Source organism: Brassica napus, unplaced genomic scaffold, assembly GCF_020379485.1.
Source record: "Brassica napus cultivar Da-Ae unplaced genomic scaffold, Da-Ae ScsIHWf_1506;HRSCAF=2102, whole genome shotgun sequence".
NCBI lineage: Eukaryota > Viridiplantae > Streptophyta > Magnoliopsida > Brassicales > Brassicaceae > Brassica > Brassica napus.
The window spans coordinates 308,489-419,822 of record NW_026014921.1 but is presented as its reverse complement, the minus strand read 5'-3'; the positions used below and the strand labels follow the sequence as shown (position 1 = coordinate 419,822).

At 35.3% G+C, this 111,334-nt stretch overlaps 8 protein-coding genes, 4 long non-coding RNA genes, 2 other non-coding genes and 1 pseudogene across 20 annotated transcripts; 8 read left to right on the top strand and 7 right to left on the bottom strand.

The window, feature by feature from the left end:
- The first annotated feature begins 1,302 nt into the window (after nucleotides 1–1,302).
- On the top strand, nucleotides 1,303–3,963 carry LOC125597620 (annotated as a pseudogene).
- A 3,487-nt stretch (nucleotides 3,964–7,450) lies between these two features.
- LOC106449399 (ethylene-responsive transcription factor 4-like) lies at nucleotides 7,451–8,318 on the bottom strand. Its single transcript, XM_013891164.2, has one exon. It carries the CDS (start codon nucleotides 8,239–8,241, stop codon nucleotides 7,639–7,641), a length of 603 nt encoding a protein of 200 aa, XP_013746618.1. The 5' UTR covers nucleotides 8,242–8,318; the 3' UTR covers nucleotides 7,451–7,638.
- A 5,383-nt stretch (nucleotides 8,319–13,701) lies between these two features.
- LOC125597621 lies at nucleotides 13,702–16,132 on the bottom strand. The gene is made up of 2 exons (XR_007331849.1): nucleotides 14,468–16,132; nucleotides 13,702–14,360 (listed from the first exon to the last, which is right to left on the bottom strand). It is a non-coding gene; the product is annotated as an uncharacterized LOC125597621 (long non-coding RNA).
- A 3,756-nt stretch (nucleotides 16,133–19,888) lies between these two features.
- LOC125597608 lies at nucleotides 19,889–20,622 on the top strand. Its single transcript, XR_007331843.1, has 2 exons — nucleotides 19,889–19,984; nucleotides 20,072–20,622. It is a non-coding gene; the product is annotated as an uncharacterized LOC125597608 (long non-coding RNA).
- Nucleotides 20,623–25,975: 5,353 nt separating this feature from the next.
- Nucleotides 25,976–26,082, bottom strand: LOC125597632. Its single transcript, XR_007331860.1, has one exon. It is a non-coding gene; the product is annotated as a small nucleolar RNA R71 (small nucleolar RNA).
- Nucleotides 26,083–38,719: 12,637 nt separating this feature from the next.
- Nucleotides 38,720–40,360, top strand: BNAA05G14630D. Its single transcript, XM_013897035.3, has 2 exons — nucleotides 38,720–39,869; nucleotides 39,943–40,360. Exons 1-2 carry the CDS (start codon nucleotides 39,111–39,113, stop codon nucleotides 40,222–40,224), a joined length of 1,041 nt encoding a protein of 346 aa, XP_013752489.1. The 5' UTR covers nucleotides 38,720–39,110; the 3' UTR covers nucleotides 40,225–40,360.
- Nucleotides 40,361–51,147: 10,787 nt separating this feature from the next.
- On the top strand, nucleotides 51,148–54,975 carry LOC125597627 (probable E3 ubiquitin-protein ligase HIP1). The gene is made up of 7 exons (XM_048772231.1): nucleotides 51,148–51,331; nucleotides 51,539–51,632; nucleotides 52,946–53,636; nucleotides 53,720–54,069; nucleotides 54,152–54,259; nucleotides 54,381–54,542; nucleotides 54,642–54,975. Exons 3-7 carry the CDS (start codon nucleotides 52,967–52,969, stop codon nucleotides 54,786–54,788), a joined length of 1,437 nt encoding a protein of 478 aa, XP_048628188.1. The 5' UTR covers nucleotides 51,148–51,331; nucleotides 51,539–51,632; nucleotides 52,946–52,966; the 3' UTR covers nucleotides 54,789–54,975.
- A 5,211-nt stretch (nucleotides 54,976–60,186) lies between these two features.
- LOC106454968 lies at nucleotides 60,187–63,113 on the bottom strand. Of its 3 annotated transcripts, none has more exons than XR_007331854.1 (7): nucleotides 62,066–63,113; nucleotides 61,787–61,909; nucleotides 61,535–61,710; nucleotides 61,077–61,323; nucleotides 60,897–60,989; nucleotides 60,705–60,774; nucleotides 60,187–60,568 (listed from the first exon to the last, which is right to left on the bottom strand). It is a non-coding gene; the product is annotated as an uncharacterized LOC106454968 (long non-coding RNA). The 3 variants fall into 3 exon arrangements; XR_007331852.1 differs by having other exon boundaries at nucleotides 61,077–61,428; nucleotides 62,066–63,111; XR_007331853.1 differs by having other exon boundaries at nucleotides 61,077–61,428; nucleotides 61,787–61,866; nucleotides 62,066–63,111.
- A 1,543-nt stretch (nucleotides 63,114–64,656) lies between these two features.
- LOC106454969 lies at nucleotides 64,657–67,842 on the bottom strand. 2 transcript variants are annotated; one of them, XM_048772229.1, is made up of 9 exons: nucleotides 67,372–67,842; nucleotides 66,879–66,986; nucleotides 66,682–66,764; nucleotides 66,154–66,602; nucleotides 65,913–66,076; nucleotides 65,755–65,840; nucleotides 65,537–65,667; nucleotides 65,137–65,457; nucleotides 64,657–65,045 (listed from the first exon to the last, which is right to left on the bottom strand). In XM_048772229.1, the coding sequence occupies exons 1-9, from the start codon at nucleotides 67,693–67,695 to the stop codon at nucleotides 64,792–64,794; spliced, it is 1,920 nt and encodes a 639-aa protein (XP_048628186.1). In that variant the 5' UTR covers nucleotides 67,696–67,842; the 3' UTR covers nucleotides 64,657–64,791. The 2 variants fall into 2 exon arrangements, with proteins under 2 accessions (XP_048628186.1, XP_048628187.1); XM_048772230.1 differs by having other exon boundaries at nucleotides 66,896–66,986; nucleotides 67,372–67,779.
- Nucleotides 67,843–69,286: 1,444 nt separating this feature from the next.
- Nucleotides 69,287–71,988, top strand: LOC125597626 (sodium/calcium exchanger NCL-like). Its single transcript, XM_048772228.1, has 6 exons — nucleotides 69,287–69,843; nucleotides 70,137–70,322; nucleotides 70,416–70,597; nucleotides 70,681–70,826; nucleotides 70,899–71,493; nucleotides 71,573–71,988. Exons 1-6 carry the CDS (start codon nucleotides 69,444–69,446, stop codon nucleotides 71,819–71,821), a joined length of 1,758 nt encoding a protein of 585 aa, XP_048628185.1. The 5' UTR covers nucleotides 69,287–69,443; the 3' UTR covers nucleotides 71,822–71,988.
- Nucleotides 71,989–72,222: 234 nt separating this feature from the next.
- On the top strand, nucleotides 72,223–72,296 carry TRNAI-UAU. Its single transcript has one exon. It is a non-coding gene; the product is annotated as a tRNA-Ile (tRNA).
- A 2,869-nt stretch (nucleotides 72,297–75,165) lies between these two features.
- Nucleotides 75,166–77,332, top strand: LOC125597625. 2 transcript variants are annotated; one of them, XR_007331851.1, is made up of 7 exons: nucleotides 75,168–75,457; nucleotides 75,561–75,672; nucleotides 75,767–75,816; nucleotides 75,982–76,029; nucleotides 76,093–76,349; nucleotides 76,597–76,811; nucleotides 76,949–77,332. It is a non-coding gene; the product is annotated as an uncharacterized LOC125597625 (long non-coding RNA). The 2 variants fall into 2 exon arrangements; XR_007331850.1 differs by having other exon boundaries at nucleotides 75,166–75,457; nucleotides 75,561–75,816.
- Nucleotides 77,333–80,512: 3,180 nt separating this feature from the next.
- LOC125597624 (malate dehydrogenase 1, mitochondrial-like) lies at nucleotides 80,513–82,732 on the bottom strand. Its single transcript, XM_048772227.1, has 7 exons — nucleotides 82,103–82,732; nucleotides 81,812–81,985; nucleotides 81,540–81,708; nucleotides 81,376–81,437; nucleotides 81,171–81,292; nucleotides 80,970–81,087; nucleotides 80,513–80,881 (listed from the first exon to the last, which is right to left on the bottom strand). Exons 1-7 carry the CDS (start codon nucleotides 82,343–82,345, stop codon nucleotides 80,744–80,746), a joined length of 1,026 nt encoding a protein of 341 aa, XP_048628184.1. The 5' UTR covers nucleotides 82,346–82,732; the 3' UTR covers nucleotides 80,513–80,743.
- A 439-nt stretch (nucleotides 82,733–83,171) lies between these two features.
- LOC106451595 (UBP1-associated protein 2C-like) lies at nucleotides 83,172–86,153 on the bottom strand. Of its 2 annotated transcripts, none has more exons than XM_048772226.1 (2): nucleotides 84,805–86,153; nucleotides 83,172–83,524 (listed from the first exon to the last, which is right to left on the bottom strand). In XM_048772226.1, the coding sequence occupies exon 1, from the start codon at nucleotides 86,050–86,052 to the stop codon at nucleotides 84,808–84,810; it is 1,245 nt and encodes a 414-aa protein (XP_048628183.1). In that variant the 5' UTR covers nucleotides 86,053–86,153; the 3' UTR covers nucleotides 83,172–83,524; nucleotides 84,805–84,807. The 2 variants fall into 2 exon arrangements, with proteins under 2 accessions (XP_048628183.1, XP_048628182.1); XM_048772225.1 differs by lacking the exon at nucleotides 83,172–83,524 and adding an exon at nucleotides 83,983–84,294 and having other exon boundaries at nucleotides 84,805–86,151.
- A 3,063-nt stretch (nucleotides 86,154–89,216) lies between these two features.
- Nucleotides 89,217–91,398, top strand: LOC125597622 (probable beta-1,3-galactosyltransferase 14). 2 transcript variants are annotated; one of them, XM_048772223.1, is made up of 7 exons: nucleotides 89,217–89,682; nucleotides 89,888–90,040; nucleotides 90,165–90,247; nucleotides 90,344–90,443; nucleotides 90,510–90,623; nucleotides 90,716–90,858; nucleotides 91,011–91,398. In XM_048772223.1, the coding sequence occupies exons 1-7, from the start codon at nucleotides 89,327–89,329 to the stop codon at nucleotides 91,082–91,084; spliced, it is 1,023 nt and encodes a 340-aa protein (XP_048628180.1). In that variant the 5' UTR covers nucleotides 89,217–89,326; the 3' UTR covers nucleotides 91,085–91,398. The 2 variants fall into 2 exon arrangements, with proteins under 2 accessions (XP_048628180.1, XP_048628179.1); XM_048772222.1 differs by having other exon boundaries at nucleotides 89,221–89,682; nucleotides 90,996–91,398.
- Nucleotides 91,399–111,334: the final 19,936 nt, after the last annotated feature.

The following is a 111,334-nucleotide window of genomic DNA, read 5'->3' as shown; positions in this document are numbered from 1 at the left end:
CTCAGTTGCTTGACCTGGTTCGTATTTCAACATCTCTGTCACTTCTACTCTATATTGTTGGTGCAAATATATCCTCTTTTCGATTACCGAGTGGTAGCTACAAACCTGGGCATCCATTGGATGAAATTTCAATGCTTGTATTAGCGGGGGATCTACTTCATGCTGTTGAAATCTCCACACTGAAGGAAAGATCCACAGAGGATAATCAAAGGTTTTGCTCTGCTGATATATTTGAAATCTTTGACTTTTTCTGATCCAACTGTGTTCTTGTCGCTTATTGCATAAAAATTGTTTTCTTTTTCCTATTTTGCAGCCGCTAATATTTGTTGTCCGAGAATGGAGATGTTAAGGTATGCTCTACTTCTGAAACTCAATTCATTAAATTCGTAAGTTTCTTATATGTCCGAGTGGTTTAGTTGCATCTGATCGCCAACTTCTTTCACAATTCAGTTGCGGATTTTGGTGTATCTGCACAATTAACCCGGACAATTTCAAGGAGAAAGGTGCTTATCTTATTATGCTAATGAAAACTTCTTGTTCAGTATCGTGTTTCTTTCTTCATCATCTAGTGCTTATTGTTCGAGGAATTAGAGTTCTCTTTAAATAGGCTTTCCATTCACTTTTCTACCCTTATCGCCCTGTGGCTTTGTGCACTTTTAGTGACTACGTCACATAATTTTGTGCACGTTTTCAAAGTCTTGTGATTCCAATGTTCGAACATGTTAATATTTTTATCTCATACGTGATCCCATGAAAGCTGAAGGATATAACTTACTATGTGTAGCTCTCCCTGTGATAGTTAAGTGTTATTATACAACTATTTGTGCTGCATTTACTAATAATATAAAATTGACAGACATTTGTAGGAACACCGTTTTGGATGGCACCAGAAGTGATTCAAAATTCAGAAAGGGTATAATGAGAAGGTATCTTGCATCTTCTTTACTTCTTATAGCTAACCCAATATTGTGTATATGTTCTGACTTTACATGTTTGTATCCTTTCTGATATTTTCTCTGTTCTGTTGTCGGATTGGTAAATCGTTTCCAGGCAGATATATGGTCTCTCGGAATAACAATGATTGAGATGGCAAAAGGAGAACTCCCCTTGCTGACCTTCATCCTATGAGAGTGCTTTTTATCATTCCCGGGAAAGCCCTCCTCAGGTTTCATAATTCTTATTTTATTTTTGGCACGACAGTAGCTTGTTAGATGGTTGGAATGCATCATTTTCTAGAGAAACTTGATAATTCCATATGTCTTGATTGCGATATTTAACGTTTTTTTTAAATTTCCTCCACAGTTAGATGAGCATTTTTCTCGTCCTTTGAAGGAATTTTTTCATTTTGCTTGAAAAAGGCTCCTGCTGAGGTATTTGTAGTGCATTCTCTGCTCTTTATTGCCAGACACGGCGTACCAAGATCTCTCATGCAACTCTTCCTTTATACTTTCAGAGACCAAGTGCCAAAGAACTTCTCAAACATAGATTTATAAAGAGTGCTAGGAAAAGCCCGAAACTTCTGGAGAGAATAAGGTGATGCTTTTTCTCGTCATCCGTGTTGATTTATTTCTCCGCTTATTTGGTTGTGTGACAATACATATGCGGTTTTGATATGTAATGGTTTTCCACTTCCTTTTTCCTTTTTACCTGTCTGCTTTATGCCAAAAGAAATTACAGGACAGGAAGAATTCTTATGCTGTCTTTTTTTTTTGTTTGAAGGGAGCGGCCAAAGTACCAAGTAAAAGAGGACGAAGATAGTCCAACATGTGATCCGAAATCTCCGGCTGAATCATCTGGGACTGTTAGAGTGGCTAGAGATGACAGAGGCCATGGAACTTCTGGAACTAGGTTGGATCAATGGTCTTTTCTTGGGATTTCTTCTGTATTTCTTGTTATCACCATGCTGAGAACTTGTAGTTACAGTTTTCAGGGAAGAACAATCAAAAATGCCGGGTGGGATTTTAGCATTGGGGGTTCCCAGAGTGCTGGAACTGTTAGAGCTTTGAAGCCTCCTCAATCCAGGGAAAGGCGCCAAGAAGTTACTTCTGATCAGAGTTTTCAAAAATCATCACGAGCCAGTGCTAGTCAGTTGTCTTCCACTTCTGGTGCTGCAGTCCCCGAAATCTCTGAAGGAGGTTTTCTTAAAAGAGATTCTTATCAGAATGACTGTCAAGAAGAGGTAAGATCCTTTGCCTCTTGTGTTTCACGTTACTTGGTAGATCATACACTGTCTCATCCTGGTCATTCTGAATTTTAGGATGATTCATCACTCAGTGGTTCTGGAACTGTTGTCATAAGATCTCCCAGAAGCTCTCAATCATCTTCAGTATTTCGTGATCTAAGCTCTGGGGTATTGGAAATTCTTTCTCCTTTTTTTCTTAAGATCAAGTCTGTATGCTCTACCTTGGTCCCTGTCTTGCTGTTCCAACAACTATTATGTCTAATGTCTAATTACAGCTTTGTGTAGTCTACCAGCAGGTATACATCTTTTGATGATGCTTCTACAAGTGGAACGGTTGTTGTCCGTGGGCAGAATGATGATTCTGGATCACCTCGAACACCAAAATCAAGATTAGGGCTTCAAGAAAGAAGTTCAAGTGCCTCTGAAGATAGCATAGCAAATCTTGCAGAGGTTGCTTAACCTTGATTAATACTTTTCTCTTTTGAGTTGTCTCCAGTGTTCTTACTCATTCATTCAATTCGTTGTACCTTCTTCTTACAGGCAAAGGTAGCACTTGAAGCAGGTTTCAGAAGGAGCAATGCTAGGGAAAGACTTGGTAATGGGAAGGTTAACAAAAGAAGGGAACAAGCAAAAGATAGTTCTGATCATTTGAGGTTAGTTTTTGTGTAAAGTATACACTAAGCTTTCAGCTGATCACAGGTTTTTTCATTTTATTTCTGACCTGAAATAATTACGTTGCAGAAGTTCCCGCGATGATTCTGATAAACAAAAACCACTCATAAGATCGCAACAAGTGAGTGATGATGAAGATGAGTCTGAATTGGCATCATTATCTGCATCATTGTCACTATTGCTCTTACCATCCCTGAAAGAGGTGAGTTCCTTATTTCTAATCGACGAACATTGGGCAATCTTCCTTCTCTCAATAAGTAAAGAGTTTGCTTCGATTTGGAGAAAAAAGTTTTCGTATTTTGAGAAAAGCTGCGAATGATGTAGGCTGTTGGGGGTGACACTTCAAAAGGATCAGTTGGACACAGAGTTTCGAGAGCCTTAGTGAAGATGGAACGAGAAAAGCCTGGTTCTTCTGAAGCATTTATCGCCAAACTGATTGAACAGTTGGGAAGGTGAGGGAAGCTGTAAAAAAAAGAAACACACAATTGCATAGATTTTATTAGTCATCTTATTTGTCAATATACCTTGAAAATTGTCATGCAGTTCAAAGGAAGTGTCAGTGAAAGAAGTGCAAGACATGGCGATCCGTGTGTTCGGTAAGACAGTGAACAATGATGCAGAAAACAAAAGAAAGCAAGCAAGCAAAGAGTTTGCTTCCAATACCAACGTTAGCCCACTTGGAAGATTCTTATTCTCAAGGTTTGGCTGAGGATGAGAGTCATTACATTCTTCCTCAAAAATCGAAATCAGATTGATGACTTTTCTTTTTTTGTTCTTCGTGTTTGCAGATGGCTAGGCCAAACATCACGTGATCTTAACCCAAGTTGAGACATGGAGAGAACATAAGACTGGTGTTTGTGTTTGTGTGTCTTGACATTGGTTGATGCATTGAATTTTGGTACTTATGTGTATAATTTATTTGTTCAGCAGAAGATGGGTGTATTTATGAATTTTAAGTAAAATTTCCCCTTTCTTTTTTTCTTTTTATTGGGATCTTTTTAATCTTTATTTTTTATTATTCCTTCCTGTTTTTTTCGAGAGGAAGCATATTCTTAGTTGTATAATTAAGGGCTTGCCTTTATCTGTGCAATGCAATCACTCTTTTACCATTCATTCATCTATAACTCATTATTCGTCAACTAATTGATATCACTCTTCTTCCTCATATCCTTATAGGTTTGTGTGTTTCTTTACTGCAAAACAAGAGATAATTGTTGGTGGTTTGGTTACCTTGAGAGGTGTGAGTGAAGGTATCATGTCCATGTCTCACTTACGTTATGCTCCCAAATAGTGCTGGGAATATGAATCATTATCCGCGGGCTCCGTCCCATTTGAGCGGGTGCGAGATGAGTGATTTGAAAATTTTGGTTCGCGGATGCGGGTGCGGGTTGAGTGACTTTTATGCGGGGTGGGTGCGGGTCAGCCAAAATTGAGTGCGGGTATCCGCCAACCCGCAAAAACTAAAAAAAAAGATTTTTTTTAAAATATTATTTTTAAATGGAAATTTTTTTAAAAATAATTTAATTTTAATTATAAATAGATTAGTATTTATTATTTTTAATAAAAATTATTTAAAATATTAAATTTTATTGTTATTTTTAATAAAAATATTTAAATTATTAATTTTCTTGTTATTTTTAATAAAAAATATTTAAATTAATAATTTTTAATATTATTAATATTATCCGCGGGTCTAGCGGATCACCCGCTGGTTTAAGCGGGGCAGGTGCGGATTTCATATTTTCTTCTTGCGGGTTAAGCGGGTCAAATTTTTTGAGTAAAAAAATCAGTTTACCCGCGGGTTGGCGGGTCAGCGGAGCGGGTTTGACCCGCAACCCAGCTCTCCCAAATCACATAACGTTTCTTGTATTGAACTCCCACCGAGAATGATGTATATATTCTGGCAACAATAGTTTTGTGATGTTGGCCGGCACTATTCCTACCATTTTGGGATCCTTAGGCTCATGAAATCCCATCACATACCTTGGTTAACATGATACGTTTTTGTTTGTTGTTTTTTTTTCTTTTTGGTATCAATTCGGGAACAACTGTGTAAATAATTTTGATACGGGAATGCTTGATCATATTGTCAAATGTTCGGAGCTAACACCAAAAGTGTTATCTCTTGTTACCAAAAAAGAAATACGTAGATAAGTAAGTGAGTTCCTTTCGACCAGAGAAATGGTCAAAGTCTCAAAAACGAAATGACCTCCTTAAACATCTCATGATAATATTATTATTTATTTAAAATTTTAAATGACAAAACAAGAATGAAATAATGGTAGAATGACATCATTCAAATGAATCTCTCGAACTTTGGCACGAGTTTCAATCGTCTCTCTCTCTCTTTTAGAACCATCTGTTGCGGGTGTTCATAGTGAGAGTTTTCTTAATGTTACTTTATTAAAACCATATAGTCACAGTCACAGAGTTCAAAAACGGCGTTTTGTATCCGCCGTTATCGTCCACGTGACTGGAGGCCGCACCAAAACAAACACCAGAGTTTGTATGTGTGACCCAGTTAAACTGAAGTTAATTCTCAACCGACGTGTCTGGAGTGATTGGAAATATTTTACACTTCCTTCACGCAAACCCATTTATTTTTGGATTGTAGCCTAAATCTGTAACGTAAATGGCTTTGAATGCACATTTGAAATAAACAAAATATTTATTTCTGTTAAAGAGTGTAAAATTTGTTTTGCTAAAAAAATAAATATCATTTCAAGAATGAATAAAAAGTTTTACAAAGATGTTTGTGACAGCTTGTAAAACTTTTTTTTGTTTTAACACCCGGCCAGCTTGTAAAAAACCAAGTAATTGGTTCCACGATAAAGAAGATTAAAAAAAACATGAAACAAACGATAACCAGTAACTAATTTAAACTTCTTTTTTTTAACTACTTTAAACTTCAGCTTGTAAGTATCCATTTATAGAATTAGCGATAAGAAATGAAACTGACACACAATTTCAATAAACAACGATCGACAACAACGCTAAAGTGGGAAGGAGAACCGACGGACACTATATATACAAGATGCATTTTGCCTGGTCGACGGTCGTGCCAGCACCCGAGTGACGTGACATGAATATAATTAGTGCTAAATTTAAAATATTCAACTTTTAAAGACCTCGACATAACTTCGTATATACGAATTCTGTGTTTCATGTCCACTTACTAGCTTTTAAAAAAGAAAGTCCACTTACACTTCATACGTTCCTGATTCTCAGCCGCATGCATTCCTACTTTCTGAAAGGGAGCTGTATATATGAATCGCATTTTGTTTTTTTTTTCACATATTTGTGTTAGCAAACATGATTTATGCTTTGTAATTCTATAACTACTAAAAGTACAACAATAGTTGATTTCAATATAGAAGTGCTTATATTAAACGTCTTAATTTTTCTGCCTCTCTGAATCAGTGTCAACAATAATGATCAAAGGTAGTATATATAAATGGCATTAGTGGAGCATTAACACTCCATAACAGAAATTGGTTGAAAACCTCTTGTGATCTTCTACTATTTTTGGTTTGCTGACAATGCGAGTGGTTTATCACTATAACGGGTTCTCCTTAGTCGTTTAAGTATCTGGTTCATGTAACTTAATTCTTGTTCTAAGGCTATTATCCTCCTTTTTTGCTATTATTCTATTGATACATCCGTCTTTTTGTTATTGAAAATGTTTTAATAAAATATTATATCAACGATTTTGAAAGTGAAAAAAATGTAAATTTTAAACTAAAAGAAAACTAAACTTACAAATTTTAAACTAAAATGAATACAACTGAACACCCTAAATAGTAAAAAGAAAACGTGACTGGCTTTGTGTTTACGCAACGTCACTCTCATACCATTAATAGTAAAATATTAGTAATATGTCACAGAGAAAAATGAACTGATAGTGATAAGAATGCAAATGTTTTTCTACTGGTTTTTGTAGCTTCATTCTTTTTTAATTCCAAAAAGCCAAAAATAAAGAGAACGTTACTGTGTTCAAAAAAAAAAGTAGAGAACGTTACTATGTTCATCCACGTGGAGATGGTGATGATGAAGACGCTGGCCGTTGGATCAAAGCGATAGTGCTTAACTGCTTATACGTTTTTGATACCAAATTTGGGGACAAGAATCCAATCAGATCGCACCTTCCTTGTCTCTCATTTTGAAACCGCCTCATCATCTTAACCTCCTTAAACGCGATCGTTTCAATATTCCAAACTTGTTAAATAGTCGGATTAGTCTTTTAAGTTAATTTAATTTCTGCAAACTCAGAAAGTCAAAAGGTCGACCAAACTATGAACAGTAGGGCCCATGAAAATGACATAGGCGTAAAGAAGTGTTCCTCACCGCAGCCAAAGAGTGGGGTCCTCCCACGACCGGTGCGTGTGTGCAGTGCAGAACACTTAATTGGTCCATTGTTTTCAAGGACGACGATAACTATTTTATTTATTTTCATTTTATAGAATAATACAACTATAATTATCACTATTAAGAAGTATTTGTAACACGACCGCACGACCAAAACTACTATAATAATTATATTCTTTTTTTCTTTTTCTTATCCTTGCAGAAAGAAAAAGATTATAACAAAAGCTTATACCTTCTGTTACACGTTCATATTATATACATCGATCTTCCCATGTCAACTTATTAAACCATCACGATATTCTTATAAAACGGGTAATATATAATTTTTAGACAGAAACAAAAATAAAGATACTATCATAGGAGAACGCACTTTCTCTTAATTTAGAAGACCCGACGCATGCACTGTCTGGAGAAGCGACCTATTCCGCCGGAGGAGGGAAGTTAAGGTCCAGGTTGAGCAGCTGAGGTTTCTCCTCAGTTTCATCCTCGAACTCAAGGACAGACGACGAGTCAGACTCGCTCTCGGCCCCACACGTAGCACACGCCGTCATGTTACAGCAGTAAACAGGACGTGCAACAGGAGGACGTGCAGCAAGAGGACGTGCAGCAAGAGGACGTGCAACAGGAACCTGAGGATAACATGCGCCGCCGCCGCTACTGCCACCTAAGCTGAGCCTGAGATGCAGAGGTGCAAGTCTCGCCGCCAGGGGAGAGACCGAGTGGACGGTTCTGCTTTTTCTAGGACCACGAGTGTAACCGCTGCCTTTAAATTGAAGCTCAAGGAGTGTCGGGAAATTCGTCTTAGCGTTCGCTCCGCGAAGCTCACGTGCTGCAGCGTCGTAGGCACGCGCCGCCTGTTGAGCAGTGTCAAAGGTACCGAGCCAGACCCGGATTCTCTTAAACGGATCTCGGATCTCAGCTGCATATTTTCCCCATGGACGCTTCCTCACACCTCTGTAATGAATCTCTTCCGCATTGTTCTCGACAGGGTTTGGGTTTGGTTTCGAACCACTCTTTGTCATGGTAATCAAGAACAACGGTGAAAGACTCTTGTGGTGATGAGTAGAGAAGCTGTCTTTTTATAGTGTGAGGAGATTAATGCCTACACTCCATTTAGGGACCTTTCAAAACCATTTAGATGGGTTATTACAATGAACCGGTTTTTTTGGGTTTGTCGTTTGTATTATCCACTTACATATATCAACGTGTTTACGCCTTTTTCTTGCAAAGATTCTTTTTATTTTTTTAACTAAAGATTCTTATTTTCTACCTCGTGGTTTTCTAAAAAGAAATTAAACATGGACTACACAAATCACAGTACGTTCAACGAGATATGATATGAGTACAGTTGATATTTTACTCATTTTAACTGAAGTTACTGGTTTTGGAATGCAAATTGGTATGATTTGGGGTGTCCACATTCCAACTTATTGTGTAAAATGTGAATATTAAAGCTACAATATCACATTACCACATGAAGGTTATTATCTCAAATAAAATTGGTAAACACAACGACCAAATATATCTTTCAAAAAAAAAATATACAATGACCAAAATATATTTATATTAAACAAAATTATAGGGCATGATGAAAAATATTTATTTATCGAACAAAATTGTCGGATATAACTAAAAAGGAAAACATCTATAAACGACAAACTCGATTATATTTGAAAATTGTCGGATATTCATTAAGCCGGATAATTTATCGATAAACGACAAACTCGATTATATTTGAAAATTATAGACTATAGCGACAAAAACTTTCTATTCCGAATAAATTTGTCGGATACGACTATATAAAAGTAATTTTATCACACCGGATAAATTAGCGGCTATAACGGCAAAAGTTATTATATTAAACAAATTATTAGATAGGATAAAAAAATTATACCAATAAAATTAATGGTTAGAACAGTAACAAAAATATTTATCAAATAATTTGGTCGGATACATCGACAAAATATCATACCAAATACATTCGTAGGATTTGAGGACAGTAAAAACTATAGTATTGAATAAAATTATTGGATTTGATAGTTAGATCAACTGATATATATCTATATATGTTATTCTTATGCGACTATTTATATTAAATCTTAGTCGCAATGAAATCATAGCTGAATAAGTATCCAATAAATATATCGGTAAAATACATTTTATAAAAAATGATTTTGATTTGTTTTATTTAGTTAGCTTTCATGTGTATTTTGTAGTTGAAGAAATCATTTATCATCACTAAAATGGCTTTGTTATAAAGTTTTCCTTGTTGCATGTAAAGTTTTTTAATGGTAAAATATTATATATATATATATATATTAAGAAATAATTTCTTTATAAGTAACAAAAAATAGACTAAATATCATTAAAGTAAATGTTAGATGTGTTTCATTACTAGTCGTTTTTGTTATAATTAAGTGTCGATTTATGATTTTTCACATGAATAAAGAGAACATGTAAACATTTCTTATATTTTTACTAATGATTGCATAATAATTTCTTATATTTTTACTAATTAATACATAATATTTTCTTACTAGCTCCCTCTGTTTCATATTAAGTGTCGTTTTAGACTTGTGCATACGAATTAAGAAAATAATTAATTTTGCATGTTTTCTATATAAAAACACAATTACCTATATACCTAACCATATTTCAACCAATAGAAAAACAAATAACATAATAAAATTAATAAATTTTCTATTGAAAACCGAAAATGACACTTATTTTGTAACAAAATTTTTTTCTAGAACAATTAATATGAAACGGAGGGAGTATATTTTTACTGATTAAATACCTAACATTTTCTCTAGTTTATAAGCTGAGATACTTGGATAAAACTGAATATTTTTTAAATATATACTAAAATTGAAGTAAGCAATCTTTAGAACGTTGTTAATTTGTAAAATGGATAAAATATAATTTAATAAATACATCTTCAAACATACTATGTGTTGCAGTTACAATTTTTTTTTGCATCAACCAATAAGTGGTTGTTTTCTAGGTTTTTTTTTGCAAATTAATCTTAGTCAGTCGAATGTGTAATTGTGAACTTCAACGATCATAAGCATCTAATTACATGATAAAGACATGTTTACTGAAATTGAACAGGTAAAACTGTCCCTTTTTTGGACAATGCATACATATTCAGGAAATACATATGCAATCCAGGTTATTAAAGATACGCAGATTCTGGCATTACAAAACGACGCAGGGGCTCATCAAAAGTTGAGAAAACTTGGCTACTTGGCACAATCACGAGGACGCGCGGCCCAGGAACCGCGTTTCAGTGAAGCTCGCGTGAGGCTCACGTCTTAAGGGTCCCACTACCGTCACTCGAGAGCCGTTTCAAGGAATCGCTTGAATGGGCGTTGAGCGCTTGACAGATCCCACGGTGACGTAAGCAAAAGCAGCCGCCCTTCCCTTAATAACTCAAACACTGGGTCCCACTTCTTTCTATTGATCACGTGGTAAATGGGGACGTGACTTACGATTAAAACGAGTCCACGTCGATTAACCACAGTTCTAACGACGGTGGGTCTACCGTTAGTATTTTAAGCTTTCCTCTCATTTTCTGTGATATGACGTCATTAAATTTGACGGCGGGATGAGACAGCGACCGTGAGGTGCTGATTTGGTTAATAAGTTGTTTAATTATTGTGGACGTGTTCTTCCCCGTAACCACTCGGTCAACAGTCGACACTTAACACCTACTTATGCCTTGACGCTTTGATTAATGGATTGGGTTATCTTGTGCCCACAGATTTAAAAAAACTAAGCATCATCATCACTATTCACTAGACTATTGTAATATTTAATTACCAGTGGTTTGTCCGCGCTTCGCGCGGGGTTATTTATTTTTAGAAAATATAATAACCCATATTTATTTTTACATCAGCAATGATAAATTTACTACTAAACATTTAGTCTAATATCATCTATTTTAGTTATTCCAACCATGTAGTGATGTGTTTATTTGGCTAATATAAACCAATCTAGTATGTTAGACCAATGACATATTAAAATAAAAAAAATCAGCAGAATCAGTAAATTTAAAAAAGTAAATTAGTAACGGATCATCTAAAAATGAAAGCACGAATATGAAAACATGACTAAAAATGAAACCACGAATACAAAAACTACGAAAACATGACTAAAATTTTGGAATGGAAAGCACAGATCAACTATATATATCTCATATTTTCACTATGATATTTACGGAAGGGAAAGCATGCTTCCCATATTTTTCACGGCTGAGTAAATATTTTGATGTTGCTAATTTACATTTTTAGGAGTAAGTAAATAATGTAAATTAGCGCGGGGTTATTTATTTTTAGAAAATATAATAACCCATATTTATTTTTACATCAGCAATGATAAATTTACTACTAAACATTTAGTTTAATATCATCTATTTTAGTTATTCCAACCATGTAGTGATGTGTTTATTTGGCTAATATAAACCAATCTAGTATGTTAGACCAATGACATATTAAAATAAAAAAATCAGCAGAATCAGTAAATTTAAAAAAGTAAATTAGTAACGGATCATCTAAAAATGAAAGCACGAATATGAAAACATGACTAAAAATGAAACCACGAATACAAAAACTACGAAAACATGACTAAAATTTTGGAATGGAAAGCACAGATCAACTATATATATCTCATATTTTCACTATGATATTTACGGAAGGGAAAGCACGCTTCCCATATTTTTCACGGCTGAGTAAATATTTTGATGTTGCTAATTTACATTTTTAGGAGTAAGTAAATAATGTAAATTAGCGCGGGGTTATTTATTTCTAGAAAATATAATAACCCATATTTATTTTTACATCAGCAATGATAAATTTACTACTAAACATTTAGTCTAATATCATCTATTTTAGTTATTCCAACCATGTAGTGATGTGTTTATTTGGCTAATATAAACCAATCTAGTATGTTAGACCAATGACATATTAAAATAAAAAAAATCAGCAGAATCAGTAAATTTAAAAAAGTAAATTAGTAACGGATCATCTAAAAATGAAATCACGAATATGAAAACATGACTAAAAATGAAACCACGAATACAAAAACTACGAAAACATGACTAAAATTTTGGAATGGAAAGCACAGATCAACTATATATATCTCATATTTTCACTATGATATTTACGGAAGGGAAAGCACGCTTCCCATATTTTTCACGGCTGAGTAAATATTTTGATGTTGCTAATTTACATTTTTAGGAGTAAGTAAATAATGTAAATTATTTTTATTTAATATTTTATCTAGTTTCGATGTATATTTATTTGATTACAAAAACTACAAAAACATGACTAAAATTTTGGAATGGAAAGCACGGATCAACTATATATATCTCATATTTTTACTATGATATTTACGGAAGGGAAAGCACGCTTCCCATATTTTTCACGGCTGAGTAAATATTTTGATGTTGCTAATTTACATTTTTAGAAGTATGTAAATAATGTAAATTATTTTTATTTAATATTTTATCTATTTTTGATGTATATTTATTTGATTAAGTTTGTTTTTACTCCATTAAAATGTTTTGGTCTGAAATATATTTTTGTTATATCATCTAACTACCACTTGATGAGTCTTTCTTCTTAAACCTTTCAGATCTTTCTTGACATTAAATTGTATAAAAGTTATATAACTGTTTGAAGGTATATATTGTATTTCACAATTTAATTTATTTATATTTGTAACCATTTATGTGACGGAAATGATTATCACAAATATACAATATAGTTTTTATAGGCATAAATAAATGTTTTTAGTCAACAAATTAGATTTTATTTCAGTCTTTTGCAATATTTTGAAAAATGGAACGCACATTGACTCGGTATTAATTGGATCACTGGTCGAATCGATCCAGCCGGTTCAACCGGTCTTTAAATTTTAATCTAATTTTATGTTAAGAAATTATACGTATAACTATAAAATTATTTTTATAAAATTTGATATCATTGTTAGAATTTAAAAAAAATATGAAAATAAAATGAAAATTTTAGAAATAATATCAAATATAATAAAAACTAATTCATGTAGATAGATATTTAAAAATAATAATATCATTTTTATGAAATCTTTTTAAAATTTGCAGTTTTTTCTATTTTTAACTTGAATTAAAAAAATCAGACTCATCCACCGCAACTTTCATTCCTCAATTTACAGAAATTTTCGAAAGATTGCATCTCTTGAACATAACTTATTTAAAAAACTAATGTCGGACATCTTCCTAGCTACTATTTTTGGCAAACCAAAATCTCTTAAACACAACTTATTTTAAAACTAATTTCAGACTCTCCCCTTCTACTACTTTTTGCAAACCAAAATCATCTTAGACACAACTTATTATTAAAACTAATGTCAGGCTCGTCCCTGCTACTAAATTTTGCAATCCAAAATCATCTTACGCATAACTTATTTTTAAAAACTAATATCAGACTCTTCCCTGCTACTAATTTTTGCAAACCAAAATCATATTAAACACAGTCTTTCATTCCTCTTTTGTAAAAAAAAAAACAAACCAAAAAAAACTGCAGCTCTAATAAACTCAGCATGTTCTAGTGACTATCGACCTCTCCCGTGACACTTTGCACTTCAGAAATAGCCCTTGCTGTCACACTCTCCGTTTCATGCTCCTTCTCGTTCTCATGCTCAATTTATCATCACACTCTAAGCCCAAACCCAAACAAATATCAACTAAACATTTGCTTAAGAATATAGTGCGCATGATACGTTCACTATCTACTTATAAAAACATCACATTTCAAGACCTGTAAAGTTTTTTTTATCTCTATTAAAATCCCAAAGCTTTCACATTCTTCCATGTTTATCACCACTTGCTCACTCTCTTCTCCTTCTTCATCTCACTTCTCTCTCTCTCTCTCTCTCTGTTTCACCTTAACAAACTCACAACACTACAATCTAACTTTTAATATCAGAAATGAGAGAGCTTGAGCACTTGAAGACGATCATGAACCATCCATGGCCTCTCATTGGAGCTCCGGTGAATCACCGGCGAGAAGAACCATGTAAATCTCGATTTGATGACTCGGTTAATGATGATTCCTTTGTGTTGTAGCTACAGCCATTCTTATCTCAATGTTCCTTGTCATTGCTGTCTTCGAGAAAACCATTCGAAGAATAAACAACAAATTTTACACATTCAGGGTTGTGAAAAACGCACTTTCCAATCATAAGAAAAGATAAACTGGTCGGGTTTACCTACTAATCGAGAAGAAGCATGTCCACACTCATGAGCTCTCCACCTTTTCTGACATTCCGAGCTTTCCAGAACCTGGGGAGATAGGATCTCTATCGTGTTTGAGGAACGACCTGCTTTCAGGTTGGCGAGAAAAACGTACGAAGACGAAATATTTCAAGCTGATGCGTAAGAAGTATTGGCTTTCAGGTATCTGAGCAGAGTAGGTATTCATCGATTCCAGAAGACCTATTTATAGATCAAAACTGTATCTGTTACATATGCAGCTGGTGAGCTTGAATAAATGAGGCTGAGTGGGAGAGAAGGTGGAGTGAAGTTTAATGATTGAATTAAAGCATGAGTTTAAGAAGGGAGAGCGTTACAGCAAATCTGATCGGAGACGATGGCGAACGAAAGGATTACGGCGTCAAAGAGGAAGAGCTTGAGCGTATACTAAGCCCTAAAACGAAATCGGGCCGCAATGATAAAAGTTGTAAGGGCCCAAAAAATAATATAAGTCCATTGCTCAATGTTAACTGTTTGCACTCTACGAACAGATTCAGAATCAAAATAAAAAGTTTTCTCATTGCCTGCCACGTGTCACGAAAAGGAACAGGGTTTGCTGACGTGGACGCAGGAGGAGCCTTTCTACTCTACTTTATTAATATAGATAGATTTAGTCTGTAACGTCGAATTCAAAAAGCTCCTTTTCTTTTTGCATGCACCGGATATTCAATTAACTAAAAGAATGATAAAATTTCCAACAATTTTACACTGGAGATAATATCATATAACGCTAGTATTAACTAGACGAGGCCAAGTGGTAGCTCTTTAGCACGAGTACTCTATATTTTCTTTGTGCGTTATTAATTGATACTAAGCTATTTTGTTTTTTTGTTTTTTTTTTTGTTTGTTGCACCAAAAAAAATGTTATTTTGTTTGCAGTTTGTGATGACCACAATGAGATGGTGTCACATTCGTCAAATTGTGTTCGACAAGTACATAGTATGTAGTACACATAGCCGGCCTTAAAAATTCACATTTTTTTAAAACACATGAAAAATATACTACTTACTAAATATTAATTTTTGGCCTAATATTTATGGCCTACTAAATACTAATTTATTTAAAACTCATGAAAAACATAAATGTCATGGGTTGGATTCGAAACCAGCGCCCCTTGTCCAGACACTGATCAAGATGCATCCAAGACGAATATCTATGTGATCTATGAGCCAACACCAGCATAAACAAAGAGATCACGAAACAATCATGCACAATATCCATTTCCAGTCGATTACATCATTACCAAAGAATTTTGATTTCAGCTCCGCACCAGTAGTATCTAGTTACAAGCCACCTTGGCCTTTTAAGAGCCCACACAAGTGGAGAATCAAACCGTACGAGCCCAATCCTTCAAACTTGGTCCAACGGGTACATTTGAATCCAAATAAGAATATTAGTCTATTTGACTGTTCTGTGGATAAAGTTGTAGCACGACGAGATTTTATGATAGAAGTTTTTACATGAGTAAACAACGAACTGAAGACTTTCCTCAAATGGCATAAACGGTATCCATTGGAATAGTGAATATTCGAGTCTAAAACCTTTGATTCAATCCCAAAGATTCCAGATATATTATCAAAAGATAAATATTCTGATGGTCAAATGGTGTCTATTATTAAGTCCAAAACATCATATGTGATACGTGTACTAAATACTCTCTCCGTTCTTAAAAGATTCATGTTTTAGAATTTTCATATTTTTTAATATAACATATTACTAAAATTTAGCTATAAATACATACTAATTTTTTGTAATTTTATATTTCTTATATTTTTAAACCAATAAAATTTTAAAAAAATGTAATTAATGTTCTTGAACTTCATAATTTTTCATTATTAGTTGACAAAAATTGCATTGGAAATAAAAAAATATGTATTTTTTTTGAAACAAAAGTTTTTTTCTAGAATATAAATCTTTTAGTAACGGATGAAGTAATAAATAAAACCTCTAGTTACCCTTTATAAGAACAATATATTCGGACTCAGGTGTTCAAAGACTTCACAGAGCTCACTTTTTAATGCTGAAAGTTCCAGATAGCATACCAAGTTCCAAGCGTTACCTAGTGAGTAGTGAGAGGAGAAAAGCTCAAACTGATTTTCTTTTTGAAAATATTCTAATGTCAACGTGACATTGTATAATGTTATAACATTGTTTGCGGCTTAAGATTAGTGTCATTATTATTATCTCGCTATTGAAGTATTGATACGTACAAGTAGGATTATTATGAAAACATTCTTCATTTTCACATTTTTCCGGATCTATCTTTCAAGAACGAAGAATGATATCAATTAATGCTTGATTTTCCAACACGCATAAGATTCTACGTTTTGGTAAGATTTATAACGGGAAAATATAAATTGACCAAATATTCTATATTCCTCGTTTTTAAGTAGATTCAGAATAAAGATTGATTCTATCTCTTTAGAGTACTAATAAAATACTATAGTGTGTTTTTAACTAAAAACTAAAATACAATAGTGTTCAAAAGATGGAAGAGAATGTTGCTCAAAAGAGCTTTATTTTACTTTCGATAATAAGAATATCTAGCATCTCAATTAATTTTCATTAAAAAGTAACACAGATGAATATCCTGGTTTTTAATTTCTTGTTAATGCACATAATTTCAATTTCGTCTACTCAAATAACAACTTAGTTCTTAACATAAATTAAACTTATGACCAGTAGATTTATGCATTGCTTTATCTAGGCATGCATATTAAGGTAGTTGGGGTAGTTCAGTTCTGGTAGTTTGGAATTCGGATAGTTGGGTTTGGTCAAAATCTTGTCAAAATTGAACCAAATTTTTTTGATTTATTTGGTTCGTTATTAGAATAGCTTGGTGTTTATTTATTTATCGAAACTAACCGAAATTTTTGTTTATGATTATATTTATTTAAATTTTGGTTAAATTTTGAGTATTTTTGGTTAGTTCAGTCTGAAATTTTGGTTAATTCAATTAGTATGAGTCGAAATTTGGTCTTAAAAAAGAAATTAGAAAATAGATTATCAAACTGAACTAAAAACCAATTTTTTTCTTATAAACACTCTGGATTAACAGAACTCACAGCCCAACTAACTAAACTAACCAGAAATTTTTGTTGGTTTGGTTTGGTTCAGAACCGCAAACCTAGCTTTACAATCATAACAACTTTATTTAACGCAAGAAAAGTAAAGAAAGATAAAGCTCTTTAGAACATCAAGCTATAAATAGTTCTTTGATTAATATAATACTACATTCTATCTCAGATGTTCTTTTTTTTTTTTTAATCTCAGATGTTCATCACACACATTTATATGAAAATTTATTTTACTAAGAAAAATCCTAATTACATGGACTAAACTTCTAATGATATAGTACAACATAGACACGTCATACTCATATGTGCTTCATCAACTTTTTAGTATCCACGTGATTATATACAAACACAAAACCATCAATGCCATGGAATATTTTATTTATTAAAGCCATATTAAAATATTTTATATAATCTTATCACTAATTGAACCAGTTGTCATGCATACATACACATTGCGGCTTTGTGACGGAGATCCAGAACTCGTGATTATTGTTTTTTTATCTACTGATTTTTATACTTTAGATATCATAAATTTTGTATTTATTCTTCAAAATACATGTTTTAAGGTCTTTGTATTATTAACTAGTATAATTGTACTATATGTATGCCTATTGATGTATGCAATCAGAGGATGGACAAAAAATCTATACTATATTAAAAGGGATATATGAGTTCTATTGAGTCTATCCACCTCAGCATAAAAAATTATCCAATTAAAATATAAGTAATTGACACATCATATGACACATCCTATTTTCTTCAATCGACGACCTTTCTTCCAAAAAGTTATTGTTTCCCTTCGTATTCCCTTCTGAACCCTTCTTCCAACTTCAATTATATCCCAGCTCCAATCAATTGATTCCTCGCCTGCCTCATCTTCATCCTCCAATGGCAAGGGTTGATTGCTCGAACCTAGCTCGAAGCTCTTCCCCTTCTTTTCCTTACTACCGTGATTGGAACTTCGGTGTTGATTCCAATCTAAAGCCTAAGGTAATGTAAAGTCCTCTGCTTTCAAGTGTTTCGAGAATGGGTTCTTTGCCAAAAGATTGTTGATTTGATCAGATCTGTCTTTGGGGGTTTTGTAAAGTTCTGGCCTTTATGATTCAGGCATTGCTATGTGTACCTCAAGTATTGTAATCAAAGAGATTGTTGATTTGAATTATTTGATCAGATCTGTCTCTGGGATTTGTAAAGTTGGTAACTTTATGATTTGGGCAATTTACAGATATGTATCACGACTAGCACATCAGCTGGATTGGATCAGATTCTACCGTGGATGTTCTACCATAAGGTTCTTGGCGTATCCACGTTTTTTCTTTTTGTATAAGGGAAAGCTGCTACGCCCACCATTTCTAAAGTTCTCGAGTCTATTCCTGTGAGTTCTAGCTTCTTAGACTCTTAGTCCTCTAGGTGTACGGTGACTAAGATAATTATATGCCCGGATTTTTAAAATTAAGATTACTCCATTATCACTGAATAAAGCTAAAACGAGTGAAAAACTATGCATCTAAAGGTAAAAATAAATTAATAACAATCCTAATTTTTCTTGGTTCTCTTAAACTGAAACGCTTCATCTATTCCTTTTCCTCCTGCAAAAGTTTTTGTTTTTTGGTATCATACATTTTAACTTACAAAATTGCTTCCTTTTTGTCTTTTAGTAGGCTTAGAAGAAGCACAAAAATGATGGTGTAAAACCGAAGAGACCATAAAGAAAAAGAAGGAGGAAGATAGAAAAAAGACATGGAGAAGTCAAAGAAAGGATAAAAGGTAAAAGCGCTTTCTTTGTTTATAGCTGTGTTTTTCTACCGTTAAATATCCACTCCTTATCATCACGGTGTATGCAGTCTATAGTGCATGGAGTTAAGTTAGATGATGTTGCTCGGTTACTGAATCGTGCTCGCAACTACTCAGCTGTGTGCTCACATGGCTTATATCAGCCGAGAATATAAGAAAAGGTAATACGTTTTATTTCTTCTTTGAAGTGCATGTCTCTCTATCTTTATTAGTTAAGTAGATACTCATAAGCAAGAAAAACGTATATTGAGTTTTCTGGTCCTTCCCGAAAAGTATGGAGAATGAGATGTTAGGTGAAGCTTTTAAGAAGCTTCAGAACCCATATGAGATAGTGATTGTGGTTCATCATTTGTATCGGCGCATCAAGTTCATCCATCTCTGATCTGCCTAGCTGTTTCTATTGGGGGTAAGTCTTGATATTTGTTTGTTTTTTCCATTCACAAGAGAATAGTTGAGTTTGCGAAGTGATCCTTTTGATGATTGCACTCAGAAGGACTTAAACAAGCCACTGATTATTGCAGCCAAAACCAACATGGAGGTGTTGTTAGAGGTGGTTGAGGAAGAGGCCAAGCTGGTGGTGGCAAAGCCGCAAAGACAATAAAGGTGGCCTAGCTAAATATTGTTGTGCCTAAAACTGAGATTGAAAAATGGAATAAAAAGCTCTAACATGGTATTAGGAAGAACGTGTAGATAACAAAAACTGAAGGTTTTCTACATTTGTGGATCATCGGGTGAACACGCTCCTGTCTCTAGGAGCATCCGGAGCTAAATCCTTTGTTGCTCAGATTTGTGCAATGATCTTTTTTGTAATTCAGTGGCTACATGAGAGTTGTTTCTGATTGACTCAGAGTTTAGAGTCTACAACGAGTGTACGGTAGGAGACGGTAATGATGATAGAGCTGAATGATAGCGGTGAATGACTGACTCATCACACGATCGGGAAGAAGCATAAGCTGGAGGCGAACGGTGAAGACGGACCAGTTATTTTTTTATGCAAGGAAGACAGGAATGATTCCATCTCCATCAGTAACTTAATTCTCTTCACACTCAAGATGGTGTGGTTACAGTTCTCTGTTCTCTCGACTCTTGAGTTGTTAGTTGTTTATCTAATGGTAAGATATTTTCTCTGTATGTAAACTTGATCGTCCACGAATTAACCCTCATGTATTTTGGTTTCTATTTGTCAGAACAGAGTATGTCGATGATTTTAGCCCATAAAAGTTGTCAGTAAATTGACTTGATTTACTTTGGTAAATTATTTACGTGTTAAGTTCATCAACTTGACTCGAGTCATGTACGATCACACTCACCCACCAAGAACAAGAGATTCAACAGGCCAAATCCCAAGAAAAAAAGTCTACATGTCTTTCCGTATAAGTATGTACATATATAATTATTTATTTCACCAAATATCTTAAAGTAACTATTTTGATTACTGATAGTTATATAGTTAGGGCCAGTGTTTTGAAACCCGACCCGGACCCGCGGTTGAACCGATAAATCCAGTGATCCAGAAAAAATCCGGTTTGGATTTTGTGAAAAATCCAATATTTAGAAATTAAAAAACCCGAAAAAATTCACTAAAACCTGGAACCCGATACCGGTTGAACCACTGGTTAAATCAATAAATAACTTTTACGTCATTTTTTTAGTTTTTAGATTATGTTTTATATTCTAAGTTTCCAATTAAGAAGTTTGACAAAAAAAAAGTTAGGCTTTCCATTTTCAGTTTTATATATGTGATTTTTAGATTTTGATGAAATCTTCACTATGCCACTTGAAGAAAATGAAGTGAACAAGGGTAGAGAGAACTAAAATTAGTTGATGTGATTTGATGTTAGTTTATTTCTACTATTGACAATTTATTACAATGATCTTTTACTTTTGGTTTATTTTTAATTTGAAGTTTAATTTATTATTCACATTAGATATTTAAATATTTAAGAATTTTATATCTTGACTTTTTTAGATTCTGAAAATTTTAAATAATCTAAAGTAATTTTTGATATTTTGTATGTCAAAGGAAAATAAAAATATAAAAAATAAAGTTAAGTATTTTCTAAATACTTTTTAAACATAAAATATATATATATATATATCTAAACTATTATTTTATGTTTTAAAAAACATTTAGAATATATAGTAAAATTTATTTTTTATTTATTTTCATAGATAATATATTATTATATAATAAAATTAATTCATTTATAAACCCGCGGTTGACCCAATGACCCATCGACCCGGTAAGTCGTCTGGTTCAGTGTCCGGGTCGGGTTTAAAAACATTGGTTAGGGCGTATTCATTGGAGTGTCTCTCCTAGGAGGAGATCAACAGCAACGTGGACTACCCATTGGTCCTGGCAATATCATTCTGGTACGTAACAGTTTCATTTATATGACTGAAAAATCCGTAGAGTAAAAAAACTGAAAATTTGTGAACATATGAGGAAATGCAATGCAAAGCAGCAGAAGTGGTGTTTGATATAGAATACACGAGCTGGCTGAAGGAAAAACAGAGGTTGTTTAATTAAGTGTGGCGACTCAAGAGCACCTGACCAGGAGCGAGCTTAGGATGTTTTTCTCTCCATATTTTTTTTTGCAGAGATTTATGTCTGCGAAAATGGAAAAATAGAATGATTCAGAAGATAATCTACAGTTCCATTCAGAGAAAGGTCGAAGATCATGGCTGATTTGGTGAATATTGAGTCTTCAGCTAAGTTCTACTACAAACAATTTTTTTCACAATTTACAACGATAGTTATTCTGATATTTAATTCGGGCTGGATTACAAATCTCTCATTTAGTTTTCAATAACTAATCGAACATTTAATTTTCAGAGCTTTGTGCTAATGTTGATGTGTGTGTGCGTGTTGATCATTTGGACATGACCAACCTACTTTGTGATTGATTTGGATATGCACAAGTTCAATTATATCTTTGAGGGATAGGATCTAGATTCATTTCGTGAATTACCTATATATTACACTTATAACTAACAAACAATGATGGAGATTCCAGATTTTATCCACTACAAAGATCACATAAAGAGAAAATAATCAATCTACTAATCACCGGGTGAGCAAAGAGACAAAGGCAAAACAAAGAACAAGTTCACGTATTTGTATTAAAGAGGCAAAAGAAAAAAAACCAATGTCCTTTTTGTAAACCAATGTAACCAGGATTGCTCCAAAAATACATTTGCTCTATAAATTTCGTAAAGCAGTGACAATAAGAGACGACAGAAAGCAAGCAAATTTTAGGTGAACAATTGTTTCTATATATATTTGAAACTATTTAAGAAAAAATTATATTGTCAAATTAAACGGCATCTGATATTGCATCTAAAGCTGTTTTTAATTATTCTCAAATCTAACACTACAACATTTTGTAAAGATGCCAAGCATTTATATTTTATAGACGAAGAGACCATCAATCTTGGACAACATCTCCTTCTGGGACACAACTGATATCATGCATATTTCCATTGTTTTATCCATCCATCCATATGCATTTTGATCATATAGATTAGGATTAGGGATGGCAATTTGTACCTTAACCCGCGGGCATGGCCCGTAAAGTCCCACTGCGGGGCGGGTTTGGGCTTACATATCTTAGGCCCGAGATATTGCGGGTCTTGCGGGTTTGTCAATTTCGGGTATGGGCCAATGCGGGGCGGGTCAACGCGGGTTTGCGGGGCATTCGAGACCCGCGTGTCTTTATCAGTTTTGTTTTTTTTATGTATGAACTGTTTTGTTTGAAACTTTGATTGTTTTGAAGTTTTACTGTTAATTGTCATTTGTCTTATAAGTTGCTTGATGATGATAGTTATAAACTTATAATATTTACTAACCTGTCTAACTTGTTCTCTCCCATAGTTTGCTACTAGTTTCATCTACATTAGAGCTTATCTTTATGGTACGTACATGATATTCATTAGTGTCAAAACTCAAAAATTAAATAGTCTAGTATAGGCCATCAGTAGTATCTAGTTGAAGTTTTCAGTTATTCTCTCTTATGAGTCTACAACTCTACAACAAGTTTGGTAACTACAAGTTGTTTGCGATACTATCAGCAGTGACGGTAACGAGCTCTTCAAACAGAGAAACAGAGGCACGAACTATCATGGGAAACTCTTGTAAAACTCTTAACTTTTTGTTTATCATCAACAGTATCTTTCCAATCGAAAGGAATCAAAGAACGTTTGGAGAAGTTTCTTTTTGCCTTCTCCTTGTACTCTCTGTACCACTCTGTGGTTCTTCGTGGGCTTGTTGGTGCGCTTAAGAAGCAGCCAGTGAATTTTCTTTGCGAAGATGGGGCAGTTAAGCTCATCACTTCCATTCTTCTTTTTCTGTCTTTCTGAGAACTGTTTGATTTGCGATGAGTTCTGAGATGTCTCAAGGTCAATGAGAAGAAGAGAACTAATGAGGACTGCATTTTCATTACCCGCGGGCCGGACCGCAAAGTCCTATGTAGCAAGCGGGGCGGGTTTGGGTAGAGGTTTGCAAACCGCGGGTTACGGCGGGCTGACCCGCAAAGATCCGCCAGAGATAGAGACCGCAGCGGGGCGGGCCACGGCGGGGCGGGTTGTCCCAATTGCCATTCCTAATTAGGATTTAGTCATGTTTAGGTTGCATTTTGCATACATGAGTCCTTATCAGGTATTGGAGTATCATATGGAGTTCTTGGAGACGTTTGGGTGCATTTGGAGCTCAAAAGAAGTGTTTAAAGTGATCAGCGGACGAGCAACCCACCGGAGCGACCTAACCGGAGCGACGTCCTGAAGTCGCTGTGCCTTACCTCTCGGAGCGACCACGTTGGAGCGACGTCCTGAAGTCGCTCGCTCTTCTGACGAAACAGAGCTCAAAACTGAAGCCGGAGCGACCTCTCGCAGCGACACCCTGAGGTCGCTCCCGAAGCCCAGAGCGACGTGCTGGAGCGACTTGCCGAGGTCGCTGCGCGTCGCCTATCTGCTCGAATTCATGTTTTCTCAAGGGCCTTTTGGTCATTTCATTATGCACGTTTTTGTTTTCTAAACCTATGTTTTATTACTCTGTAAGCCACCAGGAGGCAGATCATCTTTGTTCTTAGAAAAACCACCAAAAACCTTTGGAAAGTGATCTCTTTGAATCAATTGATCAATTTTGTTATTGAAATTCTGTGTTCCTTTTATTTCTTGTATTTCTCTACATGATTAATCTGAAATCCAACATGGGTTTAAGAGGGATCATGGAGATTAGTGAGTAATCACCTTTTGAATTCATGGGTTAGGGAGATTAAGGGTGATTAGGTTAGAACTAGGATGTTTTAGTGTAGATCATTCATATTTCCTTGCTAGTAGAGTGAACATAAAGCATCTTCTGAGTTGGCCACTCAATTGTTGATCCTTAGGCATTTCTCACCCGAAAGGTGTTCGATGAAATGCCCGAGACAACTCTCCTAGGCTTTTAGCATGCTCTGCCAAAGACATTTGTTGTTAGAGATGCTAAGATAGCTAATAGACTTGTTAGTAATGATTGCTTTCATATATTCAACCAAAGACATTTGATGTTTGAATTGTGTTTAGTAAATGAACATTCATCTAGACATAGAGTTTGTTTAGGATTGTGTCTAAGCTTAAGGTTAATAGATTGATTGATCGTTTGCCATCTTTAGTTCGAAACTTGATCACCCGAGGTCTAATCCCTATATCCATGAGTTCTCTTTTCCAATAGTTAAGAAAGTATCATTTAGTTATTCCTTTTAATTAGTCATAGTTTAAAAACCCATCTAAATCATTGGTTGCACTTAGATTAAGTGATTACTTGCATTCTCGGTGCTTTGATATCTCTCAGAACTGGTTCGACAATCATTTATACTACAACATTTGTCTTAGGAGCCTTGAAAACTCCTAACATCAAATTGGCGCCGTTGCCAAATTCTGAGTAGATTTAAACATTGAGATTTAGTCAATTGCTTGAGACTAAGTCATTTTTATTTTCTTTTGTTACTGACTCTTCTTCACCTCCCTTTAATCTACAGGTGTATGAACTTGAGGAGCAGGGGTCCATCAAACCTAGTTCCAAGAGCAGCAGACATCAGGGCTTTAGAGAGAGAGTGTGCTAGAAAGAGAAGAGAAGAAGAACATCAGGCTCAATTGCAGAGACTGAACACTGACATGGGAGACGTTCATCAAGAAGATGCAGGCGTCAATGGCGCTAACAACAATGGCCCACCTAACCAACAGCGAGCAGCTCGACCCATTGGCACTTACGACCGTCCAAACATTCATGGTCATAGATTGGGAATCCGAGCACCCGCTGTGGCAGCCAACAACTTTGAGATCAAGTCAGGACTCCTCAACGTGATCGAGAACAACAAGTATCATGGCTTGGCTCTAGAGGATCCATTTGATCACTTGGACAGGTTCGACAGCTACTGTGGGTTGTCAAAAACCAATGGTGTGTCCGAAGATGCCTTAAAGCTCAAGCTATTCCCTTTCTCTTTGGGAGATAAGGCACGTCAGTGGGAGAAGTCTCTACCCAGCGACTCCATTACCACTTGGGATGACTGCAAGAAAGCATTCTTGGAGAAGTTCTTCTCTACTTCAAGAACTGCTAAGCTGAGAAACGAGATCTCCAGCTTTCAACAGAAGGGCTTGGAAGGTTTCAGTGAAGCCTGGGAGAGATTCAAGGGCTATCAAGCTCAATGCCCACACCATGGTTTCTCTAAGGAGAGCTTGCTGAGCACATTCTACCGTGGTGCTCTCCCTAAGTACAGAGCCAGACTGGATACAGCTAGTAATGGGTTCTTCTTGGGGAGAACTGAGGAGGATGCAGAGGAGCTGGTTGACAACATGGTTAAGAGTGATGCAGTCTACAGTGGAGACCACGACAGAAGCAGTAGAACTGAGGATAAGCAAACGAGGAAGGAGTTGAAAGCTCTACAGGATAAGATAGACATCCTCCTTGCTGATAAAGCTACCCAAGAGCAGCTGCACTTTGTCGGCAACCCAAGCCAAGAGACACCAGCTGTTGTCCATGAAGTTGAGGGTTTGGAAGGTCAGGAAGAGCTGTGTTTCATCAACAACAATGGTAGCTGGTACAAGAAAGAACCCAACTTTCAGTACAACAACTACCAACAGAAGTCCTATTCCAACAACCAGCAGAGTGGTTATCAGCCTCGGAACAATCAGCAAGGCAGCTATCAACCTCAGCAGAACCCTCCTCCTGGTTTCAACAACAAGGGCAACCATTCTTCCCAACAACAATCTAATCCCTCTACCTCCACTCCTCAAGTCAGCAGCACTGATGCTCTACTGAAACAAATCCTGGAGTCTCAAACAAGAAGTGAGAAGCATGTTGGCTATGAGTTGAAGAATCTTCACTCAAAGATTGATGGGAGCTACAATGAGCTCAACAACAAGTTCAGAGCTTTGGAGAACCAGTTTGCTGCCATGAACACTCAACAAAATCGCCAACAAGGTTCTCTACCTGGAAAATCTGAGCAAAACCCCAAGGAAACCATGAAAGCTATCACTCTCAGGAGTGGTAAGGAGTTACCTCAGAGAACTCTCACCAAGGATGCTGAGAAACAAAGTGAGGGGGTTGCCATCACCATAGATGATGAAGTGGTGATTGTTGATGAGAAGATCAATGACGAGATCTTGGAAAAGATAGTGGAAGCAAAAGGAAAAGGAAAGGTTGGAGAAGAGAAGAAAACAGTTAAAGATGGTGAAGTCGTCACTCCTGCAAGTGAAAACTCTTTTGTTCCTCCTGCCTATGAACCCAAGCTTCCATTCCCAGGTCGATTCAAGAGGCAGCTGCTAGAGAAGTACAAAGCTTTGTTTGACAAGCAAATGAGTGAAGTCCAAGTCACAATGCCCATTATAGATGCTTTCATGCTGATCCCTCAATACAGCAAGTTCCTCAAAGATGCTGTAGCTGCAAAGAAGAAAGAGATGGAGGGCATGGTGATTCTCACTCATGAGTGCAGTGCTATCATTCAGAGGCTGGTCATTCCAAAGAAGCTAGAAGATCCTGGATGCTTCACATTACCTTGCGCTCTTGGGCCTATGGTATTTGATAGATGTCTCTGCGATTTGGGAGCTAGTGTCAGCTTGATGCCCCTATCTGTTGCTAAGAAGCTGGGTTTCACTCAGTACAAGAAGTGTAGACTTTCTCTGGTATTGGCTGATCGTTCAGTGAAGTACCCTGTGGGTATCTTAGAGGACCTCCCAGTGATGGTTGGAAATTATGAGATCCCTACAGACTTTGTGGTGCTTGAAATGGGTGAAGAAGCTCAAGATCCTTTAATCCTTGGAAGACCTTTCTTAGCCACAGCAGGAGCTATTGTTAATGTAAAGAAGGCAAGATTGATCTCCATCTGGGTAAAGGGCACGTTCTGCATTTCGACATCAAGGAAGTAATGAGGAGGCCAACAGTTCAAGGACAAGTGTTCTACATCGAAGAGATGGATGCCCTTGCTGATGAACTCCTTGAAGAGTTGTCACTAGAGGACCCTCTACAGCATGCTTTAACTGTAGAGAAAGAGGCTGAGGTGATTGAGAACCTGGAGAGTACTGCCTATGGGATGATGCTGGATTCACACCAGGCGTTTTTCAGTAAGGACCAGTACGAGGAGCTTCCACAGATGGTTCACCAACAAGTCTCAGTCACTCAACGAGAGGACAACCAGCAGGATGACTGGAGTGAACTAAAGGCACCTAAAGTGGAGCTTAAACCTCTTCCCCATGGTGTAAGGTATGCATTCCTTGGTCCTAATGAAACTTACCCTGTCATTGTGAGTAGTGAACTTACTGAGAATGAGCTATCTGAACTTTTGAAAACACTTAAAAGATTTAGAAAGGCAATAGGTTACTCACTAGATGACATCAAGGGGATATCACCCTCTTTGTGCATGCATAGGATACATCTTGAGGATGAATCAATGACTTCTATCGAGCATCAAAGAAGGTTAAATCCTAACCTGAAGGATGTTGTAAAGAAAGAGATTCTTAAACTCCTAGATGCTGGTGTTATTTACCCTATCTCAGATTCTAAATGGGTATCACCTGTGCATGTTGTACCAAAGAAAGGTGGTATCACTGTGATCAAGAATGACAAGGATGAATTGATACCAACAAGAACCATCACAGGTCATAGAATGTGCATTGATTACCGAAAACTAAACTCTGCATCTAGAAAGGATCATTTTCCACTACCATTTATTGATCAGATGCTTGAGAGACTTGCAAATCACCCATTCTATTGTTTCCTTGATGGATACTCAGGATTTTTCCAAATCCCCATACATCCCAATGATCAAGAGAAAACGACATTCACATGTCCCTATGGCACCTTTGCATATCGAAGGATGCCATTTGGTCTATGTAATGCTCCAGCTACCTTTCAAAGGTGCATGATGTCAATTTTCTCTGATCTGATTGAGGATGTTGTGGAGGTATTCATGGATGATTTCTCTGTCTACGGATCTTCGTTTTCTGCTTGTTTGTCAAATTTGTGCAGGGTCCTACAGAGATGTGAAGACACCAACCTTGTGCTGAATTGGGAGAAGTGTCACTTCATGGTCAAAGAAGGGATTGTGCTAGGACACAAGATTTCAGAGAAGGGGATTGAGGTGGATAAAGCCAAAATCGATGTTATGGTTGGTCTGCCTCCACCAAAGACAGTGAAAGACATCCGGAGTTTTCTTGGTCATGCTGGATTCTACAGGAGGTTCATCAAGGACTTCTCCATGATCACTAGACCTTTGACCAGGTTGCTGTGCAAGGAAGCTACCTTCAGTTTTGATGTGGAATGTCTACAAGCTTTCAAGAAGCTGAAGGGTGAACTCGTTAGTGCCCCAATTGTCCAGCCACCTGATTGGGATCTCCCTTTTGAGATCATGTGTGACGCCAGTGACTATGCTGTGGGAGCTGTTCTGGGGCAGAAGAAAAATGGCAAAACCCATGTGATCTATTATGCCAGCCAAACCCTCAATGATGCCCAGATGAAGTATGCCACAACAGAGAAGGAGATGCTGGCAATTGTTTTTGCCTTTGAGAAGTTCAGGAGCTACTTGGTTGGGTCTAAAGTCATTGTCTACACAGATCATGCTGCCTTGAGACACCTTTTGGCCAAGAAGGATGCAAAACCCAGGCTTTTGAGGTGGATCCTTTTGCTCCAAGAGTTTGATATGGAGATCAAGGACAAACCTGGAGTTGAGAATGGAGTAGCTGATCATTTGTCCAGGTTGAGGGTAGAGTCTGGTATCCCTATTGACGAAGGACTTCCTGAAGAGCAGATCATGGCTATCGAAGCAGTGATAGCAGTTTGTGAGACTGGTAGGAAGCTGGAAGAGGTCAAAGCAACAGAGGAGAAAGAACCTTGGTATGCTGATTTGGTTAACTACCTAGCCACAGGAGAGAACCTTTGAATCTTGTAGGCTATGCCAAGAAGAAGTTCTACAAGGATGTGAAAAGATATTACTGGGACGAGCCCTACCTCTACATTCTCTGCAAAGATCAGCTTTATAGGAGAGTGGTTGCAAATGAGGAGATTGATGGGATCCTTGCACAGTGTCATGGATCATCCTATGGAGGACACTTTGCCACCTTCAAGACAGTTGCAAAAGTATTACAAGCTGGATTCTGGTGGCCACACATGTTCAAGGATACACAAGCCTTTGTTTCGAAGTGTGATTCTTGCCAAAGAAGAGGAAACATCACCAAGAGGAATGAGATGCCTCAAAATCCAATCCTTGAAGTTGAAGTGTTTGATGTCTGGGGTATTGACTTCATGGGACCATTTCCATCATCTTGGGCAACAAATATATCCTTGTGGCTGTTGATTATGTCTCCAAATGGGTGGAAGCCATTGCAAGCCCCACCAATGATGCTAGAGTTGTAATCAAGATGTTCAAGAGCATCATCTTCCCAAGGTTTGGAGTTCCAAGAGTTGTAATCAGTGATGGAGGTTCCCACTTCATTAACAAACTGCTTGAGGGACTTCTCAAGAAGAACGGTGTGAAGCACAAGGTGGCAACTCCTTATCATCCCCAAACAAGTGGCCAAGTTGAGATTTCTAACAGGGAGATCAAATCTATTCTGGAGAAGATTGTGGGGATTACAAGGAAGGATTGGTCCAATAAGCTTGACGATGCACTTTGGGCTTATAGGACAGCGTACAAGACACCACTGGGCACCACACCTTTCAACCTAGTGTATGGGAAAGCTTGCCATTTGCCAGTGGAGCTTGAGTACAAGGCACTATGGGCAATAAAGTTGCTGAACTTTGACATCAAGAGTGCCAAGGAGAAAAGGCTCTTTCAGCTACACGAGCTTGATGAGATAAGAATGGATGCTTTCGAGAACTCAAGAATCTACAAGGAGAAGACTAAGGCTTTCCATGACAAGAACATCCTGAAGAGAGAGTTTAAAGAAGGAGACCAAGTTCTTCTCTACAACTCTAGGCTGAAGTTGTTTCCAGGAAAGCTTAAGTCAAGGTGGTCCGGTCCTTTCAAGGTCAAGGAGGTTAGACCATATGGAGCAATAGTTTTGTGGAGCACTGATGGAAGAGACTTCACAGTCAATGGACAAAGGGTTAAGCTCTACATGGCTACTGCACCAGAGGAAGATGGGGTTTCAACTCCACTGTCTGATCCTACCCCGGCCTAATCTAAAAGGAGGCAAAGTCAAGCTCGGGACTTAAAACAAGCTCACTTGGGAGGAAGTCCCATGCGTATCCTTGTATATATTGCATTGGTGTTTTTCATCTTATTGCATAAAAAAAAAAAAAGAGAGAAAAATTGCATGCAGGTACCTGATCGATTCATTTTTAGAGCAGGAGTCGTGTGTGGGAGCGAGGTCTCACAGCGACACCTCAAGGTCGCTCCAGCTGGGAGCGAGGTTTCGGGAGCGACACCTCCAAGTCGCTCGCGGTTTCGTCGTCGGATCGAAAAAAAATCGCCTCAGAGCGAGGTCTCGGAGCGAGGCCGAAGGGTCGCTCCAGCTGGGAGCGACATTATGGGAGCGACACCTCGGAGTCGCTCGCGTTTTCGACGAAACGGAGCTCAAAAACTGACCCGGAGCGACGTCCTAGAGCGACACCTTGAAGTCGCTCCAGCCAGAGCGAGGTTTCTAGAGCGACACTTCAAGGTCGCTCGCGTTTTGTCGAAACACGACGCGAGGAAACGACTCGGGAGCGACCTCTCCCAGCGACACCCTCACGTCGCTCCCGACCCGGTCCAGGTAAGTTTCCTAACTCTAAACCCCGGTTTGATTCAAGTAAACCGACCCTAGACCACCCTAAACCGAACCAGACGACCCTAAACCTACCCCAACCCTGCGACTCCAACTCTATCCCTCTCCCCTCCTCTCACAAACTCACAAACTCTCTCAAACTCATCCACACCAAAATCCCCAAAACTTTCTCAATTCTCACCCAAATCAACTGCTTCTTCTTTCTAAATCCAAGCTTTCGCCCCTGTAGTCTATTCCTCACCACCCATTCCCATTTCCTTTCATCCAGAGCAAGGTATTGAGTTTTAAATTCAAATTCGTAGGTCCATGAACCCTAGAATTTGAAAGTCGAAATTTGGTCCTGTTCTTGCTAGATTGTGGTGAAATAGACTAGGGAAAGTTTATCTATCATGTTGGGTTGTTGAATTAATGGTGGAATTGAGTTTAATTTGCACTTTGGCAAAATTAGGGTTCATGGAATTAGGGATTTTTCGAATTTGACCTTAATTGAGTGTGTTTGCGGGTGTACTAGATGCGCTAAGATGTTACATTGTTGCATTGTGTTGAACTTGAGTTTAAACTGAAAAATTCATTTGTTAAGTTCATTCTTGCAAAATGTTCGCTTGCAAAGTCTTCTTTTTCTTCACTTCCATCTACTTATCCCTTTCCAAGTTTGTAACTTTTCAGGTGAAAATGGTTAAGAAGACAAAGGGCAGGTTGGAAGCTGAGAGGCAAGAAGCCGAAATCAAGAGTTTGCACTAAGAGGAAAAGCTTTAACCAGCGAGCCAACTGGCTCAGGGACGCAGAGGACTGTGCGACAGCAGACGTTGGCTGCAAGGAAATCGAAAGAACACGAGAAGAGGGCAGGGAAAAGTGTAGCAGTTCCCACCCATGAGGAAGGTGAAACTGAGAGTGATGATGAGCCAGCACCTACGAAGAAAGCCAAGATGTCAAAGGGCAAAGGGGTTGCTGTTGATCGAGACAGGGCGAAAACTCCATCTGTAGAGGAGCTGTATGATCATTTGAAGAATGGAGTCACCTGGGCTCCAACCAGGTTCGCCGACCTCGATTTGCTGAAGGAGTTGGGTCTAGACTCTGATATTGAGGCAATGCTGGGACATTTGAAGATGCCGAAACTCCTCACCATGGCTTATCCTTTCTACAAGGATGTCACTTGTCAGTTCCTATCCTCTCTTGTGGTCACTTACCACGACACGGCGCATGTGAGGCAAGGATGGGGAAAAATCACGTTCAAGGTCAATGGAAGGGAATACAACATGAACTTCAAGGACATTGGGAGGGTCATGGGGTTCCAAGACCTAGAAGACCACTCACTTCCCAAGTGTGAGAACCTCCCCACAGAGCTTTGGAAGTTGATCACTGGAAACAGGCACTCTACCGGGGCTGACAAGAACTCACACATCCGACACCCGTCTGTACGCTACCTCCACAGATTGCTAGTCCATGCTTTCTACCCACGGAAGCAAGCTGGTAATGTTACTGAGGAAGACATGCGACTGCTCTGTCCGGCTATCCGTCCTTACGCTCAACCTGGAGTGTTACCCCTTCCCAGCACTGATATCTATGCTACCTTTGGGATGGTCAGTTTCTTTGTGGGCCGTCTCGAACACTACAGAGACTGGGCGTGGTACACCACTGATTCGCGCCCAAAGATGGGGATAGGCGGAATGATCACACCACTGCTCCAATTTCTGAATGTTCCCTTGGGAAAGGACGCAGCGGGGCCTAGGTTCATTGATGGCACCTACTTGAGGATTGCCACCTATTTCAGTGGGATGTATGGGAAGGACTACGTCTACCACTACTACTTGCAGGGCAAGCCAGTCGAGGTGGTTCTTCCAAACCGGAACCTGACGAGTTTAGAGATACCAGGAGCTGTCAGCTTCAACATTCCCCAGGAGTACTTTCTCGGAGAACACGGGCCTCTCGATCCAATTCAAGCAGCTTCATCAAGGAGAAGGAGTGTCCCTACGCAACCTGACCCGCCTGTTGCAGACACGTCTGAGCATATCTATGGACCTCCGCGCTACTACTTCAAGCCCCATGACGGAGTCCTTCCCCCTGGAGCTCTCCGTGATGCTCATGACCACATTGGTCGTCTCCAGAGGTGGAACAAAGCTCAGGACAGAACGATAGAAAAGCTGAAGGATAAGTGCAAGGCGCTCAGCAAGACTGTGAAGAAGCAGGCAAAGACTTCAGCCAAGTTCATGAAGAAAGTAGCTGATGTCTTAACTAGGGGAGGAATAGCTGGATGTAGCTCAGCCGATTTCGCTTTCGCGAACACCTCAAACCCCCAGCCCCCACCCCCGCCTGATGCTCTTGGCTTCCCCCTCACTGCTGCGCAGCTTCAGCGTAAGTGGAGGAACCCACCCACTCAACCTTCCACTTCCGGCAACAAATCCCCATCCCTCGCTTCTTCTGACAGTGAGCACGAGATTGACGAGGTTGAGAGCCAGCCATGGTATGGAGGCTCCGGTTCAGCATCCGGTGGTTACTACACCACCTTCCCTCCTGACGACGACGATGCTGGGGCATCTGCCCCCACCTATTATCCATAGGAGGTACTTCTTTCTCTCCCTTGTATATACCATTTCATTTTTTGCATATTAGTTTTCTTCTCGGTATCTCCTTCTTTCTTTGACAACACAGAGACTGTGTAACTCAAGTTTGGGGGAGGTACCAAGCATTTGATCATGTTTGCTTTGATTGTGTTTCATTTGAGTCATGCATTGCACACCTATTTGCATAAAAAAAAAAAAAAAAAAGATTTTTCATTTAGTTTGCATCATTTGCACCATTAGGAGAGTCTAGAGCATATAGGTTGCATTCACTTGCATTGGGAGCAATGATTTTAAATGCCTTGTAAAGAACACTACGTTGCACCATTGAGTAGCCATGCACCTCTCGAAAAGACTTGTATGTTTCGAGCCTTGAAAACTCTTCTTGAAACTTGTTGATTGCTGAAACTCAGTCTTTGAAGCCAACTACAACCTTATTAGAAATGAATGAACTTAATGCTTCTTGCTTAGGGTCCCTTGTGTACTGAGTCATGGCTATACACACTGGAGTTGTCACATCTTTTATGCCAATCTTTTTGACAAACTCTAGTGGTAGACCACTCCCAAAACCTTTCCTTCCTTTTAAGCTTTCATTGTTTGATGAGTGAGGCCTTCTTCGGAAAGTCTTACATGCGCATAATGTTGAGAGTATCGGGAACGACAATGCTTGATCTTCATTTTTGCTAGATTGGACACTCTATTGTCTAGCTATAGGTGGGAGGGTGAGTGTTGTGATCATGATTTGGGAGAAATAAAAAATAAAAAGGATAGACTCTTGTGCTTAAGTGAATTGATTTTCTGGGATAAGTAGAGAACCTCTAGCTCTAGTTTTGAAAAGTCTTGGCCCCCAACCTAAAAAAAAAAAAAAATAAAAAAAAAAAAAAAGAAAAGAAATCGAAAAAAAAAAAAAAGAAAAGAAAGAAAAGGGGGCTAGCAAAGTTGTTAAGAGCTAAGAAATGTTTTGAGGTTGTAGAAAAATCCCTTGTAGATTTCAAAAAGAAAGAGTTAAAGTTCTTAAGATCTTTTGGTGAGAGATGTGAGTTGGGTTTGACATTTGGGAATGATCGTGTAATTGTATGTTTGGGAAAAGGGTAGAACAATGGAGATTGAGCATTGTATGCATGAGTTGGTCCCTTTCTTAGATATATTATGTGCAATGTCAAGGCTATTTGTTTTGAGAGTAAACCACCTTAAAGATCATATGTTTTGAACCTCTTGAATCACTTGAATAAAAGCCTTCCCTTACCCAACCAAATGACTTGGACCAACGGACCATTTGCAAGAATTCACCTGATGTTTTGTGCTTAATGAATGTGAGAGTTGGTTGATTTGAATGTGTGGATGCTTGATGATGAGTGTAGGGACAAAAGGAGTTGAGATAGGCCTAGAGAAGCTAGAGTGTAATAAGAGAGTGTGCTAATTATATTTGCTAGTGGTGTTTCTTTTGGCTATGAGCTCCCACCTTCAAATCTCTCTCCCTATGAGTTCTAGAAAGTTCACTTGTGGACAAGCAAAGAACAAGTTTGGGGGAGTTGATATCATGCATATTTCCATTGTTTTATCCATCCATCCATATGCATTTTGATCATATAGATTAGGATTTAGTCATGTTTAGGTTGCATTTTGCATACATGAGTCCTTATCAGGTATTGGAGTATCATATGGAGTTCTTGGAGACGTTTGGGTGCATTTGGAGCTCAAAAGAAGTGTTTAAAGTGATCAGCGGACGAGCAACCCACCGGAGCGACCTAACCGGAGCGACGTCCTGAAGTCGCTGTGCCTTACCTCTCGGAGCGACCACGTTGGAGCGACGTCCTGAAGTCGCTCGCTCTTCTGACGAAACAGAGCTCAAAACTGAAGCCGGAGCGACCTCTCGCAGCGACACCCTGAGGTCGCTCCCGAAGCCCAGAGCGACGTGCTGGAGCGACTTGCCGAGGTCGCTGCGCGTCGCCTATATGCTCGAATTCATGTTTTCTCAAGGGCCTTTTTGTCATTTCATTATGCACGTTTTTGTTTTCTAAACCTATGTTTTATTACTCTGTAAGCCACCAGGAGGCAGATCATCTTTGTTCTTAGAAAAACCACCAAAAACCTTTGGAAAGTGATCTCTTTGAATCAATTGATCAATTTTGTTATTGAAATTCTGTGTTCCTTTTATTTCTTGTATTTCTCTACATGATTAATCTGAAATCCAACATGGGTTTAAGAGGGATCATGGAGATTAGTGAGTAATCACCTTTTGAATTCATGGGTTAGGGAGATTAAGGGTGATTAGGTTAGAACTAGGATGTTTTAGTGTAGATCATTCATATTTCCTTGCTAGTAGAGTGAACATAAAGCATCTTCTGAGTTGGCCACTCAATTGTTGATCCTTAGGCATTTCTCACCCGAAAGGTGTTCGATGAAATGCCCGAGACAACTCTCCTAGGCTTTTAGCATGCTCTGCCAAAGACATTTGTTGTTAGAGATGCTAAGATAGCTAATAGACTTGTTAGTAATGATTGCTTTCATATATTCAACCAAAGACATTTGATGTTTGAATTGTGTTTAGTAAATGAACATTCATCTAGACATAGAGTTTGTTTAGGATTGCGTCTAAGCTTAAGGTTAATAGATTGATTGATCGTTTGCCATCTTTAGTTCGAAAATTGATCACCCGAGGTCTAATCCCTATATCCATGAGTTCTCTTTTCCAATAGTTAAGAAAGTATCATTTAGTTATTCCTTTTAATTAGTCATAGTTTAAAAACCCATCTAAATCATTGGTTGCACTTAGATTAAGTGATTACTTGCATTCTCGGTGCTTTGATATCTCTCAGAACTGGTTCGACAATCATTTATACTACAACATTTGTCTTAGGAGCCTTGAAAACTCCTAACATCAACAACCAAACCAAAAACACCACTGAGTAGCACAAAATATAGAACTACAATTTTAAGATGAAATATTAACAATATAATAACACATATCGCATTAAACACTAGAAAAATAACAAAAAGAAACAAATAAAACACATCCACAATTAGCTTCTTTTTTTTGGCAACCCACAATTAGCTTATAATCAAATATGTCCACTCTAATTGCTCACCTAAAATATAATATAATTACCAGAAAAATTATCAAACCCATCTGATATAGGTAGATACCCAAAAATTACATTATCACTTCCATCTAGATTAATAAATCACACAAACTTCGGAAAAACATCACATAATAAATCTTATAAAAAATAACAGACAAAAATAAAGAAGTCTGTTTGTTTATAGCCTATTAATGGCTATAAGAGAATGAAAAACAAAGAAATCGATGACAAAGAAACACAGAAATACGAACGCTGAACATGGGTCGATCATAAAAAAGATAGTTATGCTTAAAAATATGAAACATAAGAAGATAATCAAATTAATAATCACTGGTAATGAATGTGAAATAAAGTATACTCCCTCCGTTTTTTAATATAAGTCGTTTTACAGGTATGCACGTAGATTAAGAAAACCATTAATTTCTTATATTTTCTAAACAAAAACATCATTAATTATTTACCTAACCACAATTCAACCAATAGAAAAATAGAAGATATATTACCATTGGTCATACAACATTAATTATTAATAAATTTTACATAGAAAACCGAAAACGACTTATAATCTGAAACAAAATTTTTTGTCTAAAACGACCTATATTAAAAAACCGAGGGAGTATAATTTTTCCTTTTCATAAAAAAATTATAGAATCTGTTTTACAGTTATTATTTATTATTAATAGTTTTTAAAGTTTATAAACACTTCAGATTTAGCATTACATAAAAGTTGATGTAAACTTTTGAGGCCTTTTTTGCTACTTTTCGAGGATTGTTCTACAATGGGTAGCAGTCATCAAAATAAGTGGCATCAACTCATATTGATTCTAAATACCATAAAGAATTTCTAAATACCATAAGGAATTTCTAATACTGTGACTTAGAACTTAATTGTTAATAAAAAGTGCAAGCTCACTGATTTCAAGCAAAAAATATAAATTTTTGAATATCTACTATGTTAGAATAGTGATGTAGTATGTTCTCAGATTTTACACATGTAATATATGGTTCATTTTTATCGCAACCAGATGACTTTACCTATGATTAATAATTTGTTTTTCATGATAATCCAATATATAAAATAAGAAATGTTTGGATTATAATTTAGATTTAACTATTCTTTATTCATTTCACATTTACTCATTTTTCTATATATTTTTAGATAGTAAAAATGATAAATTTTTAGTTTACTCATTTCTAATTTTTATAATGTGCATTATATATATTAAATATATTTATATTACGACAAAAAATACATTTATATTGTCTAACCCCGGGCGTAGCCCGGGCAAAATCTCTAGTGTATATAAACAGAGAAGTCACATGGCTTTTGGAGGGTCCTGACAGTGATTAATTGTTATGAATCACCTAAGCAATCATAGCTTTATGGAACTTTATTTTTCTTAGCTATGCCAAAATAAATTATTTTATTTTTCATAAAATTCAATTCACTCTATTTGCTTATTTGTCTCTATTGCTCTAGACTTGTGAATATTCTATCCTGGAATAAGGTCCAATTTCAGCCTTGTTTATACCTGGAAAATCGTTATACTATTTTATGCAAAAACCAATATATTCACTCCAGATATATATAATAAAAAATTGTCAAAAATAATTGAAGAAAGGCTGCCCATGTGGGCACTTCCAAGTAATCTCCAGAATCGATGCTTCAAATACATTGGATGTTACTAAAACAACACATATATGAACAAACAAACACCCACAAAAGAAGATCAGAAGACCCGATCTTTGTTATAAACACACAACTTCTTTCTTTTTAGAATATCTTGTCTTCATTTTCTTATAACTTTCTAGTCTTTCTCTACTTTTTTCAGTCTCTAGTTTGAAAAGGAAATGGATCTTGTAAGTTCGAGTGAATCATTTATTGATGATCTTATAGAAGATTACTGGTTCTTTGAGAACTTATTTACCAGGAGATCGAGAGCCTTAAGGGATTGTCACTCAGATCCTTACCCTTCTTCTTCTTCTTTGAGTTGTCATGAAAAAATGGGAGATTCAGATGAGAGGAAGTATCTAGAAGCTTCCACAGGGCGATGTTTGAACAGGGCAGCTTCGATAGATGGAAGAGAAGGAGGATCCAAGAAGAAGCAGTTGTCTGAAAATATTATGGTTCAAGAACAGACACCAGTTATGTCTTTCTTGCATAAGAAGGAACCTGTGGTTCTTCCCAAATCTGGATCTCGCTCGGCTCCGGGGAAGATTCAAGAACCTTCCACAGAGCGCAGTTTGATCCGGGCACCTTCTTTGCCACCTCGGATAGACAAAAGAGAAATGGAGTTAGAGGCAAAGAAGATGATTAATAAGCTGACACGGCAGTTCTCTGAGAAGATTAGGGTTCTAGAACCAACGACAACAACGAGTGATCGTTTCTTGCAGAAGAAGAAAACACTTGCTCCAAAGAAAGCTAGTAGTACTGAAAGGAACAGAAGAGGAGCTGATAATAGTAGCAGTGTCAAGATTAGTTTGCAAAGAACTCAAACGATGCCAAATAACATTAGAAGAGGAGAAGAAGAACTTGAAGATCAAGAAACCGACTCAAGAATGGGATTCTTGATCCGTGAAGCTCTTGCAAGCTCACAAAATGCTCAAAATGTAAATAAAATGATTCACTCTTTATGCCACAAAAAAAAAAAAAATCTGAAAAGCTTTGAATCTTGAAATGTAGGTCTCAGGCAATGAAAGGCAGAGACCACCGAGACACTTGAAGCCAGAAGCAACTGTTTTGGTCAAACAAACAAGCCCAAGTCCCAAAACGCTGCGTAAAACGGTAAGCAGCATAGAAACAGCCAAAGAGATTCAAGGTTATGATGATCAAGTGGTCGAGCCGCGTGTTGTGAACGGGTTAGCTACACCACCTAGGGTTCCGAAGGATACAAGGAAAGAAATGAAGGATCAGATCAAGTTTTGGGCTCGAGCTGTAGCTAGTAATGTCCGACAAGAGTGCTGAAAATTCTTCTAATTACACTAATTAACTCTGTTCTTGTATGGCACTATTCCGTACAAATGATTCTTATCTTGAACTCTATTGTGTTTATTTTCTTTCTGATCCTCCTGAAATAATGAGATTCTTCTGTTTATGTGATGATGATGTTCTTTAGTTCTTTTTTTTTTTGCAAGAAAAAAGTCATGATTATCATGAAGAAAAGGGGTTGAGAGAAAACAACAAGAACATTATAATAATGAATCTTAATGGAAAATTTATATTTAACACCAAAAGAAAGAACATAACTATTTGTGATTTGATTGCGATTTATGCAGAGTTTCCTAGAAGCATTCGAGTTAAAATATTCATTCAGTCTGTTTCGATAACATTACACGTAAAATACGTTGAATCATGTTGGCTTAAATAGTTGTTTTAGTAATAACGTGGAACTAAAACTAGATTGAACCGGTTCTTGATTGCAGAGATCTCTCGTAAGACCTAAACGATAATAGTTTATGCATTTATTCAACCTCAAGAAGTTGATGTCAAAGTAATAAACTAATAATCGAGCATCCTTTGTTTTTTTTGCTAAACTGTAAATATCATATTAATGAGCAAAAGATTTTACAAGAAAGATCTTAGTTCTGAAACCATCAAGGCAAAAAATTAAAACAAGATGGATCAAAGGCAAATATCACTAAACAGAGGAGTCTATCTCAGCTACATTTGCATGAGCCTTTTGAAAGGCTTCCTTTGTCTCCTAGCTGAGATGATATTTCGCACCTCTCTGTCGATACCATAGAAAACAGTTGCGCTCGATAAGGAAGCTTGATTGTGAATCGAGCATCCTTTGAAAGGATATACTAACGCAAAATCTGATAATGTAAGTATGTAATACGCTAGTTTTCATAGAGAAAATGATTCCATGACCTGTCACCGTTAATTACGGATTACTGTTATAGGATTTGTAGTTGCTAGCGTAGTAAACTTCAATACATTGTTACTATTTTTGCGACCAAATCATCTTACAAAAAGAGAAACACATTTTAACTAACAGACAACTCTCACCAGACTTTTATACTTTTTAACAGATGACAGAAACACAGTAGCTTAGGTCAAATCTCAAAGTAGAAAAATAAAGAAACTACTGAAAGAATTTAAAAAGGAAAACTATAAAGTCGAGAGAAAAAAACAATTTACAAACAAGTAGCCGGTTGGTGTAAACAAAACAACAAGCCATTTTTAGTTTTTAGTTTTTTTTTTTTTGGCCAATTTAGCTAAAAATACAAATTGGAGGAGGTAATTGCAGAAGTGTGCATTTTTTTTTAAATAATTGGGGAACCATGTCAAATTTGTTTTGAGTTGCCAATTCTCTCCTCTAGCCACAACTTCTTCGTTACGTATATGTTACCTGCTACCGGGGATGATGCCAAAAAAATTATAATGTATTGAAACTGTTTCCAAAGGCAATCAATGTTTTGAAACCGGATACATTCATTTAAAATGATGATATAAGATACTAAAACCGGATGTAACTCTAATAATTGAAGAAAGAAGAGTTGTGAGATAGTTTACAAATTGTTTGTCAGAAATGTGATTGATAGGAAGATATTTTACAACATGTTGTTCCATGCGCTGAAAGTGATATGATGAGTGCTCGACGCCATAGGACCATGGTATCCTGTTCATCTTGATATATCAATCAAAATACTATCCATGTTGGGAGATGGTATCGGTTTCCTGTCAAATAACGGAGCTTGAATGTTAAAAGTATCTTATTAAAGAAGGCAAGAGCTAGAGATATGCGTATATGTGTCAATAGGCTGCAATTATAGCATGATTACATTTATCTAATCCGAGTTTTACTATTAGTAACCGGATATATGACAGTAGGGTGCATATCTACATAAGTGAATTCCCGATTCTTTGCATTATCAGAAGTTTTAAGATTGTTTGCATTATTGATACTTTCGATATGTGCAACAGTCCCGTCATTATTTGATTTTGTTATGTCTATAGGAACACTTTAGGTATTACTATAAAATGTACAGTCTCTTTACCTGTTACCTAATTTACGTCTATAATTTTGCTATCTAGTGCAAAATCCCTTTTTTTTTTACAAATTCCTATTCTTACTTACCCCCATGCGAAGACCATCTCTACTACGCATTACTTAAATCACTCGAACATAACTGATTAAGAAATAAATATTTAAGAAAATGGTAGATAGTAGATACATTGGTCTCTTGTTCTAAAATAAAAAATAACACATCAAATATCAAACACAGATTAAACAAGGGAAATTGCATCCTACATCTATCAAACAAATTATAATTATAAATTCACCCATTAAACAATGGAACATGCAAAGAACTCTCTAACTTGTATCATCATACAGGGTATGATGACTGAATGAATATCATCATACAGGGTATCATCATCATGAATTATCTTGTAAACAGAAATAATCTAACTTTTGAGATGTGACAACTCTTATTTTTTCCTTTTAGAACAAGTGACAGTTTCCGGTTTATAAATGTTTGGCTCAATAAAACAAAACAATTGACTAGTCATTTAAATTTTGCCTTTTTCAAAACCACTATCCTGATTTTGTCGTTGTCGTATTTAACGATTTTTTAATGTGGGTTAACAGTTCAACTCATAAATCATCAGTAAATCATCACAAGAACGACGTTCTCATGTGGGATACCTACCTATGGAGCTGCTTTTGCCACAGAGTTTATAATTATTTTATTGAAAACATATAGTTACGGTAAGGGCTGGACACAGATCGGATATCCAGATTTTTGAAGGTATTTGTGATTTGATTCGTATGTTACGGATATTTAATTTTTCGATTTGCTTTACTTTGGAAAAATATGGATATCCAGAAAAACGGATATCCGAAAAATAAATAGTAATTTGCGGATATTTATGAATACTTACTAATATCTCATCATTTTGATTAATATAAATAATTTTAAAAATTCGATACAGTTTTTTTTTTAAATATATTTTTTACATGATATATAAAATAAAAATTAGAAGAAGTATTGAAACTATATATTTTGTAAATTTTAAACTTAGTTAACAATTATAATATCACAAAACTTAAGAAAAAAGTTATAATTTTCATAAACATTTTCTCTTTCTTTTTATGTACTACTTTTATATAAGTAATAATGTGAATAGAATTTTTCAAATCATATGTTAGAATAATAATTATATAAACTTATACATTTAAAAATTTTAATATAATTAAGATATACATGTATTTATATATTGCCGGATCAGAGCGGATATCCGCTTTCCAAAAATTTAATATTTGTGATTTGTTTTGATTTTAACGGATATTAATTTTTAATATTTGGTTTGCTTCGAAAGTTTACGGATATCCAAAATTTTTGGATCGAATCGAAACGAATAACAAATCAAATCAAATTTAACGGATAAAATGTTAAGCCTTAGTTACAGTCACATTTGGTCCAAAAAAAAACATTGTTCCCATGTCTTAAAACAAGGGGAAATCAAGGAGTACACAAGAAAGAAAAAAACAAGATCCCTTAGGACTTGGGAGTTAGGATGCTTTCTAAAAATCTTCAGCCCATAATACTTTCTCAATGCTGCAAACTTTTGTTATTCCTTTGTTTTTCTATTCCTATATATGCATATCTTTTCTCCTCAACTGATTCATTCATTCCTCTCTCTCAAAACCCTAATATCTCTGAGAAGTATTTCTGGATACCCTAATTCACAAACCCAAATCGATCCACCGTTGATTGATCTCTTTTTGAAATAGTTTATAAAAGCTTGTGTTTATTAATTGACATGATATCATATATGTATATACAACTCAAAGTATAAACCTAACCGAAATAGATAAATCTTAAAATATTGATCCAATAGAATTAGGATTATATCCTCTAGCTTAATGCCCCCCTCCCTCTTAAATTTGTAATATCTTGAATGTCCAACTTGAAAAGGAAATATTAAAATGTGGGAGTTGGCAACGCTTTAGTAAGTAAGTTTTGGGTTGTTGTTTTGTTGATATGTACTTAATAGTAACTAGTAAGTAGTTTATATTAAACCACATCATAATCATATGACTATCATTTTTAACATGCTTCGTCTTTTTTCATGAAATATTGGATTCTTACCTATGTGGATTGCCGATTGACCATCGCAAAATAAACACATTGATGATTATGAAAAAAAAATAAACATTAGAAGAAATTTGAGCAATTTAAGTTCACAAGTTGAATCTTCCATAGGTCGATATTTGGTTTCGACAAAAGATTGTGAAACAGTTTTTTTTTGTCTCCCATGATACTAAAGAGTCGTCAAAAGGACTACATACACACTAAAAGAACTTCTTTTAACTGGAAAAGCCGACCAATTAGAATCGAAACAAGCTGTCAATCGCATGTCATAGTTCGACTTGAGCATAACTAATCCACACAACCTTTTAAGTATCTTACCGCACATTTTCTGCATGAATTAAGATGAAATATGGACAATGCAGATGAGTGAAAGCAAGATAGATCGAACTACCTATCAACTGTCTATACTTGCTTGGATCGGTAAGCAGTGTTCATTCATCAAGAGCAAGACCATAACCGTTTATTAGAATGTTTATATATGATACTCTTTATAAGACTTTTACGAGTAAGACCATAACCCTTAAGGTCAAAAGCTCTAATACCATTATCAATGTCAAGTCAAAAATTAAAGACAATTGAATCAATGTGTTCCAGATTCCTATGGTCTGGCAACATCGAAAACAGAACAGCATTAAAGGTCGCTTGGAATACTATCTGCTTGCCCAAGAGTGAAAGTGGATTAGGTTTGAGAAAATTTACTCAATGGAACAAGGTTCTCTGCCTCAGATTCATTTGGTTATTATTCTCTAACTCTGACTCTTTATGGAGTAAGTGGCACATGCACCATTACCTGAGCAATACTATTTTTTAGGCCATCACTCCAAAGAATTCAGATTCTGCAATTTGGAAGTCCATACTATCGCCAAGCCCCTTGCTGATAAATTCATCAAATGCAGTATCAACAATGGCTATGTCGCCTCTTTTTGGTATGACAGTTGGACACCGCTAGGCAAGCTAATTGAATTCATCGAACCTACTGGTCCTAGGGACCCAAACCTTCACATTTCAGCCTCTGTGGCGGATGCCTGCAATTCCAAGGGATGGAAGTTGCCTTCACCTCGTTCAGAAAACGCTCTAACCCTGCATATACATCTAACGACATTGAGTTTGCCTAACCAAGCTCTTGGGACTGACACTTATCATTGGATAATTAATGCTACGGACTGCAGGGGTTTCTCCTCGACAAAAACTTGGGAAGCTCTAAGACTGCGAGCTCCTGTCAAGCAGTGGAAAATGTTAGTATGGGTCAGTGGCTTGATCCCTAGACATGGATTCAACATGTGGCTAGCTCACAAGAGGGAGACTAGCAACGTGGGGTAAAATCCTAACTGTTGCCTTTGTAACAGCTTCGAGGAGACTCGGGATCACTTGTTCCTGTACTGTGACTTTGCTATGAATTTGTGGAACCAGGTTTTCTCGCGGCTCGACAACAACAGACGTACCTTCATCTCTTGGGAAGAACTCCTCTCCTGGACTCGACGATCGACTTCATCAGCGCCTTCGTTGCTCAAGAAACTCGTGGTTCAAGCTGCTGTCTACAATATTTGGCGACAAAGGAACTCGGCCCTACACAGCAACGGACACGCCTCTACTCAACAAACTTTCAAGATGATAGACAGAGATGTGAGGAACACAATATCAGCAAGTCAGACATAGGAGAAAGTTTCAAACTCTTAATTATGTCTTATTGGATTAGGTGATTTTTTTCAAAATTCATAATCTGTGTTTTCTTTGTTTTTTATTCTTTTTTGCTAAGGGAACACTTTCTTAGGCTTATAAACCTAAACTTTTCATTTTTTTAATGAATATTCACAATTTAGTAAAAAAAACAAGACAGTGAAGAATACCTCCGAATTAGAAGAGATTGAACTTTGGTTCGGGCATTGACCATTTTAGTCTGATGTGTTTTTCCCCTGTTATGTTGATGGGCTACTAAATAGTAAATGCCCATTTAGTAGCTTTCTATAACTGTATTTTATCTTTCACTTTTGTGGTGATACTAATCACAATATATTTTAATCTGCCGTTTACTTCTTGTTCTATTGAACTTGGTGTTTCAACCAAAGAAAATAATATCATTTTGATAAAAATAAGACATTACACAATTCAACTAGGATCTTTTCACTCTTGTTTTACAAAATGATCTCGTTTGGTATTTTGCTTTATTAATCCAAACACAGAATTATGAGATAGATCTTTATCTGATAGTTTGTTTTGTTAAATGAATTTCCTTTTCTATAAAATTAGATTAATGTTTCTATCATAGAGGCACCATTAGTATGTGTAATCCAGTTGATTCGTATATACCTCAATAAATAAGGAATAAAAGAGAGCATATTCTCTTCGTTGGTCTAAGACAGTCGAAAGAATCTGATCCAAACTCTACAGTTGGAAGCAATGTTACTGTGCTTCTTCTTTTTTTTTTGGCTATACGTGCTTGCTTTTCCAAGCACCTACGTGGTGTGGCTAATTAGAGCTGGGTTGCGGGTCAAACCCGCCCCGCTGACCCGCCAACCCGCGGATAAACTGATTTTTTTTACTTAAAAAATTTGACCCGCTTGACCCGCAAGAAGAAAATATGAAATCCGCACCCGCCCCGCTAAAACCCGCGGGTGATCCGCTAGATCCGCGGATAATATTAATAATATTAAAAATTATTAATTTAAATATTTTTTATTAAAATAACAATAAAATTTAATATTTTAAATATTTTTTATTAAAAATAACAATAAAATTTAATATTTTAAATATTTTTTATTAAAAATAATAAATATTAATCTATTTATAATTAAAATTAAATTATTTTTAAAAAATTTTCTATTTAAAAATAATATTTTCAAAAAAAATCTTTTTTTTTTTAGTTTTTGCGGGTTGGCGGGTACCCGCACTGAATTTTGGCTGACCCGCACCCGCCCCGCATAAAAATCACTCAACCCGCACCCGCACCCGCGAACCAAATTTTTCAAATTACTCGACCCGCACCCGCCCCGCAGCGGATCAAATGGGGCGGGGCCCGCGGATAATGATTCATATTCCCAGCACTATGGCTAATACGTATATATACGGCGTATGTCTAAGTTTCTCTAGTATGGCTACTTCTTTGAGTATAAACTATTAAGCTAGATTGACTTCCAACCTAAAACTGATTGGTGATAAGTGGAGTTGTCCTTCTATATCTTATATATTACTCCATTCGTTTCACAATAAGTATCAGTTAGATATATATTACTCACTTCGTTTCATAATAAGTGTCAGTTAGACATATTTCATGCAAATTAAGAAACTAACAAAATATAATAATTTCTTATCTATTAAAAGAGAAACATTGTAATAAATGTATTCACACACTATAATAGATACGTGGCAACCTCTTAATGATTTGATAATAAGTATGCTAATGAGTTCACACTATATTCATAAATATGTTCACACTATGTACATTGCATTTTTTTAATATAAAACTCACATACATGGTTCCAATAAAACTCTGGATTTTTCTTCAGTTAGAATAAAAATAGATAATGAATCAAAAGCCGAACTATATATATTATTTTTATTGTTTACGGATAAAGTTGAGCAAAATATTCATAAATTTTGATTCGATTCGTTATCCGTTTTGATTTGAATCAAAAACTCTGGATATCTGTAACTCTACGAAACAAATCAGATACTAAAATACAATATCCAAAAAAGAAGCAAATCACAAATACCAATATTTTTAGGAACATATATCTAATTTGATATGTTATATGCATATATATACATATATGTAAAGAATTATATATATATATATATGTTATATATATTATACTTTATATCAGTTTTATAATATTTTTATGAATTAAATTTATTATATTAGGTACTATAATTTAAAAGGTAAATAATGTTTAATTTTTGTAATAAAATGTTATTATTAAAAAATTTTAATTATTTTTAAAATTTTATTTTATTTACGGATCAAATTGGATATTCTTTAAAATTCTAAAACATTTCGGATATCCGAGTCACCGAATATCTAGGTGGCTAAAGATCGAATCGACACGAATGCTTCCAAATACCCAGATATTCTATATGTGCCAACCCCTATTTACGGATACAATTTTATTTTCTTTATATGAAAAAATGACTAATGCCAAGGCCTTTTTTAATTTTAAATTAATTTTAATTTTATCTTTCATGTATTATGTTGAACAAAAATGTCATTTAATATTAATTAATAATATCTTTATATATTTGTCAACTATTTTTATATATTTTTTACATACACATAGATGTGCACCTTGATGTGAGCACTTTGTAACTAAGTGTTCACCACAACTGAAGTATCTAATTTTTTTAAAAGTTGAAATATTTTGTCTTAATGCTTCTTTCACTACTGACCAAATTGTAGTGAAATGATTTGTCTTAATAATTTTCTTTTCTTTTTCTTAAACTACTATCTGTTTAGAAACTATAGTATGAAACTATTGGTTCGACATGACGACTATCTAAAATTCATAACATGAAAATAAATAAATAATATTAATTTTTGGTTTTTACTGAAAAAACCAAAAAATCAAGCATTTTAACCAAATAAACGAAAATGAATATTAATTTAAAATAAGTTATATTTTAGAAGATTAAATCTAAAAAAAAAACTTAAAACCGAACCAATATCCAAATTAAACAGATTTAGTGTCTTTTTATTAAAAAGTAACGAAACTAATAATCACATTCTGCACAGTCTACCTTTATTTATTATGCAACTATTTAAATAAAAATGATTTAACTAAACATCTATTGGTCATTTAAAAGGGTAAGAAAGTGATTAATGTTAAAACTTACATTGAAAATGTAGAATGACATTTATTTTGAAACAGAATAAAAAAAAAAAAACTAAAATGACATTTTTTTATGAAACAGAGTAGTAAGGATCCCACTTTGTGTCTAATATAGACTATCAATTATTCTGCAAAAAAAAAAGTATACCAATTTGTACAGGTGACGGGGATTTTGAGATATATTGTTGGCATTAAAATCACATACACCAAGAACGATGCATAGATTTTAGTGTATGTCGATTTGATCTTCTCTATATGTGTTTGACTAAAAAGTCAAAATGTACATCTTAGCTCGAAGTACGATTGTTTGGCCTGCATACAAGTGAACAACCTATGCTCCCTTGGTTCGTTTGAAAGGTATTAACATTAAACCAACGACATTTGAAAGGAACATTGAACAAACATAATTTTTCTATTGGTTCAAAAATCATATTTTTCTATGTATTGTTTTTCTTTATAAACGATTGTGCATCTTTCAAGATGCGACCCAAAATTTTACCAAAAAAAAAAAAAAAGATGAGACCAAACCATATAATTTTTTTAGAGAATAAGACTTCTTCCAATAAAATTTGATCATGTGATTTCAAAAATTTCTTATTAGTAATCAAGGAGTTTTAATCACTTGACCAATTAGCCGTTGGTATTTTTCTGTAATTTTACTCAACATTTATCTCTAACTAGTTAAGGTTATTGATAGGATTTTAAAGTTTGTTTATTTATTACAAACACACGGTTTAAACTGTATTTTTTAATAATGAAGGTTTTGGAACTTATGCTAATAATCTTGTTCAGGTCTTAACTTTGTTTTTTGATAATCCGATTTAAAGACTAATCCTTCATATTAAATATGGTGAATTTGGAGAATAAGGGACCCCGTTACACTACCATTGAACGGTGTTGCATGAGGATCATTACTTTATATCAGTTAATTACACAGCGCATTTGAGTTTTAATTTCTTGGATAAGATGTGGTTGTCTGGTTTAGATTGTTCACAACGTTGTGTAGCCATAAATTGTAAATTAATGTTTGGACATAATTAGGTATCAAGCTGGTTCAGCAAAGAAAGCACATGCATTGGGGCGGCACTTCCTTACAGCTTTGTGTTAAGAAAACCAAACAATTCAATAATTTTTCTCAAAATCTATCTAAATGCAGAGATAAATAAATATTCAGTTATATAGTACTCCTTCCGTTTTAATATAAATTGTTTTAGAATTATGCACGTTGATTAATAAATCATTAATTTTTTTATATTTTCTAAACAATAAATTACCTAATCACAAATCAACCAATAATAAAATATAAAGTATATTATCATTGGTCATGTAACATTAAGTGTTAATAAATTTTACATAGAAAATCAAAAATGTCATATAATTTGAAACATAAAAAATTCTTTAAAACAACCTATATTAAAATACGAAAGGAGTATTTCTTAACAAACATGTAACAAAAACAAGAATAACCATTTTTGATAAAGTAATCAAATTTAATAAAATCATGTCAATTTGGATCATTTAATGAAGATAAAATAAAATCCTCTATAATTATTTTAAAAAACTTGATTAATAAATGAAGTTTAATTCATGGTTGGCATGCCTCAGCAATCAGCTACGATGAAGACAAACAAAAAATTCTGAGATTAAAAGTTTGTATTAATTAAAGTTGGTAGTAGTAAATAACTTTACAGAGTACTCTCTGTATTTAAAAGATTAATTTTTATATTTATTGATATTTTAAATATTAATGTTTTTACATTATAATGAATGTGTTTTTGGTAATATAAAAAGTGAGTAAAAAATTATAGTAGAATAAATAAAAGTGGTTTATCAGTTATGCAAAGGCTAAAGTAATATTTAACGGCGACGTTTAGGTCTATAATTAGGGCACTGTCTATTTCTTTTTAATTAATTAGAATTGAAAAAATGCTGCAAAAATGAGAAACCAATGAAAAAATAGGAAACTAAAGAGAAAAAAGGATAAATGAGAAAAATAAATAAAAAGCTTGTTGTTCCGTCAGCGTGCGAGAAGAAAGGGTTAGAATCAAGAAACCGACGTCCCTCTCTCTCTCTCTCTTTCCCCTCACCTCTTCTTTCTCTCTGCTTCTGATCTCTCTCTCTCTCTCTCCCTGATTAAACCTTCATAATCAGGTAATTATCACGTTTAATCGGCTCCCGAAGCCCTTTTTCTCTTGTAATTCTCCCAGCCTTCGAATCATTATTTTGTTTTTGTGGGTTTTTAATTATGATGATGATGATGAACTTTATTTATGAGAAGAAATTGCATTGTTGTGGGTTTGTTGGTTTTGCGATTTTGAGCATCGAAGATTGTTCATAACCTTATCTGCATGTTTGCAGGGAGTTTTCGATATAATTTACAAGTCTTTTTGTCTTGTCTAGCTCGTTGCTGCCCTTCGACATCTCCAAAGCTTTCTCCTTTTTTGCTCTCAAGGTCTGATTTTTCCTCCCTTCTTGCATTAGATGATACTTCTGATTGATTGGGCATTTTTTTTTGTGTATTTGTATGAAAGTTTTGATCTTTATTTAGTTCTGAGTTTCTCATTTTTGATTTTTAGCTAAGTTTGTTGTTTTCTTTCATGAAAATGATGATCTTGGCTCTTTACCATGTCATCATGCGTTTGAGAATGCACAATGCAATCTTCTGTTGTGAACATGTTTGCTTTTATACTAAAATCACAAGTTGACATATGCAGCTTAGCTTAGTTTTAAGTATCAGCCCTTGAGAAGGTGTAATGATTGTTGTTGCATTAACTGATATAAAAATCTCGATTTCTTACTCAGTTTATACTTTATTGTGTCATCATTATGGTTGCTGATGTTTCTTTTATATAACTCTAAACCTATCAAGGAGAAAGTTTTGGTTTTTCTTGGCTAGTTGTAGAATTTCTTCATGAAAATGATATTGGCTTTTTACCCTGTCATCATGAGTTTAAGAATGCACAATGCAATCTTCCGAGAACATGTGCTTTCTGTGATTTGATTTCGTTACTTCACTCCCTAAATCACAAGTTGACATATGCAGCTTAGCTTACAAACATGTAATATAACTTAGTTTTAAGTATCAGCCGTTGAGAAGGTGTAATGATGCTGCATTAATTGATATAAAAAAAGCTCATCCTCTTACTCAGTTTATACTTTCTTGTGTCATCATTATGGTTTGCTGAGACTTTTTTTTTTTTCTTCCTTCTTGCATTAGATGATAGTTTTGATTTTGGTTAGGCATGGTGGGCTTGTTTCATCTTCTTTTTTTTTCATGTATGAAAGTTTTGATTTTTTTTTCTTTGTTGTAGAATTGTTCAGAAGCTAAATTTATATTTCATGAGAATGATCTTGGCTTTACCTTGTTTTCATGAGTTTGACAAATGCACAGTGCAATCTTCCAAAAAACATGTGCTTTGTGTGTTTTAATTTCGTTAGTTCATTCCCAGTATCACAAGTTGACATATATGCAGCTTAGAAAGAGTGACATTGATTATGTGTAATAATGTTGCATTGATTGATTGGTTCCATTAAATTTAACAAAGTTCAGTTTCTTACTCAGTTTAAACTTTGTTGTGATTACTGATGTTTTTTTCTTTATAACTCAAAACCTTTCAGAAGTTGACATATGCAGATTACATAGAGTGACATTGATTATGTGTAATAATGTGGCATTGATTGGTTCCATTGTATTTTCTTTAAAAAAATGTTCAGTTTATACTTTGTTGCTGATGTTTCTTTATTATGTGACTCAAAACCTGTCAGAGGGCTTATGCAGCAAGCGAAATGGGACAAAGAAATAGAACAGTCGATTTAGAAATGGAGCAGCAGCACCAATCTCAATCCTCTCTCCAACCAGGACCTTGCATCCTTCTAAGCAGCTTTCCCCAACAACAACAACAACAACCTGATAACAATAATAATAACCTACCTGCAATGGCTGCAAGCTTTCCTAATTTAGAAGCTCGTTCTCTTCAAGACCCAACCTCCTATGACATGTTCTACGGTCTTCCTCAGTACCATCATCACCATCAACTCCATCAGCCTGCTCCTCCTCCGAATTACTATGTTCCCTATATGGCATTTCAGGGTCCATCCTCAAGCAGTCAAGGTGTAGTTGGAGTAAGTTCTGATCAATTTATGGATCATACAAGAGGGGCGTATAAGAGAAAGAACGCCGAAGGAATACCAGTGATGAATCATCAGTCTTTAAGTACTTTAGCAGCTCCATTCAACAATACACCTGAGACAATAGCTCCTTTTGGAGGCCCAAGGAGCAGACCGATGAACCATGTTCTTCCTCCTCCTCCTCCTCCTCATGCTCCTAATAGCTTCATTCAAGGGAGCTATCCTGGTCATCATCCTTTCCCACCTCCTGGCTCAATCTGGTACGACCAACACCATGGCAGGCCTGATGGTTCACCCTCGTTTTGGCCCCACCCACCTTACATGCACGGTACCTACCCACCCATTATCTCTTTTTTGAAGCTTTGAACTGTAATAATCTTGATTATCTATCTTTTGAATGAACTTTTGTAGCTGGTTCCATAGAGTTTAGTAGTAGAAACCCTACAGCGTTCATGTATCCTCCGAGGGACCATTATTATCCTCACCCTCCACCTCCTCCTCCTCCTCCTCATGTACAAGGAGTGAGAGGCCCGAGCGCCACATTATACCCTCCCATGGCTTCTTCACCCTCGTATGGATTTCCTCCTGGGAACTTTGCTCCTCCTCAGAACACAATCAATAGAGGTGGTCCCTCGGGTTCAGAGATGGGTCAAGTTCAACCAACAGGGTTTCGGATATACCAGCGAGATGATTCTGTACCCTTAGCAGCTCTTAGACAACACCGTGGAGGAGTTCCTCGCTTTAGAATGATGCCTGATGATGTATGTTACTTTCTTTCCTCATTTAGTCTTCTCCCTATACTTTGCTTAAGATTCTGTTTGGTTCCTCTCAACGTGTGTTCAGGAAGTTGCGATTTTGGAGTTTGGAGACTTCCTTGGTGGTGGCTCTGGAAATAACCACATTGATCATCATCGAGATATGCGTTTGGACATCGAGGAAATGTCTTATGAGGTGAGCCAATCATTACTCTTTACCTATGTTCTTATCAGAGTTAGGCATGTAGCTTGTCTTTTTATTATCAGAGTTAGGATTTTGTTGAAACTGATTTTAACAACCGTGGGGGTTTGAACAGGAGCTACTTGCGTTGAGCGAGCGAATTGGAACCGTGAACACTGGTTTGCCAGAGGAAGATGTTAAGAACCATCTGAAAACAAGAACATGTTCTGTAGTCAACCTTGCAGCAGAGTCTCCACAAACTAAAGATAGAGAAACAGAACCTTGCACCATATGTCAGGTAAGAAAAATGTATCCAAAGATCAAAGATTTTGAAAAGGCTACACATGCTTGGATTTCAAAGCTCTAAAGAATGATCTGATCTCAATTTGTATTACAGGAGAGTTTCAAGAACGAAGAGAAGATTGCAACTTTGGATTGTGGGCATGAGTATCATGCAGGATGCTTGGAGAAATGGCTGGTTGTGAAGAACGTTTGCCCAATCTGTAAAGCAGAGGCATTGGTCATGGAGAAGACAACTGTTTAATAGGAAGAAAGAATGGCTTTTTAAATCTATATATATATTTATATAAAAAAAAAGAAACTTAACAAGAAGAGAAGGGAAGAAAACAATAGTTTGGGCTTGTTTTCAGCTCCAAAAAGGATTCTGTAAATTTGTACTCTTTTTTGTTTGTGCAGATATTAATATGTGTTAATGGTGTCACTCTTTTCTATTTGGTTTCTTGGCTTATGTGAAACTGAACAAATGTACAGGCTAATTTGCTTTATCTAGGGCTTTTCATTCTTTTATGCTTTCTTGTTCGGATTGCTTAGGGTTTCTATTATCCTTTTTTTAAAAAGGAAAAATCTCTTTTAAGACGTGTCAAATTAAAAAATTTGAATGGACAACATGTATAGGTTGAATTCTTGCACTCTTGAAGAAGTTTATGTTTTATTGAATTTGTCATGCGTGGTATCCTGGTATTCTTGAATACCCTATAGAAACTTTTGTATCTTAATCTTCTATTTGGATCCTGAAGGTACATCGGTCCTCTAGGCTGTAGTGTAGATACCATGTTTACCGATTCCGAACTGTTTGTCTTGAAAAGTATTTATAATTGTTGAAATTTAATTATGCATTTCATCACCCAAACTAGAGTTTCAAACTTTGCAAATAATGATGATAAGCTTTGCCGAATGTTGCGTGCTCCCATCAAACCGTCAATAGTTCTGTTCGTTAATCAAACGTTGCCGCAGCGACTACAAATCAAAATTTAGAAGGGAAAAAGAGTATCCAAAAAGAAAGAGAGAAACGAACACGGCTAATATCTTCTTGTTTGGCGAATCATACATGTCCAATAAATTGATCTATGTCTTTTCACGATGCAGCGAATTTACGATTTACACCATTGTTTAGTTTGGGCTTATGCTTGGATCTTTAATACTGTCTTGACCTGATTGAAATTCTTATTCATTTGTGATTTCGTTTGGGCCTCTTTATAAGATAGTCTCCACCTCGTCAAGCTTTAAAATATCCCTCGGATCTTTATCAATACCGTTATAATTTATTGTTCTGATATTTCTAAACATATCGTATCCATGAGAATGCAATGACTGAACTAACATTTTATATCTTTCAAAACAAATAATCCATACTGGAGTATAAATATGATGTTGCAAAGATACTCGGATTTTATCGTATTTGCAAAAGAGCCTAAACAAATCAAGTATATATTTTGTGACTTGACATCCAGGTTCGACTATGTATTTTTTCTGATTATGTAAAATGACATCCCAATAAATCAAGTCTTGATGTACAACTAATTGACATACTCAGTATGATTGTTGTGTCGTCATCGTCTACTAATGAATGAATAAATTTGTTATTTCATACCTTCAAAAGTAAATCAATTAATTGATCTACCATTTGGGAAGGTTCCAAGTTAATATTGCTGACTGATTTATAATTTGCTGATCTTATACGAGTGGTAGGGATTCATAGATCATTCTAAACTAAAATTGACTCACTTGTATCACCTTTTTTCAGTCTTTGCTTACTAAAGATCTAGTTGAAATAATACGTCTCCACCCGTAGGAAAGAGAGTATGGTTTAATAAGATCCATAAGGTTTGTTTTCCGATAATATCTTTCTTTAAAGACTTTGGCAAGAAGTGAGTTTGGTCTGTCCAAAAGCTGTCATAGTTGTTTTGCTAATAAAGTTTATTTAATCTATCTAAATTTCAAAAATCTATTAATCTATTCTTTTTATACCTACATAGTTTATCGCATGCCATCATGTGCATTCCTCTATCAGGGTTCCTCTGGAGCTCCACCTTGTAAGATTACACTTGTTAACTTTTTGGTTGTCAATTTTGGCAGCTCGAAACATGACATTAAATTATTAAATATAGCTATTTTCACTGATTTAATTAGGATTTTTTTCCTCCTTTAGCAAGAAAATTTTCCATCCACCATTGACCTGGTTGACATGGTTGTGAACTCTATCCTTCAGAAACCCAAATATTTGTGTGTTTTGAACTTCCCAAGTTTTATGGAATTCTTAAATAACCCATCCCACCTATTGTTGAGTACCAAGTATCTCTTTCATCTCGCTCTTAACTGAATCTTCAATCTTATGGCCGAATTGTAATGCTGATTTAGCAAAATTTATAAGTTTTCTCAAAATCTCTCCATATTTCTTATAATGCTTAGAATAACCTTGCATTATTTAGTTGTCTCCTTATAGAGGAAAATAATATTATCTGTAAAGAGAGTATGTGAAATTGGAAGACTTGACGTTGCTATCTTAAAACCAATGATTGTTTTTTTTTCCTGTTTTTTAATATTTGAAATCAATAATGGATCCCCTTACCTCAGTTCTCTTGGTGGTTTCACAAGTCCCCTAGGACAGCCATTATTAATACTAGAGTAAAACCCGCCCTACGGGCGGGTATGCAAGTGAATTGTAATATAAAAATATTAACATTCACAAATTATTTTGTTACTTTTTTATAAATCATAGACTTAAAAAGAAATTTTACTTTTAATCATGTAACTATTTTATAATTATAATAATAAATAAACAAAATTATTCGAAATTATGATTGAATTTCAGCACATAAAATATGAATTATTCTTTTCTAATACATTTCCTTTCAAATTTATTGTTAATTTACTCTCTTTTTTTTAAATCTATTGATTTTACTATTACTAGGTCCTTGTCCGCGCTACGCGCGGATAGTATTTTAATTTTTTTTTTTATATTTTTAATACTATTATGTCAATTGTTTAGTTTTATAAAATGTTATGTTTTTACTGTAAATTTGGAATTAAAAATCTAATTTTTTCTTACTGTAAAGTAAGTTAATTTTTTTGAATCTTACCACAACACATTATACATGAAGAGAATATAGTTGGTCTTTATATTCTTATTTGCTGTAATATTGAAAATTTTGATGATTTGTTTAAATGGTTTTTTTTAATTATATATTTTAAGATTGATTTTTCGTGACTACATTCTATAATTGTCTAAAAAAAATTGTTTGTCCCATATAGACATCCACATAAATATGAACTTCTTATAAATTTGTTCATTGGAATATTTAGTTTCACTTTCAACTTTATTCTCTTTTTTGGCACCCTCATGCTAACTTGTGGGGCTAGCCAACTTGGTGCAAAAGGGTTTACAAAAGCTGATCGAGATGCGCGTGATCGGACACCTTTTGCTAGGCTATTCGTACAGAATTTTAAAGATCTAAGAATATAAGCAATAGAAAGTTCAGAAAATTATTTAGATACAGCATGTATTTCGTCTAGCTCCGAGTCCAAAGCAGGCCAGTCTTCCTCCTTTTGAATGAGTATAACCAGTTGTTCACAGTTGATTGAAAGACCATCTCTTTGTGTCCAAACTTCAGTATCACTTGCATTGCCCGTAGCAAACCTTCAGCTTCCGCTTGCAGTGGTGATTTGGTGCGTGTATATTGGCCCTTGCTCCAAACAGCATTGGAAAGTCACCATCCATTAACACAAAGCCAAGTTCATATATATCTCTTTCATTTTATCCAGGATGTCTAGCAAAAGCGTTTCTTTGCGGAGGAACAGTTGTGTCCGTTACTTCAACTCCCATATCAATCTCCATAATCTCGTCTATACGTTGAGATATCCTCCAACAATCTGCTTCAATTTTATTCGCTAATGGAAAATACATAATTCCTACGACACTATTAATTATGTTTTTTTTTGTAACACCGATACGACAAACTTATGTTTGATTTAACAAAACTCTTATTTTAATTTTGTATTAAAGAATCAATCATATTTCATATTATCCATAATTTTAGTAAATTTGCTTATTTGTCATGTTTTTATTAGGTTTTAGCTAAGTCATTGATTTATTATTTATTTTTAGCTAAGTCACTAATTTATTAATTAAAAAAATACCCTTAATTAATATTATATATATATTAAAATAAATTTTATTTTAGTAATATTAAATTTCTATTTTATATTAAAATTTAGTTAGTTTTTCTTATTTTTCATATTTTATTAGGTTTTAGACTTTTAGATAGGTTATTGATTTATTATTAATTTCTAAGTGATTCGCTAATGTGTTAATTAAAACAATACCCTTAATGAATTTTATATATAATTAAAAAAGAATTTTATTTTAATCATATAAAATTTATATGTTATATTAATATTAAATAATTGATTCTAAAATAATATAATAAAATTATCAAAAATTGAAAAATAAGATAATTTTTATATATATTTTGTTGCTATCTGAAAACAATATTTTTATTATAAAAGTTAAGAAGATACAAAAAATTATAGTTAAATATTATTCAAGAAAAAAACATTTATATAAAGATATTTTCTAAACTATTTCTAAGATATGAGTGTTTTAAAAAATTTAACACAGGATGTTTAGAACACGGGATTATGCTTATGAGAGAGTGGCTCGGGAATAGGCTTCGAAATGGGTCGAATGGGCTCCGAAAATAGCTTATTTTTTTTTAACTCAAACTCAAGTCCGGATGACATGGCATCTTGATTGGTTCACAATATTTTGCCCATGTGGCAAGGCTTAGAAAGTAGGGATTTAGTCCCTTTTATATAGTAGGATGAGAGAGAACCTTAACTATAATATGCTTTATTGTGAGTAGTGCAGAGGATTGATTTTTTTTGTTTAAAATTTATTATATATTTTTAAATAATAATTGCTTATATATTATGTATGAATCATTATTTTTGTTGATCTTTTATATTTTACAATTAAATTTTTTGACGTCATGATATCCAACCTAAATTTCATTGTGTTAGTTATAGGAATCGATATTTTGTATGATTTTAACTGGGCTATGTTCTACTCTAAATTGACAGTGTATATCTTTCATATGTTTTTTTTTTTAATTTTTGGTTATCTACTTTTATTTCTGTTTATATGTTTTTGTCAAGTTGTTTAGTTGATACTTATACTATAATATGCTTTTCTTACAAAATACCATTCTTTATGTTTTATGAAAGTAGTAAAATAGATACATGTAATAAGTAGTGAGTTTGTAGATTTATAGCCTTCTCTAACATGTTCTCAAAACCTTTTTCTTCGGCCATATTAATTTGGTTGATGTCTATACATTTTCATGAAAATAATCAATGTTCATATTGTTTTTGGTAAATAGTTTTTCTAAATTTACAATTTTTCCAATTCAAATATACCATAAATGAATATTTTCTGAATTTATTAACAAATGAGTGATTACATACAAATTATTTAAATAGTATTTTTATTTTTATATATTATTGATAAATCAGATAATTTTAATAGTATCTAGAATATACTATTCAATTTTAATTTTTTTCTAACTTTTTAGGTTGGATATAAGATAATAATATATGTTTCTGATACTTGGTATGGGAATAATAATAAGAATTTATCTACAAAGTTTGGTGTAACTAAACTTTTTTTTTGTTTGAGTATTGAACTATTTTATTACCTTACAAAGTAATGGTTCCATAGATTGATCTAAAGAATTGTAGTGTAACATATAATGTCAGAAAAAATAAAATATAAACATAAGAAATAGTATCTTCTCCGGAGTATTATGATCTTCAAGTAAATTATTAGATGTTGTTTTTCTTATATCTTCAAAGTATCATTCGATGAGTTTGAGTACATTCTTTCCATTAGAAGAAACCTGTGATCTAGGTCAGTGATCTCACATGACTTGGTTGGTCAAGATGTCCTCCATACCCTCCATTGGGGGCTTGAATATAGGCAGGCGAGACTCCCCTGAACATGGAGTCAAGTAACCCTACATACCATCACTGCAAGCAGTTCCAAGAACATTTGGGGAGACTTTAAGATTTGCAAGTATAAAATCAAACTTACCAGCTAACTTAATACTCATCCACTATGAAGTAAAAAAATATGAGAAAGTTTTGTTTCTTTTAAATTATGAACCTTAGCTCCTGTCTGACGGTGCTATGAAGAGCATGTCACAAAAACTGCCGGCTATACACTTCTTTTCATCCTGCAGAAATAAAGAAAAACACTTGAAAGACAATCATTTAAGAAAACAGAGCCTGGTCTAAAGGTAATTACAAAAACATTAGAGTGACGTGTTGGCACCTTTATATTTTTATTTATTCTTACCTCTGGTCTCGAGTCAGTATCTGTGAGTCTCTGCTTAATGTCCTTTGCTATCGAGAAGAAAACCTCTTCCACATTTAGATTTGTTTTGGCACTCTGTCATGTGAAATGACTTATTAGCCACGCAAGCAAACAAATAACCAATGGAGTTTTATAAGTTTTCATGAGACGTGTTTGGCTTACTGTTTCAAAGAACTTGCTTCCATATTCATCAGCAAGTGCTTGACCCTTTGATGTTGGAACAGCCACTACTTGCACAGGTCTACTACCATCAGCGGGTCATTATGGGGAGTATTACTTATTTAAGTATTAACCAATCCAGGTCAAATTCTAGTCATTTTAATTTTTCCCACATCTGTCTCAAATCTGCTCATGCAGAGAATATCTTGTGTTTGCCACATCTCCTCCGTATTAACCAATCTCATATAATCTTTCCAAGTAAAAAAGGAAACAAAAAGTGAGATATCACTTCTCTCACCTCATTTGTTACAACTTTCATTTACTATCTTCTTCACCGATTTCCTGTCTTGCAAAACTAATTTCAAATCTGACGTTAAACAAAAGAGAGATCTCCAAAATCTACATGTGTAAGTGAAAACATAAAAGTAAAAAGAAATCATGAATATTAGAGAAATTCTTACCGTCCTAACGCTGCAAACATGTGCTGACCGCTTTTGTATTTGAGGTGGAGAGAAGACCGGAACCGGAAGATTCCCTGAGAAGACTACAGATGCCCAACAAACAAAATCATCCTTCCAAGAAACCATAAGATTTTCTTGACGCATTTATTGCCCACCAGAGCTTTTTGATTTGATAACTGGAAATATTGGAAAATGATGTTCATACTTATTATCATAACTTAGGCAGGTGTGAGTTTAACATACTATATTTACCAGTGTTCGGTGCACTCGGAGTAGAGAAAAACTTGATCTGCAAATTGGGAAACTTCATCCCGTGAATGGTTTGTGCTTCCCTTCAGAATAAGAGATCTATCTGTTAAGTTTCTGAGGCAGAACCTGCAAACTTTCGGATCTAAGATTGTATATTTGCTGTAATTCACATGAGTCTCAAATTTCTTCTTGTTTCTGAGATTTTCATTCCATAGTCGAGTAGTTTCCATCCTCAAACTAAAGAAAACAAAAGAATATCATCGATTAGACAAATTGAATTACCTTGCTCTTAAAGAACTTTCTTCTCCTAATCTGATCCGTTCCATAGAGGTAGAGCGTCAAATATCTGAAGCTCCTTACTTGATGAGAAGGAGGCGATGAGGCAAGGAAGATGAAGGATAATAACAGAAAGAGGAAGGAACATGGTTAGATTTGCCGTAGCTAGAAGTTGACATCGAGTGTTGCGGTCATAACAGAGGAATTAAAAAAAAGGATTTGAGGAGTTATCAGTTATGGAGGAGGGAGATAGTTAAAGGTGGAGAAGAACGAAGTTTCGTAACAGCGACGTTTGGGTTGTTAGAGGAGGCGCGTGAGAGAAAGAAAGAAGGCAGCTGGCTGACGTGGAGACTCTGATGAAGTGTAAACTCGTGATAGGTTGATTTATTTTGACACGTGGACACCCTAAACACTCAGAATATTCTCCTTTTAGTATATGTTAGATCATATATTTGATTCGATGTAATAAATTACATCATCCACGTGATCCATGTTGCCATATAAAACCCATTTATTATTATTATTATTATTATTCTCAAGATATAAATATCTTATAACAGTCATGATTTAAACATTAGGCATGATCATTTATAACTAAACCTAAAATTTGAATCCGACTAAAAAAATAGTAAAATTTAATTGATTTCAGAAAGATATCAAATAGAGCAAGGTTAAGCATTTCAAATATTGGATTAATTTGAAAGAAAGATTTAAATTAGTATCTCAAAAGTACAAAGTTAACTAATAATATTAATTTTTTGACTCTTCTATAAAATAGATACACTAAAATATTTTTGAAAAATATGGTAGTTTTTATAAAAACTATTTTGCTAATTCAAATACTTCTGCGCAGTTTAAATTTTTTTATTAGCTTTTCATGTACTTCATATATTTGAATACTTTAATTTTTTAAAATAAAATTAAATAAAAACTGATCCAAATTTAATCCAAAAAGAACCAAAACAAGCAACTTAATAATTAAAGTTATCTGAATAGGAAAAAAACTCTATTGTTAAAGAAAAAGGTGGTCTTGGTTTTTGGATGATACATGATTTTAATCTTATGTTGTTAGGAAAGCACTTGTGGAAGTTAGTTCAGTTCTCATATTCTCTTCTTGCTAGAGTGCATGGTAAGTATTTCAGATTTATTTCGCATGTGCGAGTAAATCATTCAGAGAATCCATCCTATATATGGACAAGTAAAACCATTGGTGGCATTGAGAAGCAGCCAAAAAGTGCATTTAGGTTTTGAAGTTAGAGTTTGGGAGAATCCATGGATCCCATATGTTTGTAGTTCACCCGAAGATGACAGTGAGTGACTTTATTCATGGTGATAATAGACGTTGGAATGAGGAGTTGTTGGAGACCCTGGAGGTATCAAAGGATATTTTTTGATTCAGAGTTTTTTCGTAAGTCAATCAAGACAGCGAGATTCTTATTGTTGGAGCTATATGAATAATGGACAATACACTGTTACGTATGAATATTAGGTAGCAAAGAATGTTCTGAACAATTAAGCATACATTATGTATTCAGAACACAGTAACTTTCAGCTACAAGCCTTTTCGTCGAAGATAAATGCTCTTCTTAAAATGCATCATCATATATGGCAAATGGTGACAAGTCATTTAATGGCTACACATAATCTAGCATGTCATCATATGTGATGTGATAATAATGGCCCTAATTGTGGAGCATTTGATGAATTTGTGAATCATGTTTCTTTTGGATGTCTCCCAGTTTTACAAAATGGGCATCATCAACAACTCCTTCTAGCCATTCTATTTTCATGATATCAAGTGTTTACACCAATCTCAATTACCTTTTAGCGGAAGAGTGACATTGGAGACGTGGAGCTGGACAGAGATCCTTATTCTTTGAAAATTTGGTATTATTTAGAAAGTTTAAAATTATAAGTTATTTAGAGGAATTGATAAGAACCCTTTAAAAACTATTAAACATGCGGAGAGTGAATGTCAAACTTGCAAATGAAACGCCTGTGGAGGAAGAAGAGCCACCACCGACTCCATCGTGTACACAAAATATATGCTTGGAAAACATTTGTTTGGTTTACCGAGCATGGATACATGACTTACATTTTAATGTGGTTGGAACAAGAAAGATTCACAGGAAATACACAACTTTAGCCATTAAGAACCAACCAAAAGAGTGTTATCTCTACATATGAAATTGCAAGGACTTATTTGGAAGATAAAAAGCATGTTAAATATTCGTCAGACTTAAAAAACTTGATTTCGCTGATTGAAAAACCAACAGCATGGATAGATATCTCTACAAAGCTAAAAGAGTTAACAATTCTAAAGATAAAATTCCAAAACTTCAGGATTGACTATTTTCTACAGCTTAAAATATTTCAACAAATTCATCAGCTAAGAGTGCAATAACTTTTCTTAAGATTATGTAGTTTACCGGTTTTTTAATTCCTATCTGACATATCAAAGCACATCTAGTTTGAATAACATCTGACATGAATAATAAAACAGTCATCTGATATTAAAAAATTTAAAAAAATATAAACATAGTATCGAAATCTTTTGAAACTATATATAATCCGAATAGCCAGAGACCTATCAAACATTGTGAAGAAAAGAAAATTCAAATTTAAAATCTGTGTAAACATTTTAGTAGGTCCGTATTCTTACATCAAAGTGAATCTTACAACAAAAAAAATACAGTAAATATTTAGTAAACCAAGAATGTACCGTGTGTAAACTATTCTAAGTTGTATATCCTGTTCCAATTCTGTCTGTGTCTTCGCACAAAGTTGAATAATTCTGAACTGTTTCTACCATTCTCCAACATACCTATGTTGTTACTATCATTCTCAAGCATACACATGTTTTGTATGTTGTTTCTACAACTCTCCAGCAGACCATAAACTGTTGTAACATAACCAAACTCTGGTCCGTAGAGACGACTTGCACATGCCGCTTTGAAACTCATCAATCTCAACATCTCCAAATCTCCTATCAACATCAGAATTTACTTACAATTAGATAATTGAAAAGAAAAACACGAAGACTGAATCTGGAAGCAGGGTTGCATATAAAGATGTACCATTTATCTGTTCTGCCTCGAGCTTTTTCATTTCTGTCTCGAGTATCTCCGGGGAGAAATGGCGATTTAGCCACCACTTAGCTCTACGTGTCCATGAAGTACCGGTGAACATTCTAGGTGTCCGGTTGTATCGAACAGAGTATGTTTGTTGACACCCTTCTTCTCCATCTCTGTTGAGGCATACAGACATTCGATCTTCATCAACATTCTCAAAGAAGAGAATCAACATCTCTGCAAACTCTTTCCAAATTTGGGGCTCAGGGAAAGAAGCTTCTACATGCAATGCTATCATTTCTATTAGCGACTCTCTACTATACCCGTCTGCAAGTTTGAAAAACAAACGATATTAGAGACGGAATAAAAAAAAAATGTTCGATGGCTTGATGCTAAGTTTAAGTACCTTCTTTTGACATTTCAATAAGCTTCTTTAAGGTGGTTACACAACTAGGATCAATCTTTAAGACATCTTCGTAGCATTTTGCGAGCTCGTCGCTGTTATTATGAAACTTCTCCTTCATAGCAGCTCTAATCCTACAATTAAGCAAAACAAAGCTTGAATGTCTCAAGCAAAGATACTAAACTAATAGGGACTGAGAGAGAGAGAGATCATATTTTTACCTGAAAGGTTTGATGTCATGTACTTTGTTACACATCTCCTCAACCAATTTCATAGCTTCATCTACACGGCCTCCAATTAAGAGAAGCTACAAGGAAAATCAAAAAGAAAACATATTAAAGGAAGGAACATTATGAGATTATGAGTCATCAATTTTTACCTGTACAAGAGGATGTAATGCAGCCAAAGATACATAACGAGGGGACTGCATAGTAAGCCGCAGATATGACACAGCGTCCTTATAAAAAGAATCATTGACTATCTTTCCATGGCAATCAGGATCTTCTGGTGGTTTAAAAGGAAGCAACCATGGATCCATCTCCCCTAACAAAACAACAAGAAGCCATGAAATCAACAGAACTGGTTGTGGGTTTTATAAAGCTAAAGAAAATTCTACTAACCAAGAATTTGAACAAGAGCGGGATCAAATGAAACTCCATCTCTCAAAGGCTCTTCGTTTTCTTCAGACGAGGCATAGATTCGTGGTGGTTCAGTAAAATGCTGACAACTCTCCTCCACTTTAACATTCTCCAGTTTTACCTTCACCTCCACCACTGACCCTGAGTCACGCGTCGAGGCATCAGAATTTACTTCGCAATTCCCGACAGAAGCCTCTGACACGTTTCTAACAGAACCCGAAGACTCCACAGAGTAAACAGACTCGTTCCTGGGTGAACACTCGGCCATAACACCAGATCCTGACTGAGACATGTTAGATATGCTGTCACTGCAGTCTGCGTCTTTAGGCTCCAGCTCCTCCGAGTATTTACGACACCACAGTCTGTAGCATGTGATTCCTATATATAGATTGGTCCGTGGAAGGTTTCCCAAATCACGGCTGCGCATCATGCTGCCAAAACAAGAAGAAGATCAGCCATCAAAACTAATTCAATCAAAAGCTAGTTCAATAAGATATCATTAAACTATACCCTATTGCGGCATACTCGGCCTCCTTCTCCATGCCATGCTCGAGTAAATGACAAATTTGTTCGAACCAAACCAAGAGCCTCTCCTGTTCGAACAACCAGTTAAACTCAAAGTCAGCCTTGGAACAATACTCAGTCAAAAGATAACAAACAAGTGCTTCTCATGCACAATCAAGCTAAATAAATCTAAAAAGAGGGACCTCTTTATGCTGTTTACCAATCTTCCCGATCCAAGTATCATATATTCTTTCAATCTCCTCAACATTGTTCTTGTCAGGTTGCAAGTGACTCACAATCTGTATTTGAGCCTGCAAGAAACAAAAAAAAAAACAACACAAACCAGACCAAAAGGAACATGTAAGAAACAGACAGAGAAACAACAAACCAAATCATAAGTTCCATCAAAAAACAAATCAGTAAACAGGAACATGTAATGAACAGACAGCAACAACAACAAACAAAGCAAAGCACTAGCTTCATCATTTTTGGAGAGACAACAAAAGAAACAGGACATGTAAGAAACAAAGAGCAACAACACCAAACAAGCAAAGCACTAGTTCTATCATTTTTAGAGATTAAACAGAAAACAAACACAGAGAAAGGAATATGTAAGAAACAGACAGCAACAAGGAACAAAGCAAAGAACTAGTTTCATCATTTTTGGAGATGAAAAAAAAAAGAAAAAGAGAGAACCTCGTATTTGAGGCGGTTCATGGAAGGAGAACCATCTCCCATAGTCCCTTGCATCAAGACGCTAAGTACACCGCTAGCTTCTCTCCACTTTCTCTGGCGAAGCAGCTCACTAAGGATCTTCGGCAACCGTTTGAGGTAGTTGCATCGGGTACTACTTCGCTCGAGCAGACTCAGAAGGTAAGATGGTTTCGCCACGCAGAGGACGGTTCTCTTGAACTTTCTATCTAAGGCCTCGGCGGAGCTAACCACGCGGCGACGGTGCTTATTGTCTTTGATTGTGATGTCGTCATCAAGCTTCTCCGTCTTCACTTCGCTTTTCACCATTGCCTTATCTTCGATTCAGTTCAACAATAAAAGGGAAATTAGGGTTTCTCTCCGCCGAATCGAGAATCAAGCGACGGGGTGGTTCCGGCGATACGAAACTCTCCGGCGAGAAGCGATTCCCGCGGCAAGTGTGTATATATATATATAATATGCAGATGATAAACCCTAGGCTTAAATAAGATACTCAATTGGGCCATTTAAATGGGTTTCTTAGCGAGGCCCAAGTATCTTTAGCCCAACTAAATCATAAGCATTTTAACCGAAATAATGTGAGCCTAACCTTTTAACCGACAAACCCTGAAACCGAAATTGTGAAGAACTAACCCAAATTTTATTTGGTTTCGATTCGGTTTATCTCCTTTTAAAATTCTGAACCGAACCAAATTAATTTAATTTCGGTCTCTTCATTTTGTCTCATTTATAAGAACCTAAACCGAACCAAATTAATTTCAGTCTGAAACCTGAACTGAACATACACATTTTTTTTACATCACCTCATAAACACATTTACCTTTTTAAGTACGATTTTGGTCAGCGTTTTTTTTTTAAAGTACAATTTTGGATTGATTTAGTATGGTATCGGCAAGTGTTGACTTATGTATTAGAGCACCATTAACCCTAGCACTCCATGTGGAGTGCTTACTTTTATTTTTATTTTTTATTTTTAGTTTTTTTTCAGATTAAAAAAATAAAAAATAAAAAAAATAAAAACGAACCAATCGCGGGCCGCCACGTGTTAGTGGGGCCCGCAAATAGTGCAAGCAACAGGTGCTTGTGATGCCTAATTAAGCACTCCTCTTTCTTCTTCTTCTTCTCTTTCCTATTTTTTTTAATTTAAAAAAATTTAAGCAACTCCTAAGCACCCTTGGTTAATGGTGCTCTTAGGCGCTTGTGATGGTCTGATTGGGCTTAATATACACGTGTCGCCGGTAACTAAATCCGGTAATAACGACTAACGACCGGTTCTGAGCTAAAAAGCACAGTTCCCGAATTGCCCTTCTTACCTACTTTTTTCTTATACCAGCCCATAACCTACATTAAATTTTTAAATCGGCCCCAAAAGTTGTTGGATTAACGTTTAAACCAATTTTATTCTTTAACTTTCTTATTAATATATTCTAAAGTTAGAACAGGCATATTCTATGATTCATTATTTTTAAATTCATGTAAATACTTTAATATTCATGAAAAATACGACCAAATTGATGGTAACCATATATATTTATCATATTTCGAGGTCATATATTATATTATTAGCTTAACCTTTTATAAAATATTACAATATCAAAATAGTGGGAAAAAAAGAACAAATGCTGAATAATTCAATGTTGAATTTGAGGAAGGCCATTAAGGTAGGGGAAGTAGTAGTAGTAGTACACCGAGACTTTTATTTTGTCAATAAATTCTTTCTTATCTCTTTCTTCTTGAGGTGGATAAGTATTATAACAATTTTTATTAAATAAATTACAGCAACTAGAATGTCTGTTCTTTTTTAATTAAAATATATATACACAGAAGAAGTAAACCAATACGGTAAATAAAGCGAAAACGAAAGGTTCAAATGGTAAAATGACTCTGCTCTCTTCATCTTCCTTCCTTACTGCCCCCACACGATTTATACACACATAAGACACAACAATATCTTCTGTAATAAAAGCTCCGGTTATATATATATATATATACACACACATCACACACTCATCCTCACATGGACGTCATCCTTTGATCTTCTTTTCAAACACATCATCATGAGACTCAGATCTCTCTTCTCTCTCCTCTTCCTCGTCCTCTTCACCTCGTCGGCTTACGCTCGGTACGTCGCTGTTCATCCATCTTCGGCCGATCTCATCTCCGATGGAATATCCGGTGGAAGTCTCGACTCCGGATCGATCATCAAAACCGTGGTCTCTGCTCCCCCGGCTGAGGAGAAAGAGGAGGCTTGTGAGCAGACGTATGGATTCATGCCGTGCACTAAGACGGCGCTTGGGAACGTGTTCTTGATTTTGGTTTATGGGTTTCTCATGTTCACGGCGGCGACGTATCTCTCCGCCGGAAGTGAGCTTTTGCTCGAGATCTTGGGACCTGGAATCGTCGGTGGTTTGTTTCTTCCCATGCTCGGAGCTCTTCCGGACGCTATGCTTATTATGGGTAAGGTTGAAAGGTTTATTCTTTATTGGTACTGTTTGAGGTTTGAGAGATAAAAAAAAGTGAATCTTTGTTAGGTTCTGTGAATCATATAGTTAGTTATGATGATGATGATGATGATGATACGTTGATGGTAACTGATGATCTCATGTCTTCTGTTTTTTAGCCAAATTTTTTTTTTTTTGCGTGTCAATAGAATCTTTGTTTTTTTTTTTGTGAAGTTTTATTTTTTTTTTCTTGATGGGGTCTCTCTTGAATTGTATTTTTTTTTTTTGCGTTGGGGTTTTATTTTGCAGTGTCTGGACTATCTGGAGATGCAGCAACTGCACAAAGCCAAGTATCTGTGGGAATGGGTTTGCTAGCTGGCTCCACCGTTATGCTTCTCACTGTAATCTGGGGAACTTGCACTGTTGTTGGCAAGTGTGACCTTCGTGATAACATTGCTCTTAACAACCAAGACACCAAAGGCTTCCATCTTAAAGGTAATAACAAGAAAGCAACCTCTATGTCTCTTGTGACATACAAAAAGGTGAAATTGCTAATAACTGTTGTATTTTTGTTTTTTGTGTGTATAGATTCTGGTGTAACTGTTGATGTCTGGACCAGCTACGCCGCAAGAATAATGGCTATATCTGTTATTCCGTTCGTTATTGTCCAGCTTCCACAAGTGTTGAACTCCACATCTGGAAGACACTTGGCCGTGTTGGTTGCTCTAATCCTCTCGGTCCTAATGTTGATCTCCTACTGTGTATATCAGGTACATAGCCAGCCACTAGACTGGTGTCTCTTTGTTTTTTGCTTTCTACATCTTGCTTATGAGATTGTTCTTCTATGTAATAGGTGTTCCAACCATGGATCCAAAGGAGAAGGCTTGCTTTTGCGAAGCACAAGCATGTTATATCAGGAATCCTAAGGCATTTGAAACAACATGCTTTGGGAAGACTTCTTGATGATGAAGGCCAGCCTGATGAACATGTCATTCGAAAGTAAGTCAAATTTTATTTCACCACTTGGCTCGGTTTCACCATGTGCTTTAAAGTTTTTAATCTGTTTATTAGGTTGTTTGATACAATTGATGCAAACAAGGACGGACGCTTATCAGCCACTGAACTCAAGGCGCTTATCATTGGTATCAGCTTTGAGGACATAGATTTTGACAAGGATGATGCTGTGGGAAGAGTTCTCCAAGATTTCGACAAGACTCTTGATGAGGAAGTTGATCAAGAAGAGTTTGTCCGTGGGATCAAGCATTGGCTTATTCAAGCAATGGGAGCTTCTGGTCATTCTGGTCCTGACGCTGGTCCTAGAACAATGAAGTTCCTTGACCATTTCCATGTGCAAACAAAGAGAGAGCATGCTTTGTTGGGAGACAATGAAAATGGTGAGAATGATGAGGAGTCTGGTGAAGTTGCAGACCCGAAATGGATCACCATCAAAGCAGCTTTACTGCTACTGTTGGGAGCAGCCATTGCAGCTGCATTTGCTGATCCTTTGGTGGACACAGTTAACAACTTCTCAGCAGCCACAGGGATCCCATCTTTCTTCATTTCCTTCATCGCCCTGCCTCTAGCCACCAACTCGAGTGAAGCCGTCTCTGCCATCATCTTCGCCTCTCGCAAAAAGATCAGAACCGCCTCCTTAACTTTCTCCGAGGTCTGTTTATTTTCCATGAAGGAATCATCTTTCTTGTCTCATTATACTTATTAATAAAACCATTTTTCTCTGTGTGTAGCTATGTGGTGGAGTGACAATGAACAACATTCTGTGTCTCTCGGTGTTCCTAGCAATCGTCTACGTTCGAGGACTGACATGGAACTTTTCATCAGAGGTGTTGGTGATTCTCATTGTTTGTCTGGTGATGGGATGTTTCGCTAGCTTCCGCACAACGTATCCTCTTTGGACATGTTTCATAGCATACTTGCTTTACCCATTCTCTTTGGGTCTGGTCTACATTCTTGACTACTGGTTTGGCTGGTCATAGAGAGATTCCCTCTCCTTCAAAGATTTGTTCTATTGAGTGTTTTTTTTTTTTTTTCTCTTCTTGTTTATGTTATGGATCAGAGAGTGTAAAAAACTCAAGTTACATTTCTGAGATTTATGTGTTTGCAACACTGTTATTAAAGCTAATCTTATGATCTTTTCTTGTTTCTTGAGTATGTATTCTTCTCCTTTCCCTTTTTACTGTTCTTTTAAGTTATATTACTCATGGATGTTAATATTCTACTATTGCTTCAACACTACTACCCAAAAAAAGAGTTTAAACCACATGTAATCTCATTCAGGGGCAGACGTTTATTGAAACAACTGATGATTGGTTCTTGCTGTTAATATCATTTGGATTCTGTTTCATTTTATATTAAAGCATAATATTATAATCAACAAGCTCCCGTAGCTCAGTTGGTTAGAGCGTTGGTCTTATGAGCCGAAGGTCGCGGGTTCGAGCCCCGCCGGGAGCAAATTTTGATTTTATTTTAATTTTAGAAATTTCCTCATAAACTTGTCAACTTTTTTCCCATTTTGGATTCATGTCTTATTCAACATTAGCATATTAGGTTCAGGCTTCCTATCGTTTTTATTTATTTACTACTGCTGCAATTTGAGTTTCTTATGTCCACTACTTTCATCTCATATTTATCATATCACATGTTAGTGAAGTGTTGAGCTTCTCCATGACATTTACATATTAACAACAATATTTTCAAAGTATCAATAGCGAAAAATTTAACACGTTTTCACCAAAATAACATTAATCATGCTAGTTTAACTATGTGTTAACAATGCACTGTTGATCTGGAAAGAAAGAGAGTTGCTATTCCTTTCCAATTTTTTTCATTTCGACCAACATTGGTGTCTTCATGTACTAGTAATCTCATGTCCCTTTCTATTTTTACTTATTAAAGACTATTATGGGGTTGATTGGTAAGTGCTGTGATTTCATTTTTTGACTGTAGAAATATTGCTGTGGTTTTTATTGCTTTGGCTTTAGATTTTTAATTTTTAAAAGTCTTTAAATTTGGGCTGTAGGTTTTTGTCTCTGCAGAGAAATTGTAAAGACAAAAATTCAAAGAAGTGCTGTGGATTTTATAAAATGGCTGTGAACTTTAAAAAAAATAGAAATCAAGATTGGTGTAGATTTAGTGCTCTAGAAAGAAATGAGGCTGTAGAGAGAACTCACAGCCACTACCAATCACACCCTATATCACACACTCAAGTTTGGTGGATCTCTTACACTTCTTTTTTTTTTTTTTTTTTTTTTCTCAATTGAAATTTTCATTAAAGGGCAAAAAGCCCATAACACATATTACAAAAAACCCAAGGAAACGGGCCCAAAGAAAACAAATCACAAGCATGGCCCAAGGCCCATCTGCGATGCCCAATGATCCCGAAGGAGCTCCGCCGCCGCGCGGACAAACGCTGCGGCTCCGACGACGCCTCCCTTCGAAACGCCACCAGTTACACCAACCATCGATTCACCCTTAGGAATCGGAAACCACCCACTCAGAACCATCACCGCCGCAAACGCTTTCCACTCAGGTGAATCTAAACTCGGAGAGCGTCAATCGAAAATTCGAGATCTCATCCGACACCGTTCAACCCCATCACCGAGATAGAAGCTTCGCGCGACCCAACACCTTTAACCGCGGTCGAGCTTCGATCACCCACCTACGAGATCTCCACCCACCCAACCAATCCAGAACCGTGAAACTAAAAATAGAGAAAACAAACCCTAAAACGAAACCTAGGGACCAAAAACGGCAAGGCAAAGCAACGAAACACTTTCACCCCCCGAGATCTAGACCGACGACGTCAGAGCTGCGGAAGCCTCCACCTCGCGGGGACAGGAACCGGCGTCGACGGAGCTGAAGAAGCCTCCACCTCCCGGAGACAAACCAAAGAAACCGAACGAAAAACCTCACCGCGCCTACCTCACCACATCCGCGCCCTTACGCCAGAGACAGGTCCGCCATGGATGGCCTTGTTCCAGAGCTCGGGCAAGGCGGTTGGGAGAGGAGACAAGACCGAAGCAGAAATCAACAGCTTTGCTGGTGGCTAGAGGGCTCCGGTGACGGCACGCGCGCTCACGCGCCGCCAGTCACCGGACCCGATTACAGATCCCCTTTCTCTTTCTTACTTTCTCTCTTTCTTTAACTTTAGGAATGCATTTCTGTTATCTCTTACACTTCTTAAAGTAAGTGTTTAAAAAAAACATATTATTCTACACTAGACATCAATATCCTTGTTCACTTTTTCATTACATGTTTACTTTAAATAGCCACTAGTAAAAGAACTTTTAAGAAATTGTTTTTTTTTTTTCAAATTTGTAACTGCTTAATGAAATAAGAAATGAGCAAAGGGAATGTTTTACCTTAAGCTCATGTTGAGTAGGAGGAGACTTGTCTGGAGAAGGCATGAAGTCTACACCCATAAAGCCTAAACCACTGCGCTTAAAATCTATTGGTTTTGGTTGAATTGGTACGTGTATACCTTGCGCTGAAGCTCTCAGTCCTCTTCTTTTGTATTTCATGGAAATCATCATGTCATAAGCTTTTCTTGAGTAATGAGTACTGGGTGGAGGAGGATACGAGAGAGATGGTAATAAGGATTGAGATTGTGGTGAGTGAGTCTTGTCTTTTATCTCCATGGTGAATCGTGAATGTTCAGATTGGAGAAGGTGAAGATGAGTAATATGAGATTTTTTTTTCTGAGATTAAATGGGTATTCAATTTAGAAGTTCAACTGAATTTGAAATAATTGAAGTGTACATGAAATTCTTATGTTATTCAGTTATATATGTATATCATCGATTCTTTTAAATTTTTGTGTTATTGGATTATGAATTTGAAATTATTCTACTAAAATACTTTAAATATAGTGTTATCCAATTCACTAATCTATCCTATACTAAAAGGAAGATATAGAATGATTTAAGCCTATCCACGTAAGCAAATATATTCTCCCAATCAAATCATTTGATTAATACACGTAGGATACCGGAGGCGTTTGTTTTTGGTTTACTGGATTCGTCTTTATCGGTTTAATAATAAAAACCCACACCCGAGACGGATATAGCGACTGTGAACTGGGCTTCGATTACGATTGTGAACTGGGCTTTATTGGTTAATACAAGGTGGATCTCATATGCATTTTTAATAATTATAGATCTCATATGCATTTTTAATAATTATACGAATACCTATAGGTAAGTATTGATTTTGCATGTACCTAGAACATAGTCTGACGCATATATAATGGACGAATTTCACTTAAATTCTATATAACAAAATAATTATAAGGCACCAAATATTTAGAACATGGTTTACTGGGCTTGGTCTCTTATAGGATAGATATTAAAAAAAAACAACACGAGACGGAAACCCCGATGCTTTGCGCCTCCATCTCTTCGTCTTCTCCCTTTGCTCTTCATCGTAACAGATCTCTCGATCCACATCTCTACAATCAGTACCCCACGACATCTCGATCCATCAATTCTTCTTGATGAGTTCCTTTCCGTTTGCTCTTCTCCTCCTCCTTTATATACTGTTATTCTCTTTCGAGTGGAAACCAAACCTCGAACTTTGGGAGCAAGCCGCTTTGGTTTTCAAATCCACCAATTCGGGTAAGACTACCTTATACTCATTGAGGAAAAAGCATTGGTTCATATTTTTTTCCCGTTCTTTGTTGTTTGTAAATTTATCTTTTGTTGTTTGTACAACATCTAGAACATGTGATCAAGCCAACCTTTCTAGGCGTCCATATGATTATTAACAGAAAATGTGAGAGCTGGAATATAAACTTAGTAGTCATGGAAAGCCGCTACCATCTGAAACTGGGGTAAAATTGTGTATTTTTTATCTTTAATTTTTATTTTTAGATATTAAGATTTGATTACTGTTAAAAAAAGGGTTTGATTACTGTTATGGTGCAGGGAAAGTTATTACTTTTCGATCAAATATTCAAGAAGTGTGTTGATGGAGTGTATGTCTTTGCCACTTTTGCTGCTAATATTTATAAATTTAAACCATGAGTTGTTATAGTAATTGAGTTCCTATAACTCTTAACCAATATAAAGTGAATCAGCAACAAAACAAAACATACAATAACCATCTTTCATCTTTCTTTGTGTGCTTCTTTTACTACCAGGTTCATGCGACCTTGATGGATCTGGTTCACAAGTCTGTGAATGAGACGGTACGTTCTGTTCTTCTGTTTGTACTATATATACGATCTTAAGACTTATTTACTTTGGCTCAGTGTTATAGACGGCTTGAACATGTGTAAGGATTGAACCAATACCAAACTCTGAGTGCGGCGATGAAAAATACAGCCATAGAGTCAGTGAACAAGAAGTGGGAGGGAAGTAAGAACGCAACACTGCAGCTGGTGGACATGGAGTGCAGTTACATCACTGTTGATTTCTTCAGGAAGCTCTCCACAGCTCTGAGAATACCGAGTGTTTTGCTCCATTGTGGTCGGTGTGATTCAGTCCAGAGAATATTGCTGATGCTTAGGTATGAAATTGTGACTGCCTCTACTCTTGCAAATGGTGGTTTGGCAATGAAAAGTGTATGTATTAAAGGAAATTGTGTTATTTCTGGTCAAACCATGATTACCAATTCCAAAATTCAAAATGAGAATTCGGGGGACAGCTCCACTTTGCATGCAAATCTTTCATGTTGATTTTTTCCATATTCTTCCCCTCACGGGTAATTTTCCATTAAAATATTCAATTCAATCCTTGCTTCTTTTGTTTGACAGCTAAGCTTCCACAAACCATGGACAGGAAGAGGAGAAGCGTTTTTTGAGGGAGCTATTGAGGCAGAGAGGAAGCGCAAGAGAAGAAGAAGAAGAAAAGGTACAAGAGAGAGAAAAGTGAGAAGCTGGAGAGAGAAAACCTGCTAGAGTAAGAGTGAGATAAGAAAAGGAATTTGCTGTTGGAAACGGAACTTGGGAATGGACCGGCTGCTACACAAGTAAGTTATAATTTCTTTCCGACTCACTACTTATAATTCACTCAATAAAGGTCACACAATTACTCAGTCTATGCAAAGAAAATCAGTACTCTTTAGTTCACTGCAACAATCTTCATACTAAGACATAATATTTGCAGAGATTTCTGAATCAATGGACGTGAATTGCCGTATTAATACATAGAAGAAACGATTTCAAGAGGTATGGCCGAAAATGTCTGCTTTCTCTGGTTAGAGTAAGACAACATGGGATATACTTGGCGTGAAGCTTTCATGGAGACAATTGAGACGGACGATGGTTGTTCTTTCTTATACTTGGATCTCTGAAGAAAGAAGAACCATCCTTTTTATTTAATCACAACTACTTATCAAATATGTGAAAGCGGTGGGAAAATGGGTTCGGTGGTTATGGCTGAGGGATACTTTGTTTTGTTATGGTTATGGAACTATGCGGGTTTCTATTTAACCACCGGACTGACGCTGTGTTTGTTGAGTTAAGGGCAAGAGAGTCTGTTTTTGTAGTATCTTCTGTTCGAGGTTTACACTCTTGCAGGAATGGTGATCTCACCAAACTCGAGAGGTATCACAATCGGAGACCTTGGTTCTATCGTGATATTAATAATTTTGGGCTTGGTAGTTCTTCCATGATGTTAGTCCTCGGTCTGTGTGAGGCCAAACTGGTTCCATCATCACTACCTTTTTGAATCATAAGACAACTTTCTACTTGAACTCTAAAAGGAAACACAAAAACTCTGATGAGTGATGACTAATTGACCTTAAGGTACTTTTGAGTAGAAGTTTCCCAAATTAATTTTTTTTCCTTAATCATGCTATTTGGTTAACATGTTTCCCATATTTTCATAAAAACTCAAGTAAAAGAGAAAAGAATAACAAAACTTTAACTAAGATTCAGTTTACTTTTTATAAATTTGTTTACCAGCTGATATGTATTTTTTATATTTTGAAAAGAAAGATGTGAATTTGAATAATATCCAATTTGTAGTCACCAAAAACAACAGAAAAGAATAGTTATGTCTAATAATTTATTGTCTAAGTATATAAAATATTATATAAACTCTAAAATAATCTAAATTTAATTAAAATACATAGGAGTTTGATAAAAATATATATGAACAAATCCGGGCGTAGCCCGGAAAAATCTCTAGTTCTATTAAATATTTTTGTCATTCAATTTTTGGTGGATTTCATGGTTATTCTATTTGAAAAAATTTAATGGAAAACTTATTATATTATGTAATGAACCAATTCTAAGATTTAAGTTAGGATTTGAAGATAATTCTTTATATCATTTATTTATTATATATGTACGTCAAAGTTATTGAGACAATGGACTTAGAAATGTAATGTTCATTATCAATTGAAAAAATATATTATCTTTTTGACAAAATGACAAACGTATATTGTTTGTTGTAATCCATATTACAATAGGGGAACAAACTTTTTTATATTCTGTTATAGTCTTATCTTTACATCTTTAAATAATGATATACATGTCGACAAAAAAAAATGATATACAAATAATTGGCTTTTATTACTTTTTTGTTAGTAGATTTTTTATTCTACTTTTTAAAATGACTTTCTCTACCTATCTAGTACCAAAATGATTTTTGGTTTTATTATTTGTGTTATGGCTTTATTCTACATCTTTATTATGATTTTTTATTCTACTTTTCAAATTTTGGGTTTTTCATACAAAGATTCAAAAACTCATGAAATTTAACAGAATTGATTTCTATCAAATTTAATTGTATTCCTTTAAAATCTAAAACAAAAGAATTAGAGAAATGCATTAAAATCTCAAATCCTTTAAAATAATTCAAATCTATTATTTTCCCTATGCTCTGATATGGCGCAATAGGAATAGACAAAAGTCTATTTTATTGTAATAAAAATTTATCATAATTAAAGAAAGGAGCGAATGGTACAATTTCGTCAATTCAAATTAAAAGGTTAATAATATAGAGTTAGTCGGTGACTTAGGAGGTGGTGTTGAATTCAACAATTTAATTGACATCAAAGCATAGGGAAAATTTTACCATGTGTCATTCTATTTTAACGATCTAAAAATTCTCTTTCGGAAATTTGTTTATAGGACTTTCCTACTCATTTCAATGGAGGCCCAATTGTTTTTAGAATACAAGCCATTATCGAAGACATAGTATCTGCTGAATAAAATAGCATTGTCTCTTCGGATCACAGTTCCTCCGATCAACGCATGTGTAACAGCTTCAGTTTTCGTCGATGTTCTACATTAATCCAAGCATTTATGTTGTTTCCACCACTTCTCCTACTCTCTCCAAAGGTAACCGATTAAAGCTCTGACTATAAATGTTTGCTTCGAAGCTCTTACCAGGGAGGATCGAACAGTCCTTCTGAGTGTTCTTAGGTCAGTTTTACTAGGACGAAGCAAAGATTTTGGGTTTACTTTAGGCATTTCTTTTAGCTACTAAGATGATTCATTGGATTGGACTTTGCTTTGAGGATTATCTCTTCATCTTTACTTTGAATGTTATTTTCATTTTTGAAAGTTTTTGTAACCTTTAGTAGTGGTTCCTGCTTTTGCTGATTCAATGTCATTAAAATGATTTAGAGCAACGGACTTTGGTCTGAGGATTGTCTCTGTAACTCGAGATTGTTATTATGTATGTTTGTGCTTATTTTGTATCTTTTTGCTGAACAAGTTGTAGTATTTAGCCTGGCTACGCTCTGCTGTCCTTGAGAACTTGAGTCCCATTGTCATGAAGCGAGGTTCTCAGAGTACATATATTAGAAGACATGTTTTCTTACATCAGAGACTCCATTCTATTATTATTACACATAATAACACTTGTGTTGTTGTTTCAGATACATAGAGGGAAAGTGACAGTTATAATCGTGACAGTTAGATAATTAATCACCATTTAGCGGGACATGCCCCAGAGCGATTTTGATACAGTTCAGTTTTGAAGGGTTCTTATTAAGCTTTCTCATCCTCTTCTAGCTGGATCTACTATGGATTCTTGTGTTATCCTTTAGTGGATTTGTTATTCCTTCCTCTCTGCTGTGATATCTTGTATTGTTTGAATGAGTTTTCTCTCTTGAATTATGACGTCAAGTGTTAGTTGAGTATGTTTAATGCTTTAGTTAAGATGTCATCAAAGTATGTGTAGTGCTAAAGTTTAAGAGCTAGATCTCAGAATATCATTTCCATATGGGGAAAATCGCATTTTAAACCATGAAGGTGTAAGAAGATAGCACTTTAAATCTTGGTGCTCAAAAACTCACACTTCAAACCCTCAAACCAATTATATTAGCACATTAAACTTTGAAACTAACTTACTTCTTTGCCAACAAAGAAGTAAGTTAGTTTCAAAGTTTAATGTGCTTATATAATTGGTTTGAGGGTTTGAAGTGTGAGTTTTTGAGCACCAAGATTTAAAGTGCTATCTTTTTACACCTTCATGGTTTAAAATACGATTTTCCCTTTCCATATGGACTGTTTTGTCTTAATTCCAGACCAGTGTGTGATTTCCACAGATGAATGTGAAAACTGATCTTGCTTCTTGATTTTGAATGAATCAATTGATCCATAAAAAGAAAGACATGATTGAACTAAGGAAACGTTGAACAAGTGATTTTTTTTTAACCAATTACTTTTGTATGAAACCATAATTCAAACAAATATAGTACTGCAAAACCAGAAAGAAAGTAACACATATGCAGCATTAAGAAGAATCAACCACACTTGTGATCTGTTTATGAAAAAAAAAGTATCATTGTTCCAAAAGGAAGAAATAATCGTAACATAAACTGACATGTTCATTGGTAATGAACCAAAGAGCCTAACACATATATTTATTGATGCAACCCAATAAAGGGAGGGAAGGCAATTATAACCGGAAAATTGGAGAATAAACCGAGTCGAATCGGTTTAATCATTGGTTGGCAAACTTAACTCCCTTCTCGATAGAAGACTTGAGTTCTGGCTTCAGTGCTTCCAACCCTTCCTTCTCAAAGTCTGAGAGTGGCCCCAAATCAAGAACCTCCTCCACACCGTTCTTCCCCAACCTCACCTGAATCACACAACCAAACCATCACATTCATCAACTCAGTCACGAGCACATTGTGTGTTTGATTGATGCTCTAAGTTTAGAGGATTACCTTTGAGGCAAAGAAAGGAAGCTCAGTGATTGTGGATTGCACGTATGAGCATTCTACAACATCGGGAACTCCGTTGAGTCCCTTCAAGCATGCATCAGCAAAGAGTGCTCCAGCATAGCTGTAACAACGATCACATTACACAAGTTGAGGATAAAAAAAGTGAGAACAATTATGAAAAGGCCAGTGTGGCATAACACTTACGCCATAGACAATGTAGCTGAACCTTTTCCTGCTTTAGCCTCCACAACTTCTGTACCTCCATCTTGAGTACGCTTGGTGAGGGCTGTGAGTACATCACCTGACAAGTTGGCTTGAGGAGTGGCCTACATTGTTTACAAACAGAGTGACTTGAAGAACAAGTAACAAATAAGACATTCAACCATATAGAGAGGAATTGAGAGGTAACCTGGGAGAAGAGTGGGAGAATAGTAACCCCAGCATGACCACCAATCACAGGAACGTTCACTTCTGCAGAGACAAGAAGCATTCAAAGACTCAGGCAGGCTTTGTAAAGAAAACATCCTTGAACCCATATGATTACAAAAGAGGGGGAAAAAAAAGAAGACAAACCTGCAACAGGGACATTAGCTTTTCCAGCATAGAAAGTCTTGGCCCTAACAACGTCAAGAGTGGTAACACCAAACAGCTTCTTCTCATCGTACATACCAGCCTTCCTGAAGATCTCTGCTGCAATTGGAACAGTAGAGTTCACTGGGTTGCTGATCATATTAACAAGTGCCTGTTTCAAAACAAAATAATAAATCCCACTGGTCAAGAAAACCACAAAAGGAGACATCTTTTACACCTAAAAATCAACAAACATTTATTGCAAAGAGGCTTACATGAGGGCAGTACTTGGCGATGGCAGAGCAAAGGTTCTTGACAATGCCAGCATTGATGTTGAAAAGATCATCACGGGTCATACCAGGCTTCCTGGGAACACCAGCAGGGATGATAACAAGGTCAGCTCCTTCAAGAGCTTTCGCCAAGTTATCATCTCCCATGTACCCAACAACCTATATAAACCATACAAAATTAATCAAGAATTCATTTCAAAGACATCCAAAGTAAACGACTTTATTGAATCTAATAAGCTACGATGAATATCAGAGAATGGTAGAATATATATATACCTCAGATCTGGTGTTGATGTGACCAACATCAGCGGCAACTCCAGGTGTGTTTGCGATATCGTAGAGTGAGAGGCTAGAGACGAGGGGGTTGAGTTTCATGAGGAGAGCCAGAGGCTGACCGATTCCACCGGCGGCTCCCAAGATGGCGACTTTACGCTCCGGGACCGATCCGGAAGACAAGTTACGGCGGATAAGCGACTGCTTCGCCGACGAGGAGGATCGGACAAGCATGGATCTGAACATTTTGAGATGAGAGAAAGAAGATCTAGAGGATATGTCTTTTAGAGTTTATGTGGTGAAACTCTGGCGAGACACTCGATGATGATCACATATGTAATGTAATGACACTCTGCTTTTAATGCTTCCAGGTCTTTTGGGGTTTTTAGATGTTTTGAATTATTTTGGGTTAATTTTGCGTAAAATTTAAAACTGGGATACTTGTTTGTAATATTGAAGCTTTTTTAAGTTTAATTTAGTTTTAGAGGAATAAAAGCTGGATATTTTATTTTGAACTTTGTGGAAACATGATTCTATCGGATTAATCAGAAGTAAAGATGCTATACACTATTCAAGTAATAATCTCTATTCAAGTTTCAGAGTATACAATCTGTTTTATTTATTGAAAATAAAATCTTGTGTTAGCTGAGAGTTTTAGAAATTTGTATTAAAATGGCTGATTTGTATTATTCAAACATGAATTTTAAAAACTCATTTAAAATCCACTATTATTAAACTTAACATTCGGTAGAGTACTTTAAAATCCACTGTTAATTGAAAATACTTTTAAGTTGTGAAATTTCAAAGTTTTCAAATGATTTTAAAATGTTTAGGTGGAGATTAAAACATAAATCACCTAAATCTCTACAACTAATTGAAATCATGTAAAAGTTTATTAAAAATCAAATCACCTTTGAAACACACCCTCTAAATACCCCTAAATGATTTGGATTGTTTTGGAAAATCCTTTCAGTTGAAAGATTGATGAAATTTTATTGTTTTAATGATATTGGTAGAGCCTTTTACAAAAAAAAAAAACTATATTTCCAAAATTCCTAAAAACAATCAAGCATAATCAAAAAATTAAATCAACCCCAAACCAGGTGATTAAACACTAGCAAAGTACAAAGTGTAACAACACAATATTCAATTACATGTTACAACGAAATGATATCTCTTTGCCACAACTCGGTCGCACCAGAAAATCGCCAAATAAAAAGGAAAAAAACAACAAAAGCCGAGTAAATCAAGAAGACGTGGTCACAAGTTAGTGTGGACACATGATTCCTAACAATGACACAGACTAGTCTGTTTGGGGACATGAAGGATCCAAGTATTTGTCTTCAGAGAATATTCCACCCAAACAAAGCCGTTAAAGGACAAGTTTCTGACATAAAACCTCAGACGACCATTGAAAGTAAATCTCTTCATTTGGTATACATATCACACAGAATCATATTATAGATTTGTTATAATCTGAAACAGATTTCTTGTCAAACAATAACAACATATAATAATAACAAGAAACATTCTTCAACAAGTTCTATCATGTCTGGTTTTGACATCAATAGACAAAAGAGCTTTTTCACAACTATTCATGGGAAAGAGGAAAGGCAAAATACAAACATATCAAGCTTCTAAAGCAAAAGACATGTTCAGCACTTTTTAACCTATGAATCAACCAGTGAGAAATGATTCACAGAGAAAACCATCTAGTGCCACTTTATTTATGTCAAGTAAACGATTCTGTAGGTAGATGTAAACCCCCAAAGAGATATCCTCAAAAAATCAGACAAGTAAAGGATTCTGTGGGTGGATGTGAACCCCCAAAGAGATATCCTCAAAGATCACAAACAAGTAGAGCGTTGTGTCTACATTCAGAAGATTGAAAAGGAACAATAACCAGGAAATAGAGTAGAGAAGAATACAGTAAATGTTATTGAAAACTCACTAATCTGACAAACAAAACAATTCATCTGCCAACTATGTCTATGAAAAGAGAGAAAAATACAGGCTAGTCTAATCATTCATAGAGTAACTAGGCATTCAGAGGCCAAGGCACATTCAGTTCAAGTGCAGAGAGAGACAGACAGATGTCAAAGCAGCAATACATTCATCAATCCAGAGATTTTTAAAGAAGCTGCAATCACGTAATCACCACTAAGCACAAAATGCATCTTCTCCCTGTCACAAACCTGAATCATTCATTCACAACTCAATATGGTCATTAGCATTAACAAACAAGTCACTTCAAACGGAAGATTAATACTTCAAGCAGAAAAGAAGACTTTACAATCAGCGTATAGAGCAAATATGAGAAACAACACTTTGTTGCAGAAAGAAGCAAATGATGATAATGATGGTTGCAGACAGAGTAACAGATTTATGATTGAAAATAATACTAACGCCTAAAATAATTATAGTTTTAGGTTTACCCAACAATTAACCAAAAGATTACTAAGGCATTACATCAAGTAGAAAATATCACTGAAGCAAATAGCCCCAAGTGGACACATAGCAAACAAACCTAAGTACAGCAGCAGTAAAAAAAATACAGTGAAGAATACGTAAAAATGCAAGACCATGATCATGCACAAAAAGCTCTACAACCAGCAAGATCAAGCCTCATGCACAAAAAGCTCAACAACTAGCAAGAAAGAGGTCAAGCATAAAGAATAACTCAATTTCAAGAAAAACCATCTCACCATTCAGTAATTTGGTGGACCGTTGGGGTACATTCCTCCAAGAGGAATTCTCGGCACTGTGGAGGAACCAACAGGCGGATGCTGTCCAGGATATGCTGAAGCTGACGAATGCCCATAATGCCCACTCTCTTGATAACCACCACCGGACATCGAACTCGGCGGCATTCTATACGGACCACTTCCACCACCAGGCCCACCATAACCCCCACCGGCACCACTCATTGATCCATAACCCCCAGATCCTGCACCACCGTATCCACCATAATGACCAGCATACGCACCTCCATAACCACCTCCTCCAGCAGGAGCAGCAGCACCACCCATAGAAGATGGTGTGGAATTCATATGATGCGGCGGTGGTCCTCCCGAGTACCCACCGTAAGGACCCATCCCACCAGGTCCACCGTGAGCACCAGCATAAGGCCCAGGAGGAGGCACCATCCCCATTCCATCACCTTGACCATGTCCTCCAGGCCCAGCACCACCGTCTTGCCCAGGCGGCTTTCCTTTCTTCCCATCTATAGCCAACTTACACTGCAGATGCTTCCCATCAACAACCTTTGTAGGATCAGCAAGCGCAGCCTGAGCACCTTCAGAAGTCTTATACACAAACAAAGCAAACCCCCGTGACTTCCCAGTAACTTTATCAAAACCCAAAGGCCCTTCTTCGATATCTCCATAAGCAAGAAACTGATTCAACAACCTATCCGCAGGCATTTCAAACGGCACATTCGCCACATATATCTTCCTCGTCGATATATCCGAAACATGCGCCGTCGTCCCTTGATTCCCCGCCGCCGCGAGCTGCGTGACCGTCACGCGCCCGTCGATCTTCTTGGACGGATCCTTCAAAGCGAGGAGAGCTCCGTCCACGTGCTTGAACGTCACGAACCCGTACCCTTTCGATTTCGCCGTAACTTTATCGAGAATCACGATCGCCTCCTCAAGATCTCCGTACGTGGAGAAAAGCGATCGGAGACCTTCCGTCGTGGTCTCCGCCGCGAGGCCGCGGATGAATAGCTTCCTCTGAGAGATGTCGGAGTCGGCGGTTGATCTAACGAGCTCGAGAACGTCGGGGTGCCGAGCGACGGCCTCTTGTAAGATGTCGAGAAGCTGATCGTTGGAGAATCGGTCGATGATCTTCCTCGCGTCGTGTGGGGTTAATCGAGTCGAGATTGTGGTGACGTGTCCGTCGTTGAGGAGCCCGATGCCGTTCTCGTCGAGACGTCGCTTCTTCAACATATCCATGATCGAGGGGTTTGTGTGTAGAAGATGAGGAGAAGATACCTTTCGCCTAATATCCTTAACCCTAATCCAGACGACAAAGGGTTACAAGTTACAGCAAGAGGGAAGGTCTGTTGTTTATTTTTATAATCCTGTGTTGGGCTTTTCGAGCTGGTTTATGAGGCCCAGCCCAATAAAACTGTAATTAAGGTGTAAGAGAAGGCCTAGTCTCCTTTACCATTGTCTGTTTCTCCCGCACTCTTGCCGTCAGATGAAGCCAAGCAACTGCTGAGTTTATACGCTGTTCGTCTGATAATCGATAGTGATAGTAGTCAAATATTGTTCATTTAGCTATCGTAATGATCGATGACTGCCGATTAAATTTTAATCATTGATACATTCAGTGGCAGCTATGAAAAATAGCGGTATAGTAATCGCTATCGACTATCGCTGCTGTTGGTCGTTTACTCTGGCGACTTAAACAAATAAATTTTAGTGTAAGTTTTAATTAGATTCAGACCCGACAGATTTTTAATTAATAACTTTACCAGAACTAGATTTTTTAACCGCGCTACGCGCGGATAAGATATTATATGTATTTCTCAATTCTAAAAAAATAATGTATAATATTGTATTACATTATTTAAAAAATATAAAATAAGACTACATAACATAAATATATTTTTTAAATATTCTTTGTGAAAATTATTATGTTGTTTAATTGTTGTACTTGATTCACATATTTGCATAGTTATTTGTGATGGATGAATAACTATATTTTTATTATCGGTAAATAATATATATTTATTATATAATATAAAAAAATTAAAATTATTTACTTTTAAAACAAACTTGTCTCATGTTGGGGATTCGGTTATAGACATATCATATTCGAATGAGACATTTTTACAGTTATCAATCTTCTTAACAATCAAGAAATAAATCTGAATATCAAAACAATATCTCATACGATCTCTTTGTGGAATAACTGCTCTGAAGAAATTGAATTTAGACATCAAAAAGGACTGGAAATGGATGTGCAGATATGTTATCTAAGCCAGTTTTACAAAATACTATTCATAGTTCATATATCATTTATGTCCATCTTATTTTTTTTCATCCTTTCTTAAACATCTTGAAATAACTGATGCTAATTAATAATAAACTTTTGACTGGCAAAAAAAATCATATTTGTTTACTTATCGCTTAATTTGTCTAACTGATATATATGTATTTCTCAATTCTAAAAAAATAATGTGTAATATTGTATTACATTATTTAAAAAATATAAAATAAGACTACCTAACATAAATATATTTTTTTAATTTTCTTTGTGGAAATCATTATGTTGTTTGATTGTTGTAGTTTATTCACATATTTACATAGATATTTGTGATAGATGAATAACTATATTTTTATTATCAGTAAATAATATATATTTATTATATAATATAAGAAAAATGAAATTATTTACTTTTTAAACAAAGTTGTCTTGTGTTGGGGATTCGGTTATACACATATAATATTCGAATGAGACATTTTTACAATTATCAATCTTCTTAACAGTCAAGAAACAAATCTGAATATCAAAACAATATTTCATACGATCTCTTTGTGGAATAACTGCTCTGAAGAAATTGAATTTATGCATCAAAAAGGATTGATAATGATGTGCAGATATGTTATCTAAGTCAGCTGTACAAAGTACTACTATTCATAGTTCATATATGATTTAAGTCCATCATTTCTTAAACATCTTGAAATAACTAATGCTAATTAATAATAAACTTTTGGCTGACAAAAAAAAATCAAATTTGTCTAATTATCGCTTAAATATTTTATTAGTATTGTCTAAGAAGCTTTCAATTGATATCATAGTTTAATTCTTATTAGCTTTTTTTTGTTAATTTTAGAGTTTTTTGTATTTAAGATTTTTTTCCATATTAAGCTTATATTTCTTTCACATAATATATATATATATATATATATGTCATAAAAATTACCATCAAATCAGTTTTACTTATTTATTATTTTGTTTTTAATGAAAATACACTTTTAAAATAATTTAATTTAAAATAAAATTATATATTAATTTGTTTTATTCTAACAATTTGATTGATTTAATTAATTTGCTTTGGTGGATAACTTAAAATTTTTTCATATGAATCGGGAAAAGCAAGCTTATGTTGTTATATTATATTTATTTGTGTATATGGAATCTATATATAATGCTAGTGTAATAAAGAAAGAACATTATTTTTTTGTAACTTCAAAAAAATACATTATTACAATTTGAAATTATTCAAAATTGAATAAAATGGTAATTAAATAAATCTAATTGTTTTTTTTATCTTGTTTAGTTGGATTCTCATGAAAAGAAATCGATAGGTTAAACAAATGTTTCAAAATTTGTTGTGTTATTGTTTTGTCTATAAATTGCAAAATTTATTGAATTGATATATTTAATTATTGCACCCTTAAATAATATTTTATTAAGACATTAGAGAACTATGTTTTGAGTTGTTTTGTCAAAATTGTACAAAAATCTATGTTTTTTCATATTTGTCACAAAAATTTATATGTTAAACTTACTTTTACAAAATTCTTAACTTTGTCACGAAAACAAAAATCGATGATTTTTCATATTTGTTAATGTTCTCATACTTTCAAAGAATATATTAGCTTAGTCACTTACTTATTTTTTTTTTACAAAACAAAATATCGGAGTCTTGAAAGTTGAATCCGTATTATTGTAAATGTACATAAGAGTTTGTGATTACATATTTAGTGATTCTTGTATATGTGTCCAAGAAAATGTCAATGGCTTAGTGGTATCTGTCATATATTTATGTCATACTAACCCGAGTTCGATCCTTTATTTTGCATTGTTTTTTACGAAAAAATAAATGAGATGACGTGGCAACTTTCGACTCTCTGATTGGATGATTTTTTGTGCCTACGTGGACACTCTAAGAGGAGCTTATATCCCCTTTTAATATAGTATAGATAATGTATTTGTGTTATTTGTATCTTTCTTTCATAAAGAACGTAAATGTTCAATTGTGTTTAAGTTATTGAAATGACGTTTAGAAGACGTTTTTCATATATTTACAACTAAAAATTAAAAATTAATTAATAACATCTGTCCAAAAAGAATTAATAACCTCTGTCCCTACACTAAAGAGCTATTGGCAAGTACCATCAATACGTGACCGGATTCTAATACATCTGGATCCACCGGATCGGAGAGACCCGTGGCGCCATTAACGAAGGTGTAGCTGCTTCTTTGCACACAACAATGCAATCTCCTCGTAAGCTATTCCACGCGCGTCCCTCCCTCGCCACGCGCCGATCGACGGCTCTTATCGTTTTAACCTCCCTCGCTATCGGAATCGCCGGATTCACATTCGGACTCGCCGCGATTCTGTTCCCGGCTCTCCGATTAACCGGCCGTAATTGCTTGACGAACGCTCCTCCGAAGACGGTGCGAGTCGTTTGGGACGTCGCCGGGAATAGAAACGGCGCGGGTGGTGGCGATGGGAGGAGGCACAAGGTTATGGGATTCGTTGGTATTCAAACCGGATTTGGATCCACTGGCCGGAGACAAGCACTGAGGAAGACGTGGATGCCGTCAGATCCGGAAGGACTTCGACGGTACTGATTGGTCTGATCTGGATTTGAATTAGCACATGTGACATCTTTACTTGAATCTTGAGTTTGTTTTGGTTCTTGTTTAACTGTAGTACATTGGTTCTTGTTTTGATGTAGTACATACATAACATTGGTTCTTGGATGCTTTCACTATATAGATGGCATTAGTTGTCTTGTCCCTTGCACTGAAGAACACTGTTCTTTGCAGCTTGGAGGAATCTACGGGATTGGCCATTAGATTTGTGATAGGAAAGACCAAGAATGAGCAAAAAATGGCTGAGCTCAGAAAGGAGATCGCAGAGTATGATGACTTCGTACAGCTAGATATAGAAGAGGAGTACAGTAAGCTCCCTTACAAAACGTTAGTGAGAGTGATTTTGCTTCTCTCTCTCTCTCTCTCTCTCTCTTTTCCTTCTCCAGATCTCATCTGACATAGTATGATGATCCAAAAGGCTAGTCTTCAATCTTCTTTTGTTGTTTTATAGTTTGGCTTTCTTCAAAGCTGCATATGCGCTTTACGATGCTGAGTTCTATGTCAAAGCTGATGATGACATATACTTGAGGCCAGGTGGGTTATCTCTTGTGGTCGATCTCTGTCTTCAGGACAAACTAAAAAAAAGGTTTTGGCCTTTTTATGAACTTCTATTGTTTGTTTTCTCCACAGATCGACTCTCTCTGCTATTGGCGAAAGAGCGGAGTCACCCTCAAACATACCTAGGATGCTTGAAGAAGGGTCCAGTTTTCACTGATCCTAAGCTCAAATGGTAAGAAGGAGAGAACACAACTGAGAACTAATATTTTTTAAATAAATTCTGATTGGAATTTCACAGGTATGAACCATTGTCTCATCTGCTGGGAAAAGAATATTTTCTTCATGCTTATGGCCCAATCTATGCTCTCTCTTCTGACGTCGTAGCAAGTTTGGTTGCCCTCAAGAATAACAGGCAAGTTCTGTTTCTTAACTTGACAAAAATAATATCACAGTGTCCCTCTTCTCTTTGTTTAATAAATAAAAAAAAATTCTGGAAACTGACAGTTTCAGGATGTTTAACAACGAGGACGTAACAATTGGTGCGTGGATGCTAGCAATGAACGTCAACCACGAGAACCATCACATCCTTTGCGAACCAGAATGTTCGCCTTCCTCTGTTGCTGTTTGGGACATCCCCAAGTGCTCAGGTTCTGTCTATTTCTTTGATGAAGCTTTGAATAATTAACACAAATAAGTACTGTCTGGGCCGCGGTTCTGTCTTTGGATCAAGATTCAGTTCAATAACATAGACTAGCATTTGATTGATCATACAAAACTGATGCAGGTCTTTGTAATCCAGAGAAGAGAATGCTGGAACTTCACAACCAAGAAAGCTGCTCGAAAAGCCCGACTTTGCCATCAGATGATGAGTGATCTTTTCCCACTTCTTCGACCAATACCCGCATCAAGATTGCTTCACAGAGATTGCTCTGTGATTTGCTTTGTCTCCGATCTTACAAGAGTGAAAGTTTTGATTATTGTTGTGTCATCGAGGGAGAACGTTGGAGGATTCTGTCAGAGCCAGTAGTCTTAGTATATAAACTCCTATACCATGTTTTGTTGTGGTTTACGATGATTTTCAAAATTATAATGAACCAATGTGTAGTCCATTTTGTTTGTTTTTTTTTCTTTCGTTAACATTAGAGACTATTTTTTTTTGGCTCAATATCAAATTCTCATTAATAATCCATGATTACAAGATCTTTGAGCTCAACAGAAGTTTTAGCCACAGCCACAGTGGCTAATTAGTGTCTAGTGGCTATGATGCATGATTTAATATCGTCCAGAAACACTAACAAGGTTGTCTACGCTTCCTAATTAATTTTAAACTTGATGATTTCTACGTTAGGCACGAAAATAATAATATTTTATTTATTTTTTGTTTATATATATATATATATATATAACGTAGTTTTACATTCACTAATTTAAAAAAGTATAAAATAATCATTTCTAATTTTTTAATTATATCTAAATTATTTTAATTTAATAAAATATTTTAATTTCTTGAAATAATAATGGCAATTCTCTTAAATATAACATTTTCAAGTTTTGATCACAAAAATAGACCACAAAGAGGAAAATGACCAAAATATTTCATTTAATAGGTAAAAAGATCATAATACCCTAGATATATAAAAATAATAAAATAACAAAAAATAATAAATAAAAAAATATATAGTTTTAGATTATATATTTTCAAATTCGAACTTTTTAATAATTTTTTTTTTCGAATTTTCATTTTATTTTTTTTTCAAATTTTCTTTTTGTAATTCGAAAATACTTTTTGAAACTATTTTTAAAATTTTTATTTTTAAAATTTTAATATTTATTTTTTATTTTATAAAATTTTAAATCTCAATCCCAAATCTCCACCCCTTAACTCTAAACCCTAAGGTTTGGATTAGTTAACCTTATGGGTATAAGTGTATATTTACCTCTTTAATGAAACATTTTGGTCATTTTCATCTCTAGAGTCTATATTTGTGACAGAAACTTTTTAGTATTATTCTAAGGTATTTCCCAATAATAATTTAGACTATTTATTTCTTTTCAAAAATAAATTTTAATAAATTTAGCTTTTTGTTTTATTTAAAAATATTTAACTTATAGAAAAATTATTAAGCCTAATAAATTGAATACTAATCATTCAATTAAATTATTTTATCGCAATTAAATGTTTAATACATTCCGCAATTTAGAAACTTGATTAGGATTATCCTTACGTTGAGTAATAAACTTGAATATAACTTTACTTATTTAATTATCCAACAAAAAGAAAAAAATATATTAAAATATCTAATTTAAAAAATGTAAATATATCTATAATAAATTGATTGTGTTACCATAATCAAACATCAAGTAATAACTTCTCAAAAGTAATTTTATATTATTTATAAATAATATGGTAATGAGACAATTTTCTAAAGGCGATATTATATTTTGAAGTATATTTTTGAATAAATAACTTTTGCATATATGAAACACATATTATTTTGTAAAAAACTTTATTTGCCATTTTAAAATATTATAAATGCTATAATATAAGGAAAATTTATTTGCATATGATAATTTATATTCTAGTATTTTATGTCTTAATTATGGTATCATGTACTATATTTTTAAAAATAATAAAAACATAAAAAATTTATAGAACAATTTAATCATGAAAATATAAGAAAGAAATATTTTCTTACTGTTTTACTCTCATTAGAAACATTGAAATATATAAAATACTAATAAATAAATGAATATTTTAATTTATTTTTATTAAATTGTTTAGTTTGTAAGTTTATGATAAATTTTATCTAAGATTAAATTATTTTGCATATAATTTGTAAATTATTATAATTTCCATATACATATTGTTTTAAATTTGAATTTTCTATCATTTAACTTTGAGTTATAATTATGTTAAATCATGTCATAATTGAATATGATCCATTTCATCATTTATAAAAGGCTAATGCACCTTTTTTTCTTATAATGATTGTAGTGATGACACAAACAATTAGTTCTCAAATAGTGTCAAGGAGAAGTCGACCATATTCGTTTTTGCATTTTGATACAACATCTAAATGCAGCAATTGAACATAATATATGGATGTTACATTCCAATATGATTCTTTATAGTTAATATTTATATCTAGATATGACATCCAAATGCTAAGTTTTTGTTAATAATAACATTTGAATGTTACTAGTTGATAAAGCTAAAAAGATATGATTTATATTATTAAAAACGTATCAATTATTTTGTTTGACTAAATATATTTAAAATTATTTTTTTGTGAAAAAAATGAGATTTGGATATTTTTTGGATTGAACTTTAAATAAATATTTGTAACATTTAATTATAATTATATAAATTAAGGTTTTGACAGGTGAATTTGTGAATTTGGCGAGCAAATACGATTTGTAGTTTTAAAAGAAAATAAAATTTTGATCACATTTTTTTATTTTGACCGGAAAATGTTATTTTGAAATTTTAATAGAACAACCGATTATAGAGTTTTGACAGAAATTCTAATTTACAGTTTTGGTAGGAAATTTCAACTATACGACTTTGGTGAGAAAGATGTTTTTTGCGTTTTGGGAAATTATGGTTTTGCAGTTTTAACGTTAAATCAGATTTTATATTTTTGGTGAAAAACATGATTTTGAGGGTTTGACGAGAAAATTTAATTTTGTGGGTTTTGGAGAAAGTATGATTTCGTTGATTTGGCAGGAAACTTGATTTCCCGATTTTAGGGAGAACATGGTTTCTGTTTTTTGGTTGGAAACATATTTTGTGGTTCTGGCAAGAAGACATGATTTTAGACTTTAGTCCATAAACATGGTTTTGGGATTTTGACGAAAAACATGATTTTATGATTTTGGCATAAAAACACGATACTGATTTATTAGTGTCTAAACGAACATCTAAACATTTATATTCATATAAAATATCTGGATACAAAAATGGACAAAATCGTAATCTTAAACTACTACGTAAAAATCATTCTACTAAAACCGATGAGAATAAGTTCTCATACACCACAAAGTTATGAAAGGTTTAACTTACATAACTAAACATAAATATAGTAGTAAATAATAGAAAACAAATCAAAGCTTTTTCTAGATTTGGTTCTAGTTTTTTCGCAGATCTTGAGGTGAAAATGTTCTGTTGGTGGTTCCCACTGCAACTTCCATAAGTATGTATTCCTTATCATAGATCTATTATAGGTCTTTTAATCGAAAATATCATGTTTGAATGCGAAGAATTAGAACTTGATCTTCTGGTAGGTAATGGTGGGTCTGATACAGTCGCCGGATTTTCGCTTTTAGTCACCGGATTTTTTTCTTTAATTTAAATTTGAAGTCAAATTTTCTTAAGTTTTGGTATTTATAGTTCTATCTCTGCTAATCCCTGTTTAGGGTTTTGCTTTCAAGTAGTTCATTGTGCTTTTCCAAATTTAATAATGACCAAAATTCATGAAAAAGAATAACAAAGTCTCTCTAAATCAGTAGAAGTGTCGTGTTATCTTAAAAATATTAGAATTTTGTATGTTAGCGTAGAAGACGTCTAATTATTTACGTTAGTATGCTATTAATGATCAAGTATATTATTTTTATTGTGAAAAATAATTTTATTTTCTTTCTTTTTAAACTAATACTAGATTTTGATCAACGTTTTGAAAAAGAGTAATTTTCTTTATTGACTATTTTGTTAAAATTTATTGAATTTATAACGTTTTATTATAAAATAGATGATTTAAAAGTTGTTCTATTATAATATTTGAGTTTCAAACAATGCTTTCATATCTGAAACAGATCCGTGGTCAAACCAGTAGACTCATCGACCCATACATAATCCTGTTCTCATATAATGAAAAATTCCTTAATTCAAAATTCGATAATACTTGGCAAAACACAAAAAAGCCATTATTAACCCACAATTTGATATCGGTAAATCAGATAAAACCCAAAAAATCTAATAAATTTTTCTTTTTCTTTTACTAAAAATATATTCAAAATAGTCAAACATTTTAAACATTCCAAAAATGTCACGTATAATTTAGATAATCTGCCAACAAATTTTAGAAATATATTTAAATAATAACTATCAACAACTTTTAAAATGTATATAACTTCTGTGAAAACTGTAAGGTTTTGAATATGCATACAGTAGATACCTCTTTTTTTTTGCCACGATGCGTAAATGCTTTCAGCAAACTTTTTCCATATCTCGCAAGTTATCCTTTGATAACTCTATGCACATGAATGTAGATTTAAAAAGTCTATAAGCTGCGGATATGTAAACCTTATTTAAGAATACTATAGTAAATAAGAAAATAAGTTTGTGAACAGCGATAGAAAAATCCCCAATTTTTGAAGATATAATCTATGTTGTGAAAATATTTCTCCAAACTGAAAACTTAACAATGTTAGTATCTTTCTAACTTAATTCAAATCCATATGAAAAAAAAAACTGCTTAAATTTTGTTATAATTTCGGTAGATAAAATCTCCACATAATCGGACTAATATTCAATTTATTAGATTACATATTGAATGTCACTGATTTTATTCTTATATGATTCAGATCGTTTACATATTTGTTCAGGTGCAAATCTCCTCATAATGAGGAGGATAATCGATAAAAGGGAAATTGTTTTGATTATATTATTAGAATGAATATTTTTAATGTGTTACATAGTTAGAAGAGTATTCAAATTTTTTTCCAAGACTAAAGACAAAACATATGAGATGAAGAAAATATATGCACTTGTCAGAAAATCATAGCCGTCGTCAAGAGAGAAAAAGAGAGATTTTTTTATAGTTTCAAGCCGACGGCCGGAGGCTTCTTCAGCTCTCACATCGACTTTTTTTTTATTTGTTTTGTTTCTCTTTCTTTGATTTGTTTAATTTTTTCTGCAGGTCATTTGATTTTTTTGATTGTTAATTTATTTTAAATTGGGCGAAAAAAAAGATATTGTTATCTTGTGTGTTTTTTTCCAATGGATTTGGAAAGATAAACCATTTAGAAAAGGTAGTTGACATATTTAGAAGCTGATGGTGGCGAAGGATCTTACTGGCTTCAGTTGTTGATGATTTTTTATTTGTTGGTGATGGAGTTTTTGCTGCAAACTATGATTACTCCGAAAGGCAACTTGAAATTCTAATTAATCGACTGTTTATAACGGTAATCTCTTTGACTATGTTAGTATCAACAGAACAATATAAAGAGTTGTCTTATCTCGATGTCTCCTACTCGAGCAATAAAAATAAAGTGGCAATCGTTATCAATTCAATAAAGCGTGGTGTTTTTGGATTAATATGAAGATTATATCCTTTGAGATTTAACTATTACAGAAGTAAACATGAAACTTTTATATGAAATATATTTAATCATCTATACACATTATACATGTGTTAGTTTACTTTGTATATCTACTTGTGTATCTTTTTCTATATTTGTTTATCTAGTTCTCATTGTTTAGAAATCTCTGACTAGAAGACTTAGTAATACAATCCATCTTTAAAGCAAAAGTTGAAGAGTTTATCTCAAATATTTATTCATGTGTTATTTTCTGATAATTTTTCAAAATATGTATATTCTTAAATTCCTTATCTCTTTATAATTGTTAACCAAAACATTTTTTAAAAGTTTATAACAGTTTAAGTTATAAATATTTTATTTCACATATTATTTTATCAATAAATGAAAGTTCTGTAACTTCTTATTTTGTATTTGGTGAACATGCTATAAGAACTATATTTCATATTCTAAATTTTATGATGCACACTATTAATACTTGTTTTATAATATAAATTGAAAGTCCTACTACATGACATTTAATCTATTAATTTAGTATTCTATTTTTTTATCTACCATACAAAAGCCTACGTTAGACCAGTCATAAGAAACTTAACTAAACATTCTAAATTTACTGATATTTGATATTTTCCTAATAAAAACAATATACATCTAAACAATAACATTCCTAAGAAAAGACAAATATATTTCCATTAGGAAATTATCGTTTGAATGTTTATCATATTTAATCTAGATCATATATATATATATATATATATATATATATATATATTTCAGTAATTAATTTTGAAATTAAATAGTATAGCCTAATTATTTTTAAAACTATCATATTAAGTTTTTATATAAACAAAAAAAATAGTTTATTGGTTGTAACATTTTATGCTTGATTTTTGTAGTAAAAATAAAACACAAAACTGAAATATAATATATTATATAAAATAATATTTTTAAAATATAGTATTAAATAATTTAATTTAGTCACATAAAAATATTTTGAGCATAAAAATTTCTAAATTTTGTTTTCAATAAAATATGTATTAATTCATATAAAACTAATGTTCAAAATTAACTATTAATATGATGTTGTATGTTTAAATAAATAAACAAAATACTACATTATTCTATGATTTGTAAAATTTCATCAAAATTTTTTTTCAACAAATACAAAATTTTCAAAATAATATTATATACGTAAAAATTGATATTAAATATATATTTTATAACTTATTTTATATTTTAATGTTATTTTTAAAACAACAATATATCTGCACGTACGTACGGGTTCAAATCTAGTTTAACATGAAAGATAAGATTAGTATAAATGTTATCTTTTTTTAAATATTTCGAATACGAAATTGTATATAATGTAGATTCATGATTTACGAAATTGTATATAATGATTTTATAGATTCATTATATAATACCAAATTACTATATAACATTAACTAGCTTTGTATTCGCTTAAAATATTTTTGTGTAATATTAGGAATAGTAACTTTTAATACATATTTAAATGAAACGGACTATGAGTTATAAATAAAAAGTTGTAAAATATATTAAGGTAGTACTCTTAAACATGATACTAGATTTTGATCCGCGCTTAGAAAGCGCGGGTTTATTTTTAAAATTAAATCAATTATTTTTATATATTTCTATATAAGATAATGTAGGTTTGGGTACATTTACCCGAATGCAATGAACCGTACCAAATTGAAAAAAATTCAAAATTAAGCTGAATTTCATAAATAACTGAGCATATTATATATATCTTTGGAACCGAAAAATAGAAACCAAACTAAGAACCAAATGAGTACTTAAATTTTTAAAATACAAATTAAATACCTATTTAACATAACTAAACCATTAAAAAAATTTATACTATTAATGAAACTATACATGGTAATGTTACGTCATGTGTAAATATGTTTGAATAATCTGTCATATATTCATGGAGATTTATTGTTAGAGTAATTATATAATATATCATGGGAAAATAATAAATGAGTTTATTTAAATTATGTAAAATATTTATATAGTTAGAAAAATATAAAGTAAAACCAAATAAATAGTTAAGTCTAATGAAATGGTCTAACAATCTTGTCTAAGTAGATTTTTTAGGATTTATTTCCTTTTAATAGTATAGATTGATTGGCGACATTTGGAAATATTAGTTTGGTAATTTCAAATAATTACCATAATACTGTTTTAAAATTATAAGGCGATTGCATTGCCGTAAATACTATAAAATCAAGGAAACCTAAAGGAAAGTTGGATCAATTAATTGAACTCTCTCTCCCCTCTCTCTCCCTTCTCTCTAACAAAACCCTAATTTGTTGCGCCGTTCTCAGCCGGTGGTGGCCTCCGGTAGTCTCACTGCCCCCGCCGCCGCCGACTGTCTCTCCTTCTCCTCTCTCTTTCTTTCTCCTCCCCTGTCTCGCCTCCTTCTTCCTCTCTTTAGCTCCGCCGATATACTTACGGTTGTGGTCTCTTTATCCTCTTAGTGTGGCTGCCCGGTGGTTAGGGTTCTGAAGCAGTGGTGAGGCATAGCTGTGAGAGTGAGGTTTGGGGGCTATTCCGAGGATGTTTTTGAGACATCGCTTAGATCTGGCCAGATCTGATAGCAAAGGTGAGCGATGGTGCTCCGGTGGTGGTGCTCTGGGTCACCGTCGTTTCTTCCGGCGTTAGTTAGTGGTGGTTGATGACAAAACCCTCGTTCTCGGTTGGGGGTGCTCGTTTTTGGGATTTCTCTTCTGATCCATCTGTTTTTCATCACCAGTGAGAGGTGGCTGGTTAAGGAGTCAATTTTGGGTCTCAAGCGGGTGCTCTGGTAGTGGTGGTGATTCTCTTCTAGCAGTTCTTCTTGCAGGTTTGTGCAGCAGCTCCTTGTGGCTAGAAGGCGTTGCTGCCTGTCTTTGAGGTAGGGCTGAGCTCTCCTTCTTCGTTAAATCAGAGTTGGCATTCTGATGTTACGGGTTGTTGGAGCTTCTTTTTGCGGTGAAGGGTCAAGCTCCGGTTCTCGGATCTGTCGCTCGTGCGGGTTATTGTTAGCCTAGGTTGTTGTAGTCGTCCTTGGACTGCAATCCCGGTGGCAACGAGTGTTGCTAGCACCTCTTCAGATAGGGTGTAGTTCCGCGGTTCCTTACCCTGTGGTGTTAGCGTCCCTTTCCCGTCTGGTGGATGTGGCGGGTTATCATCCATTGGCCTTTCCAAATAAGAGCGATTTATGTTGAAGCTGGGGTGTTGGTGGATCCGGTGGGGGTCTTAGGGTTATTGGAGTAGTCAGGGGCCTCTGAACTTCAGGTAGGAGGAGTAGAGGTGGCTGTTTGCGGTGTTTGTGAGCTTGAGCTTCGACAGGCTCTGGTTCGTCGATTCACCGCCTAGGTGCAGCCCCATTGTCGTTTACTGCGACTCCGGGTTCCCGATGGTGTCTTCGCATCAACAGGTGGTAGGGCTTTGTAGTAAGGCCATTTTTTGGAGGCGAGTGTCTGGGCAAGCCATTATATACCGGCTCGTTCTCATATGTTTACTGGTGCCTTCCCTTGAAGCTCCTGATCCTGCGTGCTGTGCTCTCCAGCCAAACCCTTCAAGTGCTTCCTGTGTGGTCTTTTCTCTTGCTCTCGGCTACATTCCTAAATCGTGTTTTCCTTTCTGTTTTTTTGTTGTTGTGATCTGTAGTTTCATTTTGTTGTTGTCTTCTGCTACTAGTTTGTCATTGTAAAATCTGTCACAAATTTGAAAATGGTAATACAAGCTTAACATGTTTACCAAAAAAAAAAAAGCCTAAAGGAAAGTTTTCTATTTTAATAATACTGATTAATAAAATAAAATGTTAGAAAAATGTATAATTTATATATACGTTTTCTTGTAAAGTGACTAAATAAAAAAATTAAAACTAAGTTAGGTGGATTTTTTTGTCATTATGTTCCACGTGGGGTGGCTCGACCTCTGTGTCCTATCATGTGCTGAATCTAAAGAGCATTCATTATGATTAGTTTCTGAACTCTGAATGAATTTACTCTTTTCAGATTTAAATTTCTGTATATATTGTATAGTAATTCATGAATATATATTAGAAAAAGTATCCGTGCGGATCAAGATTTGAGGGAAAAATCTAAGAGCATCTCCAACCTACTTCTATTTCTACCTCTATAATAGCATTTAGAGGCAAAATCACTCCAACCCATCTCTATTTTTGCCTCTAAAATAGAGATTGCTATTTTCTCCTGATTGCTATTTTCTCCTCTATTTATAGAGAAGAAATAACATTCCTTTATATTTTGCTCTATATGTAGAGATCTCTATTTTAGAGAAATACATTGGAGTAAAACCCACCTCTATTATAGAGTTCCTCTATTTTAGAGGTAAAAATAGAGAAATATATTGGAGATGGTCTAATAAGAGTGAATGAAACAAAGTGGGATTACTGAATCTTCTTCGTTTCTGCATCTCTATGGCTTCCTCTTTTAGACGATGTCTCAGTTTCACTCCTTCGGAACGTGCATTTTCTGTAAACTATAGATATCACAATACACCTAGGAGTGCCTGATTTGGTGTTCGATTTTGTAACAACTTTTATATAAAAAGAAATTGAAAAGGTGACTACAAAAGGGCAATTGTCAATGATAGCACCTTTTGAAGTTTATGTTTCAAAAATAGCACTAGAAGGAGAAAGTCACAAAAATGACATTCATTAAAGGGTAAAATATCCTTAATACTCTTGGTTTAAAATTAAATAAATAAACAAAAATAAATAAATAAAAAATAAAAAAAATAAAAAAATGAAAAAAAGAATTTTTTTTATAGTTTCAGATTATATGTTTTCAGATTCGAAATTTTTATAATTTTTTTTTTCGAATTTTTTTTTCTTTTTCAAATTTTCGTTTTATAATTTAAAAATATTTTTTTAAACTGTTTTTAAATTTTTTAATATTTATTTTTTATAAAATTTTAAACCCTAATTCCAAAACCCCACCCCTTAACTCTAAACCCCAAGATTTTGATTAATTAACCCAAGGGGTATAAGTGTATATTTACTTCTTTAATGAAACATATTTTTGTAACTTTGAACCTTGAGTGCTACTTTGGAAACAAAAACTTGGTTTGGTGCTATCATAGTTTTTTTCTCACTACAAAATCACTTAATTAATTAAAATATACGTGTAAATGTAATTTCCACAGTTTCAAGCGTTTATTTTGGATTCTGGGTGGTCTATGCCAGTGAGCAACAGCGTAAACTGAGAGAAACCATACTTTCAAAAAAAAAACTGAGAGAAACCAGTGATGGTGCTTACTCTAAGTTTCCGACGTCGGTTTTGAAGGACAAGCATCTTTGACCAAATCTATAGTATATTCTTTTACCCTAATTTTCACTATTAACTTCATTTTTCCCAACTTAATATTTTACACAAATCACTTTCTCTAGTTTGTAGCCATCATATTCAAAAGGTTTTATTAGAAGTTAGGTTTAACTTTATGTGTAATCTTTATCAAAAAGAACATCTATAAATTTTTGGTTTAAATTAACCAAAAATAGAAGATATTAAAAATTTAGGAAGAGCAAACAAATTTTGAAATATAACAAAAGGAAAGTGATAAATATATACTTCATCACCATCAGAGAGATTACACATTTCTGAAGACATCTCCAACTCCACTCTATTTTTTACACCAAATTCTATTATAGAAAAAAAAATGTTCAACCCCATTTTATATTTCACTCTAAAATAGTGTAACTCTTTTTTTTTTTACTTTATATTTGGAGTAACTCTATTTATTACTCTATTATAGAGTGAAACTTTTTATTTATACTTTAGTCTTTTTAATTTTTAATTTTTTTTATTTTGTAACTATTTATGTAATTTCATTATGCAAACAACACATAATTCTCTTCAACACAATATATAAACGTTTGAAACTTATTATTAATATTAGCCAAAGAAAACAAGGATTAAAATTAAAAATAATTTTATAAAATTAGCCAAAGAAAACATATACTAAAATTAGAAATAAGCAACATAACATAAAATTAAAATTATAGATAATTTTGATTTAATATTCTGATAAATTGCCCCCAGATCTACCAAAATTGTTAAATTATTGTCCAAATGAGGTAGATGAAAGAGTAGCTTCTTGTACATGTTGTTGACCATGTCGTTTTTGTAAAATTTGTGTTCGTTCCTCTTAAAAATATGCATGAACTTCTGGATCTTGCACTGAATTCAAGTTACGAAATAAATATTTGTTTTCTTCCTTCAGCTCATTCAAAGCATAATTCTTCTTTTGAATCTCCAAGTAATATTCTCATTGTGTTGTTTTCTTCAGTTGTTCCAAAAATTCAGTATTTCATTTTTTGGATATGGCATGCATATTTTGGAATGCTAGACACAAACAATGATATCAATGTGATGGAGTCTTCTCACCTTTTCTCCAATCTCTCCCAAGATATTTCTCCTCCTGTTCATTATATCATTTAAAGAAAAGAGTATATTATGGGATATTACTTGGCTGATGGCATATATCCAAAATGGTCAACAATAGTGCAAACTATTCACCAACCAATGAGCCGAAAGAAATACTATTTTGTTACACAACAAGAAACTTGTAGAAAAGATGTAGAACGCGCATTTGGAGTTCTCCAATCACGTTTTGTATTGTAAAAGGACCAATTCGTTTTTGGGGAAAAAATGTGTTACATGACATTATGACTACATATATAATTCTATACAACATGATAATTGAGGATGAACATGATCTTGACGCACCAATTGAAGTGGGAAGAGAAGCTCCACCTCTAGAGGTTCAAACACCAAAGGATGTTAATATTCGATTTGAAAAGTTTCTTGGTCGATCTAGAAAAATTAAAGATAAAAAATTTCAGTTTGCGCTTCGAAATTTATTAATTGATCATTTATGGGAAAGAAACACTAATGGTGATGTTTAAGTTAAATTTATTATGTTTTAATCTAATGTAATGTAATTTTTAAGATAATGAATTTTGATATAAATATATAATTCATAAGAACTTTGTGAATAATAAAATATAAGAGATCAATTTGTAAATTTTGCAAGTAAAAAATATTAGTTATAAAATAAAAATAGTATATTTAAGAATATTCCTTTTAAAATTAAATACAGAGTCTTTTAGAATTAAATATAGAGTAAAACTATTGGAGAGAAACTATACTCTATTTAAGGGTTACTCTATTTTTGAGTTAAACTACTATAAAATAGAATAAACTATTGGAGATGGTCTAACTATCACGTAAACATATCAAGTCTCACCTGCTTGAAGGAAACATCCAGTTCTCTACATAAGAAAATCATTGCGTAGAGAAAATCATGACTAAACAACTCCCAGTTACCTAGTACGAGCTCCTATTAAGAATTTTAAACATTGTTTAAAAGCATCTGAGAAATCATGTGTAAAACAAGACCGTTTTATGCCAATCTACTAATCATTTATCCTATAATCTGATCTTAATTTTTTTAGAAGATAAATCATTTTTATTATTAAGAAATGTTTTTGATTTAAATGCTACTTCTAATCATAAAAAATGTTTTGACCATCAGGAAAATAATCTAATGAGATACTTGGAAATAATGAGAAGATTGGAGGTAGAGTACGTGCAGAAGCATCTTTCCAAGAGTTCAGAACGATGATCCGCACTTGTGATTTCATGGACATTCCTTCTGTTGGGAATCGCTTCTCATGGGCGGGACAACGTGGAACTCATCTAGTTCAATGCTGTCTGGATCGCGCTATGGCAAATAAGAAGTGTTTTGATCTATTTCCGGCGGCTCTGACTGAGTTTCTGGAAATGGGTGAATCTGATCACAGACCACTAGTGACGCATCTACTTGTTGACAGAGATATACCTAGAAGATTCTTTAAATTTGATGAGCGATGTATGAAAGAGGGATTCAAAGATACAGTCTGTAGAGGTTGGAGGGGCTCAGGACAATCTCAACTACTACAAATCCCCTTGGTGCAGAGACTCAGCCGCTGTAGGCAACATATTTCGGTTTGGAAAAGAAATAATCGTATGAATGCAGAAGAAAAAATCATTATACTAAGGAGACGACTAGATATGGCTATGACATCCGCATCTTCATCAACTCAAGAGAGAAATAACATTAAGGAGGAACTTAACCAGGCCTATCTAGATGAGGAGATTTTTTGGAAACAGAAAAGTAGAATCATGTGGTTGCGCTCTGGTGATCGTAATACTAGATACTTTCATGGTATTACACAAGGAAAGAGGAAACGTAATACGATTACTGCTATACAAGATGAGACTGGAGTTGTATGGAGAGGACATAAAGACATAGCCACTGTGGCTGAGACGTATTTCCAAAAGCTCTATACATCAGAACAAGTTGATCAGAGCCATCAGAGTAGATATAATGATGTTTTTCAAGGGTTTCAGAAGAGAGTTACTCACGCTATGAACCAGGACCTTATCCGTGAAATAACAGAGGAAGAAGTGCATACTGCTCTGTTTCAAATGAAACCAAGTAAAGCCCCTGGCCCTGATGGATTTACTGCAGCCTTCTATCAACAATTTTGGGAAGATATCAAGGAGGATCTTATGCGGGAAATAGTAGTATTTTTCAACAAAGGAAGTATGGACCATCAGCACAATCATACCAATCTCTGTCTAATTCCCAAGGTCTACCCGCCAACTGGTATGTCAGAGTTCCGACCAATTGCGTTATGCAATGTATCATATAAGATTTTCTCTAAGGTTTTGGTTAATCGGCTTAAAAATCATCTTAGTGGTATTATCACCGAAAACCAGACTGCTTTTATACCGGGAAGGGTGATCTCAGATAACATTATTGTCGCCAATGAGATTTTTCATAGTTTAAAGGCACGAAAGAGGCAATCAACTTCCTATATGGCGGTTAAGACAGACATTACAAAATCTTACGACAGGTTGGAGTGGAGTTTCTTAAGAGAAGCTATGCAGCGTATGGGGTTTGATAACCGGTGGATTCATTGGGTGATGACATGTGTTTCCTCTGTCAGTTTTTCAATCCTTGTAAATGGTTCTCCAGAGGGGCATATCAGACCAGAAAGGGGCATCAGACAGGGCGATCCTTTGTCGCCTTATTTGTTCATATTATGCGCAGAGGTTCTGTCTCATATGATGACCAAGGCAATGGAGGACAGATCCTTACTGGGAGTTAAGATTGCAAACCAAGCTCCGCCAGTTAATCATTTGTTGTTTGCGGATGATTCTCTCTTTTTCTCACTGGCAAATCCCAAAGCTGCTAGAAGTCTAAAGAAGATCTTTAAACAATATGAAGAGATTTCGGGGCAAGCAATCAATCTCAACAAATCATCAATCATTTTTGGGAAGAATGTAAGAGCTACTTGTTGGGGTCAAAATCGGTCACGACGGAATCAATGCCTGAAAGTCCGTAAAAGTCAGCATAACCGTTTTTACGAAAAGTAATCTTCGTAAAGATATCTTTACGAACAGCCTTGCAGTAAAATATCGTCCAAATCTCAATCGAACCACTAAATACCGATTGTCCGAAGGCAACGGACATGTATCCAAATCGGCCGCGGACAAGCTCGAGTATGGAAATCAGACCGCGGACAAGCCAAGCTCGATCGATACGCGGCGACCAAGCATGCACACAGCTCGGTCGCTACGTAGCGACCGAGCGTCCGTCTCGCTCGGCCGCTACGTAGCGACCAAGCATCCGTCTCGCTCGGTCGCTACGTAGCGACCGAGCCCGAGCCAAGCTCGGTCGCTACGTAGCGACCGAGCGATCGTCCCGCTCGGTCGCTACGTAGCGACCGAGCTCGAGCCAAAGCTCGGTCGCTATGTAGCGACCGAGCTCGAGCCAAAGCTCGGTCGCTACGTAGCGACCGAGCGATCGTCCCGCTCGGTCGCTACGTAGCGACCGAGGGCTCGTCCCGCTCGGTCGCTACGAAGCGACCGGGCTCGAGCCAAAGTTCGGTCGCTGTGTAGCGATTGAACCTTTCCGAACGTCAATACGACACCAGTTCTTGCATTCTCGTCAAAACCTTCGAATGCTATCTCCCGAAGACCGTAGCAAGCTCAGTCCATGTTTCCCGCCATTCTAATTCATCGATCAAACTTCGCGGATTAGAAACCGCGGAAAACTCGTAGTAAACGTGTCGAGTCGGAAGACGGCCCAAAGGGACCTAAAACACGACTCGAGGCCCATCCTATGATTTTCCTAACCAAAAGCCCGTAAACCATAGCCTGGTTTACGCTTGGTCCACAAGGAAGGATAAATGTCAAGTTTCCGCGGATAAATACGGAAGTTTTGAAGATAATTGTGAAGATCGGGAAAAATGGAATATCTCCATTTTTATGCTATGACGGCTTAAGGGCAGAAGAGTAAAAGCGTAAACCGACCTTGGAGCTAGTATATAAGGAGTCCTAGTCGAGGAGCAAGAGGGAGAGAACTTTTTAGACTCGGAATTCTCTGCACTTAGAAACTTTAGGCTTTATTCTCGACAAGTTCGGTTTCTATGACTGGCACTCAATTACTGGACGAACTCGCCCAGGCAGTTCGATCTCTTGTCCAGCTCTATCAATTGAACTACGTTCGGCTTGATCCTCGAAAGGGGTACGTAGGCAGCCTTTAACAAGGTTCAGTTCGAAATCAATCAAAAACCTTTTATTTATCTTTTTCGTCTTTTGTTATCGAGCTGCGACTCAAATAGGTTTGAGCTTTTAGGCTGCTAGAACTAAGTAACTCGCTGACAGCCTTTGCGGCCAAAGCTTTTATGATCCCTTGTAATGATCGCAACGCTCTTACGCGGACTCGAAATAAGATCTACTGTTTTCTCTAAACTCGTTTGTTATCTTTTCATGATTTCCGCATATATTCGATCACTTGTCGTTGGCTCTCGCAGAGATCCGGGACCTCTGGGAAATTATGGTTTTCCTAGTTTCCTTATTTAAACAGAAATCGACAGTGCGAATTTCGGTTCCCACAGTTTGGCGCTAGAGAGAGGGGGTGTAACGGATTACTCTTACTCATGGCCACAAAACGCTTGATCGAAACGATGTCTGGATATATGAAAGACAAACTCGCAGCACTGACTGCTCCTATGGCCAACGCTTACGCAAACGCCGTAGTTTTCAACAAAATCGAAAACTTAGTCGCGACCTTCCGCCACAGGAAGAGCACTAAAACAAGCTCGCGATTTCTCCCTGTAAACAAGAAGGGAAACGATAAATCTTATCAAAACCCCGTAAACAAATCTAGATGCGTAAGGGTTTTACCAAAACACGTTTTCCGAAAACATTTCGGAAGGATAAAACTTGTTCTCCCAAAAAAAAACCGCTGAAAAACCCCTACGTTAATCGCGGAAAAAGGAAACACAACAAAACGATTACACAGCTCGGTCGCTACGTAGCGACCGAGCACGCACTCTGCTCGGTCGCTACGTAGCGACCAAGCACACACGCTGCTCGGTCGCTACGTAGCGACCGAGCACACACGCTGCTCGGTCGCTACGTAGCGACCGAGCACACACGCTGCTCGGTCGCTACGTAGCGACCGAGCACGCACACGGCTCGGTCGCTACGTAGCGACCGAGCACGCACACGCTGCTCGGTCGCTACGTAGCGACCGAGCACGCACACTGCTCGGTCGCTACGTAGCGACCGAGCACGCACACGCTGCTCGGTCGCTACGTAGCGACCAAGCACACACGCTGCTCGGTCGCTACGTATGAAGGACCCTAAGATCGGATTGCCCTCGACTGGATTCGTTTGGATATGAACTCCGGAAAGGAGAACTGATGGAACGTTGGGTCGCACAAGGGTTGCGGATGTTCCCTTGATATTCCCGACTTCAATGGCGCTTGATATGACTCACAAGTCCGCCAAGGAAGATCTCGAACTGGTTGCTTGATATGACTCACAAGACCAACTAGTTGAGAAGTGAATTGCTCGGATATGACTCACCAAGACAATCGAAAACAAGTTCTAAAGAGAACAGAGAGTTTAAACTCAGAAACTTAATCCAAAATGATCTGATTTTATTAATGAAATGAAACACTTATTTATAGTACAAGTAGGAGACAAAGGGGCTACTTGACTAGAAGTTTGAAAGACAAATAAAATTAAAGACATTTGACTAGGATTTTGAAAGACAAAGAAAAAAGACTCTTCAATCTGCGGACTGGTCAAAGTGACCCTTCGGCTTGTTGAACCGCGGCCAGGAGCAGGACGGTCGCGGGCCGGTCCGTCTGTTCCGTCTTGTCCGTCTCCTGAACCATCTTCGACCATAATCGTCCTAAGTCTTCTGAAAGATGAAGAATCTGTGCCTTAGAGAGATTTGGATGATCAAAGTGCATGAACTGATCAAATGGATCGATCAGTTCGTCAATACGGTCGGTACGTTCCAAACGTGCGAGAAGAGAGAAGTCGCGTCCAGTTCCTAGTTCGGCTCGGCCTAAGTTGCTTCTGGCTTGACCGTCGGTCTGAGATTGGCGAGTTGTCCGAGAGAGAGATGATCCAGTACGGTCAGTTCGGCTGATAGGTCGAGGATCCAGTCTAAGCTTCTTCCCGTCCATCCGTGGATCGATCCGGTACACTGCTCGGCCTTGGTTGGGGCGATGAACCTCGGTTGGAATGTCCTGACCTTCCTGATGGTCGAGTTCCTCGGACTGAGGCACATTATTCCCTCCCTCTTCAAAAGGATTTGTCCACAAATCTGGATTATCTGCAAGAAAAGGAGATAGATCAGAAACATTAAAACTTGAAGAGATTTCATACTTACCTTCCAAATCAAGCTGGTAAGCATTATCATTGATCCTTCTAAGAATCCGGAATGGACCGTCGACTCGAGGCATAAGTTTGGACTTCCTTTCTTCCGGGAATCGTTCCTTCCTCAAATGAACCCAAACCAAGTCACCTTCTTGGAAAACCAACTCCTTTCGCTTCTTGTTGGCATATCTTTTGTAACCCTCGGTTTTGGTTTCAATGTTGACTCGAACTTGTTCATGAAGCTTTTTGATGGTGTCCGCCCTTCTTTTACCATCTGTACTAACTCTTTCACTCAAAGGTAAAGGTAAAAGATCAAGTGGAGATAAGGGATTAAAACCATAAACAACTTCAAAAGGAGAGAACTTTGTAGCTGAATGCATAGCATGATTATAAGCAAACTCAACATGTGGCAAACAATCTTCCCAAGACTTAAGATTTTTCTTGACCAAAGATCTAAGCAAAGCAGACAAAGTTCGATTAACAACTTCGGTTTGACCATCAGTTTGCGGATGACAAGTTGTGGAAAACATCAATCTCGTTCCTAACTTAGACCACAAAGTTTTCCAAAAATAACTAAGAAACTTAGCATCACGATCAGAAACAATGGTCTTAGGCATTCCATGCAATCTCACAATTTCCCTAAAGAACAGATCAGCAACTTGTACAGCATCATCAGTTTTATGGCAAGGAATAAAGTGAGCCATTTTCGAAAATCTATCGACAACCACAAAGATAGAGTCTCGGCCATTCTTAGTTCTAGGCAATCCAAGAACAAAATCCATAGAAATATCAATCCAAGGATGAGAAGGAATGGGTAAGGCCGAGTACAAACCGTGATTGGATGCCTTGGCTTTGGACTTCTTGCACACCACACATCGGCCACAAATTCTCTCTACGTCCTTCATCAAGCTAGGCCAATAGAAATGATCATACACGGCCTTGTATGTCTTCTTGATTCCAAAGTGTCCCATAAGACCTCCTCCATGAGATTCCCTGAGAAACAACTCCCTCAAAGAACATTGGGGCACACACAAACGGTTATCATAGAAAAGAAAACCCGAGTTTCGATAGTACTTGCCATAAGCCACTCTGGAACACTTGTTGAAAATTTCTTTAAAATCCGGATCAGAAGCATACAAGTCTTTGATAAATTCAAAACCGAGAAGTTTTGTTTCGAGGGCTGAAAGAAGAGTATACCTTCGGGACAAGGCATCAGCCACAACGTTTTCCTTACCTTGCTTGTATTTGATGACATAAGGAAATGTCTCAATGAATTCAACCCAGCGGGCATGCCTCTTGTTCAGCTTCTGTTGACCCTTAAGGTGTTTCAGGGACTGATGATCCGTGTGGATAACAAACTCCTTAGGCCAAAGATAGTGTTGCCATGTTTGAAGAGCTCTTACCAAAGCATACAACTCTTGATCATAAGTTGGGTAGTTGAGTGTGGCGCCTCCAAGCTTCTCACTGAAGTAAGCAATAGGCTTTCTATCCTGCATCAAAACTGCACCAATACCAACACCCGAAGCATCACATTCGATCTCAAACGTTTTAGAAAAGTCAGGAAGAACAAGTAAAGGAGCATTAGTCAACTTCCCTTTAAGGATTTGGAAGGCTTCTTCTTGAGCTTGTTCCCATTTGAACCCAACATTCTTTTTAATGACTTCGGTCAATGGGGCCGCTATGGTACTGAAATCTTGGACGAACCGTCGATAGAACCCAGCAAGGCCGTGGAAGCTCCTTACTTCACTCACGTTCGTTGGACTTGGCCAGTCTCGGATGGCTTTGATTTTCTCCTCGTCCACTCTAAGTCCTTCAGCACCTACAACAAAACCTAAGAAGACCACATGATCTGTGCCAAAAGAACACTTTCCAAGGTTAGCAAACAAATGTTCCTTTCTAAGAACTTCAAGGACAGATTTCAAATGTTTCTTATGTTCATCCATGTTCTTGCTGTAGATAAGAATATCATCAAAGTAAACTACCACAAAATGACCAATGAATGCTCTCAAGATATGGTTCATCAATCGCATGAAAGTGCTAG

What these genes read in the sequence shown, in the direction of transcription:
- BNAA05G14630D (XM_013897035.3), top strand. Translation starts at nt 39,111, where the DNA reads ATGGATCTTGTAAGTTCGAGTGAATCATTTATTGATGATCTTATAGAA. An exon ending in GCTCACAAAATGCTCAAAAT is followed by an intron (nt 39,870 to 39,942) that starts GTAAATAAAATG and finishes CTTGAAATGTAG; the next exon opens with GTCTCAGGCAATGAAAGGCA.
- LOC125597622 (XM_048772222.1), top strand. Translation starts at nt 89,327, where the DNA reads ATGCAATCTCCTCGTAAGCTATTCCACGCGCGTCCCTCCCTCGCCACG. An exon ending in GATCCGGAAGGACTTCGACG is followed by an intron (nt 89,683 to 89,887) that starts GTACTGATTGGT and finishes TGTTCTTTGCAG; the next exon opens with CTTGGAGGAATCTACGGGAT. An exon ending in TGACATATACTTGAGGCCAG is followed by an intron (nt 90,248 to 90,343) that starts GTGGGTTATCTC and finishes TTTTCTCCACAG; the next exon opens with ATCGACTCTCTCTGCTATTG.
- LOC106454969 (XM_048772229.1), bottom strand. Translation starts at nt 67,695, where the DNA reads ATGGTGAAAAGCGAAGTGAAGACGGAGAAGCTTGATGACGACATCACA. An exon ending in TATTGAAATGTCAAAAGAAG is followed by an intron (nt 65,458 to 65,536) that starts GTACTTAAACTT and finishes TCAAACTTGCAG; the next exon opens with ACGGGTATAGTAGAGAGTCG. An exon ending in CGAGGCAGAACAGATAAATG is followed by an intron (nt 65,046 to 65,136) that starts GTACATCTTTAT and finishes TGATGTTGATAG; the next exon opens with GAGATTTGGAGATGTTGAGA.
- LOC125597627 (XM_048772231.1), top strand. Translation starts at nt 52,967, where the DNA reads ATGGGACAAAGAAATAGAACAGTCGATTTAGAAATGGAGCAGCAGCAC. An exon ending in TTAGAATGATGCCTGATGAT is followed by an intron (nt 54,070 to 54,151) that starts GTATGTTACTTT and finishes ACGTGTGTTCAG; the next exon opens with GAAGTTGCGATTTTGGAGTT. An exon ending in AACCTTGCACCATATGTCAG is followed by an intron (nt 54,543 to 54,641) that starts GTAAGAAAAATG and finishes TTTGTATTACAG; the next exon opens with GAGAGTTTCAAGAACGAAGA.
- LOC125597624 (XM_048772227.1), bottom strand. Translation starts at nt 82,345, where the DNA reads ATGTTCAGATCCATGCTTGTCCGATCCTCCTCGTCGGCGAAGCAGTCG. An exon ending in ACATCAACACCAGATCTGAG is followed by an intron (nt 81,986 to 82,102) that starts GTATATATATAT and finishes TGGTTTATATAG; the next exon opens with GTTGTTGGGTACATGGGAGA. An exon ending in TTCTCCCACTCTTCTCCCAG is followed by an intron (nt 81,293 to 81,375) that starts GTTACCTCTCAA and finishes TAAACAATGTAG; the next exon opens with GCCACTCCTCAAGCCAACTT.
- LOC125597626 (XM_048772228.1), top strand. Translation starts at nt 69,444, where the DNA reads ATGAGACTCAGATCTCTCTTCTCTCTCCTCTTCCTCGTCCTCTTCACC. An exon ending in CAAAGGCTTCCATCTTAAAG is followed by an intron (nt 70,323 to 70,415) that starts GTAATAACAAGA and finishes TTGTGTGTATAG; the next exon opens with ATTCTGGTGTAACTGTTGAT. An exon ending in GATGAACATGTCATTCGAAA is followed by an intron (nt 70,827 to 70,898) that starts GTAAGTCAAATT and finishes TCTGTTTATTAG; the next exon opens with GTTGTTTGATACAATTGATG.
- LOC106451595 (XM_048772226.1), bottom strand. Translation starts at nt 86,052, where the DNA reads ATGGATATGTTGAAGAAGCGACGTCTCGACGAGAACGGCATCGGGCTC.
- LOC106449399 (XM_013891164.2), bottom strand. Translation starts at nt 8,241, where the DNA reads ATGACAAAGAGTGGTTCGAAACCAAACCCAAACCCTGTCGAGAACAAT.